Source organism: Acinonyx jubatus, chromosome A1 (genome assembly GCF_027475565.1).
Source record: "Acinonyx jubatus isolate Ajub_Pintada_27869175 chromosome A1, VMU_Ajub_asm_v1.0, whole genome shotgun sequence".
NCBI lineage: Eukaryota > Metazoa > Chordata > Mammalia > Carnivora > Felidae > Acinonyx > Acinonyx jubatus.
Genome location: NC_069380.1, coordinates 40,766,421 through 40,910,599, shown reverse-complemented (window position 1 = coordinate 40,910,599; position 144,179 = coordinate 40,766,421). Strand labels below are relative to the sequence as shown.

At 35.1% G+C, this 144,179-nt stretch overlaps 1 long non-coding RNA gene across 1 annotated transcript; it reads left to right on the top strand.

The window, feature by feature from the left end:
- The first annotated feature begins 138,931 nt into the window (after positions 1–138,931).
- On the top strand, positions 138,932–141,946 carry LOC113600798 (uncharacterized). The gene is made up of 2 exons (XR_003421890.2): positions 138,932–140,408; positions 141,821–141,946. It is a non-coding gene; the product is annotated as an uncharacterized LOC113600798 (long non-coding RNA).
- Positions 141,947–144,179: the final 2,233 nt, after the last annotated feature.

Below are 144,179 nucleotides of genomic sequence, written 5' to 3'. Positions count from 1 at the left end.
TCAGCCAAGCCTGGATAAGATCAAGAAAGTTGCCTGGCTGATACATAATCCTAGGAGATATAATAATAACTTGTAACTTTAAGACGCTGGATTTTGGTGTAATTCATTATACAACAATATATAACTGGTTTACATATATACTCACATGGAGTCAGTTATGTATGTAACATACGCATACTCACACATTATACATGAAATATACTCACAACCTTTAGATTGTGCAATATATATGTGCAATTATATGCATACATATAAATATATTTACATACATGGAGGGCAGAGAGCACATGTGTGGACAGAAGAGAGTAAGTGAGTTTGAGAAACTCACTTTTTCATCACTCCTCAAAAACCCCAATGACAACAGAAAATTATAACTCTAGCTTTAGGCTGGAGATTTGCTGTGGTGAATCTCCCTCCGTAAGTAGTCTTAGCTCATAAATTTCCTTTAAGTACTAGCTGCCACTCAGTGGTAGTGGCAACTATAGAAAATAGAATAGAAATAGAAGTTTGAATCTTTCTGAAAATTGTCAGTGAAGAATCAGGTTTCAAACCCCAGTAGGTAACCTAATCTTGGTCTCAAAATGTAATCTCCTGCATATGTGAAATGGCTAAAGTTCATAGAATGTCATGATTTTAAACCTTTATTTTATCCTCTGAGAAAGAGATGGCTGGGCCAAATTTGTCAAGGAATTAGTTTAGTGATAAACATATGAAAACCCTCAATTTTTCTTTCCGTTGGTAGTATTCCAGTATTTCAGATTGTTATTTCTAACATTCTTCTAATATTAAAATGCAAAATATCTCTACATAATTATAATTATAAGGTTATTCAATTATGGATTTGTGGGTCCTATATTGACATTATTGGGGAAAAAAACTTTAATTAAAAGTTCTGCATTAAAAGCATAAAATAGATCAAAAATAGTAAAGAATTACTGGGTAAAACATGACAACTGGAGAGGCAGCCAAAAAATATGAAGACCTGGAGGGCCTGGGTGGCTCAGTCGGTTGGGCATCCGACTTCAGCTAAGGTCATGATCTTGTGGTTTGTGGCTTTGACCCCGCGTTGGACTCTGTGCTGACAGCTCAGAGCCTGGAGCCTGCTTTGGATTCTCTGTCTTCCTCTCTCTCTGCCCCTCCCCCAGTCTCGCTCTCTCTTTCTCTCTCTCTCAAAAATAAATAAACATTAAAAAAAAAAGGTTTAAAATACGAAGATCTGATGGCCCTTGGCAATGAAGACCCTACAACTTGCAAACTGTATCTTAGTTTTGAGGTCTTGCAAAGTAAAAGTTAAAATATAGAGTATCTGGTAATACTTTTCATCAAGATGAGATCAGAGTAAGAGTGAACCAGAAGTAGACCAGCCCCCTTTATTTTAGCCAGGAGACTACAAAGGAGAGTTGACTTGACAGTGTTAAGAGAGAAGAAGAAGAAGAAGAAGAAGAAGAAGAAGAAGAAGAAGAGGAGGGAGGAGGAGGGAGGGGGAGGGGACTGGGAGGGGGAGGGGAGGAGAAGGAGAAAGAAGGAGGGGGAGGAACAGAAGGAGGGGGGAAGAGGGGGGAGAAAGTGGGGAGGAAGACAGGGGGAGGCAGAGGAAGGGGAAGGGGCCAGAGAAGAGGAGAGGAGGAGGAGAAGAAGAAGAAACAAAGTAAAATCTTGGTCAGCCCTATCAACAATGTACAGCCCAGATTCTCATCACTAAAGTGGTCTAGGGAACTATCTCATAGTAAATTCTGTTTAAAATAGTTCTGTCTGTCTTGGTCACTTGGCAAGAGAGCAAACACTGATCCCTAATGTAAAAGCCATATCTATTATAAACTTCTAGGAACCACAATAATAATATTTCCAAAGCAATGAAGAGTGCACTGGTTGAAATGTTTTCAACTTGCCATTAGAAAAGGGTACAGAGGAGAGCCCTGGAGGAAGAGAGATTCTAGGTTTCTTTTAGAATGAGAAGTTGAAGGTAAGGACTAGAGAAGAGATTGAGAATATAGAGAATGTCATAATAATCACACTTGACTCCTCAAGAGTTAAGATTAATCTTACATGAAAAATTTCAAGACTGTTTCTAGATAGGATGTCTTAGTCATGTTCTGGGGCTTCTCTTTTACTTCCAAAGATTGAGATATGGCAATGTCACCATAAGTTCTCTAGAGACCACTAAATAGAACTCTAAAATAAATTCTAGATATCTATTGCTACTATAAAAATATATTAAATTGCTTTTGCTTATATGTAAATGCTCAGCGAATTCTGTAAAGTTACTCTTACAATCTTTTGCAGATCTTGGATTTTTTTAAGTGTGTATACATATACATATATACATATATATGTGCTGTCTGAGAATAATGCTATTTTCTTTTTGTCAGATCATCATAAATTCTATTTTCTTGCCATATAGTATGGGCCAGCACCACGAATAAAATTTTGAAAATTAGTTATGTTAATGGACATTTTGTTTTGTTCCTTTTAACAGAGAATGTACCTATTGTTATATCACTATGTATGATATTTTAAAGGTGTTTTGATAGATAATGTCTTAGTTAAGGAAATTCCAAGCAGTTTAGAGTCAGCAAGGCATTTTATCATGAACATCATTAAATATTTTGACATGCTCACAAATTAAAATTTAAATTTAAATTATACACACACACACACACACACACACACACACACACACACACATTGGTCTGCAGACACCAGAATTGGATTTATCAACAATGTGCACAAATAAGAATATTTTTCCAGGCCAACCAATTAGTGTCAACCCTTGACTTCTGAAAGTCAGCCAATCAGGTAAAGATTTATTCAAATAGACTTACTTCTGATAATCAATCAACCAATTCACCTCTGAGTAATCAAGCTTTACCACCACACTCACCTCTAAAAGTCCACCAACTCCTAAATTCCTCTGATCCAAAACATCGGCATTCTGCTCTATTTTGGAAGGCTGTGACTGACTAGTATAGATCTTCCTTCCTAAAGTAAGCAATGAATTCAGTTTTTCTTTTTATTTCAGATACTGAAATATCATCATTTGAAAACTGCCTCTATTATAATGATCATACTTTATTTTTTTTAATGTTTTGTTTATTTACAGAAAGAGAAAGAGAGACAAAGAGAGAACACAAGCAGGGGAGGGGCAGAGAAAGAGGGAGACACAGAATCTAAAGCAGGCTCCAGGCTCTGAGTTGTTAATGCAGAGCCAAACATGGGGCTTGAACTCATAAATTGTGAGATCATGACCTGAGCGGAAGTTGGACGCTTAATCAACTGGGCCACCCAAGCACCCCTATAATGATCATATTTTAAAAATATGTTAATATGATGAGTATAAATCAAACAGTAATAGTGGTATTTTGCTTTGTAAATATAAGTTGATGGATTCAAATTGCTAACATTGTAAGCAGGATTTGGCGTCTATATTTGTGTATATTTATACTCTCTGCTTATCAATATTGCTATCAAGACATTTCAAACTTTATAATTTGAATTTTTCTGTATTTTGGAATAAATTACATGAAATTGGAAAGCTCTAGCATGAGTTATGTGGGTTTGTTTTGGTTAGTAGATTTATAACTAGTTGCTTTGATTGTTTCTCCACCACCTCAAAATTCTCCCAACCTTATTGCAGCTACATAACCGTTTCTGTGCAGATACTGAGTTGCTAAGCAAGGACAATTGGGCAACCCATCACCTGAGCCACTCCGTGTACCCTTTATTTTCTACCATGAGTCCGCCTTCAGAGTCACACCCTTCAGAGTCACTCTTCAGTCATTCATGCACAACCTGGAAATATCAAGAAATTGATTACCCTTGGGCTATAATTGACCAAGGAAGAATGAAAGCAAATGGATATCTGTCCCCCTTGCTTTTCCTGGGTAAAGAGTTCTGAGACATATCTTCTTAAATCCAACAGTATTTACCTAGAGTTGAGGACAATTTGATAAATTCTAACATTGGCCATTCCCCTTCTCCAGTTTCATTCCACCTGTCCTGTACTTCTCTGCTCCATGGCAAGTACCACATGCAAAGTTTTATGTTTGGTTCTAAGAAAACCCAGGCTAAAGCATGTTTTACAATATGTATATCTAATTTTTCTACCTTTTGTGTTAATTAAGTTACATTTATATAAATAAATAAATTTTGTCTCAATTGTCAAATTGCTTGACAAAATTGCTCATGGTGCTTCCTTATAATAATATTTTATTTAGTCATTTATAAGATGCATACATTTATGTTCCTTTAAGGAAAGAAAAAGTGCATCAATTAAACTATGACATTTTATCAATTGTAAAGCATCCTGATTTCAGACATGTTAAAATATAAGAAAAGATACATTTGTAGATTTCAAATCCTAGCATTGATTTTCATACTTTCAATCTATGCATTTTTTTAAGTCTTTAAAAAAATAAGCTGTTGGTTTTATTGGTCCAAACTGTTTATATTTTTGTTTTCCATTGTAGTTTTATGTTGATTCCTTCCTTATACTGTCTTAAGATAGTTCTTCAGTTCCTCTTCTAATTTCTCATGTTGTGCTGTAACCGCATTAATTCTCAGGCTTTTCCCCTTAATGTAACCTTGTGGAACTAAAGTTTCTCCTCTAAATACTACTTTAGCTTAGTCAACAAATTTTGGTATGCAACTTTGATTACAAATTGGTTCTAAATTTTTATCCATTATGGCTTAATTTTTGACCTATAAGTTATTTATATACTCATTTAAAAACTTCCAAACTTTAAAGTATGGGTCTTTTAAAAGTTAGTTTTGAACGTGGAATTATAACTTATTTATATTATGGTTAGGAAACATTCTCTGGATTATATCCTTTCTCTGTTATTTGTAGAGAGTAATTTTTGTTACATTTAGTATATTTTCATTTAAAAATATTTGTATATGTCCCATGTAGGCTTGAAAATATGTTTATTCTTAAATTTGTGGACTCAGGATTTCAGTCACTTTTTCAAAATGTTTTTATTTATTTATTTATTTTTGAGAAAGAGAGTGAGAGCATGACGTGGGAATGGGCAGAAAGTGAGGGAGACACAGAACCCCAAGCAGGCTCCGCACTGTCAGTGTGGAGACCAATGTGGGGCTCGAACTCACGAACTGTGAGATCATGCCCTAAGCCAAAGCCAAGAGTTGGATGCTCAACCAACTGAGCTATGCAGGCACCCCTCACCCTTCGATTCTTTAATGATCTCTTTTTTTTTTTAACTTTTACTCCATATATGTATGACCTTATTATTCTGTCCCTATGTCTCTTAATTGCTGTTTCATATTTTTTCTCTCTGTGGGTTTCTATGCTTTTATTTTCTGTAATTTCCCAGCTATATGTTCTATCTCATTAATTCACTACTTATCTATTTTGCTATTTAACACAGAATTTGTTAATTTGCTTTATTGTTTTTTAGTATATATTTTATTTGCAAAATGTATTCATTTCCAGCCTTGTTTATTCATTTTCAGAATGTTTTATAACTTTATATACTTTATTCATCATTTAAAAGTCTGTAATAATTTTATTACATAGAAATATTGCTTGTTGTGTCTATGGTTTTGTTCTTGGAAGACTGCACAAGTATTGTGTCATTTGGATTTGTGAATTCCCCTTCACAGAGACTTTATCTGTAAGAATTCTCTCTAATCTAAATTAAATGTTGTTCTTTTAGAACACTTTTGCCATGTTTCCATCACTTTTGGCCCCACTTGAGATTGTTTTTTATACTAATCTACTGGATTGGATGTCCTGGATAATGCAAGAGGGAAAATTTTAGTCTCATATGAAGTCATAATCATATTTTTAAATTCTCAGGAAAACTATTTTCATTTCTGCGTTAATCCCTGCAAAGATGGATGAGTTTCTTTGTTTTCCAGCTATAAAAGATTTATTGTTTTCAATCCTATCTGTTCAGTGATAGTGAAGTCTTTTGAATGTCCAAATAAATGATGATGTAATCTTTTAAATGTTCTGAATTTCAGTTACCCACCATCTGAGGGCCCAACACTTAGCTTTCGTGTTGCTGTTAAAACCAAAAAGTTTAGTCATTGAGGCTGCAGCACCCAATCCCAACCCATCAGCCCTTCCAATAGCTGTTGTCTTTAGTTTCAATTTCTTCTTTGTGGTATTCTTATATAATCAGTTATAGGGTTTTTTTTTAATTTTTTTTTAACGTTTATTTATTTTTGAGACAGAGAGAGACAGAGCATGAATGGGGGAGGGTCAGAGAGGGGAGACACAGAATCTGAAACAGGCTCCAGGCTCTGAGCTGTCAGCACAGAGCCCGACGCAGGGCTCGAACTCACAGACCGCGAGATCATGACCTGAGCTAAAGTCGGCCGCTTAACCGACTGAGCCACCCAGGCGCCCCTCAGTTATAGTTTTTAAATAACGTCTTTTTGGCATGTATGTAGGAGGGTATTCAGGACATTTAGTCTGCCTAAATGCTGAAAAATAAAATCCAAATTCATTCATTTCTTCAGTTCATTTCAAAGTTAATTGAAATAAATTTCTCAAATGTCTCACTTTCCACCTGATGTGAGGGGGAAATATCTTAATCACATCTCTCTGCATAGCAGAACGACACAATGGGTTTGACACATAAACGCAGTTAAAACAAGCTACTACAACTCGTTGTACAACATGGAAATCTTCAATAGCTTTACTGGTGGAAGGGAATATAATTGTAGGCCTTTCCATCCAACCAAAATTAGCAGTTGCTATTTTTCTACCCCAGAAAAATGCATCTAATAGCAGTTTACTGAAACTCTATCATTGCAAAATGTCACTAGTATAGGGGGAAAAAACCCACTCATATAATCAGAGAAATACTATGTTTAGCTCATTTCTCCAGCCTATCAACCTCTAAATTTAATAGTTTTTAAGTATATCTACAGTAATGATTTACAAAGTTATGAAGAAATGATTCATTACACAAGCCTTTGATTCATTCACTACCACCTATGATTGTAGTCACCATTTAGAAGTGTCACTTGGAAATAAAGTTTTAGATAAACATAAATGTGTAATATTATAATGTGTAAAAATCCTTGAACAGAAAACAAATGCTCACTTGATTCAAAGTTAAATATACAAATATAGAACTGGTGATTTAAGCAGCTTAAAAATAGTTGCTTGTATAATTTTGTTCAAATGGGGTATCAAATCATATTTTTAATAGATAACTACACTAAATACTTATGACAGTTACTGCTTTCTTGTCTTTCAGCTCCAAACCCACTCTTTCTTGTCATGTCTTGTGTAATTGGAATTTTTCCACCTCCCCCCCGCCCCAGCATTTTTCTTTCATACCTAGCACAACGTTCATTAGATGGCATTAAAAGGAGTCTGGAAGGAAAAGTAGAAGAGATTTTTGTTTTTGTTTTTGTTTTCTTCCCTTGGTTCTAGTGTGTTTTATTTTTCTTGCCTCTGATGATCAGTGGTTTGAGAGACACCTGTTGGGACCGTGCCTTCAGCAAGATTCACTAGTATCCCAGTGTACAGCTCCCTTGCTAGTGGTGTGTGGGAGACCCAAGGGTGCATACCTCCCAGTGAGTTTCACATCACTGCAAAGTAAGATTGTCATATTCAGCAAATAAAGATACGAGACATTTAAATTGGAATTTCAGATGAAAAATTTTCTCAATATTTGAGATATACTTATGCTACCCTTTATTCGTTATTTGTCTGACATTCAAACTTTGCCCTACATCCTCTATTTTATCTGGCAACCCTACATCCAGCGGGACTTCTCTGTTTATCAGTGCAGAGAGTTGGCATCCTCGTTGGTAGTTTTCTGCTCAGCCGCTCTGGTATATGGTACCTCTGTGAATTTTGTCATCCAGTGGTCCGTAACCATACCTTCTCCAATGAAGTTTGAGTTTCAGCCTGAGTTGAGGTCACCAGGATTGGGGGGGGGGCTAGTTCTTCTAACTTTTTTTCCTCCTCGCATCCTCTCCCTTGGCTTTGGATGTACCAGCTGCTCCTTATTTTTACTCTTCCTGTATTTTTTAGGAGTTGTTTTCTGTTTACCAAATCTTACCTAGTTAATAATTCTTTATGTTAATTTTTTTCGGTGCCAATTACCGTATTTGATTCTGGTCCCTAACTGGATCTTGACTGATGCAGGATTAGTACTTGGAGTAGCCCTAAGAGATGAACCTTTAAAGATGAAATTTAGGGATTGGTTTGGTCCTGCTCATGGGCTTCAGTAGGGTGGTGATATCCTGACCATTGGGACACAGGATGCTAATAATTCAAAGCATGTAGTGGCATCGCAGTTAATCAGACTACCACCTGTGGTTGATTCTGATGAAGTGCCAACTGAAGCACGTGCCTTGGGACCCTAAGTGGATGTAGCATTTGACCGTTAAGCAATCACGATACATAGAAGCATTGTGATGTGAGAGGAATCTGCTGAGTGCACTGGAGCACTTACAAAAAATAAATGACAAGATCAAGTCCTTTAACCCTCAGTTCAATCATGATCTGAAAATCAGAGCTTTCATGACAGCTCTCATAGAATCTCTTATATTTTTATCCATGGAGCTGATGCTGCTGAAAAATCAAACAATAATGGTGCAGGTTGCTAAGTAACATCAACTGAATTCACAATGTCATCATGTGACACAGTTTCTCATGTGAACACTGCATTGATTTGGAAAGAATGGAACCAAGCTTGGAATTGAAGACATTAGCTTGGCCTTAGATGGAATGGGCATGTCAAACTCACAAGTCAATTCGTGCTTCCCTTGCACATGGAAGAAGCTTTTCCTTTGTGTCAGAGGAGTGTGCTTTGTTTGGAAACACTTTTATAACCTCACCTTTTGTGGATGCTTTTTTCAAAGGATGCTTTTCCTCCTCAAGAACCATCACAATTACCCCTTGATGCCACTAGAGCCACAACTAGAGTCAAATATTAGAATATTTCCAGTGGGATGAAAAAGACCCGGTGGCTCTCCCCTTCCAACATATTTCCAGCATCTGAACGAGCAGTTTCCTTGCTACCACTATTTGGAAGACACACCGGTAATTACCCTCCAGCAAGCTTCACTGACATTTTACTGAGAAGGTTCTTGGCGTGTTTTGCTGGCACCCACACAGGTGACTCCCATGGGAGAGGTGTGCCAGGGGATCCTGTGGTTTCTCCCTCCAGGGAGTTTTGTCAACACCCGGGCACATGGCTTCCTCGCTCTTGGTGTTCAGGAGAGCCACGATCGCACATCTTTCAGTGAATGTTATTAACAGCCCAGTAGGCATTTTCTTATTCTCAACTAAGAGAAACTGCTGTAAAGAGGCTTTTAGTAATGTGGTGGTGAGGTGTAGGGGGAAGGGAAGAGTTCTATAGTCCTATGATTAGGTTTCGGTCTTTTAGCCAGCGTCTGCCTCTGGACTGTGAACTACACACGTTTCTCTGGTTTTGTTGTTGCTGTTATTTGCTTGTTTGTTTCTCGTGTTTAGGTGGGACAGGATGGCTAGAGTGAGCTGTTCTTCCACATAGAAGGCTAGAGCTGGGTGGAGTTGGGTAATCCCCTTCCCCCATGCTCTGATAATATCCCATCAGCTTAGGATCTGGCTAACTAGTTTCTCCAGAGGAAAGGACTTAAGAACATAGTGCTCTGGAGTATTTAAAAATGGTTCCTTTTCCCTCCTGTCAGAAACAGGAGGGAAGTTTTCTCTGATATTTACTGTGGGAACCTAGTAGAATCCCTAGAAGTAAATCTCAACAATACCGTGGGGAGCCCCCTGTGATTGTATCCCCTAACTCTCAAACTTGTCCAAATAGAGCATCTAGCAGCTCATCAATTACAGACCAGGTTTTCCTGCCAGCACTGGTTCCAGAGGTTGTTTTCACTTGTTGATTGTTGGTCTAGTGGCCATGCCTTCTTCTATTTGCTTATCTCTCCTGTCTTGGGACAGCAATTTTCTCTGTGTGCTCCATATACGATGTCTCACATATTCAAGAAGAGTTGTTGATTTTTCAGTTTATTTAGCTTTTTACTTGTTGCTAGCACAGAGTGGTGACTTCACAGCTCCTTAATACAGAACTGGAAATTGAAAGTTTATAAATTTGCTATATAAATATAGTACTATTTATATCTGTCTCCTTTAGAGTTCTCTTTGACTACTTTTAGGAACCACTTCTTACTCTAGCAATAGTAAGAAGGTTTTTATATTAAATTCTTCTTCAGATAATTGGTGTGTTTTCTTTCTGTTGACTGGACCCTAATACATTTATAATTACATTCTGCCCAGAGGCGCCTGGGTGGCTCAGTTGGTGGAGCGTCTGACTTCGGCCTAGGTCATGATGTCACAATTCATGAGTTCGAGTCCCAAGTCGGACTCTGTGCTGACAGCTCAGAGCCTGGAGCCTGCTTCAGATTCTGTGTCTCCCTCTCACTCTGCCCCTCCTCCACTCACACTCTTTCTCTGCCTCTCAAAAATAAAGAAACATAATAAAAAAAATTTTTTTTAAACACATCTGGGAAACAAATTGATGGCTCTGTTCCACCACAGATTTACAATATGTAATTTCAGTTGAATAGTATATGTAGTGTCTCCAGTGCTCAAGGCTCTGTAAGTACTGCAGTAAAAAAGTTGTGACTTCACAACTAGTATGGACTTAAGCTCGTAGGGCCTGAGGTTAAGTATGCATAGACCTCAGAGACCTTTCCTGTGGTAAGTTTATGCCCCAGTATGGTTTTTCATCCACCCACTGCATGTATGACCTCTTTGACATCAACTTAATTAATTATCTTTCCTTGTACATTAACTAAAGTTGTCTCTCAATGTTTGTAACCTAAACCCTGATGAGTATAGCACCAAATATCAAGAAAAATTACCTGAAAAGTTCCTTCATAATTAGTTGAGAAACTTCTACTAGACCAATGATTTAAATCCATCATTGATTTGGCATACAATTAAAATCTTGACCCAGGTAACAATTAATTTTTGTTATTAAATTAGCTAGCTATATTTTAAAAAAATAGACCTAAGTTCTGACTACTGAAGTTTTCTTAATATATGTAGAGTTTGGTTCCAAGGTTTTGGCCATCTGACCTATCTTGTAAGAGGTGAGAGCCAGAAAGAGAGATAGATATACTGATCTATCATAATAGTTTAGGAAATTATTATAAATTTGATAGCATGCCTATGTATTTGTGGAAAGTGGTTAGACAGTACAGGTGAATAGTGAGAAGGATGGTGATGGTGGAAAAAAACAACAGAGAACAGGGAGGAAGAGGATCAACAACATGGAGGCAAGCAGAGGGGTCTATAGTATACTTGTTGGCCAGTGAAAAATTCCTGATGGCAGAAAAGATTGAAGGATTTGAAAAACAGGGATGTTGAAATATCGAATTATAACTGCTAGTACTTTTTTTAAAGTTAATTGTTTGTAATACATGTTGTAGCTTTACTTACAAGATTTAAAATTCAATCTCCCAACTTTTCTTTAGAAAATCTTGATGTAGGGGCACTGGGTGGCTCAGGAGGTCAAGTTTCCGACTCTTGATTTCGGTTTAGGTCATCATCTCACAGCTTGTGAGTTTGAGCCCCACATCAGGCCCTGTGCTGACAGCACAGAGCCTGCTTGGGATTCTTTCTCTCTCCCTCTGTCTGCCCCTCCTCTGCTCACACATACATGTTCTCTCTTTCTCTCAAAAAAGAAAAAAAAAATATATATATATATATATATATATATATAAACTTAAAAAAAACCTTATTGTAGTAATATCCCAGGCCATTCTGATACATGTAATTATTAAAATATCTATTTTTTTTTCCTGCAACCTAGAGCTCCAATTGGCCTTCCCCTCACTCTGTTTTCTCTAACAGAGGCCATTTTGATTCTCCACATGAATTTAATAGGTGATTCTCCACCTATATTTAATAGGTGACCATTTACTTTCCAAATGGTTTATTTAGTGTGCTTCTCAAAAGTTTGTTATATCATTTCCAGAATAGTGGAAATAAACATTTAGATATGGAAAAGAATTTAAATAAATATTGATATTCATTAATAATGTATTTATGCTCTAAAAATTGGACAAATTAACATTTTTATAGATTTGGCATTGAGAAATTTTTCAGTTGCCAAGAAAATGACACTATAAATCCAGAATAAAATTAACCTCAGTGTTTCCACTGTATACTCCATTGCATAGCATGAATTTGTTTCATAAACAACTCTTAGATTATCAGTGCAGGGAATTCAGTGAGAGTTTTGCCCAGGGAACAATACAGAACATAAAAACTTTTTGTATAATACAAAATAGATTCCCAAAACAAAAACAAAATCCCAAGTCTAAAAACACAAAAGGATTTTACTATTGTTTACAAAAGTTGAGACTTTAAATTCAGAATGTATAAAAAATATATATTTTTATCATATTTGAACATGTGATGTGTATTCCGAAATAAAACTGTGTCTTTCCAGTGACACTGAATGTTTTAAATTAAGTTAATGGAAAGTTTCCCACAACAGGAGGGCAGAATTTTAGGAAATAAGTAACTGATACATATCATGCATATAGGTGAGGATTCTTAATGCAAGTTAAAAAAAATTAATGGAAACTAACTTATCAATTATATAATTGTCTGAATGATGGATTGGAAACCAGTGAAAAAATATCATTTAGGAAGAAATGGAAATTGTTAGCTTTATGAAGAGATGGATCATAGTGAACAAGGGCAATAATAAGAGACTGTCCAGTTTTTTAAATAAAAGTAAAAAGGAGCACCTGGGTGACTCAGTTGGTTAAGCATCCAACTTTGGCTCAGGTCATGATCTCCACAGTTTGTGAGTTCAAGTCCCACATCAGGCAGTGTGCTGATAGCTCAGAGCCTGGAGTATGCTTCAGATTCTGTGTCTCCCCCTCTATCTCTCTCTGCCCCTCTCTTGCTCAAGCTCTGTCTTTCAAGAATAAGTAAACATTAAAAAAATAATAAAATAAAATGTAATAAAATGTAATAAAAAAATAAAATAAAATAAAATAAAATAAAAGGAAAAATCATCACCTACCTATAAATTAACCAACAAAAACCATACATAATGGATGCAATCAAAGTTATCCAAAATTATCTCAAAGAGACTGACACATCTTTACATCAATTTAAGAGATGAGTTAGTTTATCTGTAGAAAGTTTATGCTTGAATTTGGAGTTTGGTTAGAAGAGAGAACAGAGTCAGAGGGATTAAGGTCAGCAGAGCCCATTTGCTGTGTCAGTGATTTTGAACCACAGTGCATCTGTCTTTTCTCCACTACACATGTCCTGGTTCTATACTTACACTCTGAATCAGAATTCACAGTTTAGGGAAGTGAAATTTGTGCACGGGCTTGTAAAATTGCTCCCCAGAGTAATTCTGATGTTCACTACTTGAAAAGATTATTGACTTAAAATATTTTTTTTTTTTTTGAGAGAGAGAGAGAGAGAGAGAGAGAATCTCATGAGGGACCGAGAGGCAGGAAGAGAAAAAGAGGGAGAAAGTGAGAGAGAGAGCGTGTGTGGAGCCCTAAGCAGGACTCAAGCTCACCCAAAGCGGGGGCTTGAGCTCACCTAAAGCAGGGTTCGAGCTCACCTGAAGCGGGGCTCAAACTCACGAACCATGAGATCATAACCTGAGCTGGAGTTGGATGCTTAACCGACTGTGCCACCCAGGTGCTCCTAAACTAGTTGAATATTTAGGAAGTGGGCCTGAGTACGTTGTAGATGGATTCATTTAGTTAATTGACTAACATTGCTTAATAATATTTCATATAATGCTTATTCTTTATTTATAAATTTGATGTAATACAAAGATATTTACTAAGTATATGCTATCTGAAAATAACTTATATTTCTAAAATACGTTTTAAATTTTCCTCTGAATATTTGACTGTAAACCTGTTTTATTTTTTCACAGGGAAAGTACAAAAGGCATTCAAGACCTTGAAACACCCTTGTTTAAGGACAGAATTGTCTAGCTTTATTTTACAGAGGATAAGTGTTTTTAAAAGAAAAAAACCACCAGTGTACTTTTTACCTAGAAAAAGAAAATTAATAATTATCTTATTGCCACTATTAAATCAATAGCATGATAAAGAAATGCAATCCCATCGTATAGCACTGTGGCTCATGTAATTATAAATATACTCAGTATGCTTAGGAATCCGAGCTTTTGTCCTTAAATTTCTCCCCTGAGTTTCAATTCTATATCCCCCCTACATTGTAAGTGACAATTCCATTTTGGATACGTTTCTCAATATTAATATGACCAAAAAAGCATTTTTCTCAATATATTCTTCCAGCCTTGGTCTTCCCCATCTTAGTAAATGGTACTGCCTTTACTCAGTTGCTTAGGCCACAAACCTAGTTGTCAACCTGACTTCTCTCTTTGCCTCCAACCCATATTCATTAGGATTTTTTTGATTACTTTCCTTCACTTAGCCATTAGCTAACCCTCAGTCTAGACACCCCTCTACCTCTCTGAATTGCTGCCATAGTCCCCAGTTTGTCCTCCTGCTGTGTCCCTCCATTTCCCTTAAAGTCAGGTGGTCGTCAGTGATTTTATAAAACATAGAATTCCTTCATGTCACTCCACAGTCCTAAACCCTGCAAATGGTCTCCAGAAATTTTAGAACGAAAGCAAACTCCTTATCAGGGTCTGCACAACCTTACTAATCTACCCGAGGAAGACCTCCAATCTCACCACTCTGCACTCCCTTCTTCTCCCAAGCTGTTCCCTTTGTAGACTGACTTAATGGCCTGTACTCACTATTCCTGCCATTTGGAAACTTTGTCCTTCAGAGTTGTGTGACTCACTCCTCTTGTCATTTCTATCTCTGTTCAAGGGCACCTCTTCAGAGAGTCTGTTAACCACCCTGAGTAAAATAGTCTTGCCCCAAACCACTACCCATGCCTTTGTTTTGCTCATTTGTCTTGCTCCCTCTTTTCATTACACAGGTCTTAGTTACTTGTTTAAAATCTGTTTCGCTCATCAGAGTATGAACCGTGAATCAGACTTTTAAAAATATCAATTTAATTTTGGTGTTTTAATGAAAATTTAGTTTTTAAATTATTACTCTGAGCTCAGAATTTAGAACAGTACTTGCATATTAATCAAACAGTAAATTTACTTTAAATGAATGAATTAGAGATGAAGAATGTTATATAATGCCTCCTTTCTCCAAGTATTGGTCATCTCTGTGACAATGCATGAATGGCCTAGATCCGCAAGATGCTTTTTGTCTGTTTGACACTCATTTTCCTTATTCAAGAGCCCTTGTTGATAAAGAGAAGACAGATGCTGAAAGTGCTGCCCTTTACCATTCATTCTCTCCCATCAAATTCCACTACTCACCTCTTCAAACTTGTGTCAAACCTGAATTCTTGTGCTTTTTCACTGAAACTGGTGACAGTTTTTTAATGATTTTCAGTTTTTCATTTTGCACTTATTAATTGAGTAGTGTTTTTATATTAATAACTAAATAAAAACCCAGCACCTCTTTCTTTACTGTGTTCCCCAACACAGAACATACTAAATTCAGCTGACATTCAAAATTTCCCTAATTCCTGCCTCTCAAGTCTTATCTCTGACTCTTTTCATATAAATCTTCTACAAGAGCCGGATCAGAAATGTTCTTATACAGATATTCTAAGATAAACCGTTAGAAGTGTTATTTAGGTATCTAGGAGGTTGAGAAAGTGCTAGACACAGGATGAGGGATTGATGAGAGGAAATAAAATGTTTATGTTTTTATAATCCACCAGGTTGTGAGGAAAATTGTGGGGACATACAGGGAAAAGATTGGTCATGAAATGATAATTCATCACACTGAGGAATATATGAAAGTTTAATATTCTGTTTCTCTCTCTAAATATGTATATATAGTAGAATACATATATATGTATATAATACATGTGTATAGAATATAAATATATATATATAGTAGAATACAAGTAGCTTTATATAATGTAAATATATGTGTGTGTATATTTAAATATACATACACAATATATAGTATTCTCCTATAATACAAGTAGCTTTCTTTAATGTAAATATATATGTGTACATACACACATATATACATATGTATGTATATATTTACACCTATATATACATTATACACATACATAACATACATACACATATATGTACATATATGTATATATACACATATATATTTACATTAAAGAAAGCTACTTGTATTCTAATATATATATGTGTGTGTGTGTATATATATATATATATATATATATGACTGTTTCTCAATTACCTACTAGCTCCAATCACTCATACATTCTCAGTGTTAAAATAGAATGTGTTTTAAGGTCAATAAATGTTTACTTATATCTATACAATTAACTGGAAATTAGTCTTTGTATACAGATGTATATGTGTATGTGTAGATGTGTATGTTTCCAGTTAGGAGGTCCTTGAAACTATTTGTCAGAAGGCATATCCTTTCATGTGCCAGATGGTTTGTATAAAAATGTAAGAAACCAGGATTACTTTGTCAATATTTTTAGGCATTTGCCTGAAGCATTTCCATTGACTTAAAAGGAGAGTTAAGTCATAATATTGTTTCAGAATGTTATGATTTATTTTTAATTTGGCAATAATTCTTGTTAAGTCACTGAAGAGGGTTACAAAATGAGTAGGACATTTGACGGTAAAATAATAAAATTCCTGCCTTTATATGACTTATGATGGGAGGAGAGCCAAATTTATATTAGTTGGTTGAACTAACAGAATTGATAAATGAGAAAGAGGGAAGGGATATCCATATAACTATTATAGGGTAATGCCTGTAGCATAACAAGGAATTGATTTAGTGGCTGTATTAGTTTCCTAAGACTTCCTTAACCAAGTAGCACACTCTTATGCAAAGAGTGTGCTAAAACAACAGAATTTTGTTGTTTCACAACTGTATAGAGTCTAGAAGTCTCAACTCAAAATGTTGACAGGGCCATTCTCCCTCTGAAGCCTCTAGAGGAATCCTTGCTTGCCTTTTCTGATAGTTTGCTGCAAACTTTTGTGTTCTTTTGCTTGTTTTGCATAATTCCAATCTCTGCCATGTCCTCACTTGGAGTTCTTTACATGTGTTTCTGTGTCTTCCCTTATAATGGCACCAGTCATACTGGACTCAGGGTCTACTCTACTCCAGTATGATCTCATCCTAGTTACATCTTTGAAGGCCTTATTCCCAAATAAGGTCACATTCTAAGTGGGAGTAACAACTTCAACATATTTTCTTTTGGAAAGGACAACATTCATTAATAGCTGTGGTTTATGAGAAACATTAACAAAAGTGTATTAATTGGATGTAAACATTATACAGAAATTGAGACATAAGAGGCTTCCCAAATGAATAGAAGAACTCAGATATATTTTGAAAAAAGTGAGAATATTGATACTTGGAAAAAGTGGAGATTGTGTTTAGAAAATCATGAATGTACAATTGAGCTGGAGAACAAGTTGTGTGTGAATATCACAAAAGGAAAATAGTGAAAAACAGGGTTGGGTCTATTTTAGGAGGAGTCTCCATGACAAGACCATTGAATTTGTATTGAATTCTCTAGACAACTTTGTCAGCACATGCCATGTCAGAAGTTGATATGACTGGATCTGCGTGTTAAAGTTCAATATAGCAGACAGCTGGGGTAAAAGTCCAGGTTAGAGAAATGACCTCCTGAACTAGAATGGTAAAAATGAAAAAAAAAGCGGTGCTGGACTTTTTTCTTTCAATCTACGTTTGAATTCTCTGTAATAGAATACACACGAAATATAAGATCCACTTTTGTTTCAAGCACATTTTCCTTTTTTGTTTAATGACAAATAACAAAACTCAAAAGCCATTCCCCAACATTTGGTGTTTATATTATCTCTGGAAAGTTTTGCACCAAATTGTGTTGAATGAGGCAATTTAAAATTATTGCAGATTTACTTTATTTAGAGAATGCATTATTAAAATAGCCAAGTCCCATCTTTGTTTATACTGTTATGCATTATTTTGTAAAAGTTATAGTTTAAAAATATCTCTTTGATTTTTTTGTAAGAAGCAAATTGTATTTGTACTTCCTTTCCTACACCTAAAAGGTTTTCTTCTCAGGAACAGGCATTCCAAAAATATATTTCAGGAAACATTTTATCAAGTCAAGAAAAAAATCTATTTAGTCACAGCTAAGAATAAACTTGTGCAAATAAAAACCACATGCCAGACAAAGCCTTATAAATTTATTCATTCATTCAAAAGAGTTTTATTGATTACCTATTATAATTAAACCACTACATCAAGCAAACTGTAGAATAAAAAAGCTTTCTGATGTGGTCTCTTCCTTAAAGTTACTTGTATTCTATAAATGAATATAAGACTCTTACAAAAATAAGTATAGTTCAAAAAGAAGAGTGATCATTGTGACAGATGTGGGATAAATAATTAAAGTGAGTGAGACACGCGGTGCTAATCCAATAGCACCAACATCCCCTTTGTCTTTGCCATTAGAACTCCCTTATTGTTCAGGTAGCAGAAAGCCATACGGTAGTTGATCTTGCTTAGTCTAAGCTGGGATATCATGGTAATTCTACCTTTCCAGACACAGGCATGTGAATGGTCATGTGACATGATTCTAGCCAATAAGATATGACCATGCAGACACATCTGAGGAAACTATTCTTACTCTTAAAAAGAAATTTAAGGACGGGGATGCCTTTTTTCATCTGTCTGGCTTTTCAAAAGTGTCAATTTTCTTTTACACCTCGAACAATGGCAACCATCTTTGAATCTTGAGGTTTGCTAACACTACAAGGATGCCAGGCTAGAAAGATGAATCCAGAGAAACTGGATTCTTGATTTGAACTAAGGAATTTATCAGGCACAGAAGTATCTTACCATGGGATTTCTCATCTTGTGCAATATTATATTTTTATTACTTAAAAATTAATTCTATTTGGTGGAGAAGTAATATGGAGTTGGAAGTATCCTAATTAAAATTAAATTCTAAGTAGATGCATTGGGGTTAGTTTTTAAAGAATTCTTCAGTTTTAAGTAAATGTTGTTTTAATTAATAAAACTTCAATTGTATTGAATACTGAAGTGCTTGGTGATATACCATGCAGAGGAGCTGAGATAGGGTCCATTTTTTTTTTATATTTTTTTTTTTTTTTGACAGACAGAGAGAGCATGAGTGGGGGAGAAGGGGAGGAGAGGGGAGAGAAGAGAGTGAAAGAATCTTAAGCAGGCTCTGTACTCAGCATGGAGCCTGGTGTGGGGCTCAAAACCATGACCCTGGAATCATGACCTGAGTCAAAATCAAGAGTTGGATGCTCAACCATCTGAGCCACTCATGTGCCCCCATGGATAAATGTCAAATGATTTATGTAGAAATACCATCCATTATACATATTCCCTTTTTGATCTAAAACTTTCCAATTCATTTTTGTTTAAAAACTTAGCATGTTTTTTATAAGTCTTATATGAGTTTATATATGTAAACTCTTATAAAAAAAGTCTTTTACCATGTTCTTATTTCTTTAACTACATTTCAAGGCCCATCACTTAGCACTTCAAAGAATGTATTTAAAGCTCACAAGAAGGCATCACATGCAAAGATATGAAGCATAAATTCTATTATGGAAGAGGATTAAATAAACAAATATCAAGCAAAATCTAAACTTTATTTCCGAGGTTAATTTTTGTTAAGTCCTTGAAATAGTTATTACTGTTAGGTCAATTGCTTTACTCTGTGCTTTAAAAAAAATCTGCATCCACTTATTGTATTGGAACACTAATATTCTTTATACACGGACTTCTGAGATGCCCAGAAATCCAATTAAATTCCAGGAGATTGAAATGGGATATTAATCTAAGCTACTTAAGAAACTTGAGGACCAAGCTACGCTCTTCTGACAATGCTTCCTGAAAAGCTTACCTCCGTAAATACTATACACACCCTGCAATAAAATCTGTGATGGCGCCTGAGAGGCATTTAGGAAGGCTGAGGTGGGGCACACAGGGAGGGGTGACATTCTGGTGACATCGGTTCAAAGCTGCTGATTCTTTTTGTGGGCCTTTCAAAGTCTCTCTTGTTTTTAGTAAAGCCATGTGTGCCTGCAAACGATGTATAATATGTGTTATTTCTGGATGAATGCACTTAATTATCTCTAAAAATCATTTCACCAACAGATGTCTCCTCCTCCTTTTCCTTGTACTAATCATTCTCTGCAGTTGCAAACTTTTTTTTTTTTTTTTTTCCCCCGAGTCCTTGTGTTCCCTCTCTTCTTCTTTCTGAAGGATTTCTTCTCCAGGGCAATTCTCCCTCTCAAAACCAGAATGTGTAGCAGCATAAAAGACACCATAAAAGCTTTGAAAATGTTCCCTAGTGCATATTTTAATATAACTACCAGATTTGTCCAAACAAAGAAAATGAATTTTCATCATTTTAGTAATTTTTGCAATGGCATCGTAATCCAAATTTATCAATTTATCTCTTATTTATTTATCCATGTAAGTGCAGTTATACTTCACTGTTTTGACAGTGATTAGGAAATGAAAAGAACTGAGCAAAATTTTATTGTTATTCATTCCCATTTCTGTATGTTTTATGAATCACAGCAATTAAGTTGTTTAGGTATTAGGATCACACAGGGCTTATTAGTTTAGCTCCCTAGCCCAAGTTCCTAGTCCTAGGGAAACAAACGTATCACCTAGGTTTAGAAATGCAAAAAAGAAAAAAAGAAAAAAAAAGAAAGAAATGCAAAGAAGACCAGTTGTGATCGCACACATATTAGAGTTTTATTAGGCCTTAAGCCTATATTACTATCACATTTTAGATTTCATAAAATCTTGGCTCATTTAAAGTGATTATGGTAGACATATTTGCTTTCTAATTTATTATTCAGCCAAAGACTTGATATGGTACAATCAAAGTAAGACCATTTAAGTGTTTAGAAATGAATAAAAATAGAGGTCTCTTTATGTATGAAGACCACACACCTAAGCCTGCCGATTTTTATAGTTGTTTTAATTAAGGATGAGGTTTTAAATTTCATTAATTTAAATTTTACCTTTTTAGTCCTTACCTCAGGTCTTTATATGCAGTAAATTCTTAAGTAAAGATGTCCACACATTACCCAGAAAAGCTTTCCTTTTTTTACCATTTATTTTCACATATCGAAAGCCTGCAACAAGGGATTCTTATCTTGGAATTAGCCCTAGCATTTTAAATTTGAAAAATCCCCCTGAGATGATGGTTCTGATATGTGACCCTGCTGAAGAACCATTAAGCTGCATGATTACACTACAGTGCATCTTGGCCTGAAAAGTAATGGCCAGGGCAACTTTGTGTTTCCTCAAGTGGATGCTTTAAAAAAATTCCATTAAATTTTGGAAGGTGTGCAATCTTTTCAAATTTGAGTCCATTCAGAAAAGTCCTCCTAAACTGTCAGCCAATTTGAAGATAAAGATCTAATTGGAAACTCTAAAGGAATTAAAGCATATTATACCAAGTTTGATGTGATGTACATAGAAAAGATTGTGGCCTTGAGAACATAATTTAAAATTCATAAGCCTTATTTTACTTATCTGTTCAATTACAGTGTTTAATTGCTCTTTGAGCTTCAATATTTTGTGATATGCTGATTCTCTAATAGATTGAATAATTATTTTATAGTACTTTTTTCCAAAGAGGATATGCAAACACATAAAAAAGGAATATTTTATTAAATAAAAAATAGAACTTGAGAAAATGAGGATTAAGGCAAAAGACCAATGTTGTCAACATCAAGTCAATAAACTTTCTTTTACTGGGCATCACCATTGCCTCCAGACTTTTCACCAGTCACGTGCAGGAAATAAAATGATAGTATCTAGAATAATGATCTTCAAAGTAGGATGCTGTAAAATATTACCATCTCTAATTATATTTTAACTCATCCATATTTTAATGTCCATTTTTGTGTGTGCTCTATGATATACATAATATATTAACACAGTGTTCATGAAAGATAAATATAAATGTCTAGGCATGTTTGGGAAAAGAATTTGAATGATACAGAATGATACAGTAACCATTTCCCTATATGTATACAGGGAAAAAATACCAGCTCCTTAGAAAAGACAAAGTTTTGGGGCGCCTGGGTGGCTCATTTGGTTAAGTGTCCGACTTCGGCTCAGGTCACTCAGGTTATGATCTCACGGTCCGTGGGTTCGAGCCCGGCATCGGGCTCTGTGCTGACAGCTCAGAGCCTGGAGCCTACTTTGGATTTTGTGTCTCCCTCTCTCTCTGACCCTCCCCCGTTCATGCTCTGTCTCTCTCTGTCTCAAAAATAAATAAACATTAAAAAAAAAAGAAAAGAAAAGACAAAGTTTTAGTAGTTCCACGTGCTGAGAAAAATTCAATGTGAGAAGTAACATTTGGAAATATAGCAGACAAAGGAAGAAAAACGCAAATGCTTTCAAGAGTCAACTCGGTAACATAAATGCTTAAAGCAGCTTGCTTTGAGAGAGCTGGGTGTCATGACCCTATGCAGATATGGACTGCCCTGCCTAAAAGTATTTGAGTGTTTCTATATAGATATTTATAGGTTTATAGAAAAATGTTTATATATGTTATATATATATAAAAGTTACTTTACATATATAAAGCCCCTCAAATATATATATATATATACACACAATATATATTATATATTTATGTATATTTTTAAAAATTTAATGTATTTTAATACTATTCAATATCATTTAATGTATTATAGTTTAATATTTATAAAAATTGTAAAATGTATTAAAAAATAAAATAATATATATTGTTTATACTAAACACAACACCTGCCAGGCTTAAGGTTGAGAATTTGCTATTCCATGAAATATTTAGTACACTGAACAATGATTTCAGGACAAATAAAGAAGAAATCATAGGCTTTTGAATTTAGTGAACTTTAATCAAAGTTCAGGGAACAACACTGAAATACACCTTTGTAAACATGATTTAAAAATATAGCATAAATGATTTTTTTTCCACTGGGGTTTTGATAGGACCTGAAATATAATTAAAAGTTATGCTCTCTATCATGGACCTAAAGTGAAGGTATCTTGTACCATTATATAAGATGGGATTTATAAGGGAACAAGTCAAATAAGAGGAGGAAATTTTTATTGTCAACATTGAAGATCCTAATCAATATTGTAACTGAATATGTAAGTTCTTATGTTTTCTATTTGAAGATCGGTCATAGAAGCACAAGAACCTTCTTAAGAAGAAGTATTTTTATATGACCTAAGAATTGAATAAAAAGTGAGTTTATATAAACAATTCTACATTAAAGGCTATGGCAAAGAGTCTGAAGATTTTTCAGGGCAAGGTTGCTGCAGGTATATTGAAAGGAGACCACAAGCCACAGAAAGCAGAAAGCCTTTAGAAACTGGAAAAGCAAGGAAATGGTCCCTCTCAGAGCCTCCACAAAAGAATGTAGCTCCTCTGACATCTTAATGTTAGCCACTGAGACCCTTTCCTGGAGGACTTCCGAATACCAGAACTGTGAGGTAACAAATTTATGTTGTTTAAGGCACGAACTTTGTTGTAATTTGTTAAAGACACAATGAGAAAGTAGAACGGTATTTTTAAGGACCTCTGTTTAGACTTCCAAACTAAATTTGTTAAAAAAAGCAGTCATATTTCCTACACCTCTATACCTGTCTATACAGCTCCTTCTTACCCTCAGGCAGGCTTACACTGTTTATGGAAACATTTTTTACTACGAGGCATACTTTTTATCTTCTAGTGTTAAATAACAGTACATATTTTATCTCAAACTCTTCATTTTGTTTTTCAGTCGTAAAAAGTCTTTAGATTATATAGTATTACTTCCCTTGGTAGATTTTTTAATGTTGCTGCCATAGAGGACACTCATATATAAACCAATACCCTTTGGCTGTCCATCTTTTCATATTCAGCAACATGTGTTTATTCTTTCTCTTCTTGGTCATGCAATTGCCCATAATAGCCAGATGTCCTTTTCAATTGAAATGGCTTTATTATTTAAATTAATGTGCACTCACAAAATATACGAATAAGAAGGCATATGGCAATGTGAATTTGTTCAATACTTTTTCTGCAACTTGACACAATATTTGGGTGATATAATTATAAAAATTATAGAGCTCAGTGATAACACTTCATGAAATGGTTCATTCCTTAATTATGATATTTGCACACAGACTAAAAATATCACATATGAGAAGAAAAAGAAAAGGATGTTTATATGACATTAAGTCTCAAAAAATATTTCTAGGAATATTTTAACCCAGGGACATTGAAGTTAGAAGGTTTGATCAAAGCCATATCACTCTTTATTGGAAAAATGAAGATTCGTTGCCTTGTCACAGGAGAGAAGCTTGGAGGTAGTCACCCAGAGCTAATTGTGTGTGCCGTGTTTTAATAAGGTTGCTGCCTAATGGACTTCATCACAGGAAAGTCTTTATTGCCCCAGAGACCTTGACTTTAGGAACATTATTGGAAGGGTTTCTGTCTACACATGTATCTAGCTATTTACTCGTCCAGAGTTAACATAAGATTTTTTCTAAAGGTTGATTGGTTCAGCTATCACTTTGATTTTCTGTCTCCTGTCACTTTTTTGCAGTAATCACATAAGTAGTTTTTGTTGTTGTTTTCTAAGCAACCTGGATTAAGGAAATAGTTTTTCACTTGTACTAAGAGGTGTTTTTCATTAAACAACCTGATCAAAGTTGCTATTTTCAATTTATATGCTAATAAAGTGTACTTTAGAACTTATAAACATGCGCTACCCATGGGATTTTATTCCTGGATCCAACATAATCTATGGCCTCCAAGGATCTCTTCAGGTTGTAAGAGCAAGACAAAAGTGGTTGTCAATTGAAAAGTCTGAGGCTATATTCACAGTGAGGTGGAGCATCAGAGCGATAAATGATAAATTTAGGAGAGACTGGAAAGAAATGTGAATATAATAAATATCATATAAAAATTTTGGCATTAATTATTCAGGTTCCTTTTCCTAAGAATCTTATATATTATGTGATTGCTCTAATTGTGTGTTTATCTCTTGAACATTCCCTTACATTTCTTTATTTCTAATATATACAATCTGTATGCATAATAGATATTACCTTGCTTATGTTAAATCTTATAAGGCCATGTATGGCTGCAAATAGCTATGACCACTATTTTCTTTTGAGATGATCACTGATTAAGATCTCCGCTCTCAGGAGTGAATTTAAAGAATTCCTGAAGTATAGAGAATCATGTTTGTTCTTATGTGAGCATTCTTCTGAGAAAAATCCTATTGGCCTGATGTGACAAACTGATTCAAGGGAAACCAATATATAGGTCAATAAGTTTTGCACGAAGAGACTTAAAATGAAGGTTCTACCCAAATGGGTTTAATGCAGCTACTGGTTAAGTCAGATATTTTCTGAGAAATGCATCTGTATTTTATTATGGAAATAGCACCTGAGGAGACACACAGAGACCTTGAGTTGATAGAAGAAGTGAGTTAGCAGAAGCTATAAGTAAACTAAAGCTATGAGTCATCAGAATTCACAAGTAAAATGAAATCAGAAGTGACGAGGGATCAGAAACCACAAGACACGTTAAAAGTTGAGGTTGCTTGGGGTGCCTGGGTGGCTCAGTCAGTTGAGCATCCGACTTCAGCTCAGGTTATGATTTCACGGTCCATGAGTTCAAGCCCTAAGTCGGGCTCTGTGCTGACAGCTCAAAGCCTGGAGCCTGCTTTGGATTCTGTGTCTCCCTTTCTGCCTCTCCCTGACTTGTGCTCTGTCTCTCTCAAAAATAAACATTAAGAATTTTTTTTTTAAAAAGTTGAAGTTGCTTGTTCACAGCCAGCAACTGGAGCTTACTGGAGTTTGTTCATAGCAGCAGGGACTGTTGAAAACACAGAAAGTGAGAATTCCAAAATAAAGATCTCCAAACACCTGCTGCTGATAGAAGAGATCTGAGAGGGTTCTGAGTTTGGGGTCAGATGAGTGAAAGAGATAGTGTGTCATGGAATTCTGTGATTGGAAGCAATTGATGAAACTACTTTACATATGGGTGACTTACATGGAAATTTTTCTTCTCAATGTGATGCATTACTGTTTTTGGAAGTGAAAAATGAAAAGCCTATGTTTTCAGATGCAAGAGAAAGACCCATCACTCAGAGTGGATAATCTACTTTCCTTTTATTCTGGACCCCCTTTCTTTAGATGATTCTTATTTAGAATTAAATGGTCTTTTTCTGTACATTATTAAGTAATCTCAGCAAAAAACTTTTGTATCCTGTTGCTTTTAAATTTATACTTAAGTTCAGTTAACTGAGGCCCTGCATTGCCTTCTTCCTGGGTAATTTACATAATTTGGGTATGCAGTGAGCATATGTGTGTGTGGGTATATGAGTGCATGTTAAGATATGATGTGTTGAGTGCTATGAACAGCCAAATTAATGATTTCCTATTTGAGATTACTTACAATAAAAATGTATTCAAAGCATTCTTGGGGTAGACACTCCTACCATTTGGTGATATCTCATTTTCTTCTTCTTACTCATCTTGCTCATCTCCTTGAAGAGAGAGGAGGTTATATGACTTCCTGGAGCCAATGGCATTGAGCTAAAATTACATGTATCAGTTCTAGGTGGGAATATTTGTCAAAGATCAACCCTTCAACTTATGTTTTCTTCTGCTGTATGGGTATAACAATACATGCAGATATGTAGGTGAAATATCCCGCATATGAAAAACAATTGCACTTGACAATTGCAAAAAACAGCAGCAGGCTGCACACACACACACACACACACACACACACACACACAGAAAGAAGAAAGAAAGAAAGAAAGAAAGAAAGAAAGAAAGAAAGAAAGAAGAAAAAGAAAAAAGAACACTTTGTTGTTTTCATCCACTGAGATTTTTACGTTGCTTGTGATTATTACATGGCCTACTCTATCTTGACACAGCCATAAAAGAAGAGAACCATTATAAAATTTTATAGGTATTGAACATAGAGACTTTTATCAGGTAAGAGTTATTCCCCCAAATGTTTCCACACTTTAGAGAAAGAATTTAAAACATGCAGACTCATGTTCTCTTAATCTGGTAAAAATCTTGAATGGCACAGTCTTTTATAAGTAATGATAATCATTTGTGAACTAACCCTTCAGAGCAATAGGTTAAAAAAATTTTAATTTGTAATCAAGTGAAATCTTTTTCTACCTAATATTTATGATTTTATAAATAGATTGTATACTCTTTCTTAAGGAATATTAAAGCATTAATTTGCAAATCCAAGTTTAACAAATCATAAATGTAAAAATTTCCATGCTTTAGTTTGTCATGTAACCTTTTATTTTGAGTGAATTTCAAATATTTCTGACTGGAAATGTTCTATAACTAATTTCTGCCTCAATTATTATTAAATTATCATTAATGTCAGTTATATTATTTTTATCTGCTCTCGATGGTGGTAAGATATCTTCTTTTTCTGTCCTCTTATCTACTTGTATAATTAAATTGACCAAAATGAAAGGAAAAATACAGCTGCTTTACTTATTTTTGAAATTGACTTGATTCTGATCAAATGTGATTAAAAAGAAAATGTAAACCAGTGTCTTAATATTGCTTCCTTTACTAAGAACTGGCTCATAGCAAAACATGTAAGCATGTAAGTAGCCATGTGACTTACTCTTATTTCATTGGTCAAAGCAAGTCATATAGCTATTTGCACTGATTATATTCTGAATAATGATGAATAATAGTGACAAAAGTATGTATCATTTGCTTATTATTGAGTTCATCAGAATGGTACATGGGTATCTTTTTTCGTATGATATTGGCTACTAGCCTGAGAAAATATTAATTATGATGGTTTTTCTTACAATAGGAAATTTTGTTGGGCATGGATATTGATTTTTACCAAAAGCTTTTGGGGTCTATTAAGAGAATCAGATAGTTTTTTTTTCACTTTATTGTTGATTAATTACACAAATAAATATCTTTGTGCTTACCCATCTTACTCTTCAGGGTTCTTGGACCCAATTACAAAGTGTATGTGTGGAGGGGCCTTCCCACATGACACTAGGCAATTCTCAGACACCTGCTAGTGTCCTGCTGGTGTCCAAGAATTCAATTCAATTCTGACACTAACTACCCGAAGATAGCATCGGATTCTACAGTCTAAGGGTTCAGTCCTACAAGACCTCCACACTCCACTCTGCTTCAGAAGCCAGTTGCCAGCTCAGGTTGTTACCTGTGCTTTGGATAAACTGGCTACAAATTGGAGGTTCCAATGACTCCTATCTTCTTTTGATTAATTTGCTAGAGCAGCTCACAGAATTCATAGAAACATTTTATTTACTAGATTACTGGTTTAGTATAATAAGATATAACTCAGAAACAGCCAGAAACTGAAAGCTGCAATGTCTAATCACATGATCAGGCCCATCCTTAGGTGCTGTCCAAAAGCCACCTCATGAACATAATGAAAGATATCTTTGTTGCTTTCATCACTTAGGAAATTCCAGAGGGTTTTAGGAGCTCTGTGCCAGAAATAGGGACCAAGGCCAAACATATATTTGTAATTTTTTTTTACATTTATTTATTTTTGAGAGACAGAGAGAGACAGAGCACAGCAGGGGAGGGGCAGAGAGAGAGGGAGACACAGAATCCAAAGCAGGCTCTAGGCTCTGAGCTGTCAGCACAGAGCCTGATGCGGGGCTCGAACCCACGAACCACTGTGAGATCATGACCTGAGCTGAAGTCAGACACTTAACTGACTGAGCCACTCAGGCATCCCTATATTTCTTATTACAAATCAGAATATCACTCTAGCCCTTCTTAAACACACTGTATATTTGATAATGATTTATTCTTTCTCTCCTCTTCTTACCAGCTCTTCCTCCTTTACCTCTTTTTCTAGCATTTTTTTTTATATCTCATTCTAATGCCAGTTAAATTTGCTGGCATTTACAATTGTTGTATTAGTGTTTGTATAAATAAATCCATTCTGGTCTGGTCTGGAAAATAGAAAAGATGCCAGATATTAGAAAAAGATAATTCTTTTTAAGGGACTGATAATGTAGGTACTAGAGAAAATGCAGGAAGGAGGGAGGAAGGAAAAGAAGGGAGGAATACAGGGGACCCAAAAGGGATAGCAACTAAGGAAGTAGCTCACTCTTAGGACAGTAGGAAGAAATAGAAGATATGGGTGTTATCAGAACCTGGAATATAGTAGGAGGGGCCCCATACAGCTGGGACATAGACCTCTGAGGAGCTTGGAGGAGATGCCCGAAAGAGCCGGAACCTGGAGGAGGGAGCACTGGCCATCTAGTCTTGGGACCTCTGAGGGGGTACAGTTGAAACCAATTCTGGTTCTGGAATAGTGGAGAAAATAAAAACATGGAATTTGGAGTATCTGTTTCTGCTAACGTGAAAAACTGTTGGTGAGGTGATGCTGGCAGGGACAGAAAGCAAACCAGAGTGAAGCATGCTCATTCTCCCTCCTGCCTGACAGTTTCCCTCTGGCACCATTGATTGCTGAAAACTGATAGGCAGTCAGCTGACAAAGGAGAAATGTTGTTTTCAGAGGCCCAGCTCCAACAACACAGATGTGTATAGCAAGGTGGCTTTGGAATTGAGGGACAAAGGCTTAATAAAGAAATCAGGGAAACTGGTTTCTAATTTCTCTATTTTTACGTCTGTTTTTTGGGGGTGGGGGGGAGGAGGCAGCAAAGAGAGAGGGAGAGAGAGAATCCCAATGTAGGCTTCCATCTCATGAACCATGAGATCATGACCTGAGCCAAAATGAAGAGTTGGACCCTCAGCCCACTGAGCTTCCCACGTGGAAAGCCCCCTCTATACATACACTGTTTTTTTCCTCTTAATTTCTATTTTAAGTATTGTTTGTATGGGATTACTGGTATACTAACTAGGTGTGTAAAATAAAAAAGTAAACATATTTTTTTTGCTCTGGAATAGTTTATATAACATGGGAATTTTCTGTCAGTTGAACATGTAAACGCAATTTGAATCAACTCTCTGGGATCATGGCCATTTGGGAGGAAATTTTGGACAACTTAATTTCAGCTGTGGTTACTAGTATGTATATGTTTTCTACCTTTGCTTAAGTCTTGGTCACCGTTTTGACATTCTGGAAAAAGTTTCTGTTGCTACTCTTACTTGTGATCATCCTACTTTGCCAAAACATTGCTGCATGATACATAGTGTGACACTGACCTCTGAAATTATGTGACAAAGAATTAATCTAGCACACAGGGATATTTCATGATGCAATAGCAAAAACATAGACAAACACACATGCCAACATTTTTATAAATTTACTTTGAATAATATCTTTACATAAGGCTTTTCTCAAATATATATGGAATTTTAGAATAGAACTGATTGAACATTAAATCAAAGACAACAGCTCAAATAGGGTTTTCCTGTGTAGGTCTCTCTCTTGAAGGTGCATATAAAACCGGCTTAAGTCAGTTACCTTAAGATTTGAGGGCTGATGTTAACCTGCCTTTGAGGTAAACAAAGTCTAACCATTACCATTTATCACTGGACTAGAATAGAGACAATTATTGAGGTTAAAAAGGAACATGAGAAAACTGTTGAAAATAACTGGTTTCCTTTCTTCATCTCATAGATCTTTAAAGTTCTGTGTTCCCTCTGGGGCATTTTCCCTCACTCATCATTTGGGCCACCTTGTCTGGAGATTCCAGGCCACGCCACCTTTGACGAAATCACTCCTTTATTTTTAGTTGGTACCTTCCTTTTTACAAGTTTTTTGATCTTATTTAACAACTGTATTCATCGCATAAGCCCCAATATGAGGCCAACGATAGTGGAGTTAAACATTCCAGTGCTTTGAAGCTGACACATTTGATTTCTCTCCTTCTCAGGAAGGAAAATTTGTTTACTTCTTTGCAGAAAAGAGTGTGAAAATGTATTCATGCATTATCATTTTTTTTCCCAAACCTTCCTGGTTTGTAACAGAAAAATACTATTTAAAAGATATTTTGTCATGATAAACAAACTAAAATTAAAACATTGAATTTATTTAGGTATATAAAATATGTTCCTTGGGGAGATAAATAAGGATATAGAAAAGGAAGAAATCTGTACATTTGATTTTCTTAATCTTTACAAAAGCATAAAAACATTCGCTTTTAAGCAGCTAAATGTCAAAATAGGAAATTTGGTTTTACTGCGAGTGTTCTCAGAAGAAAATTTGGTCTTGATACATCATTCATAGTTATTCTTTGGATTTTGAGAGCATTTTCCTTGTTTTACCAATAAAATTATTCTTTTCTTCTGTTTTTACTAGTAGTGTTCCAAAAACATGACTAACTACAAAGCAAATCTCCCAGTGCATGTGTCAAAACAATGTGATACATGCCTGAGTGCAATACCAGAAACAAAGCTCTGGTGATGTTTCTAAAGCAACACTTAATTAAGTTGTTGTTCATGCAGTAAACACAACATCAGACTCTTGGGTCCAGCATTCTGAACCAAGGGACAATACAGCTTCACAGTCTCTGATAACAGGACATGCTTTGAACAGAGCAAAAACACTCATCCAAAAGGAAAAGCAGACATTTTAGTAGATTATCTGACTAAAAACTAGTTTTACAAGACCATTTTACTTTAGAGGCAAGGATAGCAAATGAAACAGTACTGTGATAGTTGATAGAGGTGTCAAACTTAGCAAAATAATAATATGGAAGAGTAATCTCACTTTTAGCTTAAAAGATAAGGAGACAGCTGTTTTAGAATTATAATTGGGATGGGGCGCCTGGGTGGCTCAGTCCGTTGAGTGTTTGGCTTCAGCACAGGTCATGATCTCTTGGTCTGTGAGTTCAAGCCCCGTGTCAGGCTCTGTGCTGACAGCTCAGAGCCTGGAGCCTGCTTTGGATTCTGTGTCTCCCTCTCTCTCTGTCCCTCCCCCACTCATGCTCTGTCTATCTCTCTATCAAAAATAAATAAAACATTATTAAAAATTAAAAAAAGAATTATAATTAGGATGGATGTAATCTTATTTCTTATTTTGAAATCAAGTTTAACTCTTACACTGAGATGGGATAATATCTATGTGCAGCTCAAGCATACACAGAGGAAATAAAATTCTAGTAAAAATGACTAGATGAATGAACGATATTGGTTTTATAATGTAAATGGCTCTTGCCTGTTGATTTCATTTTACCATTTGTGCTAGTTTGTCTAAAATTAAAACAGCACAAATTTAAGGTCCATGGTGCTAAATATATGAGAAAAAATTTGCCTGACTAATAAATATCTTATGTCTTTTTAAAAATTCAATTTAGGAGCAGTTAAAATTCAAGACACTTTCTTTATACTCATATTAGATCATATTAATCATTCAATAATTGTACATTTTGATTAAATGCATGAATAATAGAAACAACACTTGTTTAAGACATATTCTGATGAAATAAAATGATAGTTATCTCGAGACCCATAGCAAATAAATATTTGTTTATGTAGTAATTGTTTTAACAAATAAGTTATGTTTATGTGGTAATTGTTTCAACCTTATAGTGTGTTTCTTCCCTAAATCATAGGAAAGTGTTTCAGAAGTTGAGTTAATGATATAGCAAATATTCCAGGTAACGCTAACGTTATAAAAGTACAATATTGGCTAATGTGCTTACACAAAAGGGTAGAAATGAGATTTAGCAGGGTCAGAGGAGAGGTAAACAGAATATAAGACATAGATTTAATAAAAGCCATGAATAATGACAAATATAGAGAACGGTTGGGAAGTCAATATAAATCACTATAGCAGCTTGTCATAGACATTTGATTTGGTTCTCCCAAACTCCAATCCAGCTTCATTCAATTTAGAGATGATAGAAAGCTGACAACAGCCTTCCTCACACTCTCTTACATATGGGGACTGGATGCAAGTAAGGTATCCTAAGAGTTGCACACATAGGAGGCTTGGAAGACAGATATAGGCAAAAGCTGTCATTTGCTGCTGTTTTCTCTTGCAAGCAAGATCATGAGACATGAGAAAGTGTGGTGACCAGACTCAACCTCTAGTTTCCAGCTTTCTGGGCACTGAGAAGCACTGTTGGCCAGTCTTGGTGGCTGCAGTTTCAACAGCATATTCTTGTATTCCTGACTGGAGCTAGATGGTGGTATTTCAAATCATAAGTGGAATGATGGCCTCCTGACTGTAGAATGATGCCTCCCAAGGGTTTTTCTAACTCTTAATTCTCTACATTAAATTAATTTCTGATTGAAATAAGTAAAAGGGTTTCTATTTTCTGCACTGAACTTTGAGTGATAGATACAAGGCTTAAAGGTTTGACTACAGTGTTATTGCTGATAGGAATGAAGGAGGAAAAAGGGGTAAGAAAAGACATTGAAAAGAGAAGGGAAGAGAAAATGAAGTTTTCTATTGATTATTCATCACCCACAATACACTGGTAACTGTCCTTGTCACTTTTGCTTTTTGAATTTCCTGGATGACAGATGTGAACTTAGAAAAAACCAAAAATAATAAATCCGCCAGTATTCTGCTTGTTCTGTTTATATGTTCAGGTCAGATAATAGCAGAAGCATGTTTTGTACAAAAGGCACTCTTTCTCAAAACACACACTCAGATGCAGCTACAAGTAGTACAACATCATAAAAGCACACAAGTCTTGGGGTGCCTGGGTGGTTCTGTCAGTTAAGGGTTGGACTTCGGCTCAGGTCAAGATCTCGTGGTGTGTGAGTTCGAGCCCCACCTCGGGCTCTGTGCTGACAGCTCAGAGCCTGGAGCCTCTTCAGATTTTGTGTCTCCCTCTCTCTTTGCCCCTACCCCACTGTCTCTCTCTTAAAAAATAAACACTAAAAAATAAAAATAAAAGTGCTCAAGTCTTGTAAAACAAGGAGTTTCCATTTCATGTTTAATTTAAAAAGTCTGTTAATCATTCCCAAATATTCTGATTTTCCCATAATGACTACATTCATATTTTCATAAAGGATGACCTATTAAAAATTCCCTACATCAAAAATTTGGACTTCTCTCTGGCTAAGGACCTAAGGAAATGCTGATATGCTTCTTAATAATCTCACAGTACTCACAAACCCTCACTCTCTTCATCTCACCAATCTTTACTCAAAATGAACCACACTTGAAATTCGTTCTTCCAGAGGTAAACCACTCTTCCTACTGAGCCAATCTTAAAAAAAAAAAAAAAATCCACTTTGTTCCTTTTTGATTCTTTCTCTTCTCCCTTTTTCTAGTTTTGTTCATAGAGCCAAGTCCCCGCCCATGTACCTAACGCTCTACTTACCTTCCCAGTCTTGGCCGGTTCCATGTCTTTTGGAGAACTCCTTCCCTTATATCATTGAGTCTACTAGATGGATTCTCCAACATTTGTATAAGCTAATCCGAATGCTTGTTACTACTTCCTGTAAATCTTTATATTCATTCTCCTCATGGATTCTCCACTGCCACACTCTGAATAGATATCCTGAAAACCATCCCTGCCCAATAATAATATTATGCATCATGGGGTGCCTGGGTAGCTCAGTTGGTTGGGCTTCCGACTTCAGCTCGGGTCATGATCTCACTGCTGGTGAGCTCGAGCCCCACGTCGGGCTCTATGCTGACAGCTGGGAGCCTGGAGCCTGCTTCAGATTCTATCTCTGTCTCTCTGCCCTCTCCTACTTGCTTTCTTCTCTCTCTCTCTCTCTCTCAAATATGAAATAAACAAAAAAAAATTTAAAAAAATATATTATGCATCATCCACTGGAAACAGCTATTTACAGAGCTAATTAGGAATGACACAGCTAATACTTCCCTCTCTTGTACCCTACTATGAAATCCTCATCTTCCTTTCTGGAACAGTCTTTGACTAGTTTTGTGCTCCCACCACATCCTCACAAACAATTCCATCTTCTTATAGGTGGGCATATATTCTGTTCTTAAGCAAAATAAAGAACATATGATATCAAATGTAATTAACCAAACTATGAATTGTTTAAAATATCCAAAATTCTTTCCATAAAGTTATTTTATTTCATTTAGACAAAGAAAATACCTCTAGAAAAGTAACCTCCAGGGGTATAGATATTCTATTTTAGCAACTACTATGTCCCCAGATCTCAATATAATCCTTTATATGAGGTAGCCATACATTTAATAATTTTATATGAATAAACAAACAGGAATTAATGACTTTGCTATCACTCAAAGGTAGTTATTCTTGACAGCGTATGTTGAGTATAGTTTACTATTTCTCTTTGAGCATTACAGGTTATAGACACAAGTTCAGCTTGTCCACAAGAAATGTAGTTTTTATTAATGCTGAAAAATATTATTGTATACTCAACTAATTACTACCATTTACTACTTTCAATATTCTTAGCTCCAACAAAAATAATACAGAAGACAGCAAATTGTCTAAATGTCTGTGAAAAGAAAATCTGTTCAAAATCAAGGAAATAGGAATGCATCTAATAAAATGAAATAATAAAAGTACTGTGACATATCTATTATGTCTTTTCCTTCCCCCAAAGCCTAACATATTTCTCATCAACTGACCTCAAAGCTCAGCTGGTAAACCATTTCTTACGTATACAGGAAATGTCAAACTAATTTGAGTTTTTGCTTAAGTAACACAGAATGATGTTCTGTTACCAAAAAAAAAAAATAATAATACATCCCCAATTTGACACAAAATGCCTTCTGGATTATTCATAGTTTTGGATAATCCATGCCGCTGCTTTCTGGTAGTTGAAAATTATTTGTAAAAACATTCTAAAAATGTGCTAATTACTTAAAATAAAAATGTATCTTTCTATACTTGTAAGCAGAATTTTGATATTTATACTCTGGATATTTATGATATAACATCTGTTTAAAATTTCATGTGCTATTTAAATTAACTATGATAGATTGAATAAATTAGTAGGAAGATGTTTATTAAGCTAGAATAACAAAAATAAGGATGTTTAAAAACAAACATCTCAAAATTTTCTAGTATACCTTTGAAAATGACATTACATAACTGAAGATATATTTATTACTTTTCCACAAACCCAAACCAGGGAGAAATCTTTTGACCTCTATGAATGGTTTAATTTAATACTTGAATCCTTTCTTACCCAAAAGGCTCCATTCACCTAATATTTGCTCACTTCATTGGAACACATAGTCACTCTGATATCTGATATATACACAATTAATCCAGAAAAAAAAAAAAGACTGATTCAACATTTGTTAGAGTTCCTATCTTCTTCAAATAGCTGACTTGATTCCACAGAGAACACAGTGAGGTGATATAAAAGTTTTCCAGAGGAATATTAAATAAGTTTATAGATAAATCAATTTCATTGTGATTTGGCATCATATGAAAGGTAAATATGTAAACCGTATCAGTCATTGTTAGGAATTTTCACAGCTCTCTCAAAGACTGATTGACTTGTTGTCTCATTCACTCACCTACTCCAGCAGCATTCACTGGCCCTATTATATACACAGGATTATGCTAGATGCTACCTGCTTATACAAATGAGCTTGGAACTTTCAAGTCAGCTTTATGATATGGAGGTGAGCACATGGTGCTGTGGGAGCAAATGTGAGGAGCGTTTTCCTTGGGAAACATTTGAGTGGAATAATGCATGATTAGAAAGATTACCACCCCCGCCTTGGTTCTCTCAGTCTTGCGATATATTTTTAGACTTGCTAAAATTATTTTTCCTAAAAATGAATCGCATGTTACTTTTCAAATTGAAATCCTTCCTACTGCTTTCCTGGCAAGGCCTAAACTTCTTTCATGGCTCATAAGACTCTCCATGGTTTTCTTCTGCCCGTATCCACAAACTCATCTCTAAATACTCCTTAGAATATCCTGCACCACAAAACCAAACAGCACAAGTTATATTTCCCCAAATTCATCCCTTGATCATTCTCCTGCTTGGAATAGTTTTGTCCAATTTGCTTAATCTTATATTTTTAGACTCATGTCAGGTCTCACCAAATGAGGAAAACTTTCCCAGATACATCAGGCTGCTCTGATGTCCCTCCATGGTGCTCCCATTTTATCTGTCACTTTCTTTTGCATATTTCTCATATTGTACCATAAAAGGCTCTCTGCCATACTGGGCTGGGAAATATCAGAAGACACAGATAGTTGTATTCATTTCTACATTTTCAGGTTAGCACACTGTGTGGCAGTCAATGAAAATCTGCTAAATGAATTAAATAATAATTGATCGTGGAGCAGCGCTGAATTGCTTTTTTGTCTTTTCCCATCTGAGCAATTCATCACAGGGAGACAAGAATGGACACTTATAAATTTGGGGTATTAGTATAGCAATATCTCTCAACTGCTTATGTGATATCTCCATCTCCAGTCCCGTCATCAGGCTGTGCTGGGATATCCTTTTGGACACTTATATTAACCCGAGCTTAACTGGGCTGATCCTGAACTATCATATTATAATACATGCACACATATTTATGTCTATGTACCTTATTTCCCTGTAGGCTTTTCTTTTTTTTTTTTTTTATTTCTAATATATAGTACAAGATGCCTGTACAAGATGCACTAACATTTCAATGTGAAATAGTATTTTCTCAATTTTTTCATTCATCTATTGATTCATTAATAAGTATGCATCTAGGAGCTTCTATTGAGCAGGAGGGGATAAATATTAAAGAATTACCAACACAGTGTTTGTAATATTACAACCTGAAATAACAAATGGAGAGAATAATGTCGTAGAGGTTTATGTCAGACAGGAACCTGACCTAAAAGCTAGGGCACCAGCTATGTTTTCCCTGAAGATTTAAGTGGGAGAAAAACATAAATGTTGAATTGGCATTAACTGGGTGAAGCTCGGCAGAAGGGTGGGCATTCCAAAGAGATGAACAGGGGTATGCAAAGAACCAGTAGTGAGAAGCATAGCTTAATCAAGGAATAAAATAAATGACAGTATGTTTGAATCTTAAGGAGCAAGCAAGCTGTGTGAGATTAAAGGAAAGAGGTAGGAAAACAGGGATGAAACCATTCAGGCCAGTGGGCTATAGTAAGAATTTGAGGGTTTTTTTCCTAGAAGCAATGAGAAACAATTAATAGATCTTAAACAGGAGATGACATCAGAATATTTCATTTAAAAAAGAACCTCAGTGTGAAGAATGGAATATAACGAGGAGAGACAAGATATGAAGAAACTAGGAGTCCAAACAAGAGATGAAGTAGCCAGATGAGGGTAGAGATAATACACATGGAGACGATGAAATGGATAGAAGGAAGTAAAAGTGAAATCAATAAGATTTAATGAGAGATGGGATGTTGCAAGTGAGGGAGAAAGTTGTATCAAGTCAATAGGACAGACATTGGACCATTTTCTAGTAAGACTGGGAAAAGAATAAAGGGATCAGTAAGTGAATGATACAGTAAAACTTGAAAGCAATAACATGATAAGAGTAATAATAATAACATTGAAATATTTGAATAGAAATTTGAAGTTGAAAAATGAAATCAAGTATAATTTGAAGAGGGTTGATGAAAGGGAGTTTATAGTAAGGGTTGAAAGAAACGAAGTATGATAATTTTCAGAGGTTACTCTAAAAAGGAACGACCTGTGTCAGCTCTTGAGGTTTGGACGGCATTATGGAATGACCAAGACGAAGGTGAAAATCCTCAAAGGAATGTGGACTGAGGTAAAGTTACAAATCAGTTGATTAGAAAGAACAGAATTGAGTGATAATGGCGACTGCATTGAGAAGTTCAATACATCATGGGCACTGTTATTAAAGGAACTATAAATGATTAAGCATGAAGAGAGGAAGCAAATGAGCCAGGTGTTGAAATCATCAAGGGAGATGGAAGAATTGCCCTGATCATTTGGGAAAGATGCAAAGTGAAATTATCAAATAAATGGTGATAACCAAGTTGGGAGCAGGAGTGCTAACATTTCAATGTGAAATGGCGACGGATCAATAGTCAGGAATTTGGATCACAGCATATGGGCAGGATGGATACAACTGCGTCTTCGGTTGAGAGGAAGAGAGTGGGAGACGGTAATATTGTCACTCTTGTGCCATACCAACATCATATGTTTTAGCACTCTTAGTTGCAGGTTATAGGTATACAATTCAAATTAGCTTTTTTTTTTTTTTTAAAGGGAATATTTTGGCTCTCGTAATTGGAAGTCTGCCTTTGGGCATATCTTAATACAGGGGTTCAGATGATGACTCAGTCTCTCTCCCTCTTCTTTGCTGTGTGAAATTGTCAGTAGCAGGAGGGCTTTCTAGCATGGCAGCAAAGATAATTTTGGTAAGCTGAGGGTCTACTTGGTATTTACTTCTATTATTCACTCTTCTCAGTACCAGCAAAAATTATGGGGAGAACTTCAACCAGCCCTGTGGCAACAAATGACTACGAGCAGACAGATGCTGTACTCTGCTTGGTGACACCTCACTCATGTGTCCACCATTTTCCTAGGGGTGACCCCTATGAACTACACAGTATGAGTTTCACTTTGGAAAAAAGTTCCATTTTCAGGGAAGGGAGAGGGTTCCCCACCCTCAAAACAACATTTACATAAAATGTATTCAGAGTTAATATCTCTAAATGGAACTTACCTTTCCCTAAAAATCTATTTCTATTTCTCTACATTATTTTTTAATCAGTGACACCTCCTGTTTGTTTGTTTGTTTGTTTGTTTGTTTTTCTGTTGCCCAAGCAGATTATCTGGGAGTCATTCATGACGCTTTTCACACAGGAAAAGTAATTTATATTTAGTTAGAAAAGTATTTGAAGAAAAAAATTTAGATGTAGTTAAGACTTATAACATAGACAAGGAAGATTTTGGGGGCTTTTAAACACAGTCATGATATTAATGGTTTTCTTGAATTTAGGGACCAATGAATCCTAGAAATATTTAGTGCTGTGATTGCTCTCTTAGCAAGTCATTTTCATATAGTAGTTAAGATAATAGAGTATGGAGTCAACAAGCTTGACTCTGGACCTCAGTCTATAACCAAATACTGTGTTTGACACTGGGCAAGTTTCTTTCCCTTTGGATCACAGCATATGTGATCCAAACATGGTGTTTGTAAACACCATCGTAAAATGGTGACAATTATAGAACTTTATTCAGAGTTACCATGTGAGGATAAACTGAGACAATGCACAGAATTTGCTCTATATAGTGTCTGGTTCATGGTAGAAGTTAAATAAATATTAAAGATTCTCATGTTATTATCAGAAATTGCCTCTGCTTGGGTTTTGGCCTTTTCTCTCTTTAGAGCTTTAAAATGAGCTTTAAAATATACCGTTACATTTTTTAAGAACACACATGTGTCTGTGTGAATGGCCTAGTGTTATCAAGGAGGATAGATTCCCACTATAATGCTAATAGTTCTAGCTAGTCTGTTAGATTATTTTACATAGACATCAAAACAATGGAAAATGACACCAGCCTGGAATCTGACTGTAGATTATTGGCACAGTATTACTCTCTCTTCAGCTCAAAGAAAAAGAAACATAGGAAAAGGGAGAGCTGACATGTTTCAGAATATAAAAGTATCAAGAAGAATCAGAAAATAAAAGAAAGGAGTAAATTCAGGGGAATCTTTTGGGATTCATCTTTAGCTTTGCTCCAGCAACCTGAACCCCAATTTTGTGGTGATGCAAATGGCTCTGCCTATCTGCCTTCCTTCTCTGACTCTTTCTCCTTTTAAATTTAACAGCAGGGCTAATTAAGTGCTCCTGGGACTATGCAGTAACTAGTCAAACCCAATTTGAATTGTTTAATCAATAAAGTAAATATGCCTTTTGCAAACTATATTAGTTTTGCTTTTACCTCCATCTAAGAAAAGTCGATGTATGTACTCAAGTAGAGCTTAAAAGATAGCACAGATAAAAATACCCATTGCAACTGGTCACTCCTTTCTGTGTGATAGACCTAAATGTAAATAAAAGGTTCATTATTCTTCTGAGCATGAATTAAACAAATATGTATGTATGATACAAAGTCAAATTATCTTGGTCCTATGCCATGAGAATCGATTTAGAAATCTGAACAAATCACATTATGTAAATAAGTGTTAGCGTGCAGAGTCACCTTTCTCTTCACCTTGTGTTCCTCTGTTGAGAGACAGTAATTACTGCAACACAACCTTGGCCTTCTTGGCTTCTTCTTTATTTCCTGACCAGGGCAAGATGAACAAATTATCTGATAAGTTTTGATGCAGGAACTGAGTAAATGTAGTCAGCATCATCTCTCTTCCTTCTCGTAGGGAATCTGTCTACTTTCAGAGAAAATGCTTCCTACTCCATGTTAGTCCCTTCCGTAAGCTTAGCTTAGGATTTGTCAACCATGGATGGCACCAGTGACATTTTAGACCAGATAACCCTTTGTTTTGTGGACTGTCTTGTGCTTTGTAGGATGTTTAGCAGCATCCCTGGCTTACACCTACTAGATGCCTGTAGCACTCCCCCATTTGTGACAACCAAACCTTTCTCAGGTATCACCAAATATCCCCTGGGTGATAGACAGGGAGCAGGATCACTTCCAATGGAGAACCATGGATTTGAGTCTTGCCTTTACACCTTCACAGGGAGCACTGCCTGATTGAATGGGTGACAGCGTAATTCTGATTAACCTGAGCCAAATTTTATAGTAACTCTATCAGTAACAAAGTTGATACTTTAATTTCTATTTATGTAACCCCTTTGTTTCCCCTCAAACAGTCCAAACTCTAAAAGGGGTATTGGTAATGGGCCTTTTACAACTTCAATTAAGTGGAACACAATTTGATGTTAGTTAGTTTTGTTTGTTTGAGAAAATTAGTTATAAATGAACTATGAGCTAGCCCAATGATGGGAGGGAGGAGGTAAAATATTTTAAAATTCTAAAGTAGAATCTTTACTTTCTCGACAATATTAATAATTTGTCTGAGAGCTATATTTTTGCTTATTGAGCAGACTAGTATTTCTTTTTTTGTTGACTTTTCAAATAACTTTTGTCATTAACATTTATTTCAATTAAGGAAATGTGAATTCAGAATTAATGTAAGGTAAAAGTTTTTCAAAGTAATTGGCAAAAGAAATACTATTATGAGTTTGATTAAAATGTTCGTGGTACCTATGCTATGTATTACAGACAGACATTAATTATTATTTCTTTACATATGGAATAGGATGGCAACTTTTGACCAGAACATGGTCAGAGAAGGGACATATTTTCCCAGACTCACTTTGCCTCAGAACTATTTCTCACCCTGTTGAGATTAATGCACAAGAGTGTAGACTCTGGCGTCAGACTGGCTTGGGTCATTTATTAGCTCCGTGACTATATTTAATATAAAAAATTTCCCCTGATATTATTTTCTCACCTCTAAAAGAGGCTAATAGGAGTACTTCCTTCATACATTTTTATTTTTGAGGGTTACATTAGATAACATATGTGAAGTACTCACCACACTATCTGGCATATAGGAAGCACTAAAAAAAAAATACAGCCATTATTCTAATTCACATTCAAAACGATGACAGCAGGACAAGTATCTGTTCACGATGCACTCAGGGCAGAAAGCAGAGTGATCCTTGGGACAGCGGGGTCCGCAGAGATGAGAGAGACTATTTAGGACACAGGACCACAGAGCACTACGGCCAGCAAGCTTGAAAGGATGACGCAATAAGAGACCATGAGAGTGCAGCTTCGGTACATAGCACAGCATAGAGCAAGCATGCCAACCCAGAGTGGGGGAGGGACTTTTTCCAATCAAAGATGTTGCAGGGGGGAGGGGGAGCACAGAAAACATTAACATCATTAGTTACCCCAGTTGGGGAGAAAATGTTTTGTTAGAAAGTGCATTTGGGATTTAAGTGAATGCAGATGGTGTCAAATAAAGCCCCGAAGGTGGCCTACTCCGGAGGGTCTTTCTGTTTCATCGGAAGATAACCGGAGAGCGTCATAGGATGATGCAAAACGGGCAACCGGTGTCAGTATGACGTATTTCCTCTAACCACAAATGATTTAGAACTTCATTGCTTTGGAAATGATGGTTAATTTATGTTTTATTTTATTTTCCTTTATTTTATTTTATTTTTGAGAGAAAGAGAGAGTGTGCAAGCAGGGGAGGGGCTGAGAGAAGGGGAGACACAGAATCCAAAGCAAGCCCCAGGCTCCGAGCTGTCAGCGCAGAGCCGGACGTGGGGCTCTAACCCACAAACCGTGGGATCAGACACTTAACCGACTGAGCCACCCGGGCACCCCTGGAAATCATGGTTAAATAAAATTCACAATCGCCATGCTTATCAATATTATCCACATACAAAATATGTGGTTTAATTTGCCAGTGACTGTTTTGATGGCTGTCATATGACTAATTTTTGAAAAGACTGTTCAAGAGTGGTGAAAATGATAGATAGACAGACCCAAGTAGACACAACCAACCATGTGAACACAGGGAATGTGCATGAGAAACAACTTGTCTCAATCCTGTCTGACAGCTGTATTGATTCTAGTTGCTCAGTGGTGCTCCAGCAGGGATTGTTGCCAGATAACCCATTCTTGCAGTAGCAGGTTAGACAGACGTTGCCACATTGTGCTCATGGGATCAATGACACTGGGGGTCCAAACTTTCCCCTCCCTGCTTGGCTGGTATGTCATTGAAACCAAGGTGGATAATAAGCAAAGAGTCTGGTGGGAGACGTGAAGTCGAGTGCTGGTATTCTGCTTGGTTCTTCCTGCATGCATAGGATTTTACTTGTTCACGTAAAATCACTCTGAAAGTCCTATTGCAAGAAGAGTAGAAAGCTGTCATGGAGAAAATGTAAAAGGAAAGGAAATCACCAAACTTCAGACAATTTTCTGTACATTCCACCCTTTGGAGAGAAGAAAAAAAGTGAAATCTTTGATTGTTTAATTTTCAGATTTCCCAATTCTCTCTCAATTGGTTATCATGCAATTCAACATGCAGGCACAAAGATTATGCTGTTACAACTTCCCTATGAATAGAAAGAGTTCTGTACTCTATGGAAACAGGAAGGCAATGTGATTATCCTTCTCTTTTTATTTTAAGACTCCTCTCACAATCTGAAGAATTCAAGGCACTGCAGTTTAAGTTTAAGATAGTCACTTCCCCAACTTCATTTCACACGGAAGAATGTTAAATTGAACCTAGCAAGAAGTTAAAATTTGGCCTTAGAAAATATTTTTTAATTTTAAACAAAATCTGCAACAATATAATGCAATGTATCAGTGAGATAGAGATCTTGATTTGTCTTATGTATCAATGTCATCATTGTCCATATAAATCCATAGTTTTGAAGGAAACATGCAAAACACATGTTTCACTATTAGAATGTCACCATGATTATATGGGACTATCACATATGGGAAAAAAAAGTAGTAAAATACCACCCTTGGGGAGTAATGAACTATGTATTTTTTTTAACTCTAAATAATCTTTGTCCAACTGCTCTGACCTGGTCTATAGCAGAGTTTCTCAAAGGACTTTGAAAAAGTGAAATTTCTATGTCATTATTACAATTTTATGTATAAACACAGTGTAAAATAGAGAAATGAAGCCAAAACGTAAGCTCAAATCAAGGCTTATCTTTTTTGACCTTTGGAGTTTAAATATCTTGAGTTGATTTAAAACAAATGAACAAACAAAAAAACTACCATGAGCTCTGCTTGTCTTCATTTCTTTGGAATCACCTCCATTGTTATCATGTGCTTACTATTGTGCCATCTTCAGAAAATATATCTTTAAAAAATTTTTTTAATGTTTATTTATGTTTGAGAGAGAGGTCATGAGTGGTAAAGGGACAGAGAGAGAGGAAGATACAGAATCTGAAATAGGCTCCACGCTCTGAGCTGTCAGCCCAGAGCCTGACATGGGGCTTAAACCCACGAACTGTTAGATCATGACCTAGGCCGAAGTCAGACCCTTAACCAACTGAGCCACCCAGGCGCCCCAGAAAATATATCTTTTTTAACAACAATTTCCAGTGATTTATTCCAGCCATATGTAAATTAGGTTTAAACATAAATAGTAAATTTATATTTTACTCTAGGGGAATAAAGCCAGTATTCCTTAGCTTTTCTTGTAGAGAGCACACTAGGTTTTAAGACCCAGTTGAGCATTGCCATTGCTTACAGAAGAATGAAAGAGTTAAGGAAGGCAAGGACCTGGGAGTTTTCCTAAAACATGCTCCTTCGGTCTCTACGGGCTTGCATAGGCAGTTTCTTTTAGCTAGAATGTCTCCTACTCAATCCAATACTACTATTTTCTATACTCAATTCAAATGACATTTCTTTCGTAAAACCTTTCTCTGCATTCCAAGGCCAGATTATATCCGTTTCCATAGCACTCTGTGTATGCAGACGATGTGTCAGTTTCCCTGGTCTAAGTACCATCTGTCTTCACTGGAGCCTGCTTGAGATTCTCTCTCCCTCTGTCTCTGCCCCTCCCCTGCTCGTGCATGTGCTTGCACGCTCGCGCGCTCTCTCTTTCAAAATAAATAAAAAGACATACATACATACATAAATGGATAAATAACATTTGTCTTGATTAAATCATCAGCTAGGTCTTATGCATCTTTGTGCCTGTTTGGTGTCTTATTATTCACACAATAAATAGTTGCTGAATAAATGCTGAATGAAATGTTTTATCTACCTTGGATAGTGAAGTTGACAGGAATGTGGTTCAGCTATCAATGCTGAAAGAAAGTTTAGTCTGGAAGAAAGAGCATAACACACAAAAAATTTTGATTAGTGATACTTTGTATCATTTATCCCTAAACTTAGAAGTCATCCTATAAAACCTTCTCTTACTTTATCTCGTGTCCAATCAGTTACGATTCTGACAATTCTACTCTCACTCTAATTCTGCCTTCTTCCTCAGCATATCAAATGCTAGAGCCTTGCTTGGTTCTGGATCTAACCTGCAATTTTCCCTGAGAAATTTGTTGATAGTTGTAGCTATATATTTCCAATATACAAAACCAATGTACTTAAATTTGATTTAAATTATAATATATATCTGGATTTTATCTGCTTATCTTTTTTCTTTTTATTAAAAGGTTCTTACGAAATTCTCACTTTGTATCCTGTACTATGCTAAAAGATATAGGGTTTATAAAAAACAAGTTTATATCACCAAATACCTATCCTTGAGGTCCTTATATCTAGGTAGAAAGGAAGAAAAGACAAAAACAAATGCAAGTCAAAGAAAACTGGGATATGATGGAAAACTTATAAATATTTGTGGAATGACTGAGTAAAGTTTAACCTCATAAGATAAAGATTATAGGCACATCAGTAATGTAGAAATGAAGGAAATCAATGTAGATCTAAGTACAGGAAAGAGATGCCGGTAAGAAGATACCTAGATGTCAAAGAGAACAGTTTAGGAAAGTAGGTACTGGAAAAGAGTCTATATGACAGAAACAGTGGTCCCAGATGGTAGGATCTTTAAAAAAGAGACATAAACACTAGAGCAGAGTCTAGAATTTTCACAGAAACTTTCCGGAAATGACTATGGCATAGAAAAATGTTGAGTATCCTCCATGTGCATCTACTCTGCTTTCTTCAGCATACTAGCTGAACTTGACCTTGGATTTGTATATTTAGATCTTGGATTCTGCATGCTTACTTGGACTGAGTGCCACTTGCTCTGATTTCTCTGCACCTGTCCCCATCATGTTCCTCACTCATCACTGACTTGATGGATTAGAGTTTTGGCATGCATTGTAAGCTTTGACTGGTGTGCCGTAAGTGTACTGGGGATAATTTTTTTAATTTTGATAAGAATTATAAACTGGAACATGGTCTACATCTGGTGGCTCAGTTTGAAAAGCATACACCTTGTACAATCCGACAAGAAATATTTCCAGCAAAAAACAAAGCAACAGACCTTTTGCTGGCTAGGTCAGAAAATGGCATCTGTTAAGCTCACCTGGCAGAAATGTTGCTTTTAGTCCACAAGGGAGCTGATGAAAAGGAAAGTGCAACACACACACACAGAGAACACGGGCCTTCATAGAGAGATATCAGTAATTAGGGAAATTTGCTTGTGTGCTACATATGGCACATGCCAGAACCATATACCGTGAATGAATCTGTATTGTGTAACCGGTTTCTTACTAGAAAAACTGTCACTGTTTTCATTTTCTGAGGGGGGCACTGGCTCCAAGCTTCTTCAGAGGTAATGGTCTGCATTCTGATATGAGCAAGAATTGATGTCTACATTCATGAGTTGAATAGGTTTCTCTTAAAGGATAAAACTGAACTGCCTTTGGCAACATATTTCTAGAAGATGTTCATTTACAGCAAGGGGGAGTTTACACATGATTTACTTTGCTGATATATTCACTTAACACTGGTGGGTGGACGTGAGTGGGAAAATTGCCCAAGTTTAGTTTTCTGTTAAACACTGAGTCTGCTGAATATGCTCATTTACAACAACTAGATTCAATCCTCTGAAATAGTTAAGAGTATACAGAAGGGTGAAGAGAGACATTCAGTGGAAAGCAACTCAACCTTCCAGTGAGGAAAAGTAAGGAAATTGTCACCCATATCATTCCATATTTTTCTTATCTTTCTTTTCAAGTTGAAACTTTCTACCCTAGATCTATTCTACCTTGTGTCTTTACTCTCCTTATTACTCCCAGTTTATTTTAAAGCTATTTGTTGAACACTGTGAAAGAAACCTGACCAATAGCTTTATTTTAAAATTAAAGATATATTGTTTGTTTTCTTGCTTTGCTTCATAATATGTTCTTCGTATAATCAAAGAATAGACAAAAATGGCCTGGGACCACGATATTGATGGAGACACTCACTTGATAGGGATTTGAAGTAATCATCAGAATTCATCATATCTAAATTGTACATCCAAATGATGGAATAGAGAAATAAAGGATAGTAGATAGAAAAATAATATATACTTAATACTCTCAGAGTATATTTTATAGAAGAATTAAACACCATTCAGAGCCAGCAGCTGCATGCAGAATTTACCAGACCGTCCGAGTGGAGAGAGATGGATTTGTACATCTGTATCTACTCTGGCCGCAGTCTGATTCTAGTGCTTATGACTGATACCCTTAGCCTCTAGGGCAACATTCAAATGCATGGGCAGAAACAAAACAGAAATGGTTGAGCTTGGAAGAGGGCATTCATGAAAGCATTGCAAACAGCTCATTTAAAAGATTTTCAAAATATGGTTGTAATATTGCTGTCACTTCTGAAGACTCTTAAAAGTCACTCGCCTCAAAAATTGTAAGCTCATAAACATTGTTCTATTTCTTTCTTTTTCAGTTTTACATTGTTTCAACAGTGACAAATCAAAGTGAGCAAGATTGGTTTTTGTGATCAACGTAGACCTCAAAAAGGTCTTTAAAAAGAGGAGATGTTGGAGCGCTTGGGTGGCTCAGTCAGTTAAGCATCCGACTCTTGGTTTTGGCTCAAGCTTAGGTCATGAGCACAGGGTTCCTGAGTTCAAGCCCCTCACTGCGCTCTGCACTGATGGCTCAGAGCCTGCCTGGGATTCTCTCTCTCTCTCTCCTTCTTTCTCTGCCCCTCCCCTGCTTGTGTGCATTCTCTCTTTCAAAATAAATAAATAAACTAAAAAAAAGTAGATCTTAACATATATAAAAAGATATCAAAATTTCGTGTTGATGCCATGGAGATCATTATATTTGTCTCTGAGTTCTGCCAGTAAATTTCCCTAATTGCTAACATCTATGTGTTGTTTTGCACCTTTCTTTTCTTCATTTCTCTGGTGGACCAACACAAAAGAATGGGGAAGTTTTCCAATATTATTAACTTCCAGAGTGTTTAATACATGCTATCTCTTTAATACCTGCTTTACTAGCTCTTCAGCTAGAAGTTTCTATTCTATACATCATCACTAATAATTTCATAAAGAATAAGGATGGCTCTCAGCTTTAATGTTTTGTGATATTGTTTAGATTTTGTTGCAGTTTGTAATGCTACATGTGGATCTTTTTAATTTTTAAGCTAAGCTATTGGTCTTAGGGCTCCAATATATAAATAGAATAAAATAAAAATTGCCTTCTTCATAAAAAAACTACTTATATTATATTTTCATGGATGACCTTCTAAGTAAAGATACTTTGCGAATTAATGAGCATATAAATAAATAAATAGGCAAATTAATAAAGTCAGCTGTTTTTACATAAAAAGCACCATTATATAAAACATGTTCTGAACTTTGAATTTGTGATATTCATCTGATGGTTGCTAATATACTGACAATTTGCATAAAAATACATCTTTCTGGCATATTTTTAAAGGTGCTACAGTGTCAAACCTTTGAACTATGTTGAATCAACTGTGTCTTTGTAATGGATAGACTTTAAGGTGACCGATCATGTTCCCCATTTTCAAAATATTCGTACCTATGTGTAACTTTCTGTCTTTGAATGTGGGAGGGAGCTGTGATTTGCTTCTAGACACTTGCATGTATAAAAGCTGATGGCATGTTATGTCACCAATGGAAGAATCCCTCTTGTTAGCTGACTTGCTTTGGAAACTCGCTTTGCTGGCTTATTGAAGAGAGTAGCTATATTAGGAAAAATCACACAGATAAGATATGTGGGCAGCCTCTAGGAGCTCTAGGCATCTCCTCAGAGTTGAGGACACCCTCCAATGCAACAGCCATCAAGAATCCAAGCCCTCAGCTATGTAACCTCAAGAAAATAAACACTACCAACAATCTGAAGGAAAGATGGAAGAATCTGGAAGTAATGTCTTCCCCAATCAGACTACCAATGAGACCACGGTGTGTTAAACACCTGGATTACAGCTTTATAAAAGCCTAATAAGTGGAGGGTTCAGCTAAGCTATGCCTGGATTTCTGACCCACACAAACTATGACAGAATCAATGTGTGTTGTTTTAAGCTTCCAAGTTTGTGGTAAATTTGTTACACAGTAGCAGATAACTATATATCCATAAGTTCTTATGTAAAGTCTTGGCAATGTAATAGAGACTAGACCAAAGTGCAAAATGAAGATGAATGTGGATTAACATGAGAGAAAAAATTAACAAGAGGCATTAATTTGTAGTAAGTAATATAACAAAACACATGTTGTATTGTCACAAAATATACCTTCTAAATACAAACTAGTATAATGCGGTCATTCTTGCATGAAATGTCAACATGTGAGAGTAATAAAGTTATAAACAAAGAACAAATATATCTCCTGTGGCTTGCATTATAATTTTCCTTAAAATTAAAAATAAGAGCTATTGCTAAAGATTATGTGATATGTAACTAATATGTCCTAAATTCATGACCATACTCTATTGGGTCTTTAAAATTTACTGTTTTTAGTATCTATGCTATATAAGATTTATTTGTTGTTTTAGTGGAACACAATAAATGCTATGCTGATATTTTCATGCTTCCCTTATCAACCCACAGAGAGAGTAGTTGTGATGTGGATGAAAGACACTGATGATTGTTTGGTAGATGGAAGACACCACAAGGAAAGGAATGGAGGGACTGTAAACAGAAACAGACTAGGCAAGAATTCTCTTAGTGTGGATGTCTGTCCTCAGAAGTTTTCACACCTGGGCCCCTTACCCTGCCACGGTTCTGCTGCTCTTGATAAGCCCACCATGTTGAGAGTTGGATTCAGAGCCTGGGAGAAGGCTTTTCTTTTATTTATTATCATTATTTTTTTTGGGGGGGTGACATTTTCTCTACCTATATTTAAGAGCCTGATGGATGGGAGAGCTCAGTGGTAGGAAAAATGGCCCAAGGTGCTCACACGGCCTGCTTCTTGTTTAGGCCTTAGTTTAGGCTCAAAGGTAGAAAACATGTAATCCAAGCCAGCTCAAGGACCCAAAATATAGTATATTTTTTGAAACATTTTTTTTTAATTTTAGAATACTTTTTGAACTACATAAAAGTGTGAATATAGGACAGAGTTTCCTTATACTCACACCTAATTTCCCATATCATTAACATCTTACATTAGTATATTGTCATAATTAATGAGGTGGTATTGATACATTATTATTAACTAGAGCTCATCCTTTTTTTCATACTTTTTAGTTTTTACCTAATATCTTTTTTCTATTCTAAAATCTTGTATAGGATACCACATTGCAATTAGACATCATGTCTCCTTAGGCTCATTTTGGCCATAAAATCTCTCAGACTTCCCTTGTTTTTGATGACCTTGACAGTTTTGAGAACTGCTCATGTATTTGTAGAATGTCCCTCAATTGGGATTTGTCTGATTTGTTTCTTATAATTGGACTGGGGTTATGGGTTTTTGACTGGAAGACTACAGAGATAACTTCTGTTCTGATTGCATCGTACCAAGGGTACATAAATCAACATGACTCATTGATGTTAATCATGATTACCTGACTGAGGTAGTATTTGACAGATCTCTCCACTGTGAAGTTATTCTTTTTTTTTCCCTCTTTCCATAGTGTATTCTTTGGAAACAAGCCACTGTGCATCCCATACTTAAGGAGTGGGGAGTTCTATATAGAGTATTAACACTGGTAGGTATCAGGATAGAATCCTTATTTGCTATACAGTAAAATGAGGTAATGATAATATATGCATATCTCCATAAACATATAATATGTATTTTCAGTCATCAATCTAATTTCTCCCTTTCTATCTATCTATCTATCTATCTATCTATCTATCTATCTATCTAAAACTGTTATTTTCTTTTTTTCCATAAGCACATTTCTTTTTTTTTAATATATGAAATTTATTGTCAAATTGGTTTCCATACAACACCCACTGCTCATCCCAAAAGATGCCCTCCTCAATGCCCATCCCCCACCCCCCTCCCTCCCACCCCCCATCAACCCTCAGTTTGTTCTCACTTTTTAAGAGTCTCTTATGCTTTGGCTCTCTCCCACTCTAACTTCTTTTTTTTTTCCCTTCCCCTCCCCCATGGGTTTCTGTTAAGTTTCTCAGGATCCTTATAAGAGTAAAACCATATGGTATCTGTTTTTCTCTGTATGGCTTATTTCACTTACCATCACACTCTCCAGTTCCGTCCATGTTGCTACAAAGGGCCATATTTCATTCTTTCTCATTGCCACGTAGTACTCCATTGTGTATATAAACCACAGTTTCTTTATCCATTCATCAGTTGATGGACATTTAGGCTCTTTCCATAATTTGGCTATTGTTGAGAGTGCTGCTATAAACATTGGGGTACAAGTGCCCCTATGCATCAGTACTCCTGTATCCCTTGCGTAAATTCTTAGCAGTGCTATTGCTGGGTCATAGGGTAGATCTATTTTTAATTTTTTGAGGAACCTCCACACTGTTTTCCAGAGTGGCTGCACCAGTTTGCATTCCCACCAACACTGCAAGAGGGTTCCCGTTTCTCTACATCCTCGCCAGCATCTATAGTCTCCTGATTTCTTCATTTTGGCCACTCTGACTGGCGTGAGGTGATATCTGAGTGTGGTTTTGATTTGTATTTCCCTGATGAGGAGTGATATTGAACATCTTTTCATGTGTCTGTTGGCCACCTGGATGTCTTTAGAGAAGTGTCTATTCATGTTTTCTGCCCATTTCTTCACTGGATTATTTGTTTTTTGGGTCTGGAGTTTGGTGAGCTCTTTATAGATTTTTGGATACTAGCCCTTTGTCCGATATGTCATTTGCAAATATCTTTTCCCATTCCGTTGGTTGCCTTTTAGTTTTGTTGATTGTTTCCTTTGCTGTGCAGAAGCTTTTTATCTTGATGAGGTCCTTTTTGCTTTTAATTCCCTTGCCTTTGGGGATGTGTCAAGTAAGAAATTTCTGCAGCTGAGGTCAGAGAGGTCTTTTCCTACTTTTTCCTCTAGGGTTTTGATGGTTTCCTGTCTCACATTCAGGTCCTTTATCCATTTTGAGTTTATTTTTGTTAATGGTGTAAGAAAGTGGTCTAGTTTTAATCTTATGCATGTTGCTGTCCAGTTCTCCCAGCACCATTTGTTAAAGAGACTGTCTTTTTTCCATTGGATATTCTTTCCTGCTTTGTCAAAGATTAATTGGCCATACTTTTGTGTGTCTAGTTCTGGGGTTTCTATTCTATTCCATTGGTCTATGTGTCTGTTTTTGTGCCAATACCATGCTGTCTTGATGATGACAGCTTTGTAGTAGAGGCTAAAGTCTGGGATTGTGATGCCTCCTGCTTTGGTCTTCTTCTTCAAATTACTTTGGCTATTCAGGGCCTTTTGTGGTTCCATATGAATTTTAGGATTGCTTGTTCTAGCTTCAAGAAGAATGCTGGTGCAATTTTGACTGGGATTGCATTGAATATGTAGATAGCTTTGGGTAGTATTCACATTTTAACAATATTTATTCTTCCAACCCATGAGTACAGAATGTTTTTCCATTTCTTTATATCTTCTTCAATTTCCTTCATAAGGTTTCTATAGTTTTCAGCATACAGATCTTGTACATCTTTGGTTAGATTTATTCCTAGGTATTTTATGCTTCTTGGTGCAATTGTGAATGGGATCAGTTTCTTTATGTGTCTTTCTGTTGCTCCATTATTAGTGTATAAGAATGCAACTGATTTTTGTACATTGATTTTGTATACTGCGACTTTGCTGAATTCATGTATCAGCTCTAGCAGACTTTTGGTGGAGTCCATTGGGTTCTCCATATATAATATCATGTCATCTGCAAAAAGTGAAAGCTTGACTTCATCTTTGCTAATTTTGATGCCTTTGATTTCCTCTTGTTGTCTAATTGCTGATGCTAGAACTTCCAACACTATGTTAAACAACAGCGGTGAGAGTCGACATCCCTGTTGTGTTCCTGATCTCAAGGGGAAAGCTCTCAGTTTTTCCCCATTGAGGATGATATCAGCTGTGGGCTTTTCATAAATGGCTTTTATGATTTTTAACTATGTTCCTTCTATCCCGACTTTCTCGAGGGTTTTTATTAAGAAAGGATGCTGAATTTTGTCAAATCCTTTTTCTGCATCAATTGATAGGATCATATGGTTCTTTTCTTTTATTAATGTGATGTATCACGTTGATTAATTTGCAAATGTTGAACCAGCCCTGCATCCCAAGAATGAATCCCACTTGATCATGGTGAATAATTCTTTTTATATGCTGTTGAATTCAATTTGCTAGTATCTTATTGAGAATTTTTGCATCCATATTCATCAGGGATATTGGCCTGTAGTTCCTTTTTTTTTTTACTGGGTCTCTGTCTACTTTAGGAATCAAAGTAATACTGGATTCATAGAATGAGTCTGGAAGTTGTCCTTCCCTTTCTATTTTTTGGGAATAGCTTGAGAAGGATAGGTATTATCTCTGCTTTAAATGTCTGGTGGAATTCCCCAGGGAAGCCATCCGGTCCTAGACTCTTATTTGTTGGGAGATTTTTGGTAACTGATTCAATTTCTTCGCTGGTTATGGGTCTGTTCAAGCTTTCTATTTCCTCCTATTTGAGTTTTGGAAGGGTGTGGGTGTTTAGGAATTTGTTCATTTCTTCCAGGTTGTTCAGTTTGTTGGCATATAATTTTTCATAGTATTCCCTGATAATTGTTTGTATCTCTGAGGGATTGGTTGTAATAATTGCATTTTCATTCATGATTTGATTTATTTGGGTCATCTCCCTTTTCTTTTTGAGAAGCCTGGCTAGAGGTTTATCAATTTTGTTCATATTTTCAAAAAAAAAAAACAACTCTTGGTTTCATTGATCTGCTCTACAGTCTTTTTAGATTCTATATTGTTTATTTCTGCTCTGATCTTTATTATTTCTCTTCTTCTGCTGGGTTTAGGCTGCCTTTGCTGTTCTGCTTCTATTTCCTTTAGGTGTTCTGTTAGATTTTGTATTTGGGATTTTTCTTGTTTCTGGAGATAGGCCTGGTTTGCAATGTATTTTCCTTTCAGGAATGCCTTCGCTGTATCCCAAAGCATTTGGATTGTTGTATTTTCATTTTTGTTTGTTTCCATATATTTTTTAAATTTCTTCTCTAATTGCCTGGTTGACCCACTCATTCTTTAGTAGGGTGTTCTTTAACCTCCATGCTTTTGGAAGTTTTCCAGACTTTTTCCTGTGGTTGATTTCAAGCTTCATAGCATTGTGGTCCGAAAGTATGCATGGTATGATTTCAATTCTTGTATACTTATGACGGACTGTTTTGTGACCCAGTATGTGATCTACCTTGGAGAATGTTCCATGTGCACTCGAGAAGAAAGTATATTCTGTTGCTTTGGGATGAAGAGTTCTAAATATATCTGTCAAGTCCATCTGATCCAATGTATCATTCAGGGCCCTTGTTTCTTTATTGACAATAAATGTCAATAGATGATCTAGCCATTGTCTAGATGATCTAGCCATTGTTGTAAGTATTAAAGTCCCCTGCAATTACCACATTGTTATCAATATGGTTGCTTATGTTTGTGAGTAATTGTTTTATATATTTGGGGGCTCCCGTATTCAGTGCATAGACATTTATAATTGTTAGTTCTTCTTGATGGATAGACCCTGTGATTATTATATAATGCCCTTCTTCATCTCTTGTTACAGCCTTTAATTGAAAGTCTAGTTTGTCTGATATAAGTATGGCTACTCCAGCTTTCTTTTGACTTCCAGTAGCATGGTAAATAGTACTCCATCCCCTCACTTTCAATCTGAAGGTATCCTCAGGTCTAAAATGAGTCTCTTGTAGACAGCAAATAGATGGGTCTAGTTTTTTTATCTATTCTGATACCCTATATCTTTTGGTTGGTGCATTTAGTCCATTTACGTTCAGTGTTATTATAGAAACATATGGGTTTAGAGTCATTGTGATGTCTGTAGGTTTCATGCTTGTAGTGATGTCCCTGGTACTTTGTCTCACAGGATCCCCCTTAGGATCTCTTGTAGGGCTGGTTTAGTGGTGATGAGTTCCTTCAGTTTTTGTTTGTTTGGGAAGATCTTTATCTCTACTTCTATTCTAAATGACAGGTTTGCTGGATAGAGGATTCTCAGCTGCATGTTTTTTTCTGTTCATCACATTGAAGATTTCCTGCCATTCCTTTCTGGCCTGCCAAGTTTCAGTAGAAAGATCCGTCACTAGTCTTATTGGTCTCCCTTTATATGTTAGAGCACGTTTATCCCTAGCTGCTTTCAGAATTTTCTCTTTATCCTTGTATTTTGCCAGTTTCACTATGATATGTCATGCAGAATGTCGATTCAAGTTATGTCTGAAGGGAGTTCTCTGTGCCTCTTGGATTTCAATGACTTTTTCCTTCCCCAGATCAGGGAAGTTCTCACTATTATTTCCTCAAGTACACCTTCAGCACCTTTCTCTCTCTCTTCCTCCTCTGGAATACCAAGTATGCGTAGATTATTTCTCTTTAGTGCATCACTTAGTCCTCTAATTTTCCCCTCATCCTCCTGGATATTTTATCTCTCTTTTTCTCAGCTTCGTCTTTTTCCATAATTTTATCTTCTAGTTCACCTATTCTCTCCTCTGCCACTTCAATCCAAGCTGTGGTCGTCTCCATTTTATTTTGCAGCTCATTAATAGCATTTTTTAGCTCCTCCTGGCCCGTCCTTAGTCCCTTGATCTCTATAGCAATAGATTGTCTGCTGTCCTTTATACTGTTTTCAAGCCCAGCGATTAATTTTATGACTATTATTCTAAATTCACTTTCTGTTATATTGTTTAAATCGTTTTTTGATCAGTTTGTTAGCTGTCATTATTTCCTGGAGGTTTTTTTGAGGGGAATTCTTCCCTTTCGTCATTTTGGATAGTCCCTGGAGTGGTGGGGAACTGTGGGGCACTTCCCCTGTTCTGTCTTGAATAACTCGTGTTGGTGGGCGGGGCCGCAGTCAGACCTGATGTCTGCCCCCAGCCCACCGCTGGGGCCACAGTCAGACTGGTGTGTGCCTTCTCTTCCCCTCTCCTAGTGGCGGGATTCACTGTGGGGTGGTGTGGCCCGTCTGGGCTACTTGTGCACTGCCAGGCTCTTGGTGCTGGGGATCTGGCGTATTAGCTGGGGTGGATCGGCAAGATGCACGGGGACGGGAGGGGCAGGCTCAGCTCGCTTCGGAGATCTGCTTCGGGAGGGGCCCTGTGGTTCCAGAGGGAGTCAGACCTGCCTGCCGGAGGGGTGGATCTGAAGAAGCACAGGGTTGGGTGTTTGCGAGGTGCAAGCAAGTTCCCTGACAGGAACTGGTTCCCTTTGGGATTTTGGCTGGGGATGGGCGAGGGAGATGGCACTGGTGAGCGCCTTTGTTCCCTGCCAAGCTGCGCTCTGTCGTCCGGGGCTCAACAACTCCCCATCCCGTTGTCCTCCAGCCCTCCCGCTCTCTAAGCAGATCTGTTAACTTATAACCTTCCAGATGTCAAGTCCCGCTTGCTGTCAGAACACACTCTGTCAGGCCCCTCAGCTTTTGCAAGCCAGACTAGGGGGCTCTGCTTTGCTGGTGAGCTGTCCCTCTGCCCCGGCTCCCTCCCGTCAGTCCCTGTAGCGCACACCGCCTCTCCGCCCTTCCTACCCTCTTCCCTGGGCCTCTCCTCTGCGCTTGGCTCCAGAGAATCCGGTCTGCTAGTCTTCTGGGGATTTTCTGGGTTATTTAGGCAGGTGTGGGCGGAATCTAAGTGATCCGCAGGACGCAGTGAGCCCAGCGTCCTCCTACGCTGCCATCTTCCCAGAAAAACTATTATTTTCTAAGTTGTGTGCACTTCATGGGAAAAGGTTGAACTCCAGAGATCCAGAGAGATATAGAAGGGAGTTACTAGGTTTTGAGGTTTTATTTTTAAATGGTTATTTATTTTTGAGAGAGAAAGCATGAGCAGGAGAGGAGCAGAAAGAGGGGGAAGCAGAGGATCCAAAGTAGGCTGTGTGCTGACAGCAGTGAGCCTGATGTGGGGCTTGAACTCCTGAGCCATGAGATCATGACCTGGTCCAAAGTCAGACACTAAATCGACTGAGCCACCCAGGTGCCCCTAGGCTGTGAGTTTTTAAATCATCCCATGAAACTTTGTTAAGTCAATAATATTGCAGAAGCAGTAGGATAAACTGAAAAGAAAGAACACCATGGAAAGGAGAAAGAAGAACAATTGTGAAGGAGATCAGGAGCAAGAAAGATTCTCTAGACTTGAGAGGTATATAATGAAGGACGTATAGAGGACACTATCTAAGAGCTGTATATAGTTAATAGTAGCCAAACAGAAAAACTTGGGGATTATTTAGAATCAACCAACAAAGAAAAACATTTTTTAAATAAAAATAAGTTATGAATTTTTTACAACCAAACATACATAGCACTTGAAATATATACATATGTGTGTGTGCGCACACACACACACATTTATATGCTAGGGACTTTGGTGTAGAAAATTCATACCATTGTGGAAGAGATCAAATTGTATCATTCATATCATTTTATAATCCATACCACTGTAGAACAGGTGCCCTGGCTCATGTATGTGAACAGTATAGAGTAAGAAAGGCTTGAGACTTAGTCTTATAGGGGATTCATCTCAGTTTCTTTAAGATTTCTTTATTTTCATTCTCTTACTTTGTCCTTAAGCTGATTTCGTCACAGTTAAAGGTAATTAAAAATAATTCCCATAGGTAGGGGGAAAAAAAAAACTTACCTAGCCATTAAAAGGATAGTCCTATAATTTTCTCACAGTTGAACTGGTCATTTTGGCTAGGGGAATGGAATCTGTTGGTTGGTTTAGCAGTCCTTTTACCAAACTGCTCTTACTCTTGACATCCAACTCCCCAATTTTGTCTGCTGGTGGGTTTGTTCATGAAACACAAGGGCTCAGTTCTACACTTATCCATACCCAAACAAAAACATGGAGAATGTTAGGAAAAAGGAAGTATAGTGGTCAAATACAGCAACCTTTCCATGTCCTGATGTATTAGTGAGCATTTTTCTGCCTAACTAATATCCTATCAGCTATGAAAGAGTTACCTTATATGTTCTCCTTATTATCCAGAGAATATGAATATGACCTATGAAGTTAACTCTAATGATCAATATATCCCCATGTTTTCAAAATCAGATCTTATCATATACTGGATATAAAATGATTTTAGTAATTTTTAACAGGGTGTCAGAAGGCGGAGAACATAGCAATGATCCTGATATTACCAATAGTATATGTACTCTTTGAATTAAGCAAATGCATGGTTACATGAGTGGATTATGAAATCAGGTATGTAACTTTTTTCTCTTGTAAGAAGCTTTGAATGCAAAAATCACATTTTGGTGTTTAGTTTCCTTATATTTCAACTTGTGAAATATTTCCAAGTGTATTTCCTAGGATAGAACTGGAGTTTTAATTAATACTGTCTGTCTTTAGACAAATACAAATATAAACTATTCCATGTTTGGACGAATAATAGACAATTATATGTTTATTATTTAATTTGTTTATCATTTGAAAATGTCCATTGATGTACTACACACCTGGCGTTATTGTTATCATATTATTTAGCATTAGCATATAACACAGTGAATTTTCAAAATGCTATAATCATTAATTAGTCATACGTCATAACTCGCCTATGAGGTAATGTGGTGATTATAGAAAATTAAGTTACAGATAATTCAGGTTGCTGACCTGAAGAAATTACCACCTACAAGTGAATATATTGTAAATTAGTGGTAATTATAGTGTAAATTAGTTAGTAATTTGTGGAATTATTGAGTTTCTTGCATTGATATATGCAAATATAGATAATAATTCAAAAAGTATGTTTATTACAGCTATGCCCTTTCTGCCATGTTATTTAATATTATGACATTTGTATACTCTGTTCTGAACAGTTTGCATAGAAATTTGCCTTGACTTTTCCATTTTTCTTGAAATCATAGAGTAAAATTCTAATAAAACTATATGCTCTTATTTATTTTAAAAATTTCTTAGGAAATACCTAACAACTTCCAGTATCATCAATTTGTCAGTATCATCCAGTATCTCTATTCCATTTTTAATAAAATCCAGCTCCTCCCAAAAATCACGTTGCTAATGGCCTTTGAAATACATGTTATAGTTATCTGCTAGAAAATTCTCCTTAAGCCTAAAAGGCTTTTTTGATCCTCACCTGTCAGGAGACAGAAAGAAAGCAAAGTGGAGTTTCCAAGTTGATTCAAGTACTATCATAAAAATGAGGGGGAGTTTCCACACTGATTTTAATAATTATGTTAACATGAACTGTCTTCTTCTCCATTTCTCATAGCAATTGAGGAACTCTCCAAGACAAAGATACCCTCATTTGCTGTCTGAATCGGATATGAAGCCTAAAAATACTCACATAATGTCTTAACCTTTTCTTCTACTAAGCTGAGACTTTCTCCCTAGGAATGGAAGATAATTCATAAAACTATCTTATACGAAAAAATGTAGATTGATATTTTCAAAGGTGTCTTCTTAAAAAACAAATACAAAATGTGGCCATTATAATAGGAGAGGAAAATTTTCAAGGACTTTATAGTTATTCTGAATTTGAAGATTATTCTCTAAATCTTACAATACCTGAATTCGAGCTTTGGCTTCTTCACGGTAGTCTCTAAGGGTTTGTGTATGCAATTTCCTGGTTTTACATACAATCAAAGTATTTTATGCTTTTGCGAGTACAGGGTCATACCAAGATGTTTTTCCATAACAACTAAAGTTGTTGAATCTAGGTTTGTATTCTACGGCCTCTTTCTTCCCACTGGTCTTTTTGGCTAGCTACTGCCTTCATTGCTTAGGGTGTTCGGACAACTGGCTATAAGGCAGGGGTTCCCATATCTCCCCTCAGATTTGATAATTTGCTAGCAAGACTTACCGAACTCAGGAAAGGAGTTTACTTACCATTACTAATTTGCTATAAAGGATACAACTCAGGAATAGCCAAATAGAATACATACATAGGGCAAGTTTTGGGGGAAAGAGTGTGGAGCTTCTAGATCCACTCCCCTAATACCTCCTTCCTACTCACTAACCCAGAAACTCTTTACATCTCATCTTTTAGAGGTTCTTTATGGAGGTATCATCTTACAGGCATGGCTGATGAAATCATTGTCCATTGGTGAGTAATGCAATTTCCAGTCCTTCTCATCTCCCTGAAGGATGGAGAGTAGGACTGAAAATCCAAGACACCTAATCAGTATTAGGCCTTTCTGGCAACCAGTCCCCATCCTAAGGTTATCTAGGAGCTGCCAAGAGTTGCCTCCTCAGAACAAAAGATACAATCCTGTCACCCTTATCACTGGGAAATTCCAAGAATTTTAGGAGTTCTGTGACAGTACCTGGGAACAAAGACTAGATATCCTATGGTATCACATCTCTATGGTAAGGCTTTTTAAGACGGTCCAATTGATGCAGTTCCAGCTCCACTAAGAATAGTTGTGGAATAACTGAGATTCATAGTTTTCCCCATTAAATCCAGGTACAGATAAAGTATAACTCTAATAATTTCCCAAACCGGGAAAAACAATTAAGGAATACACAGCTTCGTTAATAATCTTTGTATAATACAAAATAGTATGAATATATTTAGATTTCCATAGCTTTTTAAACAGTATATACTTCTAATTATACCTTGGTAAACCACAAAAATAGCTCCCCTATCATTCTCTGATAACATTCTAAAGGGCTCCTTTAGTTTTCTCTAGTCACATTATCACATAAATTATTCTATTTGAAGAATATGGACTAACTCAGAATAAGAGGAACTAGTAGTTTTAATCCAATTACGAGATTTTGGATTCTAAAACTGTTCATTATACAGTTATCAATCTACTCCTACTCTTTTGCAGAATGCTATGCATTGAAAATATATTATTTGTAACTATTCTACATTTACCTTTTAAACATGTCTAAACTTACTGTTCTAGAAAAATTGGTATAACTTCATGTATATGACTTAAAGCATGAATATCTTCTTGATCTGTTAGGTATGTAAATGCTACCTAACAAAGGTACTAAGGCCCTTCTTCCTAATATAGAAAGAGCAGCGAAGCTAGATTACTTGAATACTTAGTTTAATGATGATGGGTCTTGAGGCCTGAAAATATTAGTGTGCTTACATTGTTTCTGCTGTGATCACCAAATAATATGGTTTTAGCCTTGTAAATAGTACTATTTCACATATTCTTTTTAGGTGTAAAAACATTGTAAGACCATGGTCAGCTTCTTGTCTTTAGTGCAATGATCATCCATTGATTCATTGATCATTGCAATTCTGGCATGTTCTGCCAGAAATCTAATTTTGCATATGTTTGGTGGATTGTTTTCATGTTTTATCAAGGCGTGTAGCAAAAGAGATACTACTGTAAAGATATTTATCACCCAAAAAGGAATAAATCATCTTTGAGTTACCAAAGGTAGCTTTGCTCTAGGGGGGAGGGTGATATGCAGGATCATTTAAAGTACTGAGAGAAGATCTTAGGATGATGGGTGGGTTCTTCCATTACATGTGACTTTGTGTTATATGAAAGTCTAAAATGAGAGGCTTCCAGACCTGGGAAGAGACTGCAGAACATGAGGGTGTGTGGAGTTAACTGAAATTATGGATACAAGAAATGGTGTCACCTGTACAGATCATTATGCAGAATTTAAGGGTCAGTTGAGAGCCTCAAATGGGGGAGTATTGAGAAAATGAGAATGTTTTGCAAATAGACTTTATAAAAGTGTTCATCTCAGTAACTGTATCAGAAGTTCTAGATTTCTATTTTTCTCTGGACCCAGTGACTAGCTACTTCACTATCTTTAGCGTTCCCCATTGTGGTCAATGTGGGATATGACTCATCTTGAATTACTTGTTCATATGTGAATTAGGAAGTTCGATCTTCCAAGTTTTTGTTTTGTTTTGTTTTGGTTTGGTTTTTTTTTTTTAGATAATTTAGCTTGGCCAGCTGTCCTCTCACTACCCCCTCATGGTAATTACTGTAAGACATTATAAACTGTAACTCTCCTGGTTACAATAAATTGGCAACTTGTAGGATTTGGGGGATAGACTGGGACATGTTAATGGTATCTAACAATGAGGAAAGGGAAAGTGCTTACTACGTATCAGAGATATAATGAGAAAGATGAGAATATCCCAGCCTGGGTGCAATTTATACTATTGTGGGAAAAGATGTTCTAGTTAGGACTTTGTAGTTAAAATGAAAAGAATCACTCAAATTACTTCCAGTAATGAAGAATTTATTTTAAGAATAACTGTTCATCCAAAAAAATTGCATAATTAGGCCATAAGCAAATATAAATTATAATATTGCAGACCAATGAGAAAATTTAGAAGCCTAAGTTTTTTAGAAGGATCTAAGACAGTACACTAAGAGCATCAGCTGTAGAAGATTAGACAGAATTATTAATGATTATGTGGTCTGCTATAAAATGACTCATGACACTCCAAATTTCTGTCATTTCCCCCTTTTGCTACAAGTTTGCTTTGCCTTGCTCTCCAACATGCATAGCTATCTGATTTGCCATATAGCTCCTGTTTCCTCATAACTATTGTTCCCTCATAATTTCAGGTTGAATCTGGTTCTTCCTTACCTGACATAAAATCCTCCAGTGTTTCCTTAAGTGGGCCTTTCTAGATTTATCTTCTGCTAAAAGCTACATTATTGTCCCTACATTTTCGAGTTTAAATTCCTGAAAGATAAAATACGATCACCTAGTTGATCTGTGTTTTCTTTCCAGTCTATTGACCAGGAAACCATGGATTTGGAACTCATCCATTGTTTGATTTTCTGGAGCTTAGAGACTGGGGAGTCAAGTGATTAAAAATATAGGTGTGTAGACTTCTCTTCAGAAGTTAATAGTAAAAAATCTCAAAATAATTGACTTGTTTCACATAAAGGAATAATTTCAGAACAATATAAAGAGTGCCAATGATAAGATCTTGTAAAACGTAGAAGGGAAACAATAAATGACAAACCTGGGAAGTCAGAGACATTTTCACATAGACAATATACTTGAGTTAGTGTTTAGTAGCCATTTTCCGGGTCCTTACATAAGTGGAAGAGCTTTTCTTTCTTTCTTTCTTTCTTTCTTTCTTTCTTTCTTTCTTTCTATTATATTTATTTATTTTTGAGAGAGCACAAGCTGGTGAGGGGCAGAGAGAGGGAGGGGGACAAAATATCTGAAGTGGGCTCTCTGCTGACAGGCTGACAGGCTGACAGCAGTGAGACCGATGTGGGGCCCTAACTCATGAACTGCCAGGTCATGACCTGAGTTGGAGATGGTTGCTCAATGACTAAGCCACCCAGGTGCCAGGAAGAGCGTTTCAAAATGAGAGAATATATGCCAAGGCACAGAGTCAGAAAGCGCTTTTATATATCTGGGAAAACATAAATAATTTTGTCTGGTGGAAGAGGTAAAGGTCGGAAATTTGCCAGCAATCATTTGCAGTAATAGTTAAGGGCCAGATAATGGAGATCTTCTGCATCAATGAAATGCTTATGCATTTTGTCCCATGAGTGATATGCAGACATAGAAATGTTTTAAGTGGATATGTGTTATGTTTACATATGCATTTTCGAAAAAACATTCTGGCAATGCATGAGACAGGATTGAAAATGGGCTAGATGGGTGATCAATTAGACATCACTTACAATGGTGCTGTCAGGAGAACAAGGAAATGGAGCGGCAGTGATGGCTTTGGAATGAAGATGTCAGGATAAATGCAAAAGCTGCTAAAGAATCAGTGACCCCTTTTCTGTGAACTCACCATGGTGGCTGGAATCCTGTACACATATCCTGAAAACTGGAAGACCTTTAAGGCTCTCGTTGTAGCTCAGTACAGTGGGGTTCAGGTTGACAAGCTGTCCGTACCACCCACTTTCACTTTATTTAAACCAACTACACCCTAAATTTCTCCATAAATTTCCTGCCAGCAAGTTCCCAGCACTTCACGGGGACCGTGGATCCTGTGTATTTGAGAGCTATCTCACTGCCTACCATGTGAGCAATGAGGAGCAGCAGAGAAGAAACAGGTGGCACAATGGGTGAACTTTGTTGATAGCAATGCAGTGTTACCAGCCAGTACCTGCCCACCTTGGGCATCATGCACCACAACAAGCAGGCTACAGAGCATAGAAATGAGGAGGTGGGGTGACTTCTGGGGCTGCTGGATGCTCACTTGAAAATGAGGACTTTTTTGGTGGAGAACACATGACGCTGGCTAACATCACAGTTTTCTGAACCCAGCTGTGGCTCTATCAACAGGTCCCAGAAACTTCTTTCAGCCAGACCTTCAATCAGAACAGTACTTTCAAGTGAACATCTCTTGCCATCACCAAGATGCCTGCACCTGTCCTTGAAAGAGGTGGGGGTCAGTAAAGAAACCACACTGAAGAAAAAACAAAAAAGAAAAGAATACAGTGGTGTCAGTGATAGTTTCTTGAGTTTAAAACCAATGATCAAACATTAACAATATGAATATTATTGTTAGATTATCATATTTAAATCATTATTACTTTCATATTTTAGTTATGGGATTCTTATCCAGAGTGACTGCTAAAATTTTATCAATAGTGTCTAAAAATACCTTTCACGGAACTTTCATGGAAGAGAAGATGATTGAAGGCGTTGGGGGGAAGGCATTCCAACATCAGAGACTGCAAAAAATGGTATTTCCTCTGTTTCCTAAAAGCTGGAATCCACCCCCTCAGCTATTAAGGAACTGTAGTCACCCTCACAGTCAGGGAGCTTAGAATTCATCATAAATTCATTGTCACTTCACAGATACATAAAGGTAATGTTACATACAGATATTTAATTCATTTGCTCTTTTATAAAATACTTATTGACAAACTATCTCTCTGCCTCCACACATAAATGTTAGTGAGAGTGATAAGAAGTAAGATATATTGTTTGTCAGATTCTACAATTTAAAGAAGAAACTACAATTTAAAAAAGTAAGACAGAAGTCCCACCCAGAGTACTGGAGTCCTTCAGCTCCCCCTTGCCTCCTGCCCATGTCAATGTGAAGGTTCAGGAAAAGGACAGTTACTGCTTCATTCCTGGAAGGCAAAAGGATCTGGAATCTTCATCAGATCCTGTTCTTCTTGTTCTTATATCCTATATTATCAGCCTAATTTAGTTGCTCTCAAAGTGTGTTGCATATATATTGAATACAAAGTTCATTAAAAATGCAATCTCCTTGGCCTCTACAATGTATATTCTGACGTGATAGAGATATGGTGGCATTCAGGAATATACATTTTTAACAACACCCCAGATGACTCTTATTGAAGAGGTCTGTAGTACACAATTTCATAAATGCCAGTAAAGTTATTCTCATTTCTAACACAATAAATTAGAATGAAGTGAAATGATTAGCCTGAAATGAGTTTGTGGAACAGGTATCAGAGATTCCAGTGCTCTCTTCAGCAGCACATATACCAGAAACAGATTCCAGTGCCTGCCTCATTTGTAAACTTTGAGTTCAGCTGCTTAGTGGAATAAAATGTCCTGAAAGCCAGCCAGACTTCCAAGATGTTATAGAGCTGACTGGGTATGGGAAAACATCCTTACCAAACATTTGCCATGTCTGGAGCTTATCCTTAATTTAACTCCCTGAAAGTTACCTCTAATGGGCATAACTATTTAGGAATCATAACCCTTGTGTTAACCAACCCACATTAGACAGGATTTGTTTGATTTATTTAATTGAGCATAGAAGACAATTTTCTACTTAGAGGGTCAGAAACAATAAAATAATATACAATATCCTTGTTTTTGTCTTTAAATATAAGTCTAATTGAATTTCAGAAGTTTTTACTCTATGTGTTTAAAAATTTGCAAATTAAGGCCAAAAGGATCATTATCATAGACACAAAAATGCACAATGTCAACTTAATTTTGTGGTCTTTTTATATTTCCTCTAAATATATGAATTTGTGGGGTGCCTGGGTGGCTCAGTCCATTAAGCGTCCAACTCTGGATTTTAGCTCAGATCATGATCTCAACGGTTTGTAAGATCGAGCCCCACATCCGACTCCACACAGACAGTGGGGAGCCTGCTTGGGATTTTCTCTTGCTCTCCCTCTTTCTGTGCCCCCACACTCAAAATAAATAAATAAAACACTAAAAAGATATATATGAGTTTGTATTCATGTTATGAAGCAAAGTGTTTACTCTGAAGTAGTACCTATAGCAACTTTCAACCACATTCTTCATACTTTTAAGGTGATTCAAAAATATTTATATTTTGGATATTAGGAATTTGTGTTTTTCTTTATGAAAAGAAACTTAGTGTTTTTATTCTCAATAGGGGTAGGAGTTGTAATTTTTATATTTTAATAATATTTGGATAACTAAAAGCCATATGAGTATAGTATAACAACAATTTATTATGAATGAAAAGGCATCTGGCTAGCTTCAGCAATAATTTCTATTATAAGAATATTTTTTATGCCTTCAAGCTTTTCTTTCAAATGTGTGTTGGGGATGTATGTGGTATTGTTATAGATCAAATAATTTACTATATTGGAAATGTTTAGAGGCTTCATTTCCTCCTAATTAATCTCAGAAAGTTCACTGATTCTACATCTTCTTTGACTTTGTATTTGCAAGATGGAAGCCTTGATAATAAGCCTAGATTAATCAGAGTAATGGGCTTAGATGGAGTTGCTTTAACATCTGGTAGGTTTGGACTTTGCTTCTGGGAAGTGTGTGCACGTAAACATTAACAACAAAGGGCCATATGTATCCAGCATATATCAAATTCACTGTATTTTAATACTTCCTAGATTGCCTATGGATTTCTTAAGGAGATCATTCCACACCAAAATTATATATCAAATGACAATTAATTCTTTTTTTTTTAACTTTTAATGTTTATTTATTTTGAGAGAGAGAGGGAGAGACAGACAGAGAGAGACAGAGCACAAGCAGGGGAGGGGCAGAGAGAGAGAGGGAGACACAGAATCCGAAGCAGGCTCCAGGCTCTGAGCTGTCAGCACAGAGCCTGTTGCAGGGCTAGAACTCATGAGCCTTTGAGCTGTTAGATTGACTGAGCCAAAGTTAGCTGCTTAACCGACTGAGCCACCTAGGCACCCCGAATGACAATTAATTCTTAAAAACAAGAGGAAATTCAAGGTAAAGACCATAATTTGGGTAGTTCTCTGAACGAATTCTTAAATGATCAAAAGTTTACAGGAATTTGAAAAGTAATTTAAATCTTCAGCTTAATTGATTGAATTAATTGAACTCAGCACACGTTGAAATACATTGTATAGAACCAGATAACTTGAAGAAAATAGCTGAAGAAATTCAACAAAGAGATAAAGACATAACGACATAAAATGGAGCTAGAAATGAGGCTATTATAAAAATAGGTACCATAAATCCTATATCTTTGCCAAGCATGGTTTAGAGTTTTGTCATTTATCAGTGGGCATGAGAAGAGAAATCTAGTTTTTTATACAATCTCCAAAGTTCTTAAGATACAGAACATTTTAGTAAATACATAGATGTTTCTGATTAATAAAAGAAACATAGAAAATGATACAATAAAGTAAACTTTCTTAACACTGAGTATATTCTGTATGTAAAATTCATAAATGTAGAATAAAATGCAATATAGATGAAGTATAAGAAAGTAACAAAATGTTGGCATAGGGTAATGAATAATATCCCAAGACCCACTCCCGAATTTAATGGTATTATTAGAGCATCTGTCGACGTAAGACCTGACTTGATATTTTACCTGTATCCTGCTTCTTACAGATTTTAGTCCAAGAGTTTAAACTCTGAGATTTGGTATGACAACCAAAGGATATAAGTATGATTCTATTATATGAAGTTTTATAACAAGCAAAATGAATCAGTAGTGATTTAAATCAGAACCATGGTTACCTAGGGGAAGGTTTGGTGGAAAATTGTTTGTGAAAGGGCATGAGGAAATTTTTTGGGTGATAGAAATACAATGCTTGGGATGTCAGGTACATGGATCTGTGTATTTGTCAAAACTCATCAAATTGTACATTAAAAATGGGTGACGATTCTGTGTCTCCCTCTCTCTCTGCCCCTCCCCCGTTCATGCTCTGTCTCTGTCTCAAAAATAAATTAAAAAAAAATAAAAAAAAGTTAAAAAAATGGGTGAATATGTAAATTACAGCCCAGTAAAATGATTTAAAAACACGATTTCATATAAATTAATTTAATTTGTACTCTAATTATTTTCTACTCTGACACATTTTTCCACATCAAAGTGTATTTTATTATACTGTAATTATTTTATCCTCTTTATATTTAGAGACCAGAGTTCATGTTTGTCTTGTTTACCATTGTATCCTTAGTGAGTCACCCATAATTCATATTCAAAAATAATTTTAGAGTTAAAATTGATAATAAGATACTCAGAATTCTATTTTCATTGATAAGCTTGAAATATTTGAGCTGTCATAAATTTATTTAAAAATTAGAACACTATAAATGTCCTGCTACTTAACTTCACAGGTCTCTGATTTCTAGCGGAATGAAATATTTACACTATTATGACTACACAGTGTATGTATATCTATCTGTTATGCATGAATGTATTGATATATCATATTATTAACTGAGTGAAAAGGGTAGTCTTTATGACACTAATTTCATATACACTAAAACTAGCGGGACTATATTGGTAATACTGTCAAAATTGCAAATGATTGTATTACTAGTTCTTAAAATATTTTTGTCACTAGTCTGTGTATTATATAACTTTTCTATCAGTTTATTTTATTTTATTTCATATATCTACATATATATGTAGATATACATATATATGTATATATAATTTATTTCAAGTTAGCTAACATACAGTGTATATACAGCGTGTTCGTGGTTTTGGGGGTAGGTTCCTGTGATTCATCTACCAGTTTTTACCTGATAATGAAATGAGAATAATTTATAGCTGAACTCAGTGGTAATTTACATATTTCCATATCCTCCACCTCTTTACCATGTATGGAGCTGTGACATATTTCCAAAGTGAAGGGAAGTGTTACATTTCTAGGCTCTCCAAGTATCTACCTTAGGCCACAGAACTGCTCTATCATGAGTTATTTCAAAATAAAGGCTTAATTTAAGAGAGACAGAATGGAACATAATAGACGTAGAGGGAATTCTGGAGCGTTTTAACATGTCTGAGCTTCAGTTTCTTTATTTTTAAAATAAGGACATTGAGCTAAACATTCTTAAAGATCTCATTCAATTCTAAGTCTATAATTCTGAGATCATCATAGGATTATAAGTTTCTTTTTTTTAAGAACTCAACCTGAAAATAAGAATATGATATGAAATATGAAGAATGAGATTATCTTTTAGAATTTAGCATGACATGGTAATGACTTCCAGACTAACACTTATTTTCTCATTTTATGTCTCAAAAACTTGTCTCCATTGAATGCACAAATATGCCTTAAAAGATGGCCCATTAAAATAATTTTCCCTCAACCTAACAGACTAAGCAGTATGAAGAATTATGACTGCTTTTCCATCTGACATACCTTCTACTCCATTCTATTCCTAAAACTCAGCACAATATCTACAATTTAGTAATTTCTCAATAGCTATTCATTATTATTATTATGAGATGACAGAATTGAGAAAAAAATTGATCAATGTGATTTTTGCTATTAGATCATAGTTACCTTTTTAATGAACAGTTTATAAACATTTAATATTAAAAATAAGAAATAAAAAAACCTGTATATTTTAACAGACATTATTACTTTCATCCCAAATCTCTCCCTCACATTTTTTTGTAAGGCTTTCAATATTAATAGCTTGAACACCCACACACAAATTCTTAGCAGATGGATATCCTATGCAGTATTGAGTACCTCATTAATTATTCAAGAATTTGTAGGTCTAGTTACAGAATCAAAAATGTCATTAATCATTAATAGTGCTTGCTTAAATGCATTAGAATAAGCATTTACTTCTCACAACAGAACACCAAATGTATAGATTACCCCTGTTTAAAAATTACTTTCCGATTTCACCCACTTAAAAGTTGGTTCATGTTTAGTCCTCAAAGCCATTTTCTATCAGGGGAGTATTGCCTTCATTCTGTCTTTTAAATGAACCAATTTAAATGGGCATTTACCTAATTTTCTAACTTTTTATATATACTTTTAATTGGAAACTCTGTCCAAAGACAATGTCTTTTAACAATGTATATATTTTTAAAGTAGATTTGTTAAATTTCTTGGCATATTGTAAATTTGTAAGCACTTTCAAGTAGAATGAAACGTTCAGGAATTTCAAGACTATGATCTAGGAGGTGAAAACTGAGATAAACATAAGGTACTAGATAAAAAAAATTGACATAATTCAGGTCAAATGTCTCAATTTATAGCTAAGGAAAGTGAGACTAAGTGACAACGTGATGAGCTCGAGTTCATACATGTAATTAGAATAGGAGCTAATACTAAAAATAAAATTCCAGTAGTACTCTGCACAAGCATTACACTATTACACAATCTGTGTACTGTAACTTCCAACCAGCTCTGCTTGAATGGTGTAATTCTCTAAAATTGCTTATGAAAACACAACCTAAGTATACATTGTTTTGCTCTTTTCTAGATGTATAATCTATGCTTCTTAAATGCCAAGCCAGACAAAATGAAAGCACAGGATTATTTGTGGACATGAGGAAGAAATTTTGTGCAGTTTGTACAATTTAATAATTTTATTTTTATTTGCATGGCAATAGGAAAGTACAACAAAATAAATATTTGTTAAAATGTAGTGTTTGAAAGTATTTTCTCATTATGTCAATGGTAAGAATAACAACCTTACATGATTAACAAATCTTCGACCAATTTAATTTCCTGGAAAATCCAGACTGAATATGATTCTAGGAAAGACTAATTAAAAAGACAATTATCTTCCCCGGTATCTTTTCTCTATCTATTTTGACTTATTTATACTGCTGGTAGGTTTCTCAATGATATTCTTCTTATTACTAACTAACTAATTAACTAATGCTAATAAAGGGGTGGGTAATGATAACACCTCCATTATGTATTAAAGATCCAGAGATGCATCACTGGCTTATTACTGATTTAACTGTAGCACAAGTCGATAAGCAAGTGTCAAGAAATGAAGTAATCTCTTTTACATTTTTTTAAATGTTTATTTATTTTTAAAAGAGAGAGAGAGAGAGAGAGCAAGAGCGGGGAGGGGCAGAGAGAGAGGGAAACACAGAAGCCAAAGCAGGCTCCGGGCCTCAAGCTGTTAGCACAGAGCCGGATGAGGAGCTCCAAGTCATGAACCATGAGATCATGACTTAAGTTGGAAGCTTAACCAACTGAGCCATGCAAGCAACCCTGAAGCAAGCTCTTTTAGAAGCTCTCACGTTATTATGAAGTTTCAGTAAGATGAAATAAATACAAGTAGATGAAACCTACAAACATATACAGTAGCCCCCCCCCCCCCCCCCCATCTCTCCTTATGTGTTGGTTTTACTTGTATTGCTTTCATTGCCCCTGGTAAGGAAATAGTTGTCCTGCAGTAAGGAAATAGATAATCCTCCTTCTGTATCATCAGAAGGTCAATAGTGGCCTAATGCTACATCACAGTGCCTACACCATTCACCTCATTTCATCTCAACATGTAGGCATTTTATCGTCTCATATCATCACAAGAAGGGTGAATACAATAAGATATTTTGAGAGGAAGAGAAAATACATTACTGCAGTATATATTTGCAACTGTTATATTTTATTGTTAGTTTTTGTTGTTAACCTTTATTATGCCTAATTTATAAATTAAACTTTATCATAGATGTGTACATATGGGGAAAAACCAGAATATACAAGGTTTGGTACTATCTATCAGTGGTTTATAGCATCCACCAAGGGTTTTAGAACATGTCCCTATGCTTCCCGTAATGGAGGATTACTGTAGATAGAAGATGATAAATAGATAGATAGATAGATAGATGATAGATAGATAGATAGACAATGCAAAACTGTAAGAAGAAAGAAAAAGTAATTGGATAGAGTATTAGTAACATATATGCAGGGTTTGAAAAGATTTGTGTGAAATGGTTTTGCAAAGAGGAGGAATCTAATTTGTAAAATAAAATAAAAAAGCTAAGGAGAAATTAACAGAAGTCCCAATGTCTTCTCTAGAAGCACAAAATATGTGAGTTATCTTAAGATATGGCTCATTTCAGCTACTGAGAAATGCTTAAAAATGGTAACTAGGAGCTAATGTTAAATTCTGTTTGAAAGGGACCAATTAGAAAAACAACATATTGAAATGTTCAAAAATATTCTGGAATTAATCAAATATTCGAACCCCATCAGATATTAAAGTACTTCATAAATTTCTCAGCAAAGTGTTCACTTAGTAACATAGAAACAGTCACTTAAGTTGCTTTGAATCATTTTTATATCTATTGTGATTTAATTGTGAGAGAAATTAAAAAAGCATTCTCTCAATCAATTTTTACTACTTATTTCCTATATATTATTGATGGATAAGTCATTGAGTCAGGGAAAAGATACCATCTTTTGTATTTCTAGAATTCTCACCATGCATCAACAAAAATATTAAAAACTAATTGTTTGACTAATTAAAAGTTAATGTGGTCTTTCAACTTTTTACCAACTACATAAACCTACTTACTATTTAATTTTGGAGCATAGATTCAGATTTTTGTTCCTCCTGCTATCAGAAATTATTCCTATTGACAAGTTTTCTCTTTTTTTATGTGGCTGAACCCTAAAGTAGTCTGCAAAATAGAAACCCTCAGCTAATGAGTTCAAAACATTTAAATTAACTCTAGTTTACATTTGCTTGGGAATCAAGCAATACTTTTCCCATGTGTCAGTGCTTCATATTTCAATAAACAACTTTTCATTATTTGGATGGAACAAAATTTTCACATTATTTGACAGACCATTAAAATAAGTACATTTCAAGGTTTATGTTTAGCTTTTGCTACATGCTTTATTATAATATAAAATGGCAGGGTTGCTGAATTCAAATAGTATGCTTGGAATTTGGGAGTAACCCACCACAGTGAGGATGAACAACAAAAGATCGTGTCCACTGGATAAGGAGGTCCTCCGAGTTTTTGCTAAACGCACTCAGTATGCAATGGTTCAACTTGGTGAGCTGCGATCTACCAGCTTCCCTGGACACCGGGACTGGCTAATTGGCACTGCTGGTTACCTCAGGAACCTTTACCTGTCAATTCCTAGGTCCCAAGGCAATACTGTTCGCTGTACGTAGTTGTTCTCAAACTAGTAAGTCAAATCGAGAAGTCCAGAGAGTTTCTCTAAATTAAAACACTCCTACTACATTCACCGTCAGAGGAAATTAATGCTGTGGCTTTTCTTGATTTATTTTGAATTGGGAAAGAAGAAAAGGGTTGCTTATAGAGCAAACCCCTCCAGAAACTTTCCTTTTACGTGCTCCAGAGAGTTCACAGTAAGTACACTTACATTCTGGAGAGAAGTAATGTTACTCAAACTTTTAAAACACCTTTCTCTGTGATTCTTCTAAGAAGATAATGGAAAGAGGCTTTATTTTGCAATCAATATTGTTGTTAAAAGACATTTATGGCTTCATGGAACTCAGTTAAAAGAACCCCTCAGAAAAAGTAACTGAAGAAGAGCTGATACCTGACTCTTTCTTTTCTCTTAATTTAAGACAGAAACATCAAAGTTGCAGGCCCTCAAGCAGTAGCAAAAGTCAAGTGCTGCCATTAGACTACAAAGCAGCCTTTGTAAATTATTAACTTTCCGACGGCAGCATAAAGTTAGTTTCTATATAAAATCATAAATATTAATCAGTCAAGGAATTATTTAAAATATATAAAAATACCTTAAAATATTATCTTACGGGTCTGCAAAGCATTTTGAGCTTTTGTAATTTAGAATCATTTACCAGTAGAAACATTCGTTACAGGTAACTGGGGGCAACTGTCACATCACTGGAATAATTTTCAGCTTTATTTATGGCTTAAATTAGCAACCTCAAGAAAGCCTTCATACTCAGCAGAAGTAAAAATCCCATCCCCAAAGATTCCCAACTATCAAATCATAAGTATATGCAATTTGGGTGGTAACGTGTGGCATGTATGGTGATGTGACTTTTTTTCCAGACATCCAGAGGGGAAGGAATCTTTATTAGTCTCCTACTCCTGTGAATACTTCTGAGTCCCTAAGGATTTTACTTATCTCTTCAAACTGTTTGTAGCATTAGACATAATCCAATACCAGCCTTCCTTTTATAAGGCATGAAATGGCCCGATTGGGAAGAATAAAGAGTTCCTCATTAAACGCAGCATTCGTTTCTCTTCTTCCCAGACTCACTCTCCTCTTTACTTGGTTAGCATGGATTTAGATGGTGGCAAAGAATTACTTTATCTTCAGGGACATTAGACTTTTGTGCGATTTTCAAGAGCATGGTCCCAGGAGTGAGCATCACTGTGCAGCACTCCCTTATGTAAGATTTTTTGTTTTTTGTTTTTTTTTTCTTTTTCTATAACAAATCTTTGAAGAATTCAAGAGACCCACAAAGGGTTATTACATATTTTCCTATTGCATTTCTTGCTCTTTTCTGGATGTGAAAGTGAATATTGACTTCATAAGTTCAACTTGACTTGACTTTGGTTGACAGGTGAGATGATACACACAGGACTTTGGGAGTGAAAAGTTACGTCCAAGAAAGAAATATGCTTTCTCAGAGCTTCAGCATTCTTTGTACTATATAACTAGATCCCTCTAAGACTGGGATTGTCAGCTTCAAGTTTCAATGCACTAAGTAAAATTTAGATATTTATTTTGTGAAATTAAATATTTATATTTCAAGAGCTTCTTTTTACAATTTGAACTAGTACAATTTGAAATTTTTATCAATCTGACTTTCTTGTACAAATAATGTGATGTCAGAGGAGTTGGAGATGGGTTTGGTTAATATAATCCGAATTCAGGAAAGACTGCTTCTATTTCTAATGACATGTATTTATCAATTGTGTGACCTTGGATAAATCACTTATCCCCTGAGACTGACGGCTTTCATCTATAATATTAGACATAAATCTTTGCATTATCTCACAGAGCCAGTGAGTGGAAAAAAGAGGATACTGTATTAGTAATATAACAAAATAAATACTTTCAAAACTGTAAGGAAGTACAGATAAAAGTGTGAAAATGCCAGATGATATGAGACCTGATATATGTTATATTATGAAATATGTTTGTATTTTTAGAATATTTTGCATTTTGAAATGAAAACACCAGAGGTGCCTGGGTGGCTCAGTCGTTTAAGTGTTGACTTGATTTTGGCTTAGGTCATGATCTCATGGTTCCTGAGATCGAATCCTGGTCCCGCTCTGTGTTGACAGTGCAGAGCCTTTTTGGGATTCTCTCTCTCTGCCCCTCCCCCGTTCATGCTCACTCTCTCTCTCCCTCTCTCTCTTTCTCAAAATAAGAAAATAAACTTTAAAAAAGTAGTTGAAATGAAGTTACCAGTTTATTGATGGTCAGCAATGTATGACATGATTAGTATAAATAATTTCCATGTAATTTGACAAAAGTGACACTTTGTGAATTACACTGTATGTGATAACATGAGAATACATATTGCCTTCTACTCCTCAGCTAAATAACCCTGAGGAACCACTGTTGGAGAATGTATTGAATGAGCACATACTAGGTCACCTAAGAAGTAAAGATATGTGTATTGGTATCATCAAAGATAAATGTATCAAGTCCCAGACAAAGTAAAAGAAAGCATTATTTCTGCTGACTTCATACAGCATGATAAATATTTCCATTAGCTTTCCAAATATCATGTGAAAGTTACCAAATGATTACATATATAGATACACAGTATCTTTACAAGCTGTGGGGTGCTTAGGGCTCAGTTGATCTTACTACCTTAAGTATGAAAATAAATGTATAAACCTAGGCTTTGTGCACATGTACATATGAACATAAAGGCACTCTGTTTTTATTTTTCAGAATCTTAGTACTTTTGTACCAAGGAAAATTAAAGCCTGGGAGAGACTTTTAAATCATCTAAATTTCCTCAAAGGCAAGGCATAAAAGAATCAGTCTGAGGTGCACATTGTCTGATAGCTGAGTTGCCACCATCATTATTCCTAATTATTTTTGACATTTTGTCCATTATCCCATGAGGCTCCTTGGAGGATAGAAATAATCAGCTGGAAGTGAGGACTAGTTAATTATCTATACTGTATAAAAAAAGTTGTGGTATTATAGATGCAACATCAATTATGGAAATTGGTGATAAACCCTGACAGTAGAAATATATCTTGGAAATGACTCTTAGCCACAAGTTTAGAAATCTTGTCACCGTCTCTTCTCCCCAATAAACTAGTAAAATCTCATTTGCAACAAGAAATATATATAAGAGTAGTTTAAGTGAATTACATCATAGGAAACTATAAAATATAATCGCCTTTTAAGCCTGCAAATACAGTGGTTTTTAAAGTTGATGATTTATGCAGGATAATTGTATACATTTTTCCTATCTACATGAAGAAGCGATTGTAATTGTTATTTGGATTTTGTTTATATTAAACAAGAAACTGCCAGTTAATTTTACAAAGATAATTTTATAAACAGTTGTAATTTTTTATATGTTCTTAATCCAGAATTGTATCATACTAAGCTTTGGGATCTGAATGTGAACTGTTACAAAAGTCATTGGATTGGAATTTTACCAAAACACCCTTAGGCAAAGGCTAACTTTTGAAAATAATTAGCTTACCTATAATACTGGAAATGAAGTTGTTTTCTCCACATAATATTTCAACAATGGATTGGAAAATGAAGATTATCTTTGTTTTATGGGAAATTTTATTTATATTTTGCAATGTCAAGTATCAGCATTTTGTATTCCTTTCTTACAAATCCCTCATCAACTCTTTTTTGAATTTATAGATTATGTTAGTAAATGCAGCAAAATGCCTGGTTTTTTGAGAACTCTGTAAATGAAGGAAAATGTAAATCTTATTAACTGGAATGATCCCATCAACTCACTATTTGTACAGCTGGGAAAATAATTACAAGTCAAGTATGGTCAGATTGCCAGGGCCTAGCCTGTTCTATGAACTGTCTAGATCAGTGTTGGCATCTCAACCAGATGAAATATTGCTAACCCAGGGAGCCCGTAGGCTTTGGGAATGTTTTTGGTTGTCTCAGTGACTAGGTAAGAGAACTACTGGGATTTAGTGGAGAACGGGGGGTACTAATTTACATGACACTCTGTACAATAATAATTCACTTCATCCTAAATTTGCCCCAGTGCTAGTGAGTGCTCAAGATGAAAGCTGATATACAGAGAAAATTCTGGAATTCCTATTTCTATTCACTTGTACCTAAAAATGAAAAAACAAAAAACTTTACAATATTGGTATATATATTAGTATATATATAATCACATGTGAGTGATTCATAAAGTAAGTAAATACACATATACTTCATATACCCTCACATTTACTGATAGCGGTTTGCAATAAAATAAAATAATGCAATGAAATAATGTTTGAAGATTCTTGCTTTAGAAAAGCAAATATTTATTAAGTTTTGCCTAATAATGATCACACTTCAGGATTATCAGTAGAGTTTAGGATGGTTTATGAGGACAATTCTTTGAGTAGTTTCAGGAAGACAGAAGAGTGGAGGGGGTTTATTCTTTTTATAATCTTTTTCTTTTTTTTTTTTCTTTTCTTAGAGTCAAAGTTCCTCTTGTTTGACTTGCTTAGGATGGGTACATCAGTGATGGTTCAGTCAGAGAAGCAGACAGCATATGTGTGTGTATAAACACACACCCACAAACAGAAACAGGCCATATTAAGAGATTTGACCTCAGGCAATTGTGCCCTTTGGCTAAGCAGTCTCTGTAAAATTGTCTTCACATCTAATGTTGGAATTGAAAGTCTGCAGAGCAGGCCGACACATTACAAAGCGACTTCACTAGTCATTTGGAAGATGAACTGTGTTTCCCTCTCTGAGGCTTAAATGTTGTATACAATCTCCTCAGGGAGTAGGCATATATTCTGAATAGGAGTGGGTTGCGTGATTTGTAATAGGCCAACATCAAGGCAATGTAAATATGACTTGGGTTGGAAGTGGTTATACAACTCTGAGGCAAATATATTTTTAATTCTAAGATATAAAATTAATATCTACACAATTGAATCCTTAGGGAGTAAATTAATTTAATGCAATATGTTATTTAGATCCACTTAAAATTTAGTGGCTTGAGTAATATGTGGAATACTTAAGCAATAGAACATGACAAACAATGCAGTAGTTCTGATTAATTTACTCCTTTGGTGCTTCCAGTCTGCATCAGAAAGGCATTAATCAACTTTACTTCATGGCTTGCTAGGTCTTGTTGCAATTATAAAATGATTTGCTATTATTAAATTTAAAAAATATTAATAATAATGTTTGTATTCTCATTGATAACACCATACCTAACACCTTAAAATATGCAGTTAAATATGTTATTAGATATTTGCATATATTTACCTATGATAGAGCATTTTATTATCAGTTACACAATTCAAGAATTTTAAACGGTAGTGTGTATTCCATGCAGTCAAGGCAAAAACCCAAATGTGAAATAGTGAAAGGATTAGTATTTAAAGTTGAAATACAACACACAGACACACACACAAACACACACACACATGCAGGCACATATATAATTTTTTATTCTAGATTTTGGTTATGACTGTAAAAACATACTTGAACTGACTCTTCTTACAGAATTCATCAAACTGCTACATAATCGTTTACTTATTTGTATCTACCCCCACCAAACTCAGGATATAATAATTGAGAGCAGTTTGTATAATATGAATATTTGGTGTACAAAAAATTTGGTGAAAAGGTAGCACAATGTCCAAAAAAAAAAAAAAGGAAAAAGAAAAAGACTTCTAGTACCTTCCCTAAAACTTACAGGTTATCAAGTCCTTCATCTTTAAAATAGGAGATCTAAGTTAGATAACTTAAAAGTCGCTTCCTTTCCAAATTTTGGTGGACTATGATTCTGCTTCAGCTTTAAACTTTCTTCTCCTTTTAATTAACTAAATATACAAGAGACACATAAGAACGAAGTTCATATTTTTAAGAGGAGAAGAAAGCAGCACGGGCTATGTGATCGTTTTGCCCAGTTTAAAAAGGGATCATTCTGTGGGTCTTCAGTGATCCTATTACAGAATTCCTAATTCAACTAATCTTCTAAAGCTATTGTTCTCTTGACTGGTTGTCACTTTTCTCCTATACTGTCATTTTAGGCAAAAGTAAATCTGCTAAGTAAATCCTTCTTGCATTGTTTGATTAAGTAAAATCTGTAAGTGGAGAGAGAAACCAACTTTCTTCACATGCTTATGTAAGTATTTGATTATTTTCAATTTTTGGCAGAGAATAGTGCTTGTTTCCTCATCAAGACATTCCGTCATAGAGTAAATCCTTTTTTTTTTTTAACAGATAAGATTGAAGCCAATTGATCCTCTCTTAGAGTTTGCTGGGTAGAGCTCATCTCAGTGTTTCCCCAGAAATAGATTCTGAGAAGGAAATTAGCAAGTGGGAGGAATTTTAGAATGCAATCTAGAGATCAACACTGGAAGAATGGAAGGGAAGAAAGCAGGAATGGAAGGAGGCTGGAGGTGAGCTGTGATGCAGTCTCAGTGACCTCAGTTCATCCATGGGGGAGTGCCGAAAAACCCTTGTAGTTGTTCTGAATAGGAGCAAAGTTGGTGGATGGCTATCTCTGCACACGAATCATTCATTGACTGCAGGCTATCCTGTGAAGACACCATGACTTTGAGAGTGATGCAATTCAGACAAAGCTGTTCTCAAGAGAACTGTTGGTTGAGAGATGTCTGCCAGCAACATTCCCACGAGCTAGAGGAAGATGTCCTAACATCCTAAAGGGATAGGGAATTAGGAAATGTACTGCAGAAACTCTGCCTCATTCATTTCCACAACTCCTGTAGAATACCTACTTTCATTCCCTTTAGCTGGAATCGGAGCAAACTGAGCTAATTGATAAAGACTGCTGAATTTTGGATTCTGTTTTGAAAATCAATAAACAGTGTTTAATCCATAAAAATATCAGATTAGGAAAATGAATAAATTTCAATGGCAATAAATAGAACAAGAAAGAGTCCAAAAATCATATCAAATCAGCCAGGATATTTGAATAAATCATGAGAATATTATGTAATATTCAAGATAACTGATTACAAGAAAATATTGTTTTCCTCCTTATTTGTTTTCACTAAACATTTTGGAAAAAATATGATGTGACAGGGCCGCAAGTAGGAGTACATCTTGACCAACACACTGCTGCTTGGCATACCATAGGTGTACCAAGATTCATGCCAGAATGGACATATTCCATTTTAACAGTCTAAAAACACTTGAAAATAATTAGACATAGAATTAAAATGAGACCAGGCATGTCACGTTCTGAATAACAAGTTAACATTCCATTTTATCTCAATGTAATTTTAAATAATGATGTTTCACTCATATGAAATGGGAGAGAATTGATTGTTGGGGGAAAAAAGTTAAAAGTAAAATCTTTAAAAAAATTTTTTTTAACGTTTATTCCTTTTTGAGAGAGAGAGAGACAGAGTGTGAGCAGGGGAGGGGCAGAGAGAGCAGGAGACAAAGAATCTGAAGCAGGCTCCACGATCAGAGCTGTCAGCACAGAGCCCTATGAGGGGCTCGAACTCGTGAACCACGAGATTGTTACCCGAGCTGAAGTCAGTCGCTTGACGACTGAGCTACCCATGTGTCCCAAAATTGAAATCCTTTGAAATGTATATATCTTTTAATATTTGGGAAATAGCGTGTAAAAAAGAGTCAAGAAAGGTTAAATGGAAAATAAGGACAAGGTATAACAGAGGAAAAATTAGGTTGAAAAGATACATTTTTGGATGACCAAGGAACCAATCAAGATATAGAACCTGTTCTTAACCTCAGATACTTCCTCACTCTTTATTCAAGTCAATCTCTATGTCTCATTAGGTGCACAGTGTTGTGATTTCTATAAATGATTGAATTTTAACTCAATTTACTTCTCTCCTGTTGATTTAGAAATTCTGAAACCATAATGTTAGTATAACTGAATTTTATATGCATTAATGTAAATAAAAGGAAATTTTAGGATATAGTAGATTTTTTTTCTGTGTGTGTGTGTGTGTGTGTGTGTGTGTGTGTGTGTGTAAAAACCAACACTGTGTAGACTTTAAATGATTAGGACAATTAATCAAAGTACTATCTAAAAATCTTTTTATTCAAGGCTTAGGTTTAATTTTTTGATGTTTAAAAAAGTTTTTTACTGTTTATTTTTGAGAGAGACAGAGCATGAGTAGGAGAAGGGCAGACAGAAAGGGAGACACAGAATTCGAAGCAGGCTCCAGGCTGTGAACTGTCAGCATAGAGCCCACTATGGGGCTTGAACCCACCAACCATGAGATCATGACCTGAGCCAAAGTCAGGGGCTTAACCAACTGAGCCACCCAGGTGTCCCTTGATGGTTTTTATATTCCATGGCCTTACACAATAAATGCAAAGTTTTTTAGAAGCAAAATGGGAATTATTCATTGAAAGAAATATTTAATGGTAAGATAGTTGATAAATTAAGACTACATAGTGATAAAGTAGGCATATATAAATTGAGTATTACCAGAGTAAATAATGAAATCTCTTTTTATCACAACTGCAATGCATTAATAAATACAGTGCAGGGTGGGAAAGATGAAAGCAGTGGAGACTTTCTTATGAAGAGTCATTTATTTTTGAAGTTAATAGGGGGTTATTTTCAGATGTTTTGTTAGTTATGCCACTGGCTAAACCATTTTATTCACTCTTATATCCATCATGTGAGAGGTTGCTTTTGTATTTGTTCAAAATGGCAAGTGCTAGAGTCATAAGACCTCAATTTTTATTGTGACACGACCATTTGCCAAATGTGTAATCTCTCTTTGTTCAGTTTCCTTCTCTTAAAATGGGGATGATGATTGTACTCACTTCAGAGGATTGTTTTGAACATTAAATGAGATAAATAATGGATGTAAAGCTATTAGCACAGTGCCTAGCACTAGACAAATCCTCAATAAATGTCTGTTGTTTTGTTGCTATTGTCATTGCTACAAGGCATGCAATAAAAAAATAAAAGGGAGTCTTTACATAGATGAATTTATCTTAATGCCTAATCAATGAAAAATTCATTCCTTCATTCAAAAAGCATTGTTGAGAGCACACTTTGTATGAAGCACTGTGCTAATGGAGTTCCAGAATGGATGCTATATTGTGTCTGTTCTGGAAAAGTGCCTGGTCTAGTGGGAGTAACAGGCAAGGCAAATGTTATTAAAATATAATAAGATAAATGTATAATAATAATATATACCAAATTCTACAACACAGTAGATGGTGGCCTAGACTTGTGAGAAAAGATACATAGGGAAATTTTATTTGATTTATGTCTTAAAAGGTGATCAACAGATTTCCAAACATGGGGATAGGAAAGAAGAAGCCAGGAAGAAGATATCTTGGCACAGAATTCAGTATAGACAAAGACAAGGAGATAGGAAAGGATCTAAACAATGGATCTAAAGGTCCACTAAACAATGTCAAATGCCATGTGGGGAAGTAAGTAGAATATAAAGGGAGCCGGAGAAGTAGTTTTAGATCCTCTCATGGAAGGTCTTGGGTATGAAATTTATCCCGTTGTCTCCTTTATTGTTGTCAACACAATAAACACAGTCATTTCTCCTTGTATATGGACTTCAGAGAACTGTATTGTATAATTAATGAACACTTGATTAACAGAGGAATGGACATTGACTATAAAGAGATGAGAAATTCATCTAATATATGACAGCCTTCAACTGGCTTCTCAAGCTGGTTAATTTTGGCACACTTATATTTGACAAATTTAGTAACCAATTAAGGACAACAAATCACATATTGCAAGCAACCAAGACTTGCACCAATCTTTTTTAAAATCTATTTTCCTCTGCATAATTAAGCAGTTACTGCATTATGAAAAACATTCATCTATGGTGAAAGTGGTTTGTTCAATGTAATTTGTTAATATTTTCAAAAAGTTCCCAAGAAAGTTTACTGTTTCAAATAGAAATATCTTCCTCCTCTCAGCATCAAGACAAATGTAAACCATTCTCTGAGAGAATGTATGATGTTCTGTCATATATTGTAGTCATTTGCTGTATTTGAAAGGGGCCCATGAAACTCCAAGTTTCTATCACCATATGCACAAAACTCCTGAGGAAATAAACAGCCAGAGATATTTCCTTGGGAACACTTTGGCATACTTTGTTTCATTTGATCCTGGAATACTTGCCATGGTTGATTGGACCAGAGAATATTGACATTTAGTCCTAGTGATTAAATAGATTTGAGTAAGAGCATAGAATCTACATACAAGCTCTGGCGTAATGGTCTCAGAACCATTCTTTGTGAAGTAGATTTAAAGGAGATAAGATTCAGCCAGTTCTACCTAAGGTTTATCTTAGAATATGGGGATGAGATAGGAAATATGGAAGATATTAGATTATACAGCAACCCATGTCACCCTTATGGAGAATAACTTATATAAATGAACAATGTCACAGATAGGAGACAGATTGGAAAATTCAGTTCCATATATATTAACAAAATCTAGATTTAAAAATGCTTTACATACTGGTTTCTCAGTTACTTGGAAATCTATTTCAATCTTTTTTACCCCCCATATGAACAACATGACTGAGATTTAAATATCTCATTAGGTGGACATTAATAATATGTGGACACTCTGTCCTCTAATGGCAGAAGAATGAGGCTCCCTAATCTCTTACCTCCCAAAGGAAAAAAAAATTCAATGTATTGTGCTTCTTTAGTAGATGCTGATATTAGGAAAGAGCACCAGAACCACTTCTATAACTATAGACACATATTGATTCACCATTTAAGTAGTTCTCCTATTTTAGTTCATTATATGCTGAAAAGTAAAATCATCTAGTTTAGGAGTTGGAAAAGCTTTATAGGTGAATTAGTAATACATGTGCATTAAATTCATGAAAAGTTCGACTTGGTCTTGAGGTGGTATTTAAAGTTTTGACAAAGTTTGATCAATCTTTTCTTACATACTCCATATAGTCCAATTAGTTTCACTGTAAGTTTTGTTTTGACATCTCACAATGGTTTTGTGCCACTGTAGGTATGTTTACTAAGATCCTTCCTTTGCTTAAATACTCAGCATATTAAATAAAACAACCACAAAAATTTCTGCTGCTAAATATGATATATTGCATTCAGTATTAAAATTAATAATTCTTGCATGATTTGCATTTTTGTTACTTTACTATGTATTTCCTATTTAGCTATCACTCAGTGAAGATGTATTTTGGTTGGAATATATATATATATATATATATATATATATATATATTTTTTTTTTTTTTAATACTGTTTTGAAATTCTGTCAGTTTTGCAGGTAATATATGTGCATAGATGTTAAGTGCACATTCAAATTGGTGGTACTTTACTAAATCCGACAATGGGGATCTGTTTTAAGTGTGCATGTCATAATTATTTAAAGCTCTGTGCATTTGGCATTTACTACGTGAACACATGCCCTTCACAGTGTGAGTGTTTCCTGTGAGTGGTATGTGAGTACTTGTTGATAAAGCTTTGGTGGCACTTAAGCACCTAGAGGTTTGGGGTACAGAGACTGAAGAGTTTTAATGAATCATGAGGTTTTTAAAAATAGCATTGATGCCAGGCTTTATATCTATGAAGTAATTTGCATTCTCATTTTCAGGTAAAAGAACTTGAACCCTAGAGTGGTCAAATGAACCATGAATGACTACTTCAGAGAGTGAATAGAGAGTAAAGTACATTTCCCAGCACACCATTTACATAGAGATATTTCTAAAGTCAGGGAATTCAATAGGGTAATAAACATCAAAATGTTCCTGTATTCAATGAAGTTTTATCAAAAATATATCGAGGAATTGTCAATGCAAATAAATGCTTTGTTGGTGGTAGGTACCTTTAAAGGGGCATTTGTTCTTGGCTGGCCAGATACATTTCTTATCTGTTAAGTTCACTAGTAGATAGAGAAAGCATTTCTCTTTTGGTAGTTGTTTGTTTTTTGTCTCATCCAGCTCTACACTGAGTCTCTTGAGGGAAGGAGCAGTGGTTTAACAATCTTTGTGTTCACATAAAGTGCCTCCACAAAATAAGTAATTAATAATTATTTATTGAATATGTATCTTAATATAATATGACAATTCTGAAATGAATTCACCAATGGTGAAAAATAAATGGATTTGAAGCTTAGATAATTAGAATGTCATAGATTTCTTAAGTAGTCACTAGATAGTATTAGTGACACCTAGATAATGGTCCCTAAAATACTTACGACAATATATGTCCCCTCTTGGTGGGTGTCTGTACCTTTTGATAAAGATGATCATTCATAGGGTTAGAAGAACGAGTTGAATCTCTTCCCGACAAACACAAAAAACATGTTCTTTACTGAATCCTGAATCAAGAAGCCACAGGTGATAACATTCATTCTTCTTCCCGTTACTTGGCTATGTGGATGGACCTTGTGCGTAATTGCAATTAGATGTAGGTGAAGAACAGTACAGGGTTTTTCTTAGCAAGCCGTAGTCAGCCATAGGTAGCTGCCAAGTTATTTTCTGTTGGTGAGAAATAGAAGGGAATTCTGACAAGAATTTTAGAAAGAGTAATAACACAGCTATTAAATGCTCCTTTTTATGTACTTAATAATATGTATGAGGACCAAGATTATTTGTTCAGTTAAATCAAAATAGAATCTGATGTTATTGTGACATTGCTTAGATAACGCATTTAGCGTTTCTTAACCTTTTCCTTTTTTTCTTGTCTTGTCTTTTCTTTCTTTTTTTTTTTTTTTTGAGAGAAAGAGAGCTTGAGTGAGAGTGGGGGAAGGGCAGAAGGAGAGGATGAGAGAATCATAAGCAGGCTTCATGCCCACTGGGCAGCCTGACACAGGGCTTGATGCAGGGCTTGATCTCAAGACTGTGAGATCATGACCTGAGCTGAAATCAAGAGTTGAATGCTTAACCAACTGAGCCACCCAGGAGCCCCTCTTAGCCTTTTCTGGTGTGTGTGTGTGTGTGTGTGTGTGTGTGATGTTTCAGGTCTGCCCTTAAGGGAGAAATCTACTATCTGAATTTTGGAGGTATAGAAATTTGTGATGCCAATTTCCCAGGTAAGTTTAAGGTCTGGATTCCCTGTTTCAAACAGCTCACATGTACAAAGGATTAGGTTCTATCAGACAATCTGTAATGGTAGAATATACTTTTGTAGAGCCTGAGCATTTCTACTAATAAGAGTTTATTGTTTACTTGGTGTCAGGAAGCCTGCTTGGATGTGGATACCAGATGATTCTTCCCACTCTTAAAGAAAATCCTTCATGTCTAGAGCAATATTACCTTTTCAAGAATCTGTAAAATAAAAATATGATTTTTTTTTTGGTGAGTTTGAAGTCAGAGTTTTATAGTGAAGGTATTCTGAAATTTGAAGTATCCACACCCTGATGGACACTTTTAAACCTATTTTATAATTTCTATATACTTAGATATTCAGAAGCACTACATACATCTCTTTAGTTAGATAATATGGGAAAAACAAGGACAAGGATTCTTCCAATTTCTTCTGGTTGTGCACAAATTATTCATCATTGTATTAGTGCAGTTGTAGTTACACATCACCATTCTTTATTGCTATTTCATTCTATAATACTTTTTGAATATGCAGGTTAATATTTAATTTGTAAAGTCTTAAACTTTTAATGTAGCTTGTAATGTCACCTGAGGAGTCTCTAAAATCAGCAACAAGCTATATGCAAGGAAATTGGATTCCACTGTAAAAATAGAAACCCCTCTGAAGCGGATGCAGTTTGCCTCAATTATTGCTTGTGTTTAGGCTTGGGATCCATCTTATCTTAAGCTTTTAAGGCGTTTTCATTTACTGATGTGCTAATACATTTATTGAAGTGGTATAAATGCTATATGTGATTACCCAACCTATTTTAGTCTTACCATCTAAAAGAAGGCTTCTAAAATAGTTTTGTTCTGAGACGTATTGATTTTCCTACTTTTCTTTATGTATACAAACATAAACACACCAAATTTCAATAGGAGTTAAGACGCTAAAAGTTTTTATTTTTTCATGGCTTCAGTTAATATACTATTATACTAATGGTATAATAATATACTATTAGCTATGTATGTTAAGAATGTTGCTAGGTATGAGGCAAAGATTAATATTTATCCCAGAGTTACATAGCAGAAAAAAAAGAATCTTTAACAATTTATAGTTAAATACATTATGGATATGAATATGAATATAATATAATATTATATATGGAAGATATTTGTGATAGAATGTTAATTGAGAAAGTCTGGATACATACACATGTGTACAAATATATATATATGTATATTCACATACACATGTACATGTGTGTTTCAAGTTTGTAATGTGTGGATATAAAAGAATTGGGAAAATATGTCAATATATAAAACAGCTGTTGTCTATAGATGGAGAGATTATAGGACTGTCATTCTGTGTATGGCACTCTACTGCCTCTGCCAAGATCCTAAATATTTAGTGAATTCACATTCAGGAAGAAGAATTATCTTTATATTGTCTCACTGTCCCCATCTGCTCCACGTTTTCTATAGAGAAAAGCAAAAAGACAGATGTATAAGCAGAAACCCACTTTAGAAACATTAAATATTTAACAAAAATTGGATGCCAAGTAATTTATATAGAAATTTGCAGTTTACATGGCTTTAAACACTCTTTATTTCTCAGCTACATTTTTTTTTCGCTTTGTATGGATAGGCCTTTAATTATACCCATATGAATGAATTTACTTTATATTAAACTTTGTCCTTAAATAACACACTAAAATAATGTCAATTTCCCTGAATACCACAGGTTTCTCATCATTATGGATGCAACTACAAGGCATATTACAAGACATACTTTCAAGATCATGAGATACTACTTACTAAAAAGATATATCAACATTTTAAATTGTTTGGAAGTAAAAACTTATAAATGAGAACCTCATTATTTTTTTAATTTTTAAAAATGTTTATATATTTTGGGGCTCCTGGGTGGCTCAGTCAGTTAAGCATCTGACTTCAGGTCAGGTCATGATCTGGTGGTTCATGAGTTTGAGCCCTGTATTGGGCTCTGTGCTGACAACTGACAGCCTGGAGACTGCTTCAGATTCTGTGTCTCTCTCTCTCTCTCTCTCTCTCTCTCTCTCTCTCTCTCTCTCCCCCCTCACCCACTCACATTCTGTCTGTCTGTCTCTCTCTTTCAAAATATATAAACATTTTTTAAATGTTTATTTATTTTTGAGAGAGAGACAGCACATGCACGTGCGAGCAGGGAAGAAGCAGAGAGAGACGGAAAGATAGAACCCCAAGCAGGCTCTGCATGGAGACTGACATGGGGTTCGATCCCATGAACTGAACCATGGGATCATGACCTAAGTTGAAATCAAGAGTCAGACGCTTAATCAACTAAGCCACTCAGGCACCCCTGAACATTATATTTTAATTTATATATTATAATTCCCTTGGTCTATATTTCTTCCTTTTTATTTTTATTTTTTTTAAGTTATTTTATTTATTTATTGTTTTGGAGAGAGAGGGAGAGTGAAAACGCATGCACACCTGTAAGCTGGGTAGGAGCAGAGAGTGAGGCAGAGAGAGAATCCCAAGTAAGCTCTGAATTGTGAGTGCAGAACCCCACGTGGGACTTGATCTCAGGAACCATGAGATCATGACCTGAACCAAAATCAAAAGTTGGTTGCTTAACCGACTGGGCCACCCAGGCACCCCAGATTTCTTCCTTTTTAAATACCCATTCAGATATGTATTTACACAGATGATAATCTATTTTACACCCATTTACTCAGGTAATTATTTACATGACTTAAAATCCACTTGTAAGAAAAGTTATAAAAAGCAGAAAGCAGATAAGGAGGTTAGAAAATGGAACACAACTATGCAGATATTTTCAGACAAGCATTATTTTTCTCAAATAAAACAAAATTTGGTATTAAGATTCTTGATAACCAAATGAACAATGTAATCCTGTCATATAATTACTTTTTTCAGCCTCAAAGTCTATCTAAAAGAGATTTTTTGGAAGTCAAAGAAATGGATTTGAGTTTGTATTGTGCTGTTTATATTTTACCTTCAATATTTTGAACTCCTAGAAACTTCAATTCCTGTTTTTTTAATATCAATTAATATATATCTATGATTATATATAGTAGCTCATAGTTCATATCTTCAGGTTTGAAAAGAAATTACCAACTTATCTGTCATTTTACATGTTTGTTTCCAGAGCTAAGTGTTCATTAAAAAGAAAAAAAAAAGATTACTAGTATCTTGTTGTCAATGAAAACTTATTTACATTACACAGGTACGTTTTAATATCTCAAATAGTACTTTTCACAATGTTATGCATGTGAGTGTAATAAAAAAATTTAAATTTTTAAAAAATCCACAAATTAAATAAGGACATTTTTAAGAATTTAAAAATTATATTTTTAATTATTGGCCTTAGTTATTTTTGGCTTTTATTACCCATATTTCCTTACATAGAGGATATTATTATTCTCCTTTAAAAGTGAATATATTGTTCAAATCTTGCATTGTCTGTAAGTGGTTCATCCACCAGTTTTATTTAACCCATTTCTTAAGATGGTACAAAATTATATTTAATCTAATAAATGAGTATTCTTCATTACAACATCACAAGTCAACTCTAATCAACTTGTTCACTCTGTATAGTTTATTTATTCATATATGCTATACAAGGAGAAATTGATAGGCAAGGAGGAGAAACACATACTGCTTGAGCGGTTTGGAGAGTTGAGATGGAAAGGGAGAAATTGGATGCTAATCACCAAAGAAGTTAACAGAAATAAATGACAGCATGAATATTCTGACTTTGGCTGCAATGCTGTTTTGGTAAAAATCAGAATTGTTCAAAAAATCAAAAAAATGTAATCGACTATCAGGGCAGGTATTGAATTAATTCTCTGACTTTTCTGGGCTTTAAACACAGACCAGATAAGCACTTATGGAGGATAATACTTGGACAATTTGTTTGATTAAGTGGTGGAACCAGATGATCTTAAAAGCCTTGACGTTCTTATATGCAACACTGCCCCTGACTCCATGTAACTCTACCCTCCAGCCTCTATAATGAATTCTCTCAAAAGCAGGAAAACATATATCTCCACTCCAGTCTTGTCCTTACTTCAGTCCATTTTTCATGTTGCTCTCCGTGTTGCTGCCAGAATAATCTTTCCAAAACATTAATTTGGTTATGTCATGACCTTTCCCCTATCTTCCAAATGTTCACATTCTACTCTTTTCCTGGTTAAAGCACAAATACACACTTTGAAGCCTGCCTGACAAAGATTCACAACTTAAGGATTTACCATTTTTCCACTATTCCATATGCCCTTACTCCAGCCATGCAAACTATGTACTATTTATCCAATTTGTCATACTCTCTAAACCTCAGTGCTTTTGCTAGATTTTTTTTTTTGGGTTATTAGATAAATTCCAAAGTATTCTTCAATGCTGTCCAAAAAGGTCAGCTCTTAGGGAACTCTCCATGACCATTTTATAGGCAGAGTAAGGCCCTTGTTTTGTGAGCCTATTAATACCCTGTGTATGTCTTCTTTATAGCATTCATTGCATTATAATCTTTGTGTATGTGTTTATTATCCTATTTTGTGAATGTATTTATTACCCTACTTAAATACTTGAACTTTTTGGAGTATGAACTTTAAAAAGGAATCTTTATCTCTTCAACAGAATGCCATGCGTGTATTGTAAGCTCTCAATAAATATTTGGTGAATGACCAAGCTAGTTTGCCATCCAAATTCTTACTAATCTTTATTTGTTTTGCTTATAATTAAAGTTTTGTGCGGGCAATGGTTATATATGGAATGAACAAGGGGTTGTAATGCCTAGGTAAAATAGAAACCGGACCTGTGGCTTCCATACAATCAGAGTAGCCATGTAGGATAAAGTGGAATTTCTTTTCACATTAGGCCAAAAGTATACTTTTGGACAAATTCAGTAACTATTCAATAAATAGAAGACTCAGTATTCAAAGTACTTCCGATAGTTTGCTAGAAGTATTGTGTATATGTGAGGGTAGTGATCAGGAAAGTCTGGATAAACAAGAAAATTCCCTAGTTTCTTTTGGAAAATAAATAGAATGAGTAGAAGAAAAATGTGGTGGTTGTTGAATGAGATTATTTTCATAGACTCATCTTCCAAAAGGTTTTGTTGTACTTTGTTCTGTCTGTCCGTTTATCTGTCTGTCGCTCTATCTAGTTGTTCATTCATCCACCATCTATTTGTCTATATCTGTCTGATTGTGATTTTTAAATTTTTAAGTAAGAAACAAATGCAGTGAAAATTGCAAACAATTCTAAATGAGATACAACATAACCTTATTTCTTATTCCATCACCAGTCCACCTTAATCCTCATTCCAAAACAACATAGCAGTTTTTATATGTATAAATAGTTCAAAATATTTTCTAAACTCATAAATACAAAACTTTCTTTCTAAATAGATGCATATTATATATATAGCATATTCTTTTAAGATTAAGAATGTATCTGAAGATCACTCCATACTAGCATATTTTGATAAAGCTTTTTTATAAGTTTTTATTTAAATTCCAGTTAGTCAACATAAAGTGTAATATTAGTTTCACATGTGCAATACAGCAATTCAACACTTTCATACAATACCTGGCACTCATCACAAGTGCACTCCTTAAACCCCATTACCTATTTAACCCATTCCCCCACTCACCTCCTCTCTGGCAACCATCAGTTTGTTCTCTATAGTTAAGAGTCTCTTTCTTGGTTTGCCTCTCTCTTTCTCTCTCTTTCTCTCAACAAAGTTTTTTTTATTCCTTTTAATCTACTGAATAATTTTTTTACTGAATAATTGTATGTGGTTGGGATAGTAATATATTTATTCAGTCTTTTATCTTTTTTAAAAATTTTTATTTATTTTGAGAGAGAGAGAACATGTGTGCACACGAAAGCCAGTGGAGGGGCAGAGAGAGAGAGAGAGAGAGAGAGAGAATCCCAAGCAAGCTCTGCACTGTCAGCACAGAGCCCTATGTGGGGTTCGATCCCATGAACCATGAGATCATGACCTGAGCCAAAATAAGAGTCTGACACTTAACTGACTGAGCCCCCCAGGTGCCCCTACTCAGTTCTTTATCAATGGAAGTTAACTTCCTTTTCTGTCATTTGCTCTTCCAAAAAATGTTGCAAGGATCCTCCTTCTTAATATGTCTTTGCATATTTGGGTGATATATCTTTAAGTTCTTTATCTGGAGATGGAATTCCTTAGATTTACTACAACTTCCTGTTAAGCATCTTCTGACATTTTCAATTGTAATAATATGTTGGTTCTTATCTTTTCTTCAAAGCCAACAGTGAAGCAATGTCTTTTCCCTCTTGGTTTCCATCATTACAACACATTCCCTCTTTTCTGCCTCATGTATCCTTCTTGTAAGCCATCTTGTGATTATTTTGAGCCCATTCATCTCAAGATTCTTAACTTAATTACATCAGCATAGGGTCTTTTACCAAAGATGGTAACATATTCACAGGTTTCAGAAATTTGGACATGAGCAACTTTGGAGATCTATTCTTCACCCAGCCACAAAAAAGGAGGATTTATTGTGATTATCCTGTCCCATTTTATTATTATTTTGGGAGTAGAACTGGGCAGTGATGAGAATAGAGTCAAATAACATGTTTTATTTGATAGATTTCTGAGCCACAATCTAAACTTGAAAGAGATGAAGCCACATCCCATGGAGATCCTGAACATTGAATTAGTACATTGACTTCAGTAGGATTTGAAGTTTTTCCTTAAGAAGTTTGCCAAGTTCTAAATGTAGAATAAATAAATAGATAGACAGATAAATAAATAAATAAATAAATAAATAAATAAATATCTCCCACCACCCCCACCACCACACCACCACCACCACACCACCACCACAATTATTGTAGTAGAATGTATTAGATAACCAGGAATATCCTTAATCTTTCTAGGCATAGAAAGACTATATAAGGCTTTATAAGGCATATAAGAAGCTGCAATTCCAAAATTCCCTTCAAGCAACCTATAAGTGTAGGTTTATTCTCAAATAATCACAGCAATTCTTGCTCTTTACTCATTACCTATAGAGATTTAGCAGAGCAGACTGAGGAAGTCCTAGAAGATGATAGCACATGATTTAAAAAGAGGCAGGGTCCATGAATGCAACTTGCAAGACTATCTGTGGAATACTTGATTGAATTATTGTCATGAGTGAAAAATAAATCAGTATTCTGTTAAGCTAGAGAGACTGGGATGTTGATTATTACAGAAACTAACATTACTTACCCTAAATAATATGCTATGTTTTATTTCAGTATCCAATTTGTGTTCCTCCTATATAGAAATGTCACTGATTTTTTAATTCTAAAAATTTTATATAAAACTACTTCGGAATTTCTATGTAAACTATAATACTATTTGAAAATAATGACAGATTTGCCTATTTCTTTCCAATGCTTCTCACTTTCACTTCTATTTCTTGCCTTATTTTTTGCTGGCTAGGCTTGCCAGAACAATGTTGAATAGAAGTTCTGATAATAGTAACAATAGTAATAATAGTCTGCTTTGGCCTACTTCTGATATTAAACAGAATTAACATCAGTATATAATATATTATATAATTTTTTGCACATAACTTTAATGAGATTTTTTTATAGATGAGGAAGTTCCCTCCTAATTTTATTTTGTTAGAAATCTTTTTTAAAATAATGAATATATATATATATATATATATATTTTTTTTTTTCTACTGAATGTTTTCTTCAGCTTGTATTGATACAATTATGTGTTTCTTCTTTTATTTGTTGTGGTGAATTACATTAGTGATTTTCCGTGTTTATCTATCAACCTGCATTTCTGGAATAAACTCAACTATGTTATGATGTATTATTTTTTGCATGCATGGTTGGATTTTATTTGCTTATATTTTATTTAGAATTTTTGTATCTAGTATCACGAGTGTTTTACGTTAATAGCATAATTTTTTTCATAGTATTTTCTTATTATCTTTTAACATTCTGAAGCATCTAGTAATATCTCTTTTGTTCATTGTATTCTGTTAATAACGTTTTAAGGTCTGAAGAACCGGAGTTGTATATCCTATTTTATTTCTATCATTGTTTATGTGTGCCTACTCTCTTTTTTTCTTGATGAGTCTTGCCAGAAGCTCGTCAGTTTTATTAGACTTTTCAAGGCAACAACTTTGGCTTTGTTGATAGCAACCATATGTTTGATTTCTGTTTTATTACTTTCTACTCTTGACTGTTTTTCTCAATTTCTTTAGGTTTGCTTACTGGTCTTTTATCAGTTTCTTAGGAAGTATATCTACTAAGCTCATTATTATTATTTTTTCTATATAAGCATTTAAGCCAGGGGCCAACAAAACTTTTCTTGAAAATGAGCACATAGTGAATATTTTAATTTATGTGCCCAAATATGGACTCTGTACAATATCTATGTATTTTTCCTCAACTTTTAAAAGTGTCTAATTTTTTTTTTACCTCAGTAGGTGTATAAAAGAGCAACAGGCTGGATTTGACCCATATACCAGAGCCTGTCAACACCTGATTTGCCATAAGTTTCCATCCAGGTAATATTATAGAGTCAGCTAACAACTTTTGAAGTTACTAATTTCAATTTGTAAATATTTGCCAATTTACAGTAGCATTGTGACTTTGATTCATGAGACTTTAGAATTTTTTTTTCTTAACTTCTTAACATTTTTTTCCCCCTGGGAGTTATTTTATTTTTACTTTCTAACTTATTGACATTCTATCTTATGACCTTCCAAACTTCTGAAACTTGCCGAGGCATGCTTCACGGCAAGTGAATATTCAATGTATGGTGGAAAAGAAACCATACTTTTTAGTTGGGTTCAGATGTTCTATGGAACATTTAAATTACCTTTAAAATTTTCTCATTCAAATTTTCTATATATTTAACTAAATCTTTCACTATTTGTTCTACCAATCCCTTAAATGGGTATATTAAAATCTCTCATTAAGATGATATTGTTTGTTTCTTTTTATCATTTCTGTAAATTTTGAAGCTATGTTATATTTGCATGTAAATTAAATTTGTTTTGTTTAATGATGAATTTAAAATTTTATCATTATAAAGTAATGGTATTATAATATTATAAAATTTGCACGGTTTTTGGTGTTTTATTTTGTTTTGGTTTTGGATTCATTTTCTTTAAAGTCTTTTTCTGCCTGGTATTAATATTACTACAACATTTTTGTTATTGTTTTTAGCATTGTTGTGCATTACTTTATTACTTTTATTTTTTAACCTCACAGCATTCTTGTGTTTGATTTTTTTCTCCAGATAGCATATACCTAAGCTTTATTCTTTTATCCATTCTGAAACTATTTCAGTACCTATTTATTTACATTTTTTAAAATATTTTTTCTAAGTTTTGTTCTTTTATTTATTTTTGAGAGAGAGAGCATGCACATACACACATGAGTGAGTTGGGGAGGGACAGAGAGAGCAGGAGAGAGAATCCCAAGCAGTCTCCAAGGTGTCAACACAGAGTCTTATGTGGGGCTTAAACTCACAAACTGTGAGATCATGACCTGAGCCGAAATCAAGAGTTGGATGCTTAACCGACTGAGCCACTCAGGTGGCCCAATTTACATTTATTTTAATTACTGATATATACTATTTATACCATCTTATTTTGTACTTTTCATTTTTTTGTGCTTTTCCTTTAAGTTGTTTCTGTGTGTAGATTTACTCTACTTTATCCTTTTTGGAATTAATTGTACTTTTTGAATATGTATTTTGGTGTCTTTTATCAGTTCTGGACAACTTCAGTAAGTATCTCTTCAAAGATAACTTTTTGGAAGAAATTAGTAAGAGTACAAATGAAACCAAACTGAACACGAGTTAATTGTTAAATTGGCCTATTGGTAAATGACAATTTATTAGACCATTCTTTTTGTATATATTTTTAAAATTTCATAATTAACAAGGTTTTTAAAAGTAAATATACAACCAGCTACCTAAAAATCACTTTTTAAGTATATTCATAGAAGAGTTTGAAAGCTATTTGTCCCCCAGCTATTCAGGGCATTTTGATTGGCATATTACTTTTATATATATTTATTTTATATTTATATAACTCTTATGCATAAACTAAACACAGAAGACTACAAAAATCTTAAGTATAAAGCTCAGTGACTTTTACAAATAACACACCCATGTAATCTGAATTAGAATAAGCACCCTAGACAACCCTGCAGCTGCCCCTTACATATATTAGATTGATCCTTTCCAAGGATAACCAATTTCCTGACTCTTGATACTATAGAATTGTTTTGTCCGATTGTAAATTTATTTAAAATGAGTCATGCAAAATGTGCTGTTTTGTTTCTAGTGTCTTTAGTTTAACGTTGTTTTAATTTGGGTTTTTAATTTTAGTAATTCTACTTTTTATTTCTAGAGTTCTCTTTTTGTCAAGCTTACTTGCTCTCTACTGATACTTTACATCTGTCTTTTATTTATTGAAGGATTTTTTGTATTAATCATATAATCTACTGATTGTTCCAATATCTGGATTTTTTGTGGATCTACTTTTGTGTCGTTTTCTATTCATTTCAATTCATATTACCTTATTTTGCGCATGTGTCCTTTTTTTTTAGCTAGTATTTTATTTTATTATTTCTTTTCCAGTTTTCCTGAGATGTAATTGATGTATAACACTATATTAGTCTGCCTGTTTTTAGTGATATTTATTTATTTGCCAGGTATAGTTTATTTTCTAGGAATTTTTAACTGTGAAAATATAAACATGTGGGATGAATTTGGGCTACTCTAGGAAGGATTTACTTTTACTTCTATAAGGTACACAACAGAAATTACATTATGAGACTTGGGACAATATTCTGGGGTTGAGATTTCTCTGGATGCTCAGTTACAGTGAATTTAAGAACTATCCCTGTGAAGTTTAGCTCCTTATTACAAATTCTTGCATTGCATTTTATTTGTAGGTTGGAGGTGATAACATTACTTTTGTTATTAGTTTGCTCTTAAACTAGGGTGTGGATATTTGAGATGTTATCTCCTGGTCTATGTTGAGCTATATTTGTTCCATAAGCTTACAAAGCTAAATAACTGATGATTATATTCACTAATTTGGGAAATTCCCTCAAGAAAAATTGACATTAGTGCTCCACTTACTACCCTAAGTTCTTGTCTTCATGTAATCTTTGTCTGAGGATTTGTTATATTTTTTGATAGCTCATGGTTATATACAGAGATGTTTTTTAATGATATTAAGCCATTTACAATACCACCTTTATGGAAACGGAAGTCAACAAAAATATTTCTTAGGTTTATTTTTTTTTCCTTTTTGATCCTTGTAATAATTTTTTTGTTTGAAATATCTATTTTTTTTATTATTTTCTGTTTTATTTAGAGTACATATAGTATTTATTCCAAAAAGTGTTTATATTTCTACTTTATAAATTATTGACTTTTCTGTCACCTAAACTGTAATTATAATATTATAAATTATCCATTGCTATAGTCTCTTCAGAGGGAACTGCTTTTAATACATCTGTAGTAAATTCACCTCCTAAATTATGATACAATGGGCTTTCATAAGCTCACTTTTATTTTGAGAGCAATATCTTATCATATTTCCTGGAACACAAACAAAATTGACTCCCTTCAGTTCATAAGAGGTTGAATTCTTTTACTTACAAAATGTTCCATGTAAGGACTAAGTTGGTAGGAAAACGAATTAATGCTACATGCTGCAATTTCAGCATCTCCAACTTTTCTTTTTCTCTTTTATCCATTTTCCCCATGCAGCTGCAGGTTTTAGGCTAAGTTTTTGGGGAAAAAAAAACTATGTGGACATATGTATCTTAGAAATACTAAGGTTGGGGGGAGAAAAGTAAGTGCATATATGTGCATGCACTTTTTTTTAATTAAAACTTTATTTTTGGTGAGCAGTTTTAGTTCACAGCAAAATTTAGGGGAAAGTACAAAGATTTTCATATACCCCCGTCCCCACACTTGCATAATCCTCCCCCATTTTCAACAAGCCCCACCAAGGTGATACATTTGTTGCAAACTGATGGATGAGCTGGCTTGCTCATTTTTTATCCACTTTATCTTCATTTCCCAAGAGGTGTTAACTACAGTCTTATACCACATTTGTATTTTTCTATATTTTTGGCGGTTTTTTCTTTATGAATTATGACATACACTATTTGATAAATAAAAAGTCACGATTATTCGTTAGAGATAGAAAAGTATCATTATGAAGGCCACAGATATCTTTAACTTTTTATATTGGGACTAACCTTGTCTTCTAGTAACAGCCTGATCCTCTGATTTTTCTTTCTTGCACTGCATAGCCAACATTGGTCAAATCACTGTGAATAAGTGTGATTTAGAACTCTGACTAGTCAACTTGAGACTAGTAAAAATGTCTATGATGGTAGAGTGGGGATCTGGAGAGTCAGTGAGAAGTTCAATTAAGTTTGACACACACACACACACACACACACACACACACACACACAAGATGCTTTTTCCAGAAGAATGGATATGGGTTACTTTATAGGCAAAAACAATACAATATTTATTAAAGAAGTAGATAAATCAAGGTAGCTAAGTCCAGGTCCCACAACTGACATTGGAAAACATTTGTAAGTTTTATTGGAAGGAATAGTAAGCAATGCACAGGGAAAGAAATGTGGTTTTATTTCTAGGGGGAAAAAGCAAACAGAAAATTTTTAAAACCTAATTTCTTAGAAGATAGGTAACCTATATACCAATTCAACAAATCCACTTGTTTCTTCAAACTATTTTATATTTTATAATATTTCATTTTATTACTCTATATTTTATTTAATAATACTGATTGCATCTTCCTAACATAATTTTCAGAAAAGTTCATTTTGTCTCTGCCTAAGATTCCTGCTCTGCTTTGGGGGAATGAGGGTGGAGACTGGTGCACTCAAAGGTGGTTGGTAGGAATAGGAGACTAGGAAAGAAGGCTGAGAGATGGAAACGTAGAAACAGAGCTGTTCCACCTTTCCATCTTTCCACCCATCAGTACACAATTTTTGTTTGTTTGTTTGTTTTGACCCCTCAGTCTATATCTGCAGCAGCAGGGTGAACAGGCAAAGCTGAACGTTTTTCGAAATGCTATTCTAAAGTCCAAATGAAATCCAGTTGTAGTTATTAGTATCTTGGATAAGCTGCTATTGCAAAGGCCAAAGAGCAATAGCTAATAAATGTGAAAGTTTAATTTCTCTTTCAATTAATAGTTCAGTCCTGAAATGACAGTGGCTCCGTGATAGTAGTTACCCAGTATCCTTCTACCTTATTAATCTGAGGCCCTCGATACACTGCTTCCACATCATGTCAAAAAGGGACCTAGGTTCCATTTCTCAAATCTGTATTTCATCCAAAAGAAAGTATAGAAGAGACCTTGGATGGCATGCTCCCGGCCTCTAATGGTATGGCCTAGCAGTCGAACTGACCACTTCCTGCTCAATCCTGTCAGCCCGGGTGTAGTCACATGGCTCAATATGGCTGAAATTGAGCCTAACAAACATAGTCTTATCTGGCCATGTATGCTGATACAATTTTGTGTCTTTATTACTAAAAGATAAAGAAGGATATTGTGGGAAAACCAGTTTATGACTTGCCAAAGAAAACTAAATATAGATAGATCATTAGGTAAATTGTTCTGCTTCTGAGGAGTTATAAGGATTTGTAGAAATTAACGTCAGATAAATGCCTACCTAGTACTTGGAAGGCATACAAATACACCTTGAATGAATGAATCAGTGAATGGCTTAGCCATCAAAGACTGGGTTAAAAATGACAGTAACAGAGCATGCCAGACTCACAGAATCAATTTAGTAAATATTTACTGGGGGACTGTAGACCAAGATTTATGTTAGACACTGGGATAACAAACATATAAGACAGAATCTGCAACCTGCTCTAATGTGCTAAAAAATCATAAGGAAGAAATGTAAAACTAATTATATGTATATAAATTTTTAAGATTCTTGAATTCTCAACATCAGTATCACAATTCTTCTCCAGGTTTTAAACCCTATTGGCTTACCTCCAAGAAGAATCACAGATATGTTTCCTGTGATGCATGCACCTCTTCTCAGCCTTGTGTAGGTCCACACATATATTATTAACCAAATTCATGAGTGTGATGTACAAGCAGAATGTTAATGTGTTTCTTTGCAATAAAACATTCTTGCCACACAGACCACAAGACTCAATAGTGACATGATGAATGTATTTTTCTCTTTAGGAAACTTTGCAGAAAGACAAGTCACAATAAAAAGGTTTCTTGATGAACATCAAATCTCAAAACTGCATGAGACAAATTGAAAATTTAATATCTATAAGAGCCAAATACATCCATTTTACCACAGAAGTTTCCTCAGCGATGGGACTGGGATATTTGCAATATATCGTCATAAGCTTATCCCATGAGTGCTTCAGAAATGGTTTCAGCCCTCATTTTACTCCCATTTAATGTTATTTTTTAAAAAAATCAGACCACTGTTGATCAACAGTGTGCCATCTCAAAACTGGCTCTGAGTGCTGATAGATATATATTTTGCTTGGATATCCTAATGTTTTTTCCAGCAGGTAATTATGGAGTCATCTCATTTCTTTCATGTGATTTTGAATGTTATTTTTAAAATTTTACTCACTCTGTTAATTTCATCATAAAAATTTATTAAAATATATTAAGAAGTGCATTCGTATATTCTTCAAATATTTAAAATACAAGATAAACTGGACCAAATACTATACTTAGTGTACAATAAACATTACGGAAACAGAGAGGAGGGAAATATATTTGATTAAGAGCATCAGGAAAAACTCTTTATATAAACCATTATGTTTGAACAGGGCTATGAAGAATGAATAAGATTTCAAAAGTGGAAAAATGGTCAAGAGCAATCAGGGTCAAGGATTCTGTGCAAATAGGCATAAAATTACAAGGCATGTTTATAGAGTGGTAAGTAATCTGATAGGCCTAGAGGATAATAGTGTTTTAATATAAAATGACATTAGAAAAATTATAATTATGTGAGATGCCATGATAAAAATACTATCTTTTTACTATTATAATTTTAGTAATGATTCAGAACATGGATTTGTGATAATTGATCAAAAAAGAAAGACTATAGAATCAATGAATTTAACATCCTCAATGTGTGTGACAGAAAAAGCAGAAAATTAATAGAAAATGATCTAACCAAAGAGTTGCTTATCTAAAGTTATACAGGAAGCATCTTGAATTTCACTTTCTCTTTTTTCTTCTCTCCTTAATTATCAGGCTTCCCGAAAAAAAAAAAGCAGCTTGTTAACACACAAGATTGTCTAGATCTATCATATATCTATCATATATAATACCCTTTCTTTTAGTTTAAAAGGTGTTGCAGCTAAAAAAAAAATCATCCTGAAAAGGAGACTTTAAGTGTCCCCAATAAAGACAGTACTGTTCTTGCACATGAACTCTTAAATCTGATATTAAACAATCAATAAATGGAACTTCTCTGCAGCATTTTATCAAACCAACAGAAGTTGCCTTATTGGGGGTTGCAAATGAAATACTGTATATGTGGATAAGAGTAAAATATAAAGAGAGCTATAGACTGAAAAATACTGTTAAAAATTGAAAATTATTCTGCATCCAAAGGCAATTTATCTCCCTAAGTACTACAGTGCAAAAGCAATCAGTTGTTTAAGATTGGTTTCCAAATATGGTGGTTAGGAATATATCATGGGGAAATATTTGAAAAAAATATTATGTAAGGGCTCAGAAATATTTATCACTTGAGACATGTCTCTATAAGTCTTCCTTTCCATGCTCCTTCGGGAAAGGTCATAGGTGTACATGATTCCCAGCTCAAGTGACATGACTCAATGGACTAAGCTCTACAAAGAAAGGCAGAAGTTAGTCATCATGTCACTTTTTCCAGGTGCCAGAAAAGCATAGGGTGAAAGCCCCAGCCAGTCAAACTTCACAAATAACTTCATTTGACTTATTTGGCTGACTATAAGACGGCTCATGTCAGATACGTCAACAAACTTTGGCAGAGGATTAGTTGTGAACGATCTTTATTCATAAAAAGCATGGATCATTTGTAGTTGAAAACTTATATAAAGCATTGTCTCCAGGTGGATTTACTGCTTCAGGAATGCCACTCTGAAGTATTCAATTTCTGTAGGAATCTCATTTTATAAAAAACTAACAAAGGAAATCTCCTTCAAGTATTAGGGGGAGAATATGATTCTACTGAAGAACAGATATTGGCTTCCCAAGTGTCAGTGTCTATGTACATCTATTTGAATACTGAGGATGGAAGAGACCTAAGGAGGAGAGGAACTTCATAGACATTCTTCATCTTAATATAGCCTGCACCAATGGCCATATTTCATAATTGGCAAAAAGTACCCAGGGGAAAGAAGAAGATGTGGGAAAAAAAAGTTAAAAAGTAATAAATAAAAAAAACCCTCATAATGAAATTTTTAATAAAAGTGCCATGTAAATTTGCTCCTAGACTCCCAGACAAATCACCTGAAGTCGGTACTGTTTCTTAACTTTTCACCTGGGTATGCACAAATCTGCGTAATATCAACGAGAAATTGGAAAAGTTGTAGAAACGGATGTTATGGAGGCCCTTTATATTTCTTGGAGGAGTTTTCTATACTAGTTCTAGATAATAAGTACTATACAGTTCAGGGGAAAAAATGACATCCAATAATGATTGCCTGATCATTTCTTCTTTCAATTATTATAATGACCACAATTTTGCTACCATTGCTTCTTTGAAGGCCACATAACAGCTTTAATCACCAGTTTTGGGGCTGCATTCTGAAGTCCTTTCCATTTGTAACAGGTTAACTAATAGCTCTATAAGGAGCTTGTCTACACAACACCATTGGTTGCTTAGCATAGCAGTCAGCACCTTCGGTCATACCAACAGTGCAGTAAATGAAAATGACAGGAAATTGCTTCTTTATGTGTAGGTTTATGATAGAAGGAGCAGTACTGAAGCATGAGAGATTCTTTAATTAATAATGATAAAAACCACCTTAGTATTCAGGCATGCTCAGCACAATTCTAAGTGCTTTGTTTTTAGTACTCACAAAAATCCAGTTAGTTACTATTATTATCTAAACCTACAAATCAGGAATTTAGCACCAGGAGCGTAAATAACTTGCTCAGAGTCACACAGCTAAGTGATGAAGTGAAAGATTAAACCTGGACATTCTGAATTTGCAGGCTTTATACCTTACTGCATAGTGAAATACTCTGATCCTTAGCACTATTATTTCTGAAGGCAATTTTACAAATAGAAAACCCTTGCAATTTTTTACATATAATCACTGTTTTCATTTAAAATACTAGTTTATGGGGCACCTGGGTGACTTAGTCAGTTCAGCATCCGACTTCAGCTCAGGTCATGGTCTCACAGTTCCTGAGTTTGAGCCCTGCGTCCGGCTCTGTGCTGACAGCTCAGAGCCTGGAGCCTGCTTCGAATTCTGTGTCTCCTTCTCTCTCTGCCCCTCTCCCACTCGTGCTCTCTTTCTCTCTCCCAAAAATAAATAAACATTAAAACAAAATAAAATACTAGTTTAAGGGTGCCTGGGTGGCTCAGTCAGTTGACCATCTGACTTCAGCTTAAGTCATGATCTCTCAACTCCTGGTTTTGAGCCCCACGTCGGGCTCTGTGCTGACAGCTCAGAGCCTGGAACCTGCTTCAGATTCTGTGCTTCCACTCTCTCTGCCCCTCCCCTGCTTGTGCTCTCTCTCAAAAAATAAATAAACATTAAAATATATATAAAGCATAAAATAAAATACTAGTTCAGGCTCACTAGAAAGTAGTTTCAATTAGTCAATTAATTTCAAGGCGACAAGTCCCATTAAATTTTACATTTGTATTCATGTTTATTATGTTTTAGTATTTCAAGAAATAAGCATACAGCAAGCTTTAGAAAAAAGTGTCATTTCAGTATGTGGCTTCCTCAACGGGCTGTGAATACAGCGCGACTCATCGCCTGACCGTAACTTTCTTGTTTTCAGATGGCCTTTTTTCAATTGATTTTATTTACTTTCAAAGTGACATTTCAACAGAGGTATCCACTCTCATTTCCACTCTCCTTTGACATTTCTGTGACTTAGAGTGCAAGGAACTGCTTGCCAAAGACTTGCTAGATTGATGTTGGGAGGAAAAGGAAAAAAAGATCTGTAGATAGCAGATGTTTCTTTTCTTCTTGTTGTGCCTATTACTTTGAAAAACTGACACTGCTTAAAAACAGATTTCAGATGTTCTGTGTTTTTGGCAGCAAGAGTGGATGTGTTGTTGCCCAAGTAGGAGAAGTATAAGTATTGTCTAAACAGGCAAATTGAAGATGGAGGATGGACGAATGAATAAACTCTCAGAAATACTTGGTGTTTTGTTTTGTTTTGTTTTGTTTTTCTCCTCAATGAGCAATTCAATACAAGAAAGCCCTAAGTTGGCTGGGTGAGTTCTTTACTTACACATTTCATTTTGACCTTGTCAAGGCCTGGCTAATACTCTAATTAATACTTGAACCAATCTACTTTTATTCTTTCTTGATAAGTGGTTCATGGAAATTTTTCAAATCTCAAATACGACTGGTTAGAGATATTTGGGGAGGTACATCTCCATGTCATGGATGAATAATTTAGCCAAAAGTTCCTATAAGATTGTTACTATCATCACAAAAGACACTAATCAAGTTTCTGTTAATACAGAAGGGGTCTTGTATAAATATTAAAAGCATCCCTGTCTCCCAGGTAGACTAATTGAAAAAAAGAATAGTTTCCTCCATGGGAAAAAAAAATTGCAAAAGGGCATCAGCACTTCCAGGCTAAGTGCAAACCCATGTAGAGCTTTGAGTAACTGAGCAGGGGCTGACTTAAAGTCCTTACTTGAGCCCTACTTTATGTATTTCAGCAGGGAGCCAACTGCACACACAGATTTTGCAAATAGATTAAAACATTTATCCAGCGGTTTTTCAGAGTCTCCTGATTTAGTGTTCTCACAAAATTCCTCCATTTTCATATTCTACTCACTTTGAGATCCAGAAAATGGGTTAGAGTGGGCTATGGATGGCAAAACCATTGACAATTGAGGACTAAGTCAAGAAAATTCAAGAAGGCCATAATAAGAGTCATGACATATCTATCATGCATCTTCCTTCAGATTCCTTTATCTTCCTAAATGTGTCAGAGCAGAGTTATTTTGTCTGATACATCAGCTTGGTTATGAATACTGTTAAAGCATAGTTTTGAAGAAATGTTTGCATACATTCCTCCTCTCCATGTGTCACATAGGTAATGAAAACTAAGTACATAAGTAAACTACATAAGTAGCTGGCAAACTAAGACTGTCTTCTTAGGCTATATGGGGGGACTGACATGGCTCTCTCTCTCCCTCTCTCTCTCTTTAATTTACACTGGTAGAATCCTGAAAGGTAAAGGTTTAATAAGAACTCTTAAGACATTGATTACCTTCACAAAAGTTGCCATCCCCTTGGTATGCAGAGCCACTTTTGGGAAATGGTGGATTTTTTTTTTCCATAAAGAGACCCAGGATCTTATGGGAAACATAGGACGGCATCAACAAACATCCTATCATATTTAAAATTGGAGAAATGAATGGGATTTTGGCACCCCAATCAATATATATTACCAGGAAGGCACACAGGAAACAAACAAATAATAATAATAATAAACTTCTACTGAGGAAAGGGCAAGTCTAGGTTGAAGAATTAGTTTCAAAAAATTTTAAGTAATTTTTGGGAGTATTGTTTCAAGAAAAATGATGGACCGATGCTACAACCTGAGTGATGCTGGATACTCCTGTCATTGTGATATTTGAGCTTTAGGGAAAAGTGACTGTGCATGTAAGATATAAGATAATTTCAATTTTGCAAGCCCTGAAGGGTTTCCAATAGTTCTGCCCAAGAAAATGGACTAATAGTGTCATGCATGCAGTAGACAAAGCATCCAGGAGAGTATGCTACTCAACAACAATACTGTGGGATAGGGAAAGGAAATAGCAGAAGAGGATTTATCCGAAAACAAATCTCTCTCTCTCTCTCTCTCTCTCTCTCTCACTGTATTAAGGCAGAATATACCCTCATTTAAGAATTAATAACTCAATTAAGATTAAAAAAGCAACAACAACTACTGGGTAGGGACAGCCCTGATGAAGGAAATACCATACTTCCCAGTAATAAGGCAGGTAATGGTAAAATGATTATTTGGAAAAACAAGAAATGTGGCTATATTTTACCCCAGATTAATGAAGCAAGTCATATGAGGTATAGAAAACATCTATCATTATCTGTATAAAATGCTGTGCTATTTCATTTATCCTGCCCTTCTGCAGGATCACAAGTAATCATGTCTATCCTGTACCATTAATGTACACTGTATGATTACAAAAATAGAAAACTAGAAAAATGATAATTCTGTCTTTGGTAAGACAGTCTCTTATAATCAGATTTTACTCTGGTACAGAGAGGCACTTGGCTTGATCCCTTTTGTTATTTCATTTACTGCCATCCCTTCCGTCCCACCCCTGATGTCTCCATCCTCTAAAAATGGGTCAATCGACAAGTGAAAGATTTAATGGATTCTAATTGTCAAGGTTTTTCCCCCAACAATTTCCATTACAAACTAAGTTACAGTGAAATATTAATATGTGTATGGTACCCTTCTTGAATTTGGGTACTAATTAGTAGAGTGTGATATTCAAGTACAAGACCAAATCATTTATTTAATTATACCATTAGATTCTAAATTTAAGCCTAACAGACTGTGAAGTATTGGATGTGTTTCAAGAAATGTTATATTAACATTACATGTCTGTGTGTGTGCATTTATATTTGTATGGATACGTTTACTGAACCTTATTGCCTTCATGTGTTGAATAACAATTATAAAATGTAAAACTATCAGTTTAACCCTGGTAAACTTTAAACTCAAATAAGTCTGTTGGATCCCACATATTTTGTTAAATAACTTGTAACAGTTTAAAGGATGGTAATGTGTTTAATACTATAATATGAAATAGCCTATCTTGGAAATATTCCAATTAAAGACTAAACTACAGCATATGTAAACATAAATTTAGATTTTTGCAAACCAAATCCATTTGTCAAGAATGAAAATATTACCCAACTTTGACCTAAACTCACATTGTTATCTGAGATTTGACACTTGGCAGTGTTATGAAAATTAGGTTTTTTTACATGTAAACTGGAAAATAAAATCTACTTAAATAATATTACTGTGTATATTACAAGAACAAAATAAGCTGTTAATATTTTGCTGAAATTATATATAGATGCTGTAGAAAATAAAATTCATAGATTAATAAAAGATTATTTCACTCAAATGTCAATTGAAAAATATAAATAAATCTCAAAGGAAAGAAATATGGCACTAGATAAAGACACTATAAGAATATAGATACCAAAAAGGGGTAAATTGGAAGTCTGTATATTTAAAAAGCATAATTATTAGTAACAAAACAATGCATATCACATAATACCATAGCTCAGCAATTGGCGTGATAAACAATAAATGTTAGATTGTTAGATAAACAATAAATGTAACAGTTGATAAACAGTAAATGTTAGATGTGTGAGCAAATAAAGCTATTGAATAAAAATAATTGAGGTATTCATGCTTGGGAGCATTGAGAGAAGACCACGTAGTTAGATGTTGTGTCAGAGACAGTAGGAATAGATAATGACAGAAGCATTAATGAAAAAGAGATCATTTGGAAATTAGAAATAAAAAAATAAGTTACTGTATGAAAGCCGTGTCATGAGCAATTAAACTTTGTTTTTGTTTTTTGTAATATTAGAAAATGTCAAGCATTTTATAAAGACCAAGGAAAAAGTTTTTGGGCCACCTGGGTGGCCCAGTTGGTTAAGTGTCTGACTCTGATTCTGGCTTAGGTAATAATCTCATGGTTTGTGAGTTCAAGCCCTGCATCGGGCTCGGCGCTGACAGCATGGATCCTGCTTGGGATTCTCTCTCCATCTCTCTCTGCCCCTCCCCTGCTTGCTCTTTCTCTCTCAAAATAAATAAATAAACATTAAAAAATTTAAAATAAAAGACCAAGGAAAAGTTTCCTATGGAGAAGCTGACCTTCCAGAAGGAGGGAATTAAGAAGTAAAAATTTATTTGAGTTCAAATATCTTCTAAAATGTGTATTTCACCATAGCACAAGCAAAGTTTTTATTTTTGTGTTTGTGGGCACAGAAAACAACTGCTGACTTCTTGATATAAGAAAATAATTGGATTGGGTTTTGACTTAGAAGCACAGAATTTGAGGCCAGCATGAAATAATTTTGAGAGAGAGAGAGAGAAAGGAAAGAAGAATGAACTCCTGAGGTATATGAAATATAATGAAACAAGTTATTAGTAAGAAACTAAGAAACAATATTTTCAAGTACATCATGGCTACTCCATGAATAAGTAACATAAAAAATTAAATTTATTCTTATTATACTAACCCATTCCAAAACTACACAAAGAAAAATATTTTCTCTCTCTCTCTCTTCTTTCTTTCCTTTTAATTTTTTAATGTTTATTTATTTATTTATTTTGAGAGAGAGAGAAACAGAGAGAATGCAAACAGGGGAGAGGGAGGGGGAGAGAGAGAATCCCAAGCAGGTTCCATGCTGTCAACACAGAGCCCATGCAAGGCTCTATCCCATGACTGTGAGATCATGACCTAAGCAGAAACCAAGAGTCACTCAACCGACTGAGCCACCCAGGGGCCCCTCTCTTTCTTTCTATTTGCTACTTCTTCCCTTGTGGAGAGAGCTGAGTGGGAAAGATGCTGTGATTACAGCAGCCATCTTGCAACTGTGAGTAAGGCATCACCCGCGTACTCCTGATACCTAGTGGAAGAATGGGGTGTATTGGGAGATGGGTGGTTCTCTCATTCACAGAATCAACAACTGGACCATTGACTTTGGAAGTTAACTAAAAAATATACATTCTTATGATTTAAGCCAATTTTATGTAGTCTTTCACGTGTAGCCAAACGCTCCAGATGATGTATGTAACGATTACATTCATATATTATTTAAAAATAAAGTGTTGTGTTTTGGCTCTTACAAAAAAAAATATTTTGAAACGAACCTGGCTAAAATGCAATGTTGGGAAGAAGACAACATAAAATAATTGAAAATGAAAAATGTGAAATCTGTTTTAAGATAATTAAAAGCCATTGACAAATTACACATTTAACCCTATGTATTCATGAAGTAACCACTTCGAGCCGGCTCTTTTATGTCTAGTCAACACAGAGTACCAAACAAGGAAAGAGAAAAAAAATACATTAAAACAATATATGTATTTTGGGGCACCTGAGTGGTTCAGTTGTCAAGCCTCTGACTCTCGATTTCGGCTCAGGTCATGATCTTGCAGTTTGTGGGATGGAGCGCCACGTCATGCCCTGTGCTGAAAGCATGAAGCCTGCTTGGAATACTCTCTCTCCCTTTCTCTCTGTCCCTCTCCCCCACTCGTGAGCATGCTCTCTTTCTCTCAAAATAAATAAATACACTTTAAAAAATAAAATAATATATGCATTTAGATAAGAATATGAACCTTAGAAAATTAAAAGATGACAAAAAGGATCTCTTAAATAGTTAGGAATTATACGGCTTTAGTAATTTTAAATGTTATAGCTGCTAATATAGCAAACCTATTTCATTATTAGTCTTGTATCAAAAGTTTGACAGAGTATTAATGCCATTTCAAATTTTGTATCATTATGCAATTCAATGTTTGAACACACAGTGTCAACATGATACATATCTGTAAATATGGAATACAACAAAGCACTTACGCTGTGAATAATGATAGTGTTGAATTATGTTTTCAAATCACTTATTCAAATCATCGGAAAATTATGCTCTAGAACATACCCATAAACACATGGTTGATGTATGAAAACTCCCAAGAATAATAAACACAGTAATAAAAATTGACATAAAAACATTAAGTTTACTAGCAAAAAAACCGAATTAAACAATAGCCATTAATCCTCTCATTGGATATTACATATGAGAAAATTAGATTATTATTAGTATAATTCACTTTAGTAATTAATATCAATTTTCTAATGTCATTAATTGCAGTGCTAAAATAGATTGTATTTTTTTTTACTTCTTCAGAAGTCATCACTCACAAAACCCATGATAGTAAAAATGAGAATAACAAAAAGTGATAGAAAAGAATGCACATATCTTATTTTCACTTTGAATTCATTTTTATGAACAGCCATGAGAAAGTTCAGTTAGTTTATTAACTGTTCTGAGAGAGTAACTGTCTTAATTTGTCTTTTGGAATGAGGGTAAGTTACTCAACCTGCAAGAAAAACATGGTAACTACATTTTCCTCACTGATTCTCTCACCTAAATTTGGGTCTTTGCCAGGATATTTTTGGTGGGGGAGAAAAGAGCCACCACTGTCAGAGCACCTAAAACAGAGCCACAGACCAGCTGCATGCCTTACATGGAAGCATGGCAGAACCATTCTGGCACACTGCTGACTTTAGCCATGCTGAAATCTTTCTTTTTAAATATTTATTTATTTATTTTAGACAGAGACAGAGAGAGCAAGAGTAAGGCAGAGGGAGAGGGAAACGTAGAATCTGAAGCAGGCTCCAGGCTCTGAGCTGTCAGCACAGAGCCTGATGCGGGGCTTGAACTCACTAACCATGAGATCATGACCTGAGCCAAAGTTGGACGCTTAACCCACTGAGCCACCGAGATGCCCCCACACTGAAATTCTTGAAGGTACTCTAATGCCTGCCTCTCTAAATGATGCTTCCTTTGCTAATAATGTTTCTCCCTTCCCTGATAATTTCCTATTTGTCTTTCTAGACTCAGCCCATAAATCATTTTTTATGAGACTTTCACAGATTTTTAGCTGAGTTAACCGTGTCCCTTAACTACGCTTTCATAATCTTTTTGTCAACTTCATCTCATTACTCTATTCATCTCATTCATTCATTCATTCCTTTTCCATGCTCTGCAGTGTAAAACATTCTTCATCTAATTCGAACCTGTGAATCTCCCTGCTTCACTCCAAACAAATAAATATTCTTCAAGTTCCACTTCCTCCCCAAAAATGACTTGACAACGTATTTCACAGAGAAATTAGATGTTATTACATTAGAGTGCTCTAAATCTCCTACTACTATATAAATCAACCTGTATACAAACAAACCCAACTTTTCCCTGCCTTTTTGTAAAATTGAGGACCTGTCCTTTGACCTCTGTAAGGTTAGTCCATACCTACACCTCAGATCTATCTGGTCTCAAGAACCCTATAATATCACTTCTTTTTCTCTTTTGAATTCAGCTTTTCCTCTTAACTTTGGTTAGAGGAAGATCATTCTTACCATCAGTCAAATATTGTGTTCCAAAGACACCATTTGTGCTAGTCACTATGCTCACATATACATTTTGTCATCATATAATTTGACCGCTGAAAAGTATTCAGTATTTTTCAACATTCCTTTATCTTGAAAGAGCCCCTTTCCATAGGCTTTTATGACTATGAAATCATGCTCTTGTTATTCTTCTAATGTCTTTTTTGGCAACAAATTCTTCATTTCCTTTACAGGTTTGTATGTCTGTATGCAACTGTTAAGATATTGGAAATACCCAAAATTCTGTCCCAGATTCTCTTCTAAATCCTGTCATAATTTCTTCTATGCCCTCTATGATACTAATCAAATTGCTTCTGGTCTAATCTATGAGATAATCAACTACCTTCTTGACATTTCCATGTGTATATTGCGAAAGTACCACAAACCAACAAGTCCAAAAAGTAGCTAATAATCTTGCTTTTCCTTGTCAATCTCCCAAACATGGCTTCTCTCCAATTATTTTTCTCTTGATAAATAGAGACACTGTTCATTTCATTTCACAAGCCGGGAATTTGAAAGTTAACTTTTCTTTTTATGTGTACCAACTTTATTATAAAAGTCACAGATGAACAGCCAGTGAGTCAGGAAGGGCACTGAGATGTCATGACTGAGGAGCCTCTATCCCTTTGGAACTGGTGTTTGCCACCTTCCCAGAACTTGGATGTGTTCACCAACTCAGAAGCTCATCAAATTTCATTGTTTAAGGATTTGTTTGTTTGTTTGTTTGTTGAAAGCTAACTTTGATTTCTCCCCCTCTATGTCCTTTTCTATTTTAATCTATCACCAATCTTATGATTTTTACATCACAAATATCTCTTCATTCATTCACTTCCCTCCATCTCATTCCCATTCAGTAGTTTAAGCCACCATCGTTTTCCATCTGGACTACTACAGCCTTTTCATTGGTCTTTGATTTTCTTTTATCTTATCTCCATATTTCAGACGCAATGATATTTTTAAAACCTGATAATCTAACCATGTTAGTCCATACCTGAAATCTTTCTGCTTTCTGTGAGCCAGGAAAAGCCTAACATTTTAAACTGGTATATTCTGCTTTGTCTGAGCTAGGTTTTTTTTTTTTTTTCCATTTATTTTTGTATCTATGTTGTCTGTTTGTCTCCTAGCTTTATGGATATATATTTAATGTACAAAAAACTGTACATATTTAATGTATACATTTTGTTGAAATTGGACATATGTATACTCTCATGATACCATCACCACAATCAAGGTAATAAACATATTCATCATCTTCAAAAGATTTCTTGTGTCCCTTTGTGTGTGCATGCGTGTGTGCATGTGCATGTGTGTGTGGGGGGGTTAAGAACACTTAATATGAAATCTACCCTCTTATCAAGTTTATAAGCATACAACACTGTATTATTCCAGTTGTCTTATCCTGTTTTCTCCATCCTTGTTTTGGACCACTCTTCTCCAATTTGTCGGGGCTCTGGTCACACTGGAATCTTTCTGTTCATTACATGTGTCATGTCTCCTTTTACCACATGCTTTCTTTTGCCTGAACATATTTCATCCACCCTTCATTCAGTAAACCCCCATTCATCTCACAAGTATCAATTCAACTGCTTTGTCTTCATGAAAGCCAATCCTAACTCTGATTAGTAGGTCTCCTTGGCAGTACAGTAGTCCCCCACTTATCTATGTTTTTGTTTTATTTTGTTTTTTCCTGTGGTTTTAGTTACCTGTGATCAACCATGGTCTGGAAGCAGATGATCCTCCTTCTGACTTATTGCCAGAAGGTCAATAGTAGTCTAACAATATGTAACAATGCCTACATCATTGACTTCACTTCACCTCATCATATAAGCATTTTATTATCTCACATCACAAAAAGGGTGAGTATGGTACCTTAAGATATTTTAAAAGAGGGGCGCCTGGGTGGCGCAGTCGGTTGAGCGTCCGACTTCAGCCAGGTCACGATCTCACGGTCCGTGAGTTCCAGCCCCGCGTTGGGCTCTGGGCTGATGGCTCAGAGCCTGGAGCCTGTTTCCGATTCTGTGTCTCCCTCTCTCTCTGCCCCTCCCCCGTTCATGCTCTGTCTCTCTCTGTCCCAAAAATAAATAAAAAACGTTGAAAAAAAAATTAAAAAAAAAAAGATATTTTAAAAGAGAGACCACATTCACATAACTGTTATTACAGTATATTGTTATAATTATTCTATTTTATTATTAATTAATGTTGTTAATCTCTTCCCATGCCTAATTTGTAAATTAAACCTTGTCATAGGTTTGTATGTATGGGGAAAACACGGTATATATAGGTTTCAGTGCTATCTGTACTTTCAGGTTTCCACTGGGGGGGGGGGGTCTTGGAACATATCCCCAGCAGAGGGGAGGCTACTGTATGTCTCTTTTTTTCAAGGTTCTTACACTTTTGATATTTTCTATTTTTCTGTGTGATCATTTAATTTATGTCTGTTTCTTTCTATATACCCTAAACTCCATGAAGCCATAGAATATATCTAACTTTATTCTCTATCAAGTGCAAGAGCCAAGCATAGCGCTTGAAATATATTAGGTAATCAATTCCATCTGTTGAATGAATATTATTTTCACATTTTTAATTTATATTTCTTTCTCTTTTCCCCCTTAAGGTCAGAGATGATGAAATTATTCATCTTAGAATTCTCAGTGCCTTAAATAGTTCCTCAAATCTATTAAGAAAAAAAAATGATTTTTTTTCATAAAGGAGAATAGATTGAAAATGTAAGGGAAATCATGTATTGGGGAAGATGAGATAGAGTTATTATAAATCCTTCAGAAAATGTTAATTGTTTATTATAATTACAATGACATCTAATAGGACAACACTGAATTTGAAATGACTCCCTTTTTCCTTTGTTTTTACAAGTGCTTTGCATTTTGATTTGTTTTCCATTACCATTTTTAATTACTGAAGTAATTTCAATAACTTACATAAGGCTGGTGATGTGAATAAAAGAAGGAATTGCCCCACAGAAATCTTGTCAATTTCTGTTATTTAACTCTTGTAAATAATTCATTTCAAACTGGCAAGTTCGTAAGGAAGCAACTTTGCCTTGTACGCTCATTAGCCTATTTATTAACACGAATCTCAGATAAAACCATTATAAATAATTTGAGGAATTAGTGTATTTAATCTTCAACTTTTAATTTTTCTCTTTGAACCTAAAAACAAATGATATCTTTGTACATTTAATAATGGAAATTAGGAAGGAATTGTGATTCTGTTGTAAACTTTTATTTATTCCTTGATCGGTATAACACTCTCATATAAATATTGAACCATTATAAGATGGGACCTATAATATACATATTAATATTATGAAAATTGTCATTCTAGTCAAGGTAAAACTATTTACTATTTGATATGTGACACTGCATGTCAGTTTTCTCAGATATTTGCAAATAATGCTGAGAAAATATTTTGATAGTCTAGACTGAAATGTGTTCATTAAAAATCAAATGCTATTCCATGATATCAAATATTATTTTTACTGCTTTCTTTTGCTATTACTCATGTTTCCAAATATCGTCCTCATTACAAGTGGAGAATGAACCAACTGCATCCCTGCAGTTTGTCTCAGAAAGATAGAAAAAATGTTCCCAATTTGGTGTTCCCCAAGTGTGCATTAGTCAGGCGGAGTTAATGGAGCTATCTATCACTTCCAGCTCTCCTCTGTGAGCAGAGAGCAATAGATGACCCAGCTGACTCAGCTCAGCTAGTTTGTTATTCATAGGCTGACTGCAGTGCCGTTATGGTGGACTCGTCACAGACATCTCAGGCTCATTTGGGCAAATGTATCTGAACTACCATATCAACTCTAGAGGTGATTGTTGCAGATAAGGTCTTAATTCAAATGGTGTAGTTGGAGAAATCATTAACTCCATCTGTGAATAGAAATAAAAACCTTTGACCTGATATTTTATCGCATCAAATTCCAAAATGGATTCAGTCATTGTTGTTATGAATGGGGCAAATGGGAGAAACAACCGGTAGCTCCAATCGATCCATGACATAAATAACCAAAGAAACAAAGCAGATAGACAATTCAGCGTAATCAGGGGTTCCTCAAAATATCTTGGACCAAAATACAAAGGCAAAATTTTTTTAAAAGGACAGTTAAGTCAAAACTTTAGATGCAAGATGATTAGCATTCTAATCTATTTGTACCATTGCTTGTTTACTAATTACCAACAAATCTACATCAAACGGTCACTGACTATAGAAGTTAAATGTCAAAAGTCTGTCTTATCCACCTTTTCCCATAATTTCTCAAATCTATAAAGTTTATTGAGTGTGGGAAAAGGTTGAGAAAAATATTGAGTAAGTGTAATGATGTATACTTCTATATTCTCATCCTCCATTCTGAAACCAACCCTATATGAATTATACCATTTTTTGCTTTTGAAGTATTTAATTCTTGGGTGTAGGCCTTTGTGTCATTTCTTTTCCTCTCCCTAGATCCCATCATTTTTGAATAATGTAGAGATCTGGACATGTACCAGCTTTGACATGTCGGAATGATTATTTCTAGAGAACTGTCAAGTTAGATCAACTTTCATCCCTATGTTAAAGCTTGAACTGGAGTATTTAATTCAAGGACTGCCTTTCTGAATTTGACAGTATGACACTAAGAATCCAGTGACAGATGTGAGTTATACACCTGGAATTTGAATGATTTCCTGAATGTTTGGAATCTGAATATAAATGTAACTAAATACATTAGTTCTAATAATAAATTAATATAAACATTATTTTTAGTTTATAGTGAGTGAATTTTTTGGAAACTTCAAAATGGCATTCTGCTATAGTTTGTTTTGAATGTTTGTGAGATTATTCCTTTAGCCTATTCTAAAAACAACATACAAATATGTATTCTATATTTTATTGTTAAAAATTTCAAAATATACTTTATAGAAAGCAGGCTATTTTAGAACTATTTTAAATACTTTTTAAACTTCAAGTGAGTTTAAAATGTGTTTAAAATCTGTATGCTCTTCATTTTCAGGGTATTTCTTCCTCTCCCCCTCTCCCCTCTCCCTCAAGATATATATATATATATATATATATATATATATATATATATATATATATGATAGAAGTAAATGCTAACTTCAGAGAGCATTGAAATGCAGATCAGCTTTGTAGGATATGGCTCAGTAAGAGCAAAAGTAGCAATTTTTTATTCAAAGAATTTTTTTCCTCAGGAAAAAGCTTCAACATTTTTTAAAATGATAAATACAACAAACAAAACTGACAAAATGGTCACTATACCTCCTAACATTGAAACAGAATATTCACTAACCACATTTCATACACATTATAGAGATATAACAGCTCAGTCTCACAGCATGTACTTAGAGAGATTCATTCACAGGATGGAGAAAAAAAGAAGCACCATAATGTACCCTGTAAAAAACACTTAAAAATCTGGGAAGAAATAAAAAAAAAGTATTTTTTATTATCCCACAGATCATTGCTCAATAGTAAATTAAATGAGAAATATGGATTCCCATATAGTATCAGCATAAACTAGATACACAAAAGTTGGAGTTTTGAAATTATTAAAACTGGAAACTTAGAAAAATAGATGAAACTATATGAATAGGTTAATAAATGATTGTAACGATAACTTCTTACCACCACTCAAGTCAAAAATGAGTATTACCAACACTCAGAGATCTTTATGTGAATCTCTTCTTAATCATAAGAAATTCATACTGGCCTTTAATTTTATCAATTCTGTCCTCTTCTCTATAGTTTTTTTTTGTTGTTTTTTTTTTACCTAATTATGCCTGCATAATATATGTATGTAGTAGTCAAGGTTCAAACAGAAACAGAACCAGTCATAGGATATGCATTAAGAGATTAATTGCAAGAAATTGGCTTATGCCATTGTGGAAGCTGAGTAGGTAAGTCTAAAATATATAGGGCTGGCCATTTAAGAAGGGCAGGATGGGTGAGCTGAAACTGTGAGCCACAGGTATAATTTCTTCTTTACCAGAGAAACCTCCATTATGTCCTTAAGACTGTGAAACTGATTGAGTCAGGGCACAAACGTTATCTAGGATAATCTCTTATTGAAAATCAACTGATTATGGATTTAACTACATCTATAAAATACTGTTTGAATGAGTAACTGGGGACTGTTGCCTAAGCAGGTTGACATTTCAAAGGACCATCATAGTACGTAACCCTACTGTGGTTTACTCTTAAGTCTAGTTTAAGTCGTAAGTCTAGTGTCCATATATCTGTAAATCCATTTCTATATTCTCTGTATTTTATTTTATTGCTTTATTACTCTATTTCTGTGCCAATGTCACAGGCTTGACTAAATAGTTTTGTAATATGTTGTAATATTTAGTTTGTTGTAGGAAGTCTCTTCACTTCTTTCTTCTTCCGTAATAGGTATTGATTCTAATTGACTGTTTGAACTTCCATATCAATGTTACAACAATTTGTTTAATTTCACAGGTAATCTGTTCAGATTTTGTCTGGAACATCCCTCAATTTTTCTCTCAATTTGAGAATTGACATTGAATTGGTGTCGCCATTTACTAAATAGACTTCCACTAAATAATCACGTTTTTATTTCCTAAACCTCCTTCTTCTGTTGTGCCTGTTTTGATGATATCTACAAAAATAATTTTTAAAAGAATGTCCTGAAACTCACAGAATCTTTGCAAGGAGTAGAGAGTAAGGTTAAAACCCAGAATCTCTCAGTTTCCATCCGTCTATGGAACTTAAATGCTAGATGAAAAATAAAAACAAAAAACTGTATTTAAGTAATTAGACAATTGAATCAGATGTTTATGTTAAGTAATTATCCCTTTAAACTGAGAGATTATAGCTATTTTAACTGTCTTTGATGGTTTCTTTAATATTGTTATAGCTACAGACCATGCTACTTTCTTATGTGATCCACGTAAATATGAGCCTTCAGCCTACACCCTCCATTGTCAAATAATTGAAATTGTTTGTACTCTATTTTGGGCTTTCTCGCCAATATTACTGTCTCAGACTCTATGGATATTATTAGGTGAAAATGTTTCAAAAGAGGTCAGTGAGTTCATGTGACAGAGGAGGAGAGAAGAAGAGCAATATTGTCACTCAAGGTACAAAGGTAGAAGTAATAAAATAATTTGAGGCTAGTGAAAAACTTAACCAAGTCGATGAAGTGTTAGGGATTACATGCCCTACAATTTTCAAATCAATGAAAACAAGTAATCCTACTGTAAATAATTCAAATATTGAAGCATGTGCTTACCCTGAGATTTATTTTGTAAATGGCTTTGCTATGAAGATTTTTAAATGTATAATTATCATTTTCTCTTTAATACATATTTAAATTTTCTACCCTTAATTTTATCATTTAAATTTTCCAGCAGCAATTTTTACTTTTGACAAAATGAGCCTCTTTTTTAATGATAGGAATTGGTGTAAAGCAGGATTTGATTAATAGAAATCCACCCTCCATTAAACAATCATGAAATGTTTCTAATCTGTTAATAGAGCCTGGGGTAAGCCACTTAGAAATATAAGTATGTTTAGAATTTTTTATAAATTTCTATTTCCGGACATTCCACCCATTATAAAGTAACTACAGTCAATTTATTTTTAAAATGTGGAAATAATTATTTTGTTTCAAAGAGAATTATTATTGTCCTTATGAACTATTGTAAGTTTAAATGACTCAATAAATGAAGATGCCTTGTAGTATCTGTTTTATTCTCACCTACTTTCTAAAGATATTATATTTAGCTTCACCAAAGAAGATGGTCATCATAAGTATTATTTGCAAGAAATAGCAATACATTATTCTCAAATGAATGAAAAATGTTCCCTACATCTTATAGTGGGAGACTTCACATTAATTAAACTGGCAAATTATCAATTAACTGAAAAATAAATGCATTAAATATACATCTTAAATTGCAGAATTATTTTAAAGGTAATTGCATCTCTACAGGGTGCCTTTAACCATAGTTAATTACTATTGTAATGCAGAGTTACGATTTCCCTGCATTTTTAATAAGGGTCCAAAACCACCTTTGGAATTTGCCCCCTTGTGTGTCTTCACCAGATATTTAAATCATTTTCTAATGACATGCATTATAAGGGGTTTAGTAACTAAGGCAAAAATCATTAAACCTCCCATTTTCATTTACAGGGTTTCTCATTTCTAATCAGTGTTTTACTTCCCTTACTATTTAAACCATGTATTTTCTTTCATCTGACTTTCACACTTCCTGGAATAAACCTTATAGGTTCTTCTTTTTTCCTGAAGAAAACACTTATAGCTAACATTTTAGTCACTGTTTTATAAAATCGACATAGTCTTTTGCTGGAGGCTTTATTTTAATAAAGAGATAAAAAAAAGAAGGTAACTGTGTTTCTTCTCTTGTCACTTATTAAAAGATATTCTCTATGATCACTTGGACTGTTCCTGTACCCATTTAAGAAAATGAAGCAATGAGACAATCTTGAGGATATATCCGGTTTGCAAATTGCCTCAAGTTTATACAACTTTGAGAGGTCTCTTTAAGATGATACACAAACAGACATTTCATATAAATGTAAGGACAAGTAAAAATTTAAAGAGGCTCAGGGCGCCTGGGTGGCTCAGTCAGTTAAGCCTCTGACTTTGGCTCAGGTCATGATCTCAAGATTCGTGGGTTTGAGTCCCGTGTAGGGCTCTTGTGCTGACAGCTCAGAGCCTGGAGCCTGCTTCAGATTCTGTGTCTCCTCTCTCTCTGCCCCTCCCCTGCTCATGCTCTGTTCCTCTCTGTCTCTCAAAAATAAATATATGTTTAAAATAAAATAAAATAAAATAAAATAAAATATAAAAATAAAATAAAATAATAAACAGGCTCACTTCTCTCTGTTGAAAAATAAGGAAAGAGACTTTCCCCTCCTTTTTCTTAGGGCATGTACTGTAGAAAATGTGTAAGTAGTTTCTTCTCTCCATGAAATATCTACGTGTCCTGTTAAAAACGATATTGGCCTTTTGTCAGCTTTATGACCCAGAAATGTTTTTCTCAGGGACCTGAGAGCCACCTCTTTGAAATGTAAACATCAAGGAAGATAGCATCCCTATCTCCCAGTTTCTGTGGAAGATTAGGAGCTGAACTTCTTGAGTAGCTCAGGACAAGTTGCAAAACTACTCCTGTCACAAAGATAGGTATCATTTCTTTCTTCTTTTATTTGTTTCCTGCTGCAATAACACTACCACTACAGCCAAATCAAGATTTTCATGAACAACTAGCTCATGCTGATTGAAAATCATATATAGGATGTTAACAACCACCAACACAACGACACATGCTTAATATAAAGTATATGAAATTACTTATGTTAAAGTGTGAATAGTGAAACCAATGTCAACCCACCTATAAGTTCTAATTAAATGCACGTAAGTCTAATGAATTAGTATGTCTTGGGCAAATTATATATATATATATATATATATATATATATATATATATATAACATAATTGCTAAATAACATTACATTAATCTTTTAATCCAGTAATGTGACATATATCTCTCAGTATCTATAACACATATATCAAGTATATATAAGTATATGTATGTATATATATAGTTTATATATTTTTTTAAAAAAGCTGACAAAAGACCTATCTAGTTTTCCAAAGGATACATATAGGGGTATCAGGAAAAATTGACTCTAAATATATGAGAATTCAAGAAATACTGACTCTAAAAATATGATATCTGAGCAACAATCCTATACAATAATGAGTTCACCTATACAATCCTATACAATAATGAGAACACCTTAGAAAGGTGTTCTGAAAACAGCTGAAGGGGGGAAGGCCTTTCATTTTGTACAAAGGATGACTGTGAGGTGCCTAAATTTAATATTTGTTGAAGGCACATTATTCTTTCATCACCAATAAAAAATAGACACTTCTACAGAAACAAATAACTGAAGAAAAATTAGTATTTAATAAATTGGAGTATAGCGAATTTTTGAGCAATTGATGGGGAACAGGAAAAGGGATTGTATTTGACCTTGATGCTAGAAATACTTGTCAGGCACACGGTGTTCATGCCATTGAAATTTGGAGCTATTATATTAGAATGTAAGCCCTTGAGGACAAGAATATTTTTGGTTTTTTGTTTACCTATTTTGCTCTCTGCTGAACCCTCTTTGATTGAAACAGATTCTGGAATATGGTAGATACTCAAGAAATATTTATTGACTGAAAAAAGTGACAGGTAATCTGAAATAAAAAGAGTAATATAAACTTCATGGAAAAAGAAACTGAATTTTAAGAATACTATGTATTGTTACAAAAATAATCAATAAAACATGTAAAAATCATACCACAGTATAATAATGTGTTTGTCAAAAATGTAAAATCAATTAAGACTATTATTTGGATGAACCAGAAGTTAGGTGTTTTTTTCCTTATAAAGCACCAATAATTAAATCCACAATCATTGCTATAATAATGTTTTTAGAGCTATAACCTTATCCACCCTAAAAAACACAACACAACACAACATAATAAAACAAAACAAACATGTAAATAGTGCTTACACAGGATACTAGACTGGGTGTAGGATGTTATTTGAAATGAGAAAACTTTTCATTACAAAATTATTTTTTTTCACCATTGGCATCTAATATTTTGATACAAAATAGGGAGAACAGAAGAGAAAAGAAGTCAAGGTAAATAGGGGCCAATAAAAGCAAAAAATCATTGTTAAATTCTCACTTGAGCTAGTTTCCATGTCCGAATATAAGTATTGAAGCAGTATTTCATCTTTACTGTCATGGTTGTCCCTGTGGCTTGAATTATTTTTTAATTCAAAATAACTTGTAGAAAGCATTTTAAACCCTTTTCATTGTAGTATTTAAACGTGGAATTTTAAGAAGTTAAGTGTTATTCCCATTTGAACATGACTGTTGCTTGCACCCCATGACTTCTTCCTCTTCCTTTTCAGAGTTCTCTGAAGAGGTATCTGTGCAAAAAGAACAATAGGAAAGGAAATTATTCATTTGTTAAGAACTATATGAAGACCTAATGACATTCACTGAACTTTGAGTTTCTCTGGTTTTTAATGTTGAGTGTGAGTTTAGGCTTGGAGACTTAGATGAGCTGTTTATTCCTCTCTTTCATATTTTCCCCTTCTCCCTCAGAGGAGGACTTCAGTTTGCCTCAGCAAGAGGGAATACAGGTGAGGAACTGAACTGACAACTCAGGTCAATGGGACCAAGCATAGTCCAGGACTACTTACATGGCAGAAGACAAAAGCTTCTGCCTCTATGACCAGGAAATTAAGTGGTTATGTATGGCCTACATTTGTCCAGGGAAGGCAGAATATTTCACATTCTTTGCTACAGAAAATGGAAATGAGCCGGCTCACAGAATGGTATCATCCTTAAATGCAGAATTTCTTCTTATAAAATTGGGACCTAACAGTTGGCATGCTGAGACTTACTTACAACTGCAGCTCTCCGTGACAGCATTACAATGGAGGTAAAGAGAGGTAAAAGCTTGAAAGGATGCATCTATCTCATTCCTACTAGTTGTGCTGGAAAAAGGAATAAAAAGGGGGCAGAAATATCCACCCCCTTTTTAAAACTAAGAATATATTATATGCCTACTTCTGAATTAGCCAAGGATTCCCCTTGCCCTGGAAGGTAATAGTTCCTACTACTACTGAAAAAAAAAAAGTCTATTTGGTGAAACAAATACTTAAGAAGCAATGAGAAATCCCAGTAGGAAAGATCATCAAAGCATTGGTGGAAGTGGTACCTCAAAAAGTTCTCTAAAAATAGTCAAGATATGCAAACAACCTAAGTGTTCCTCAATGGATGAGTGGATAAAAGAATATGTGGTATCCATATGCAATGGAACATTGCCATGAGAAAGAGAGAAATCCTGTCATTTGCAACAACATGGATGGATCGTGAGAGCATTATACTAAGTGAAATAAGCCAGACAAAGAAAGACAAATACTGCTTGGCATAATTTATATGTATAATCTTTAAAAAAAAAGCCAAACTCATAGAGGCAGAGAGTAGATAGGTAGTTGCCAGGGGCAGGAGGATAGAATATAGGGAGAGGTTGGTAAAAGGATACCAACTTTCAGCTATAAGATGAGTAAGGTCAGGGTGCCTGGGTGGCTCAGTCGGTTGAGCATCAAACTTCAGCTCAGGTCATGATTTCACAGTTCATGGGTTCAAGCCCTGTGTCAGGCTCTGTGCTGACAGCTCAGAGCTTGGAGCCTGCTTCGGATTCTGTGTCTCCCTCTCTCTGATCCTCCCCTATTCATGCTCTGTCTCTCTCTCAAAAGTAAACAAACATTGATGGAAAAAAAAAGATGAGGTCTGGGGCACCTGGGTCAGTTAAGCATCAGACTCTTCATTTCTGCTCAGGTCATGATCTCATGTTTCGTGAGTTCAAGCCCCACTGTGAAAACAGAGCCTGATCGGGATTCCTTCTCTCTCTACCTCTCTCTCTCTCTTTCTCATTCTCTGTCAAAATAAATAAATAAATAAATAAAGCTTTAAAAAATGGGTAAGGTTTGAGGTTATAATGTAAAACATGGTGACTACAGTTGCATTGTGTAATTGAAGTTGCTGAGAGTAGAACTTAAATATTCTCACTGAAAAGAAAAAAAAAGAAAGAAGGAACAGAAAATTTCTGAGGTGACAGATGTGTTAATTAACTTGATGGGGAGACTCCTTTCACAACCTCAACTCACCATGATATGCACTTTAAATATCTTAAATTTTTTGTCCATTATACCTCAATAAAACTGAAATTAAAAAAAATAGTTAAGATACGAAAAGAGAGTGGGAAGGGAAATGTAGTCCCATAAATTTGGGGCAGTGGTACAAAAAAGAGCTTAGAGTAGAAAGTGAACAGAGTATGTTTAAAAAGAGCAAGAAGCTCTATCTCAGCTCATGCTGGGAAGCAGTGAGATCTAAAATTGTACATGTAGAGTAGAGACGGGATTTTCAGAGCCACTCATCTGTTATGATGAAAATGTTCTGCATGTGTGTTTCTGTATAATCCTGCTTGTTATGTTTTGTAGATTGATGTTAGGCTTAAAAACAGGCGCTTTGTGAGGAGGAGGAGTATTATGAATCCCAGTGTTAAACTGTCAGTGCTCTTTAGTAAAATTAAAATGCTAATCCACACTCTGAATTTTGTCACTCTTAGTAAACCCTAAAGTAGGTGATTTAGAAAAGAAATTTGAGAATAATTAAGGAGAACATACCCAAAGTGTGATAATCTATTCTCATACTAGCTTCATAGTCTCCACGTTGGAGGAAATAGGTTTTGAACAAATGTGGAAAGGTGTGCTGGTTAAAAGAAGAAAAGAAGTGATTATAAATTCTGCAGCCTACCTCTATTACCGGCTGTGATTCCCAGCCATCTGCACCAAGCAATCAAAAGACCTGCTGGTGCTTAGTCAGAGAAGGAAGTGTCAGCTCCCACACAGTGGTGGTCTAGACCAGAGGTCATAGGACCAATTACGATTAAAAGGACTTTTCCCAACACTGAAAGGGGATCCTTATAACTCCAATTAGTCTAGAAAGCATGGTAGATTGCTTGAATGTAGCAATAATTAAAAATTGCTTTAGTAAGGAACAGATTATTCTCAGAAGTATTTTAGTATTTTTGTCTTTTTTTTCCCAGTAGGCAACCTATCCAGCCAGAAAAAAATCTAAAAATGTTAGCCAGTTTTCCATTACAAGGTACCATTGGGATGTAGTAGGATTTAACAATATTATAGTCACTACCATCACAATGATAATTGTTTTGAAAACAGATGAACCCACTTGAATTGTGTAATTTCAGTAAATGTTAAGAATCTGCATGATTCCCACTTAAAGAATACATTATTTTAAATTTCAAAGTAATTACAAAGCATTTTTATATATACATCAGACCCACACAGTATTTTGAATCGCAATCTTTGCAAAGAATTACATATATAACTCTTAAACTTTCATAGTTATATGAGCATATAACTCAATATTAGTTTATATTGAGATGAAATTAACAAAATATATAATAATATTTAATTACTCACTTTTTAAAAATCATAGGGTAGAACTCATTATATTATGCTTCAGTAGCAAAGAGACTGACATGCTATAACCATATAGTGTCATAATTGCAAATTAATTTCTTACAAATAAATCACTTAATTAAGTAAAATCCTGGGGCATGTTACCATCCAAAGAGTAGGTAACAATCCAATTGTTAAATAAGCTCAACAGAATTAGAGATGCATACTTTATTCAAAGATAAAAATATTGAGATTATCCTAACGAGCTCTAAGTGTCTTCATATGGCAGCAATAAAACATGTACTTAACTACTCCTGTTATTATTATTGTTGAAACATGATTTTTAAAAGATCTTAGAAATTAGAACAATAATGAGACAATAGCAATATTTATTGCAACACATCTGAATTTACACTCATTCCCTTATTTCATTCTGACAACAATCTGAAGCACAAGATACAATTATTTTACCATTTAACCCATTCTCTGGCATGGAGAAATAGACCAACAGATATATATGAAGTGAATCCCCTTTTTACTACTGATAAAGCCTATGCTTAGCTAGACAATGGCGCAGAACTAGTAAATGGTAGAGCTGGGTTAGAATGCCAGTTTATCAGATTCCAAATCCCACACACTTTCCATTATGAAATATTTCCTTTTTCTTTTATATCCACGTTGAAGTGTTATTCAAACACTTGGGTGTTTATATTCTTGGGTGTTTTCTTGACTGTCAATTTTGTCAGATGGGTTATAATACCTCCCTTGGTTATCCACTTTATTTGGAGTGCTTCACACACTGAGAAACAATATAATTTCTTTTTGGTTGACTTCAAGACTCAGTGCCCTACCTTTTCCATTTTGTGATTCTTTTTTCGCCTTTAGTGACTTTTATCTTCACTCAATATTCTACACTCCATCTTATCATCACCTGGAAATTCCCAACCAATTAACACTTGAGTTGAATCGTTCCTTTCCCAAATCACAAATCAGCTTATACATCTCAGTTAGTATCAAGATACATTTTCTTCACCTTTTATGAAGTCCTCCTGTTGCTCAAACCCTCTATTTTTCCTTTCTTTCGCTTCTCATGAACTTTTTCTTCCTCATCTAAGATTCCTTACCCATCATGTCAAACATTCTCTGATTATTTTTTTTTAGCAGTTCTTTTTCTCTATGGTGTTTCGATCACAATGCCTGGGGGGAAAAAGTGCCCACCTTCTCTACACACACACCTAGTCAGTGAGCACTACTGGAGATGCTTGCAAAATGAGGTAGATTTGTGACACTACAGATTTATGGCACCCAACCTCACCTTGAACCTTAATCACAACTTGTAACTTTCACAATTCCTTCTTCACTCCTTGCTCCCATTCTTTAAAATAGCTATTTAAATATTTTTGCATAAGTCCCATAAATCTCCTGATGCTCTCCTCACATCCCCTCTTTCTTTTTCTCCTACATTCAGTAATATCTACAACAGTGTAGATGACATAATTATTGAATTAATGTCTTCCCATTTAATAGATCAGTCTCTACTTCTGCCACCAGACTAATATACTGATCTGCATCTAGACTGTTCTTTAACTCTCCTTTGCCAAAGGACGCAACACTACTTCTCAGTTTTATGCTCTTTCTTTCTCTATTCTTTATATGTTCATTCTTGCCCTCCCTGCTGACTCCTTTCCATTAGCTTATAAACATCAAGTTACCAAGTTATCCCATTAAACCCCCTCAATCTTTTGGCTTTCTAGTCTTACTATAGTTTTCTTCTCTTCAAGGGGTCTCAAAAGTTTGCAACACTGGCTTTCTCCATTTCCTTATGTCCCTCACTCAAACCACAACAACTCCATCATTGCCACGCCATAGCAGGAAAATTTCTTTCAGTAAATTCCCCACTCTGTCTTATTTCCAATAGATAAAAATTAATGTTCTTTTCACTTGACCTATTGGCAATATCCGAAGTTGATGGATACTTTTTATACAATGAATTATTTGTCTTCTTTTCTTTTTGATTATTTCCTAATTTCCTTTGTGGGCTACTCTTTGTGTGCATTCCGTAAATGTTCTAAGGACTTTTTTTTTTTGGAATTTTCATTGATGTTTTCACTTTCAGCAGAAGATCTACTGCTACATTTACATTAAATAACACAGTGCCTAGCATATGGGTAGTGCATGGTAAATATTTGTTGAATCATTAAATAAAGATTATTTTCATCTGTTAGGATTCACTGTGTTCAATGACAATCTGGTTCAGAAAATTTCTAATGCTTAAGGTTATATTTTAGAGATGAGGTTCTTTCTTTTAAGTATATGAGGAACTGCGCTTTTCAGACTATTTTGATATGCTATGCTTTATTTTCTTTCTTTGTCCAATAGGAAAGAAGAATATAAGCAGGACTATAGTACTTTTGTAAAAAGGAGAACATATCACAAAAATGTGTTTTCCTTTTTTTATACACAAAAATTATACATAAATATTAAATGATGATTAAATTTTGGCTTTATTAACATGAATGTGTGGAATTTTATATTTTGATCTAATCATATTTATCCAAACTCACATCAATCATTATCTTTAATATCTTTACAGGGAAACACTTATTAACAATCATTGTAAATCGATGAAACCTACATAGTTTGTTGTCCATCTTTTGATAAGATTGAAAATTTAAGTACATTTAACTGCCACAAAACTGGAAACAAAGATAAATTGATCCCAAGGTACAGGAAGATTTTCTGAAATGCTGATATGCTGTCACATAATAAATATTATCAATATGTTTTTCAAACCTCTTATGAATTAAATTACCATGAGATGCAAAACAAAACAAGAACAAAAGAAATGACTCCGGCATATAAATGCCTTCTTCAAATGATCCTTTGTTCTTACAAGGCCATGGTTTAATTATCATCCTTATTCTAAGCATCTGGTTCACTGCTTTGATTTAGTGAAAGATTAGTTTGACCCCACACTCAGAAAAAAAAGTCTTTATAAGGTAGTGGAAGTAACAATTATTACCTGGAGATTATTTATCAAAAGCAGGATTTTCAAGGATGAAACAGTCACTGTTTATCAAATAACTGACCTTGACAAGCTGGATAAAGTTGACCTAAACTTTAGCTCTTATAGATATGTTAAGGATAATACATTTTTTTCCTCTTTAAAATGAATGTTCAATTGTCCAATTAAAACATATCTCATTCTTTTAAAGTCCTTGCATCTTACTTTGATAAAATGAAGGCTCAAAGATTCCAAATATAGACTCTTAATAGTTCTTTATTTCCCCCAGATTAGTATTTATGTGGTAAATGCCATGAAATTGCCTCTTTTATGTCACTTTATTACCTGAGGCATTTCTAAGAAAGAGAAGTTGTGAGTTAGAAGGTACTTGATGAGAAAACTTCACTGTTCACCGTTCAGGATTTGTCAGTATGTGTACATATTTGTGTATGTATACATAGATATGTATGTTTGTGTTAGGGACAGGTTTGAAAAGATTAGTGGAAGAGAATCACATTGGAAGAGGAAGACGATCAAAGTAACACTGATTGAAATTACCTGCGCTATTGAAGTGATGTACTTGCTGGCCACTTCGCCCTCTCCCCAAAAGGAGAGGGAAAAATCAGCTTTTTTGAAGGCTTTTGCAGAAGCTCTTTCCCATACTGTTCATGTTATAATCTGATCATGATCAGTAGGGCAAAACCATAAAGTTGGTTCAGGATTACACCAACTATAGAGTAAGGAGATCTTTCATCTTTTCTACCCCTGTTCTCCATCATTTTTGCTTTCTCTGGAAGGAGAAGGATTGAGGGATCAAGGCTTGGCAGGGAGAAGCCAGGAGCAAGGTACTGTCCCTTGTATCATGCCAGTGTAAGCAGAAGGTATTCTCAGATAAGAGTGTTAGCTAAGGTGTTAGGATAATCAGCTAATTAACAATTTCATGTGTAGTGGAAGGAGGCAGAGTCTTACCAAGCTCTCAAGTGCAGGAATATTGAGGCTTCCAAGTCCTGAAACACCAGAGGTTATCTATCAACAAAACTGCCAGCAGCTAAAGGACTGTGTGCGACTCTTAAGTCCCAGAGTAAATATTGCAGTTATGGAATGGTGGGAACCGGTGTTCTTATTCTAAATGGGAGAGGAATGGCTAAAAATATAAATAGACTGAAAATGCCCCAGAGGTTGTAAAATCTATTTATTTGCTCATGTTTTAGGTAAATGTTTCAAAAGCTGTTTTGGAACATGTTGCTCTAAAGGGAAAGCTCTATTTCTAGTAACAATTAAGAACTAGTTTCTAACTTGTACTTTTATATTTGCCACTAGCAGTATGATTTCTAAACGCAGTCCTACATTCTCGAGATATCACTCATGAGCAAAGCAGGCTCTGAAGCTACCAAATGTGTCTATTTCAAAATGTGTCTAGCTGGGCCAGGTACTAATAGAGTCCACAGAATCCACTTTAGAAAGGTCCCATTCTAGTATTCAAGCATTCAGTCTTCAGTTAGCAACTTTTAATTGAGGACCTACTAATTTCTGGACACTGCTGTCACTCCCAGACCTGCCTCCTAAGCTGCCACCTAGGCAGGATTTCATTACGTGGGTTTGACTGCTTCTCCTCCCCTATGGCTGATTATCTAAGTACTTGTGTCCTGTGAAGGACTCTGGGAGTGGACAGGGGCATTTGGAGCCAACTCCCCACCGTTTCACCTCTCTAGAGATTGCCTAGATATTAACAACTCAGGTCAGCCAGAACCTCTTAACACTACCTTCACAAATAGGAAACTCCTTAGGTTAGCTTTAAACACATTGTAGGAAGTGACAAGTGTTAGAAAATGTGTTGGTACAAAAGAAATGTAAGTTCTACTCCAAAAAGGCTATGAGTTGTGATCATTAAGCCTTGACCTGAAATTTATTTTCAGTTCATTTTAAAAACAAGTAAAACAAATGATCAGAAACTCTCTCAAAATCTTAAGAAAGGGACATATCAGGGCGCCTGGGTGGCTCAGTCGGTTGAGCGGCTGACTTCGGCTCAGGTCATGATCTCACGGTCCGTGAGTTCAAGCCCCGCGTCGGGCTCTGTGCTGACAGCTCGGAGCCTGGAGCCTGTTTCGGATTCTGTGTCTCCCTCTCTCTGACCCTTCCCCGTTCATGCTCTGTCTCTCTCTGTCTCAAAAATAAATAAACGTTAAAAAATTAAAAAAAAAAAAGAAAAAAAAAAAGAAAGGGACATATCAAAGACTTCAAACATATCTATATTGATCTAAGTCTTCTTTCGTTTTTCCTATTTTGAACTATTGGAGCATGCATTCTATTAGTAATCATTTTAGCTTAAAGAATAAAAAAAAGAATCAAATTGATTGACAAAATTATTCTCAAAATACCATGATGTGAGTGATAAATATAAGATACGAAATCCTATAAAAAGTTTTACATTTTAGGAGCACCTGGGTGGCTCAGTCGGTTAAGCGCCCTACTCTTGGTTTTGGCTCAGGTCATGATCTCACAGTTCGTGGGTTCTAGCCCCACATCAGGCTCCATGTTGACAGCTCAGGGCCTGCTTGGGTTTCTCTCCCTCTCTCTCTCTGTTCTCTCACTCTATCTCAAAATAAATAAATAAACTTTTAAAAAGTTTTACATTTCAATCTCTATTACATACACTGTGATGGCTCTACCATTATGCAAATGTATATTTCAGAAATTTGATTTAATACTCGTGTTTACATTCTTAATTATATATCAAGACTATAAAATGCAAAAATTGATGTTTTTCTTGCTGCATAATATTTACATAGACTTTTAGGGAAAAGCAACTGCAAATCTTTATTTTTATAGATTTAAATATGTGGACATAACATGCACAGTCTGCCTGGTAAGGCTTTGATGGAGCAATGCAGTCTTTCTGGAAAATGTTTCAAGTGACTATCATAATTATCAAATTTTCTACGTGACTCCAGCACCTAGCATAAAACTTGTCTTCAGTAACTTAGTATTTCTTGAATAAATGAATGAACTGTATTTCTCCATATCAAATATGTATTTTGATACAATGTTTAGCTCAGGAGGGGTTAACATATTATCAACAGGTCTTTTTTTTTGAATGTATACTATGTGCCATACATTGATATAATGTAAAGATGTGTTCTCATCAGATCCCAAATTAGATTAAATGGATTCACTATTATGGATTTTTGTATTTTGTAGTTTTTTAATTAGAAAGCAACAAAGATATGTTAGCATGAGGTTACTCAATTTGAATAAATGAGACATGCTGCATAACAATCCAACAGGTGTCTTTTTCTGACAATACATGCTTATAGTTTGGAATGGCATATGATGGTTCTGATCACAAGTGATTCTCAATCAGGAGGGAGTTTGCCCACAAGAGGTCATTTGGCAATACCTCCTATCTGAAGACATTTCTGGTTGTCACAAATGGCAGGGTGTTATGGACATCTACTGAGTAGAGGTCGGAAATGCTGTTAAACATCCTACAATATGCAAGACAATCCCCTACAGCAAGAATTATCTGACCCCAAATGTCAATAATACTGAGGTGAGAAATCCTGAATTAGCACAAGTATTCACGTGATTTGGGACCTCAAAGTAGGGAATATAAGAATTTGTATTTAATAGAGTTTTAATAGTTCTTTTTTACGGGTACTGATGGCAGTGACTAAGTAAGAACATTTTCATATATGTATATCTTCGTTAAAAAAAAAAAAGCAGCATGGCCGATACAAGCTACAAGTGCACATGCTGGTACATGAAAGGTTTCAGCCTATATTCTTTCACTTGTTCAGAGGTCACATTATTTTAGAACACAAACTTATATTCTATCTTTTAGGGAGTGATTTTTGCCTTTGCTATGGTTATGTTTGTTGATTTAACAAATAAATCCCCAAATCTCAATGGCTTCATCCTACAGAATATTTCTTGCTCAGCAATGAATCCAATGTGGCTTTTCTTATTTTGGAGTAGCTCTACTCCATGTGGTGATAAAATGACCTAGCTCTGCTCCATTTTATGGCTGCACCATCTCTATATCTCAAAATCTCTACTTCAAACTTGAAGAAGAGAGCACAGTGCACCTGCTTTTCAAAAGCCCTGGCCCAGGGATTTACTCATCATCTTCTGCTCACATTCCACTGGTGAGAAGTGGTCACTTACCTATACCTGGATTCAAGACGTGCTGAACAGACACGTTTCACTTCATACATAGTTAGTTTCACTTTATACAGGGAGAGAATACATTTTTTGTGTGAGTACAGCTGACTTTTGTTACCAGAATCCAATTCACTTATTCCATAATCAAATTTTAAAAGCCTATTAAGCGCTGGGCACTCTACTAGATTCTAGACACACACACGTATGAACAGTTCTTGACTTTGAGGGATGTACAGTCTAGTAGGGGCTTTTACCCATCTCAGGTAATTCCTGTGAACTAGAATCTTGTACTTGAAGAAACTAGGCAGAGTACCTTGAAATATTTCTGTAGCTTGGTTAGTGTAAACGTTTTCTCAGTGCTTGCTATGGACTGATGGGTTGCATCCCCTCCAAAATACTTATGTTGAAACCCTACCCTCGGGTGTTGGGAGGGGTGGGACCTTTGGAATGTTATTAGGATCTGATCAGGTCATGCCAGTGGAGCCCTCATGAGTGGGACCAGTATCTTTATTAGAGTCACACACGAGAGAGCTTCCTTCTTCTCTCTACTCTGCCTTGTGGAGATCCTACAAGAAGTCAGCAATCTCTAACCTGGAAGAGGTTTCTCGCCAGAGCTTGACCATGCTAGCACCCTGATCGTGAACTCACAGCCTCCAGAACTGTGAGATATAAATTTCTGTTGTTAATAAGCCCCCCAGTCTATGGTATTTTTGTTAGAGCAGCTCAGTCTGGCTGCAACAAATACCATTTACAGTTATCTCTAAGTGCATTTGACTTCAGGGAAAGCCTATAAGACAAAATTGCCCTGAACAGTATCTCTGATGAAAAGATGTGGCCAGAATTTCAAAAAACAAAGAATCTTATCATTAATAGTGGTCCCTCCTTACATAGGGCTAACTTTGGACTCAGAGATATTTCAAAACATTTACAAAAGCTTCTTTCAAATGTTTAAATATGAAATCATGTAAGAAAATATTTTTTGTTCTAGCTATTTATCTTTTTCTTTGGATGAGGGTATATAAAGGAAAAATGAAAAGAAAAAGAAAAAGAAATAAGACCTGCAAATCCTGCTACTTCTACACTTCAAAAGACAGGTACCACACTTTACTCTCCTCTAAGGTCACAGAGATGGCCATTCGTTTATTTCAAAATCAGTTCTATGCCTCAAAACTGGTATTTTATAATGTGGGTCCTTACTGATACCAATTTACTGTTTTCAACTGTGGCAGAGAACTTTATCTACCTATCGCAAACTCTTTTATCCTGTTTCAATTAATAACAGACTCATTTTTAACTCAGTACTTTACCTCTCAGAATGAAAGACTGCATTTTCCAACTTCTTCCTAGGATAATTGTGGCCGTGTGTCTAATGAGATATAAATGGGAATGTAGCTCCCATTAGACAAAGGTTTAAAGGGAAATTTTTCAACTGAAGAGTCCATTTTTTTCCTTCTGTTTTGCTTCCTTTGCCCACTCAGCATCAAGACTCTGAGAGCTGTATTTCCAGCAGTCATATTGGAGCACGAGGAATCTGGAAATCCAGCCATACACCAACATTGTACATCGTGATACAACCAAGATGGGAGCTGGTATCTGGCAAACATGTTGGATATGCCATACCTCACTTGGACTCAATCTCTCAATTTCTTCTTTAATGAGAGAGAAATACATTTTTATCTTACTTAAACTATGCTGATTCATTTGCTCTTTTTTTCTTTTCTTTCTTTTTTTTTTCTTTTTGCTGTGTTATTTTTAGTTAAACTGCATTCTAACAGATACTACTATCGAGATGAAGTACAGGGAATTACTCCTATACTTTTTTCAAGACTCCATTTAATCTTCATATTTTCCACAAGCCCTTGCTCGACTTCTCTGGGATTAAGTGAACCCTTCTGTAAACTCATGTAGAAGTTGCCATTTTTAATTTTTTTCAAAAAGTTGATTTACCTATTTTGAGAGAGAGTGCACCCATGCAAGCGGGGGAGGGGCAAAAGAGAGAGGGTGAGAGAGAATCTCAAGCAGGCTCTACCCTCAGCTTGGATACTGACACAGGGCTTGATCCCACGACCATGGATCATGACCTGAACCAAAATCAAGAGCCGGCCACTTAACCAACTGAACCACCCAGGTGCCCTTAGAAGTTGCCTTTTTTAATATTTCACTTTGTGACTGTTTTTCTGATTCAGGTAAACTATTCATTGAAGGATAGCATAAAACCTGAAAGGTGAAGATATCATCATTGCACAGTTCAGTGAATTTTCAGAAAGCAAATATACTCGTGTAACTATTATCAATCCTCTAGAAGAATTTTTTGTAATCAATTTCAATATCTACACGCCACCAAAGGATAATCATTATCCTGTCTTTTAACAAAATAGATTGGTTTTGTCTGAACTTTATATAAATAGATCTATACTGTACATACTCTTTCTTAGACCTATGTTTTTTCCCTCAATATTACATAAGTGAAGCATATTTATATTTTTGAATGTTGCATTTATTTTTTTGTTATCATTACTTTATAGTATTTTCTAGTATATTATGTTCCAGTTTATTATTTTTTAAAAAAATTTACTCTGATAATCCATTGTGGTTGTTTCCAGTTTGGAGGTATTATAGTGCTGCTACTTACATTCTTTCACCAATCTTTGGCATATGTGTTAATTTTTTTTTTTGTTGTGTAGCCAGAAGTGGAATTGGGGTTCATAGGATATAGGAATGTCTATCTTTAGTAGTAATGCTAAATAGTGTTTCAAATTGGTTATGCCAATTTACACGCCTACCAGCAGTCTCTAAGTTACACGCCTACAGCAAGCTAACTTAGATATTATTTGTGTTTATTCCTTATTACTTAAAATGTATTGAGAAAGGGTACATCGTTTCTATTTACATGTTTCTAACCTACCACTTTTGGGGTATTCCACTGTGATGATGATAGTCACAATGTTACAGTGAAAAAAATGTATTAGTTAAACTCTTAAAGATATTTCCAAATTTCATAAGTTAAAATGAATTAGGTAATTTTCTGGATGCTCTGAGGCTATTTAGTTTGGTCTGTTATTGTCTAGTTAGATATTTTATTATTTTTAAAAATTTTCTGAATGTTTAATTATTTTTGAGAGAGAGAGAGAGAGAGACAGAGTGTGAGCAGGGGAGGAGCAGGGAGAGAGAGGGAGACACAGAATTCAAAGCAGGCTCCAGGCTCCAAGCTGTCAGCACACAGCCTGATGCAGGGCTCAAACCCATGAATAATGAGATCATGATCCGAGCCAAAGGCAAACGTTCAGCCGACTGAGCCACCCAGGTACCCCTGTCTAGCACATATTTTAGCTTTTTTTGTTATAAGTAAATATATTTTTACAAATAAATATACAACTTGACTAAAAGACATTTAGAGTTTAGAGAAATTTAGAGAAATTTCAGAGTACTAGATAATAGATGTTTCAACACATCATACATGCTAACTGGAAAGATGTTCCAAACACTAGGAAAGTTGGTTTGGTGAAAAGATATTTCTAAAAGTATATGCTAAAAGTAAAGGAGAATGTCCTACAATCTAAGCCACCTTTACTGAGTACAACTGTAAGTGATCTGACACTTGTAAATTGTCACTGGCAACTTTCTAGGCTTTTCCTCAGCCTTTGAGAAACATGTTGGCTTTATATTACTGAGCTGTCTTTGACCTCAACACTTCTAGCTTTACATGTGTTATGAATTCATGGCTTTGTGACAAAAACATGGCCTTCTGAGGTATGTGTAGTGCTGTGTGTTAGGGAGAGGATTTGCTCTCTGGAGCAGGAAGTGTCATCTTGGGGCTAGCAGGAAAGAATACAGCTTGACAGTGGAAGTGATCAGTCATTAGTAATCAAGTATAACAGTTCCACAGTAGAGATTCATAGTAGTTCTATGCTGGGAATTTAGAATCAAAGGCAAGGTGATCTTTGTGGAACATATCAAGGACAATGAAGATTGGAGAGAAATGAGCTATAGATGCAAAGCTGAGTTATAGCAGAGACTCCATACAAAATCCAGACCAGTGAGAGGAGATCACCTCATGAAAGAGCACCTGTGAGAGTTAAGTAGGGGGCAGTCTCAGGTCACGGGAAAATAAGCAAATATGTTTTTTGTTTGGGTGACAATATTCTGTGGAGGTAAGGAAACTTTGGGAGCCAGGAGACTGAGTCCAAATCATTTCCAGTAGATTGTATGACCCTTTGGCATAGGTATTTGACCTGGGAAAGGGAGGACAGAAGAGAAGGAAGGAAAAGTGTTGGGGGAGAGGGAAGAAAAACAAGTACATTGCTAAGTACTTTGTTTAGCAAAATGAATTTAGTATAGTTACCATCCTCACAAGATTTATCATCTAGCAGAAGAAATGGACTTTTATATAATAAACAATAATATAATGAAATGAGTTTCATATTAACATTATGAGAGGTAGCCTCATAAAAGGGAAAGAACACAATAATCAGATTCAAAGAAACCTGGAATTCAGTACCAGGACTATGACTGTAATCAGTGTTCTTATCTGTGAAATGAGAACACTGAAAGCAACTGATATGGATTTTTGTTATGATTAAAAGTCATAATCAATTTAAGTGGCCTTGATAAAACCTAATATTATTTTATTATTGTTGTAATTATCTTGTGCCAGCTACTGGTCTAAGTTCTTTACATATATTAACTCATTTCTCTTCATAACATTCCCATGAGTCAGGTATACTTATTACCTAATTTAATATAAGGGGACTGAATCACAGAGAAGTTTAGACACTTGACTGAGATCTATCTGGGAAATGGTTAAGTCATATTCAAATGCAAGTTCTAGGCATCTTAGGCAATTAATATAAAATAGCTTAACAACAACAACAAAGTCCAATGGGAACACAGATGTGTTTCCCACATTTCCTTTGTTTATGGGTATAAAAAACCCAAAGTATCATAGACCAAAAGGAGTTGGTAATTAGTGCACCAAACTCAACTCCAGAAAAGTCAGTGGTAGATATGCCCTTAAGGATGTTGGAAACTTTAATACCACCAGTTTCCCATTGTTTGCTCTTGTCTTTGCTTTCCTCTGTGCATTCATTTCTCAGCAATACTTAAACCTCAGCATTACCAGCCCAGTGCTTGTATCCTCATTGCCTTATGGCCAGAGAGGAACAAGACACTTCTTCTCCCTAAGCTGTGTTTGAACAATACCAGAAAAGGGCTCTGGTTGGCAAAGACTGGGTGAATGTGGGGGAGAAATTGTGCCTAGGAAAGAGCAGATGGGAGGAGCAACCCAAACAAGGTTACCAGGTTTACAGGTGTGAGGTACACAGCTATTGAAATTCTTGTCTCTTCTAAAGGAGGAACTGAGTAAATTTGTGTGGGGAGAGAGAAAGGGGCTGGTGATGTCTACGATGGCTTTAATTTCCTGAAAATTATGCAAGCTTCATTTTATTCTACCATGTAACTTCAAATGAATTCATTATATCCCTAATTATAGTTTTATTTGATACATTTTGGAAGACTTCGACATATTATATATGGCATTTGATGGCAGGAATTTGATTAAAATAAAGATTTCTGCTTAGAAGATAGGCACAAAAATGTAAAATACCTTCAAAGGAAGTCTTAATTCTTCACAAAAGGTTATCCGAATGATTTCCTGAGTATTTCTATCTTTTAAAAAGGTACATATTGTGTGGTAATTGTTCTTTTAACTACTGACACAATTAACGCCTAATGCATGAGAAATATAATTTATGGTTTTATTTGGCATGTACTTATGCACCTGCATAGCAATTACTGATGTGACATTTTTGTCTGCACTATAAAGCATTGCACATCCTCCCTTTCATCAGTTTAAAATTGAAGCAAAGAGGCTCGCTCCTTGGGGAGTACCTGCCCTGATCTTATCTGGTAGAATGAAAATATGATTGCCTTACTGACACTATAAATTATGCTTTCCCAACTGGAGGACCCTTCTGCAATAGTAATCTACACCATTAGTGTGACTTTTTTGCTCTATAGGAAGTTGTTTTACCTTTACAGTACTTAAATAGAAAGTCTTTCTTTTTTTTTCATCTCAAATTATATGGCAATTGAACACCACAAAGAAGTATTTCCTATGAAACACACGATGTAACGTTTCTCTTTATTTTAATGATGAACATAAGGATCTGATTCAAATGGTGAGTAAGTATCAAAACTGTAAAGTTAAGTGAAACTATATCAATTTCTTCCTTTGAAATAAGTGGTTAAATGGCTCTCTTGGGTGAACTTTTTCTTTAGCTTTTTCCATTTACAATGAATTGGAAACACAAATAGCCAAAACTGTCACTGCCTTGAAAGTGAAAGTGAAATCCTTGTTTGTGTGGTCTCTGTAGACATTTCATGCCAAAGGTGGTGATTTCTCCAAGGTTCTTGTTATATCCATAACCTCAAATGCTTTGGGATGAAACTCTGCTCAGGTATCTGTTTTTTTCTCTTTAACTGATAGCTTTCAACTTTCAAAATTATATATATATATATGTATATTTTTTTCTTTTTCTGTTTCTTGCCTTTCTGTAATGTCACTTGCTTTCCCTTCTATTCATTAATTTCTTTCGAACTAAAAGAGAAAAAAAGCATTTTTAAATGCACCTCAAAATACTTTCCCATCAAACTGCTCTTGAAAAACCTATTTTTCATGACACAATTGCAGAATAAACCTATGGTTAATACCTTATTTACACAAACTGAAGGCTGTTATATCTGTGTTTGGCGACCTTGAAACTATATTGTGCTCAGTGCCCTTTTTATAACCTTAATTACTGGGGAATACAGAGCTTTAAAGAAAGACTAACATTTCACTTTAACATCCACAATAATCTATTATAAAGCCAGCTAAGCCAGTCCCCAAATACAGAGAAATGTTATTACATGCTCAGCTAGCTGTCAAGGGGCCATGAGTCAGTGGCTTACAGTTATCAAAAGTAACAAGGTTGTTCAGAATTTCCTCCAACAAAGCCAGCCAGCTTATGGAAGGATTAAGCTCTCTTTGATTAGAACAACTGGAACATGTCCTACCCTTTTAATTAGCATTCCCTTTTGCTTGGTGGAGGCTGGTAATTTGACACTCACATTAGGCATCTCAAGATATGATTTGGTATTTTGTCCCACTCATGAACATTAGAGCCATGGTATATACTTCTGCATCAACTAAATTCGAGCTGCAGAAGGATTTATGTTCAAAACCCTGTAAAATCCCAAGGGCACTATGCCTTTAATAGACAAAATGTAATAACACTCCAATATAATGTGTGGCAGGAGACGCGGTTAGCCTTTAGGCATAGTATATTACCCTAAGGCCATGCTCTTTTTGCTTTCTATCTTTGGGAACAAAAAGTTTTATGTCAGCTTTATTGATACTTCACAGGTTTACATTTTAATTCATACCTTAAGGCAATTCAGTGAGGGAAGACCTCTACGTATGCTGCTGGATTACTTAGTTGGTAAGTAAATATAATTTGTCAGTGACCACACTAAATGGAACAGAGTGGAGGCTTCTAGAATGAAAAAGGGAAACGGCATCTGCTGCCACTCCTCAAGGACACATGATCTGTCTGTAAATAAATTTAGGTGTAAATCTCTCCTTTCCCCAACTTCTAGGCTGACTCTACTTCCATTATTCTAGCATTTCTATGTTCCCTTATTTCCTCTACTTCCTTTTAATTTCCTTTTCCATTTTTCCTTATCTTATTTCTTTCCTCTGGTTCCTCTCTCACCCCCTTGCCACCCTTTAAGTAAGTCTTGAATAATAATGTTCCTGTTGTGAAAACTGCCTAGTGTTTTGTTTGTTTGTTTGTTTGTTTGTTTGTTTGTTTTTCTGATTGTTACCCAGAGCAAAAATGGCAGAATTCAGAAGGAATTTGTGGAAGTGGAGTTTTTGTTACTGTAATTGAATAAAAAGTAATTCTCCCCATGTAATTGAGAAAGAGTAAGTAAAGTAAAAAAAAAAAAAAAAAAAGTAACTCAACTGGACAAAGACAGACAACCTAATTCAATTTTTCTTTCATCTTTAGTACAGTCTTTTCTACAATTGAGTAGCTATTGCATCTCCTTTATGTCTAAGGGGACATGCGATGTTTTAATTCTAAGCTACCCAGTTTAGATTTAAACTTCAGAATATTCTTTTTCAAGTCATTTTCAGAGAATTATGACTAAAGATTCTTATAAATTTTTATCCTTCAAAATGTATCTAAGTATTTCTGGTGTTTATACTTGAATAGTAATCATTTCAGTCAAGCATTTATGAGGCACCATGATTGAGAGAAGCACAGAAGATATTAGAGAAACAAAATGAATTACTTGTCAAATGCAAGGGACAGATAGGACAAGGGTAATGTCTAATAAGAGGCATCTTACACAATTTGCAAATATGACCAGTTTATTTAGAAACCAGAGCCCTTCTTTATCGTTAGTTGTTTTTGTTGGGTTGTTTATGTCGTGAGGTGAGTTGGAGGGTACGTCAGGTGGGAAGAAGGAGCTCCATGAATTCTCCTAATTAAGGGTGAATGGAATTGACTATTCTTAGTACTTCTTTTTTCATTGTGAAGTAGAAGGTGAAAATCTTAAGTCAGAGTAGAGCAATGGGTTTGGAGATTTGATGAGAGCAGAGAGGTTTTGAAAAGGGTTTTGGATACAATGGCAAAGAAACTATGGAAGAGCTCCTGGGCCACACTGAGGGGCTAGTTTTTGAGTTGGGAGATCTCCCCCCACAGCTCTCAACTTACCCACTGTATGAAACAAAGACTGATTGAAGATTAAAAAACTTCCAGGTTTATCCAGTAGAAGGAAAAGTTACCTGGGAGTTGATTAAATTAGAAATGGATCAGTTTAAGAAAACACTAGGGACAAACTCATTTTCCTATAATAAAGGCAACATCAAAAATTGTATTTTAATAGATAACCTACTTTTGATATTTGAGTAGTATATGGAGCATGATGTGTCCTCATCACAGGACAGGCATGTCTTTCTGCTGCTTTCCACGCTTTTTCCTTGGTCTTGAATTAGGGTTGACCTCAAAGAACCTTACAAATAATTCTTTGAAGTTACTAGTATATGGATTTCTCATATGTTTGTTTTGTTTTTAATTCCCACTGCAGAAAAAAAAAATGGTATAAGTCACCTACCAACAACAGTTATTCTAAAAGTTATTATGTGGATTTAGAATCACTATATGTGTGATTTCTGAAATTATTTTACAACCTCTAGGGCCACACATCTTTGAAGAATATACAATATAAGTTCTAACACATGGAAGCATTTTCCCTGGGCCAAAAAGGAAAATAAAATGCTATAGAGGACGAAGTTATTTGTTTTACACTCCAACTCCCTTATGCAACATGTTAAGCCACTTACAAGGGGAACAATGGGCAAGATTAATCCTACAGATTTCATTTGTTTGGTCAAAGTAGCATTTAAAACTTTTTCAATTGAAAAAGATTCTCAATGGGCATACACTTTCCAGTTTACACATTCTTCATCTCTGTTTATATCATTTTGCACTTCAGATTCACCCGATTTATATTGCTTGCCTCTGTAGATATTTGAAATCAGAATACTGCATTCTTTCTCATTATATCATAAGAGAATAATAGAATTACATTGGTGCTCTTAGCAATAGTAAGGATAGAAGAAAGCTGTTTTGTTTTAATTGAATAATAATACTGGTCATGGTTTAATAAGTACAGATGATTTACACACATTAAAAAAAAAGCCCAAAACATTCCTCACAATAACCATATAAGAAAGATGCTTTTATCTCTATTTCACAGGTGAAGAAATTGAAGTTCACTGGGGTTAGAACAACTTTCCACTGACATAGAGTTTATAAGGGACAGACCCGGATTTAAACACTTTGGAGTCTGTGTGCTTTTAGTGCTTATGACATTAATCTCATCTCTGTCACAAAACTTGGGTTTTTCAAGAGAAAATTTCTGCAATCTAATGAAAAGCACAGGCCCCAAGATTATTTTTTTTAACTTCTCATATAAGAGAAAATCAAGTTTTATTACATTCTAATAGACCTGAAAATGTTATCTTACTCAAATTTTCAGAAATCCATGGAACTTGAAGAGATTAAATAACTGGCTAAAATATATAGTACCTCAGGGTAGGAGAATTCGAACTTCAATGTAGCCAAGTTGCAAAATACACATCCCAATAGGTCCAGTAAGACAGGATAAAAGAAAGCTTA